Below are 125,000 nucleotides of genomic sequence, written 5' to 3'. Positions count from 1 at the left end.
TCGGGTCAGAAAATATCATGTTTTGTATTAATGACTTCCTGTAGGAGATATATGTTTTTTCTTGCCAAATAAGGGTTATTTCACATGACATGAAAAGCAGGTTATGAACATTTCAGTGGTCAAGGTTCAAGGTCAGTATCTTATGACATGTTTTGTAGACATGTCAGTATGGTAAGGAGCCTTTAACACAAAGATGAACCTGGTTTAAAACTTGTTTTATTCAAAACAGCAATGAATGAATCTGTCAGTCATCACTGTAGCAAGAGTTCATGTTGCCTGCAGGTCGGGGGACAACATGTGAGCTCCTGTTAGGCCTGAAGCCTCGTAGCTGGGAGCTGATGCTTCTAACCACTGAACAACCAATTATCAAGTAAATGTTTTTATGCTGGTGCTGAACTGCAGTGTTGTCACTTTTCAAACACAACTGCTAAATGCAGAAGCTTGCAGAAGAAAAATAAGTATTTGAAAGTTGTTGTTTTTTCCTGACTGCCTCTCACATTTCCCCCTCCGTCCCCTCTGCTGTCCGTCATGTGTCAGTGTGAACAAAATAAAATAATAAAGTCTCAGATGTTGTTTCCAAGTTACAGCATGATCTGAAATCAAAGTTAACATTTACATGTATGGTTTTGTGGTTTTAATGTTGTGGCTGATCGGTGTATAATTAAGTCTTGGACTCCAGCTTTAACATTTGGTGACATAATGAATTACATTAAAGCAGCACTTTGTTGTTCGGAGAAAACAAAAATCAAACTCAGAATTTTGATAATAACAATATTAATGAGGTAATGATACAAACTTTTTGCTTGTGAATAAACAAAATGTTCTCAGAGGAAATTAAGGTCACAGAAACTAGAACTAGAAGTTAGAAAGGTGGCAGGGTCCGCCACATATAAACAAAGTAAAACAGTATAAATTGTGCTGTCCTTTCAGGTCAGTTTGTTTATTCAGTCATGGAAAAGAAAAAACGTCTGTTTATTTAGTTTGTTTAGGCTTTAAAATAATCAGTCAATAAGGATTTCTCTGCTCATTAACATTTCTACCTTAAAACTACAGACTGCTCCTTTAAACATGAACAAATCAAAACAACAATCACAGAAACTATTAGGACTGATGATGTTGGAGGGAGTGTGTTTGTTCTCACTGTGACTGCAGAGAAGCTGCTGGTCATGATTCATATCGCAGCTCTTTAGCTCCACCTGCTGCTCAGTGTTGGCTGCTGCAGTGAAGCGATCCTGCTGAGGAAACATCAGCGTAACACTCAAACAACACACACACACGGGTTGATGATATGTGATGGTGTGTATCGTATCAGGAACAACCACAGAAGCAGTTTTGAGTATTTTGCCTGGTGTGTCTACGTTTGTTGATCTGTTGACAGATGTGTATCTGTGTGATAGTGACACAACTAGAACTGTCACAATATCAGATTGTCACCACACAATAAGGGCGGCTGTAGCTCAGTGGGTAGAGCCAGTTGACTAGTGAGCGGAAGGCCATTGGTTTGAATCCTGGTTCAAGATACTGAACCCCAAAACTGCACCTTGTGTGGCGGCCTCCGCCATCAGTAAGGGCCCTACGATGAGCTGACGACTCATCTAGAGTGTAACCTGACCGGCGCCCAGAGACAAACTGAGACCTTGAAAAAGGGGATAAAATGTGGCAACAACCCTGCGACCCTCACGGATAAGTGGAAGAAAATGACGTGGCATGACCACACAATAATTTTATCATGATATCCATAGAAAATGTGAAAGAAATCAAATGTATCTTTAGCTTTAGTGAGTTTTTGTCACCATGCAAATCACCACGAAGGTTCTGAGATCGATGTCGTCCGAGGAAGACTGATCGAATGTGAAATAAAAAAGGGAGTCCTGGAGCTTCACAGTAAAACAAAGTTTCAGCATTCTGCTAAACAGCTGAAGTAGCTGGAGACTTGATCTAAACATCAGTATGTCTCCATGCTGCTCACCTGCTGTGATCACAGTCTGCAGAAGACCTGAGATTCACTGTAGAAGATGTTATGGAGAGTCTTTTCAGACGGGATGCACCTTTAACTGAGCAGCTCCAGGTTGGGTTACATCTTGGAGGATATTTGACAGTTTAACAGTAAACTTACCCTGATGAAGACTTCGGTGTATTCATTTCCTTAATACAGGATTTTAAGCTGGACTGTGACTGTCTGACACTTTGTATCTGCACAACAACAACAAACCTTATCGTCCAAACTGACATCAGTGCACAACACGTTTCCCCAAGCCTTTCCCTTTTTTCTGAAATATGTTCAAGCCAGTTCCTTGTCACTTTAATATAATGACCAAATAACATTCGTGCATTATCATTTTGAGAGAAAGTCTCTACAAACCTCAGTAAACAAAGTAGTTTTAATAAGAAGTCTTTAATGTGTTCGTGTCATTAACAGTGTGTCGTATGTAAATATGTTTATTGACAAAGATGAACAGCACACAGACAGGTTATATAACAGGCAGATACACTGATGTGATTTGGCATCTCTTGCTTTTACATTGTTAAGATGAACAACAAACTGAGTCACTTCAGACGTGTAAAGTTTCATTTCATTACATTTCAGGCAAATATGTTTTTTTGCTTACCTTAAATGTGATTATTGGATATTTGTGACCAGGATATGTACGGACTGTAAAATAAACACCGTTTCTTATTTTCTGACAGCATTTTACACAGTTTCAGTCTTGTGAAATAAATTCGCTCAGTCCGTCTCAAGACGTAACATTCAAGTCTCATTCTGTTTATTTGAGCAACAAGCCTGTTGAGTGTTAACACAGTCAGAATAACTCTGACTCCACTCACTGACTTCATCACCATGATTATCACTCATTCAGCATATTAACAGTTACAGTTTGTAATGGCTCTGTCATGCAGCGAGTCGTCATGCTGAAGGGAACTCATCTGTGATGCTAAACTTTTGATCGTTAATGAAAGTGTGATAATTGTGTGTGTGTGTGTGTGTGTGTGTATTAATTAAAAACATCCTGCATGCATTCTGGTTGTAACAAAAATAACACTCAAAATATATTCTTATAGAAAACTGTGACAAACATAATGTCTTAAAAACTTTGACACTGACAGGTGTGTGTGTGTGTGTGTGTGTGTGTGTGTGTGTGTGTGTGTGTGTGTGTGTGTGTGTGTGTGTGTGTGTGTGCGTGTGTGTGAAACAGATGACGTGCTGGTCGGGACCTTGCATGGCAGCCACCACCGTCAGTGTGTTAATGAATGTATGAATTCCTGTCAGTCGCTAAATGCCCTAAATGTAAATCTAACATGTGAATGATCTCATCAACTTTTGTGATAATAGCATAAATAACTTGTGATCTCAAGGCAACAAATAAAATTCAACTCGTTATTGCTGGAAAACTGAGAAACAGTAAGTCTGATCCGTGGCCTCTGTACTTCACTGTGGTAACGTCACAGAAATTCCTTCTTGATTAGTCAAATTTGTTTGAGTCTTTATATTTAACACGAGGAATCTTTGCATGTGATGTTTGAATAAGATGCAGCTGTGCACTAAACATTTAAATGCAAATCGAGTCATTATGTTATTTCGACGTGCTGAGATCATCTCAACTACCTTTTCTTGATTATTTAACCGTCACAAACTCTGATGACTCCACCTGTCTGTGTCTCCATCTGTGTGGTCGAGCCTCTTCAGACTCACATCTACAGTTTCAATTCCTAAAAATGGTGAATTGAGCCTTTAAATCGTCTCATCTCCAGCTAGATCCCTAGTGAACAAAACCCTCTGTGTTCACTTGTTTAAACGAAATGACGAGTGATTTTAATGGTTAAACAAATTATTTTATCGTTACACCTGCTCGCTTATGTGATTCTTCGAAGTCGATCTCCATCAGATGGCTTTTCCGAGGATGAGGATGCTCATGAGGAAGACCATGATGAAGAAGAGCCACATGAAGAAGCGATCCATCACCTTGGCGACCTTCCTCCACTCCCCGATGCGCAGCTGCGTGGCTCGCTGGTCCTGGTATGAGTTGGCAATGTACTCAATGTTCCTGCGCAGTCCCTGGTGCTGGCACACACACTGGGTTTTCACCCAGATCTCCCTCCTGTGGCCCCTGACTCCACCTCCCTCCTCACCTCCTACACCTTTCTTCTCCTCGACATGCTCCTCTCGTCCCCCACAGGCACTTCTCGACTCCTCCTGCTCCACCTCGTGTCCTCCAGCAGCTCCTTTCTCCTCTGAGTGGTCGATGATCACAAACAGATCCTCCTTCCAGTCCGTCTGGACGGTCGGATCCTGCCCCACCTTCGCAGACTTCCCAGCTCCATCCTCCTCCACCTTCCCTCCCCACGCCTGCCCATTCACGTCCCAGTTTGTTCCTTTGGTGTCGCCTCCATCGGCTGATGGGGCCTCAGAGTCCTCCTGCGACAGAGGTTGTCTCCTGGATGAGGAGCCGTTGAGGCAGTTCTCACCGACCTCGTAGACGAAACAGATGCGGGCCAGGTAGTTGAGGATGAAGCGCTCGGCCCACTGTGGGACGGGCCGAGCCTCGGGACCGCAGTGGTGGATGTTCATGATGAAGATGGTGAGAGCTGTCGATGCAGTGACCATCGTCATCGTCGCAATGTAGTACTTTCCTGTTGGAAGAAGAAGTCAAATATCACTCACATGTACAGTTAAATCTTTATCGACTCAAAGACGAATCAGCTTTTCTTCTCTGTCACCAGTTTGGTGATTGGTGGAGAAAACAGAGTGGATTAGACAAGCGAGGAACAAATCTGAACTCTGCGGCGCTGAACAGTGGTCATTGTTACAGCGATGATACAGCCCTGATTCAGAAGAGCTGAGATGCTGTTATTTTTTGGAGGCACCGAAGTCAGAATATGCAGATATTCAAATTTTAAAAAAAGGAGTACAGGTGGTAAAACAAACAAATCACTGACTGATTATAAACAGTCTTAGTTTACAAGAAGAGTTCAGAAGTTGTGATAGAAGCTGTTGTCTACGATTTTATGGTTCCTAAATATGATTTTTAAAAACCAAGAGAAGATTGCTATTTTGTTTGATCAAACAACAAACATGCATATCGTGTTTTCAACTTCCACGTACTGAAAATGTTGTTTAAACTTTAAGTTAATACAAGACAATATTGTGTGTTTACCTGAAGTATTGACAGCAGAGCAGGACAGGCTAAAAATCTGTTTTTAAAACAGAACAGAAAATATTTCAGCTTTAAGCTCGATCTTCCAAATATCTTTAACTTTGGATTTAATATTAAATTAAAATAAGACTGTGTTGCTGGAGGTTTTCTACCTCTCGAGTGAGAAACTGCTCAGACAGTCGTACAGAAAGAATTCAATGATCAAATCTTATTAGCAACACTGAGACTCGCAGGTTGAATTGCTGCTCTAATAGTTGAGAATCATTGATTTGAGAGCCAGGATTTATCGACCTGTCGGCCTCTTGTTCATCACAACGCTGTTAGCAGGAAACATCAACAGGGTTTTTACTGCCGGACGTGAAGCTGCTCAACAAAATACTTTAACGTCTGCTCACTTTGTCTGTGAGCAGCTGCAGATCTGCTTGCTTTGCAACTTTCCTCTCCTGCACAACAGTAAACTGTGTCTCAGCTAATTTAACTTTCATTTAAAACGAATCATTCTTCCTCTGGTGCTCTCCTCTGATATGAGGATATTAAAAAGATGCAGTAGGACATTGCATTTAATATTTCACATGCACATGATTCAGTATCACAGAGTCACTATTTGCAGGATATTATTTGAATGTGTTCATTATATTTCATGAGTGATTTGGTGTTTGAGTCTCAGATGTTAAAACATTTGCACATTCTCGTATTTTGTGGAAGAAAACCACATCGGACAACTTATTATTCAATGTGGAGTCTTAAAAGGCGTCTGGAGCATCAGAACCAGATTAATGTCATTATTACAGCTATTTATTTTTCAGTGTATGTTTCAGTGTTTTTCTTTTGTACCAGCTATTCTCCCACTTCTTTATCTGCCTTCAGGGTCAGTCTTTTCATCTTGTGTCCTTTCAGAGATTAAAACACACATTTCCACATTCTTGTTTGGTGTTTTGCTGTTCGTAACGTCACATGATTAGCAAACAGCACCGATGGTTCCAACCTGTTTTATTACTAAACAAAACAACTGGCAGACATCCATCATAGTTTTTTTGTTTTCGCATTAAGTTACCATAACTGTCAAAATGCTAATTTCATAAATTATGAATCTGATCTTTCTTAATATTTAAATGCTTCTCTGTAATTTATATAAAAAAGCCACAATCCGTCGATTTGGATCAAAACTACATTACAAAACATCCACAGGGTCAAACGTGTGTGTGATCTAATAAAGACACATCAGACAAAGACAACAGGAACCCATACACTGTACACTTAATACATTAAACAGCAATTCATCTTTTCAAAATTGATTAGTCATTATTCTAATCAGTGTGATTGACAAGTGAGATGATCATTTTATACACTGTTTACTTAGATCAGAAGTAAGTATACTGCACAGTCAGCAGGAGCTTTAACTCAGTTCATTTCTCCAAACAGGTCCTGGACCATGAGAACAATCATGTTGAAACTGCACCAGTGGCTGAAATGCTGTAACACAAAGTTGTTAGTTGTAAGTTCATTAACACCAAACGCAACAAAAACCGCTTAAGATTGTTTTAATCTTTCATATCTAATGTTTGTTTCCAGTCTGGTGTTGTCAGGCCCTTTTGACCCCTTGAGTATTAATGTGACAGCTGCTTTATGCTTATCATATATTCAAAAGGTCCAATTTGTGAGAAAGTGGATTTCTGAGTCTCATTCACAACTTGTTGATAGAGTGATGTAGTAATGGATCTAAAACCCAGAAATTAGTTCTCTTTTTTTCCTCTTCTGGTTCAAATTTGTGTCATTACTACACATTAAAACATAAAATCATCATTAATGTCCCACAGTTTAATCCTGAAGCTCCTCATGTGCTAACAACAGTTAGCGGTTGCTAACAAGCATCTGAATGAGACTACAGAGGTTGTCGGGGACATTAAACGTCCTCACAGCAACACGGAGACTCATCTACTCACTCGTCCGTCTTTACAGGCCACTTTAGTTCCACACTGTTCTAACTCTGACTTTACAACTTGTACACTGATCAGTTTATAGAAAACTTGGATAGTAACTGTGCAGTAAGACTCTTAGTGGTGGAGACGTTTCAGTCATGTGACCGTGATGTCGTCTGTTTGTGGCCTAACATTTGGTGGTAGGTCGGGTTTGGGATGTATGTTCCCTGTTCACGCCCAAATGGGGCCCTTGATTGACTTCAGCCCACTTCCTGTCATGATTATAACTGATTAAAAACACCATTCTGTTCACTTGGATCAGAGGAGAGAAGTTTACTGATGGTCTTCATTTCATGTGAGATTTTTTTCAAGTTTTCGTGTTCTTGAGTATATCTGCATCACATTAAACTTGACGTTGTTGAGAGAGCAGATGACCAGAGGGGCGGAGTTTTTACCACCGTCATTATTACAGGGATTGAAGAATGGAGTAGATGAGAGCTCCAGTATCTACATCATAGAAGGAGACCAGACGTCCCTCACAGTCCACATACACTCCCACCTTCTCTGGCTTTGACTTCAGAGGCAGATGGACACTCGGATCAGCAAGAGCTTTGTACTCATTTTCATTCCTCAGCGATATCGTCCAGTAACCTCTCTGAGGGTTCGGTGAGATTTTTATCTTCCTGTCGATCGACTCTCCCAGGTCCCACTTAGTCTTCCCTTTAACCTGAACCTCGTAGTAAAATCTCCCTGAAGTGGTCGACTGCCTTCCTAAGACACTAGCGTGATAGGAAAATCTCTCTGGATTGTCCGGGAGACTCTTGTTTACATCACCACAGTTCACTTGTTTCCCATCATCAGACAGGAGGAACCAGGGATTTGCTGTATCAGGATCAAGTGTCACATCAACTGAATACTGTCGGACCCTCTTCAGCTCTCTCTGGTCTCTGTTTCTCCTCGATCATCTCAGTAAAATCAGTAAGGCCTCTCTCAACCATCTCCTTCAGAGTGCTTTCTCTCTGTATGCTGCTTCATTACTGCACTCCTTTGTGCGTCTGATCTCCTGAATCTTTATTTGTCTGTTTTGGATAATTTGCTGAATTTTCGCATCTGTGTTTCCCAGCTCGGCCTTTTTGTCTTCATATTCTGTGTTCAGAGGAACAACATCATGTGACTTGTGGTCTGAAATGGTGCAGAGCATGCAGACACACATCTGGTTGGTTTTGCAGAACAGCTCCAGAGGTTTATCGTGATTCACACACATCCTACCTTGCATATTTTCAACAGGATTGATAAGCTGATGTTTTTTCAGACCACTGACTGTGAGATGAGGTTCCAAGTGAGTCTCACAGTAGGACGCCAGACACACCAGGCAAGACTTTATCTGGTTCCAGTGCAGATATCACAGTAAATGTCTTCCGATCTGGCATAATGGAGCTCAGAGTTGCTGCTGCTGGCTTTCGGTTGAGATGAATTTCTGAACTGAGCAACCATCTGAGAAATGAAAGTATTGACCTGCAGCTCAGGTCTTGTGTAGAAAACCTCGTGACACACAGGGCACTGGAGAGGAACATTAATATCCCAGTGTCTAGTGATGCAGGTTTTGCAGTAATTGTGTCCACATGGTGTCGCAACTGGATCAGTAAACACATCCAGACAGATGGAGCACAGAAACTGATCCTCAGTCAGCAGACAGCTGGCAGCAGCCATATCTGTATGCTGATAAATGTCAGAAAGCAAAATTGAATTGTCATTATATGTTTAGATTTATTAAATTCTAATTACTCAGTATGAAGAAAAAACATTTTGTTGTGAGGATAAATAAAACTAAATTTACCTTTGACAAGTCTCAAACAGCAGACGAGTGCTGTAACTTCCTGTCTCAGTGGAGTTTGTCTTGATGCTGAGTTACGCTGATATTACTGGTCGTACTCAGAAGTGTTTGTCCGAGACTCTGCTGTGTTGTTAAGACGGTCTGATTAAGTCAGTCAAGTCTTTCTTCAGAAAGAATCTGATGCTCATCTCGATAGCAGCGCTGCTTTACACCGACAAACATTTACTTTCTAATTGTGGTGTTGAACCTCCTCCGACATTCCAGCATTGCTTGTCAAGCTTGCTTTGTAATGTTTTGCTGTATTTCTGGTTTGGGCATGACTGTGGTGACACACAAAGTGAATTACGTCTGGAGCAAGCTGTATGCATGCATCCTGGGTCACTGGCAACTTTAATTGTTTGCTTGCTTGGTTGTTTTTTCGTTTGAACTTTCTAAACAGCCCAAATAAATACAACACAGGTCAGGCCAAGATGATGATGACCTATTGTTCAAGCGTTTTGAACGTGTATGCAAAACATTCATTGGAAATTGTGTTTTTCTATTTCAAACAACATGTTCTGATTTGGATCCATTATTAACCATTGAGTAAAAACCTGCTGAGCAAAAAGAAGCAGTTGCACCAGTGTGATGGGATGCAGGACAGGCCACAAATAACTTTCCCATGATGCAATGCTGCCAACTGTTTATTGAACACACTCCTGGCTTTGCCTCTCAGGCTTCAAACTAGTGTCTTGGTAACACTTCAATTTGCCATTTGTTGCCTGGCTCAGAAAAATCTACAATCAGCCACAACATTAAAACCTCTGACAGGTGATGTGAATTACCTAATAATCGTTACAAAGTTCTGCTGGGACTCCTTGGGCCTGCAATTCATATGGATGCTACCTGACACACACCAGCCATCCAGACATTCATGGAGACGTCACCCCTCGATGGGCCACACAGCAGGACAATGACACACCACAAAACTTATCAGGAACACACCAGATTGTGGCTCTCGTGCCCGTGGGAGAGAAAACTGTTTATTTAAAAGGTCACAGGCTGAACCAACTTTGAACCAGCACTAGCACCAGCCCAGAACCAGCACTGTGTTCACTGTGGTCAAAAAGACTTCCTACCTATCAACGGGACACTCTCGGAGGGCGGCATGCTCTCAGCCACCAGCAGCTGGAACACGGTGAGGGCCAGTAGCACCGTGACACCAAGAGAAACCTTTTCACCCGAGTCAGCCGGCAGGTAGAATCCCAGCGGAGCCAGAAAGGAGATCATCATGCAGGGGATGAGGAGGTTGAAGATGTAGAAGGAGGCCCGTCTCTTCAGGTGCAGGGTGAATGTGATGTCTGGGTAAGGATCTGAACAGCAGCCATACAGGATGACGTTCTTCTTGGCTGGCATTCCCAGAACCTGGTTAGAAAACAACTTTGTTTTGTAAAAGGATTTTAGTCAAGAATGGAGCTTTTTTGTGAACACATTTCAGATAAACGTTTACCTCCCACTCCACGTTGGGGACAAAGTCAGCCAGGTCAGCGCTGTCCAAGGCATTGATTAAGTCCATCTGGTTTCCATTGTGAGTCCAGGAGCCAAAGGTCAGGTGACACTCCTGCATGTCAAAGGGGAAGAAAGCCACGTCCACAGAGCAGGAGCTTTTGGTGATGGCGGGCTGGTCCCACATGACCTGACCATCGTTACGAAGAACTACATTGGTTTCCATTGAGCTGGAGAACTCATCGTCTGCACTGTGGTGGAGAAAGTGGAGGAAACCATGTGAACACAGGTGGAAGGAGACAAGGATCAGATAAATCAGCCAGCAAGGAGCCAACATACCTGTTATACAAGACAATATCAGGTCTCCAAACTAAGCTGCTTGGTATGCGGATGGTGTCGAGACCGTCATAGTCCTCCGTCTTCCAGGTGAGGTAAGCATCCATCCACACCTGTCGGACCCACAGGTAGGTGGTCAGGATCTGGTTCCGCTCATCCTGATGAGAGGACAAATACACGTCAGCACAGGCATGAAAACATAGACAGTGAACATCAGAGTCAGCAGGGTACGATTACCATGTCGATGATCTGGGAGAGGGTGATCTGCAGTGTGACGTTGATGATGTGGTCAGTATCTTCCACCGGTCGCAAAGCATTGGTGTAGTTAGTGAACAAGTCTGTCATCAGCTTCTGAGCATAACGGCCGTGAGCTGCCAAACAAACTGGGGAATAGAAAGAGAGGGAGAGACCACTTTACTGATCCAGATAGTTATTTAAATGTACTTTAGATGTTTTAGACTCAAGCAGCAGGACGTGAAGATGACATGCTTGTTGACCTTTTCGCCGCTGGTTCTAGGTAAAACCCTGATGTTTAGCTCTCAGTGTACAAAGCAGATAGAAATGGTTCCAGGCCGTCAGCCTGACGGGATCACCTTCAGTCTTAATATTCCAAGAGATTTTTTTGGATTGGAGCAGAACAGTAAACACAGATGTTGTTATTGTTCTATGACACGTTGTGCAACCAACATTTACTTCAGAAGGAGACATTAAAGCAACATACTTGACGATTGCCAGTTTAACAATCCTTTGCAAATGATAATAATCATTGTCTATTTTGATCCTTGCAGGTTATTTTGGATGTTATGACGTTGGAGGTGTGTAAAAACAAATGTTCTCTGTTCTTTCTTCTCTGCAGTGATTCTTCTTTAATCCCTGAACGTTTCAAATTTCCAGCAGTCCATCTTGCAGTCTGTCCCTCCCAGCGAAACACACTAATCACACAGATACCATAACGCACACACATGGAAACATCATTTCCCAGTTCAATTAACCTGCTAATCACCTCAGATTTTGCACATTAATCAGAGAACGTCTGCCGAACAGCAGCACTGATAAATCCTTTAAATCCTGTGACGACTAATGATGGTGGTGGTGGACAGAGGATGAATCCAGTGTTTCTGTGAAATTTCTCTCCATTGATCTTAAAACGAGGGAACTGGAAATGCAAAAATGCTGAGAATAAACTGGTTTCCAGGTTTTAGGGCTCATTACTGCACATCTCTATTAGTCCCACAGTATTAAAGTCTTTGTCGGGTTCTGTGTGTATATATTGGTTCCCCAGTCTTGTATTCTATCCAAGTGTTCCTTCTTTCATCCATTGGTGTTGTTTCGATTCACCTTCGTTGCCTGAAGTTTGCATTTGGGCTCTTTTGCTAGCCCAGTAAAAAAAAACTAACTTTCAAATGCAGCCTCGGACGGCACCTAAACCAGGTCTGGCTCTAAATGAACCGAGATAAATACACTCAGTAAAATCAAATGGACCAGGATGCAGTGAAGCCACATGGTGACATCTTTAAAGTATATGAACAGGTCCATGAACCTATCTGAGTTTAAAAAGACAAGTAAAATGCAGAGGCAAAGTTACATCACTTCCCACACATTAAACTCAAAAAACCAAACACCTCGGCGTCCTAATGTCGACCCCTAATAACACCCTGATAGTTCAGACACAAACACATGAAGTGTTGAGCAGTGTTTGGATTTGCTAAATGTTCTCTATGAGGACAAGAGCGGCTGGTGAGGATCAGCATCCATAAAAACTCTCATCAGATCAGAGGAGCGCTGGACACAGATCGACTAAAACCTTCAGAGAATGATATCATGACATCAGCTCCAACGTCCGTATCAGATAAACGTGCCGTAAGTCAGAGCAGATAAAGCTGCGTCTTTAGTCCTGTAACCATATAAGTAAATAATGAAACTCCTCGAACAGCCAACACTTGAGTTGCGTAAATTGTTTATAAAATCTGAAGACCTCACGATCAGCAGCAGTCGGTGGTCTTCAGACAGCTCTGGAATGAAGTTCAGCTGCCAAAGAAACATCCTGGAAGGTCAGAGTGAAAGTTTTTTTGCTGGCTGTCGCCTCCTAACCGCGACCTGCTGTCTGCCTCAGGGTGGTGTTAGGTCTGAGGATGCTGCACTTTTAGCTTGGTGTTATGGGATTTACACACTGTACGTTTAGGTAATGTTAGATGTTTTTTCTTGATTTCAGGATGAAGTCCATACACGGCTCAAGTGTTTTATTGATGGACATGATAAATTCATGACGAATGAAAACTGGACAAAAATGTCCATCAGACAGACGAAAAAAACTGTTCAGTCTCTCTGGAGTCATCTTAATGGCAGCATTCAGTCATGTAGAGGTTTGTTCACGACTCATCTGGACTCAGTTTGACTCAGACAAAAAAATCTGCAAAATCTGCAGTCTCATATTTAAAAAGAACAACTGTTGTTTAGTAATCAGGGTTTCTGGAGATGTCTTGAGATATAATGTTGGCAGTTAATGTTTCTGCAAAGCTCAGATAAGGTTGACATTTGTACTAAACATGACATATTACATTCACATTATATGATTATTAGTCATCTGTCGCAGCAGAAGGTGGAGGAGATTGAGATGGTGCTGCTACAGCCAAGCAGTCGACAGCGGTTCGAATCACATCACTGGATATTTTTAAGGAGACCTTCACAGGAAGTTTTACCATCTCCATCTGTGATCGAGGTGACCGAAACAGGAATTCAACCCAAACCATGATGTTTTCTAACCCTAAACACGTGGTTATTGTGCCTAAACCCAACCAGAGCTTCAGCAAGAGTCTGACAAGAGAGAAACAGGACAGTAAACCTGAACAAATGTTAAGTTGCAACATGTAAAAAACCTTCAGTTTGAACTGGGTTGGGGTTTCTTTACACTCGTTGCACAGCAGAATAAAAAGCATTTGCTGTAGATATGAATACACTACAATGTAAGGGTGTGAACAGTTGGAGTTACAGTAGAAGAGAACTGTAGTCGGCAGCAGTACAACACTGATGCAGCAGCACTGCAGATGCAAAGCAGAACAACTACTGATAACTTGTTATCACATTTCCGCTCTGCGTCCACGTCTGCAGCAGCATCGATATTCCTCTGCTGCAAACACAACCCTCATCCCCCCTCTGCGCCTGTGGCTGGACAATATATGCAATCACCTTATGATATCATTTAATAAAGTGTAAGGAAAACATACAGGACAGCCTCAGGAGTGACCGACTGTCTCGCTCGCTGAATTAGCAGAACTGTCATATAAAGATATACAAATGTTCTGTTCCTCCATATTTGACTGTGTGAAAAACACAACAGTGATCCAACCCACAGGCAACACTTCTGTCTGCCCTGAACACTCGACAACAACAAGGACGAGGTACGTAACTGCAGGAGAAGACATTAAAGATAAAAATAAGTCACACACACACACACACACAAACACACATACAGAGGTTGAACAACATGCCTTGCTCAAAAAAGGAAGCGCAGCAGTACAAGGTCCAGTTCAAGGACCTTCAGATAAAAAGTAAATAATATATTCTTAGATTCCAACATGTCTGTAGACACACACACACAGGGAGGTTTGGTTTGTTCACATCCTTTGTACAAAAATGGAAAACTGGAAGTGAAGCGCTGACTCCATCAGACAGGCATTAAACAGGATATCTCATTATGAGAAACAGATAAAGAGCCCGGCGGGAGGAAGTGCTGCGTCGTCGGGGGCTGTTTTAAATCTTATTTTCATGTCACCTCCTCAGACTAACCAGATGGACGCCGTATAGTTTTAAAACAATGATGTTCCAGTTGTGTTTGCTCCGCTAGCAGACGGAGGCCTCACTGACAACAGCCTGCCTGTCTCTGTGTCCAACACCTTCAGTCTGGACAAGATGTCCCCAGACTACAGGCCAGATCTCCATTAAATATGACATTTTATATACAGACTGGTGACAAATTAAAGTTAAACCCAACATAAAGTACCTCACTAAGGTGTTGAGAACAGGTTCAGTGCTCCTTGTCAAATGTCTGAAGGGATGGTCACCGGTCTTTGACAAGATATTCCCTTATTTGGTGCTTTGCTGATGCTGATGGAGAGTACTGTCGCTCCGAAATCTCCCATAGGTGTCAATCATACTGTTGAGCTCCTTGTATGACTTTTTTAGGGCCAGTAGAACCACCTCAGTGACCGCTGGATCATCCTGAATATCAACTGAAACCATCTGAAGAAGTTCTAGAACTTTAATTGTGGCCTCAGGAACCTCCTGAGTTGCTCCTAGAACGATCAGGGACAACTAAAACCTTGTGAAGGGGCCTCGTGGTGAAGAGGAGTGCTGTTTATTACCCAGGAACAAATTCTCCCACAAGTATTCAACATACTGAAGAACCACAAGAAGACCGATAACTTTCCACTAAAACTCTTAACCACCGATTAGCACCACCCAACAAACCTGCAGAACTTCCTTAATGACCCATGTAAGTTCCTTCCTTCCTAACAGACCCTTAAGAACGTCTTCAGTGACACCTTGAACCACTTAAGCACCTATTAAACCACCCAACAGAACCTAGAACCTCCTCAAGACCAAGGCAAACCTCCTTAACAAATACTAGAACCACCAAAATGATCTCTAGACCTCAATGGCCCCTAGAACCCCCATTACATGTAGAACCTCCCAAACAATCACTAGAACCAACTTAAGGACTTCTAGCTTCCTCTGTGACCCATAAACACCTTGTCATTAAAAAGTAGAACCTCCTACCAACCTACTAGAACCACAGAAAGAACCTCTTGAACTTCATCAATCACCCCAAGAACCCCCTCACTGAGTAGAACCTCCTAAAACCCCCAATCAGACCTCTATAGCTTCCTAAATTACCCATTTTGCCTTCTAAGAGCCTTCTAAACACCTACTAGACCCACATAACAAATGCTTGGTCTTCCTCAATGACCCCTAGAACCTCCTCAGTAACAAGTGGACCTGCTTAATTCCCTGCTAGAACCACCCAACATGCCTCTAGAACTTCCAAAATGACAAGTACACCCTCTTAAACGCTACACTTGCTTTAACACCTAAAGGACCTCTACAACTTCAACAGTGAGCACTAGACCCTCTTTAATGACCAGTACAGTCCAAACAACCACAAGAACCACCCAAAGAACGTCTCGCACCTTCTCACTAACAAGTAGAACATCCTGAACACATACTACAAACTCCTCCGTGACCCTGATGAAGAAAAGGGCCGCTCTGCTTCATGGGTACTTCTACTTTTGGTACTTTCCCCTCTATCAGTAAAATATGAGGCGTGCTTCTTTCACTGCCGTCCATTCTGATCTACTGACTCTTAGCTCCTGTCACATCAGGTGAGATCAGTTGAGCTCTGACGTGATCGACCTGCAGCTCATTGTCTCTGTTCATTGTTCAGATGTCTTCACAGTCCGCTGAGCAGACGAGTCAGCAGTTTGTGAGACAGCATCGACTCCCTGACGAGTTAAAGTGTTGGAGAACAGATCTGGGAGCAGGCCAGCTGGCACACACACGCACACACACAATGCAGCACACATTCATCAGCGTCATTGTCTTCACCATGCTCATCTTGAACCACATCATCATCACCGTCGTCATGGTAACTTGAGTCCATACATTGTAAGTGGACAGATGGCCTGAATCATGTGCATCAAGGGTAAGTGCAGAAAACAGATGATGGTATGTTAAGTCAACATGACCTGAGCTGTGTGTGTGTGTGTGTGTGTGTGTGTGTGTGTGTGTGTGTGTGTGTGTGTGTGTGTGTGTGTGTGTGTGTGTGTGTGCGTGTGCGTGTGTGTTTCCTGGTGTATTAAACAGATTTGCATGAAAGATGATATTTAAATGCTAAATCTTTTATTGCGTTCCCAGTAAAAGAGAGCAGTGTTTAGTCTGTCTGTATATTGAACCTCATGCTGCTGCTGTCCTCAGATTAATGTGACACATTCACTGCATGACTGAGTCGTTACAGGTCCGACATGGACTGTGACTTTTCTGTAAAAGTGACTCAGGCTTGTTAAATCTCACAAACAATTACTTAACAAGGTGCATATCAGAAAGAGGAGCCAGTTTTTTAGGGGAGGACACCAAGCGAACAGGAACACAGCCAGGCTGTAAAGCATCCTTTGCAGTGGCCAAACTGTGTAATTACAACATGACGTGATGCACTGTGGCTCAAAAATACTTATTTTCCATGAGCTTACATTGTGAAAGAAGCGGATGTAAACAAATACATTTCTTTTTCAGTGTCACACACCTGCGAAATGACTTGTTGACTATCATTATTTGAGCCATTCGGTTCAATAACATTTGTAAGTCTTGAAAAGCCACATGTTGTAATTATTTTATCCCTATTCAAGTTAACTTGGTGCTCAACCAGAAGTCAGCTGCCTCGGTCGGCACACATCTTTAGTGCACTTGCTCTACGGACACCACAACACATTTTTATACCCAGGAAGTCAAACTCTTTGGCTTCAAACGCCGCTGAGCAGCTTCCATAGGACTGAACGAGGCTCGTCCTCCAGCACTGTGTCCAGATTTACTGTCACGTCCTTGGTTGACTGTTTGTGGCAAGAAACATCCAGTCAGAAAGCTCAGAGTTGTGTGTCAGAAACCACACAATTAACAGCCGATCAGAATAAAAACAGAATCTGAAGTTTATATCAACTCACTTTTGGATCCTGGGTCAGTTTTGGACGGGTTGTTCTGAATCTGTTTCTGCTGCTTTGTGCTTCTAACTGGCTTCTTTAGTCATTAACTGATGGACAGAACATGATTTCTCACAAACAAACTTGAGATCATTCAAACTTGTAGTCACAACACAAACCTGTGTGAAGGTTGCATCATCCAAGAGAGTCCTGAGCTTCTGTTTATCTTCAGTAACTTGAAGAAATTGTAAAAATAGAGTTTGGGAATCTAGACAAACACTTTCAGAATTAGTGGCTCCTCAGACTTTACAACTCTATTAAAGTGACTCCTTACTTTGATTTTGAGACTGTTTGTGTTGTTTTACGACAGCAGACAGGACTGTTACACTGAGGATGTGTGTGTCTGTTTCCATGTGAAGTGTGTTTGGATTATCTGCTGTTTGACCTCTGAGGTTTCCTCCCCTCTGGACTGATTGACAGCTTTAATCCTCACAACCATCATCGCTTATCTCTGCTTAGTGTGGCTCTTCCTACACACACACACACACACACACACACACACACACACACACACACACACACACACACACACACACACACACACACACACACACACAGAGTTGGTCCATAGGGACACGTTTCTAGCTTCGATTGTATATACTCACAACACGCCACATTTGACTGAATGTGGATCTCTGACATCCAGCTTTTTTCACAACAAAACCGCGGTGGACACGCTAATCTTCGATCTTAAGGTGTTAAAGTTACGGATATTGCTGTGCTTGAACGTTATTTATCAATGTTGAGTTTGTGAGAGAAACTGAGGTGAAAAATATTTGAACAACAAAACTCAACAAAAAATCCAACATAGATATGAAAGAAACACGATGTCTCACTCCTCAGCTTCAGAGAAGATGACGTAGTTTCACCTCAGAGGTTTTGTTTTCACCTGTGTTCGTTGGTTTGTCAGCAGGATTACACAAAAAATACTGAACAGATTTCCATGAAACTTGGATGGAGGATGAGTCTCGGCCCAGAATAGACCCCATTAACTCCTGGTGCTGATCCAGACAGAGGAACGGACCCAAGAGTGTTTTCTGTCTTTCAATAACACTGTGAGACATTCTCAGGTAACGGTGCGTGGATCTTTATGAAAGACATCAGGTGTGTACATTTGAAAAACCTTCATATACTCACAAAATCTGACCCAGATGGTGTTAGTCTTTCCATGCTAGTGTTTGCTAATCAGCATCGAGTACAACTAACGATGATGTCATTAGTTCTGCAGCTTCTTGGTGTTTAGACAGAGAAGAAATAAAGGAATTATAATTTTACCTCACATTTAAAGAGATTATTGACATTATGTTGGTAACGACTTTCTGATATAGTGACACAAAAATCATTAAAACAAAGCAGATGTTTTTAAATGTAAGATGTGTGTATAAAGCATCTCATTTAAATATCACTAATTTATCAGTCTGGTCGTCCCATCACAATAAAAGCACGACGTCATGGATCAGGCCTCTGAACCACCACATCAGTTTCAGATCTGCTCCTCGTTCCTGACCTCCTCCTCACGGCTGTAAACTCTTTTTTTTTGTCCTCCTTATCACTCAGCAGCACAATGAATGCTGACCGCCCCCGTTCACTTCACTGTTCAATGAGAACCAACACATGAAGGTCACTGATAAAGCTGACAATGAGTCGATTGACAGAAAAATAGCTGCTACATGAACAAAGTCGTGAACCGTTCTCTGATTTCAGCCTCTAAACTGCAGATTTTTATGCTTTTCTGATGAGAAACTGAAAATCTTTGGTTGTGGACAAGAGGTGCAGATTTTAAAGGTCCTATTTGGGAGAAAACTTGATTTTTAAATCTCATTCCCAACTCAAGTCTCCATCCTTTCGGTCATTTACAAGCTGGTAATGAGACTCAAAATCAACTTTACTTACAAACAGGACCTTTGAGTGAATTCTTTAATTGTCATTCAGCTGCCTCAACAATCAACTATCAGGGAACAATGACTAAACCGTGAACTACGTTGGTGTTGTTTCATACAAAAACTGTTTCAACAGTTGTGTGACGTGTAAATTCACAGTCAGTTACATCAGGAGCTCAACAGCACCGATAAGATCAAACTGAACGTCACAATTCTGTCTGTGCTGATGCTCCGGTTGGGTTTCAGCACAAAATCCTCTTGGTTAGAGTTGGAAAACATCCTGGTTTGTAGACGGGGACGTTTCCACTCGTGATCTAACACTCTGATACTAATATCAAGTTCAAAGAACAGATCGTAAACACAAAGTTATTGAAACGATGAACGAAAAAAATACATTATGTTAACTGTGGAGCTGTTTAATGTTCTGTTAGTGGGGTGAGGTTTGTAATTACACAGTAGTAGTAATCAGTGATCTGTATCGGAGCAATAACCAATATTTATACCAACACTTTCAGTTGAATCCAGTAAAAAAAAACAGATCCTGGAATTTTTTCTAACCTTCTCCAACATTTTTTGACATTTCCATTAACTGATGCTGCATTAATGCTGGACGCTGATAAAAAAAAAAAAAATCAGTCACATTCATCAGATTTTAATTGGTTAAATCTGTTAATCGTTAGCGTCCCTGTTGAGGACGGTTATGTAGTCTGACAAATCAAGATGTCTGAAGACATCAGACTGGACTGAAGGAGGTGTGATGGTCAGTGTCGGCTGTGGCTCAGGGGCAGAGACAGTGTCTTGGTACTGAAAGGTCGCTGGTTTGATTCCTGCATGGCAGCCACCACCATCAGCGTTTGAATGTATGAGTTACTGTAGATAAAGTCTCATCTTTAAGAGTCAGAAAGCGAGATACTGACAGAGAACTGAGCAGGTGTGTCTTCTACAGACGCATCAGTGAAGCTCAGTTCAGACCTCAAACCAACACAGATTATTGATCTATTATCAATAATCAATAGATTTAATGCTCAGCTGTCAGTCATCTTCCTGTTTAAACCTGAGCTCTGTCTCATTCAGGAGGAAACACGAGAAACACACCTGAGCCTGTTTCTGTTCGTTTAACACAAAGTCTCCTGTATCCATGACAAAGTACTGTGACGAGGGTCAGTTCTCAGGTTTTTAACCTGAAAAGTAGCTGAAGTGGATCTGAGAATGTTTCTCACCTGGCAGGAAGAAGAGAAGCAGGAGATACACCGTCGATCCTCTGCAGGGGGGCTTCATCCCGCTCTGATCGTATCGATCCGGTAAATAACAATCGATTACAATAATGTGGTGACAGATCAGCCAGCATCTGAGCGACCGCCGAGCAGAGAGGATAACACACACTGAGAGAGAGAGAGGGAGAGAGAGAGAGACAGAGAGACAGAGAGAGAGACAGAGAGAGAGAGAGAGAGGGAGAGAGAGAGAGAGACAGAGAGAGAGAGAGAGAGAGAGAGAGAGAGAGAGAGAGAGAGAGAGAGAGAGAGAGAGAGAGACAGAGAGAGAGAGAGGGAGAGAGAGAGACAGAGAGAGAGACAGAGAGAGACAGAGAGAGAGAGAGACAGAGAGAGAGAGAGAGAGAGAGAGAGAGACAGAGAGAGAGAGAGAGAGAGAGACAGAGAGAGAGAGAGAGAGAGAGAGAGAGAGAGACAGAGAGAGAGAGAGAGACAGAGAGAGAGAGAGAGAGAGAGAGAGAGACAGAGAGAGAGAGAGAGACAGAGAGAGAGAGACAGAGAGAGAGAGAGAGAGAGAGAGAGAGACAGAGAGAGAGACAGAGAGAGAGAGAGAGAGAGAGAGAGAGAGAGAGAGAGACAGAGAGAGAGAGAGAGACAGAGAGAGAGAGAGAGAGAGAGAGAGAGACAGAGAGAGAGACAGAGAGAGAGAGACAGACAGAGAGAGAGAGATAAAGAGAGAGACAGAGAGAGACAGAGAGAGAGAGAGAGAGACAGAGCTGATGGGTCAGTGTGTGTTGTAGTGCAGTGGTCTCTCTCTGTATGAGGGGTCGTTAGTGCCACACAGGCTGCAGATCAGAGCTGGAGGAAGTAATAAGAACTTTACATACTGTGAACTCTAAGTCCTCATAGTTCAGTAAAATGTTCCCTGTCACTGTTTCTAACTCTCTTTGTGGTTTTGGAGAAGAAATTCAAACAAAACATTTCAGAGCTTCACAACAAAACATCATGGAGACATTTTATTTTCACTCTTTTTAACCTGAAATCTTCTCAGTAGCTGCTGAATTAAAACCGTTTGCATGCACCTCGTCTGAAGCAGGTGTAAATAACATCTGGTCTCAGATCAGGTTGTGACCTGTTCCGTCCTGCAGACTGTGATCACAGCAGACGAGCTGCGTGCAGACATCTGATGTTTTACATCATTCAGTCAGTTGTTCAGCAGAACTACAGGAGATTTAAAGCACGTTTAACACTGTTGAATTACAGCTTCAGTTTGCTGCACTCATGGTTTGATTAACATCACAATTAGAGGGGTTGTAATTGATTCTTGTGTGTTTGTAGACGCATCAGATGAAGCTGTGGAGCTGTTTTCTGTCTGCAGCTCTACAGATTCACTCACATCTGCTCTCACAGCAACCAAACACTTTGACTTTCTGTTGTATTAATGCAGATTAAACATAACGTGTTCGACAAGTTGTTTATGACAGAACAGTGAACAGAGAATTAAAATACCTCCTCTGGTTGTCTGACGGAGGTTCAGCGAGCTCGTTCAGTCAGTGAATAATTAAAAGACAGGTTTGACTGCTTGTCTGATTCCTTTGTAACTGGAACCGAAAGCTGCTTTTCCCTCAAACACACCAGGTGACGACTTCTTAACGTCCCCGTCCACCTGCACACACCATCAGCCCTCACCTACTGTTGTTGTCAGTTTCACACCTGCTCATGAATTATAGAGACAGACAGAAACAGCAGATACTCAGCAAGAATTCAAGTCTCCTCCACGTCTTATTCACCTGATGGTGAAGCTGCAGTAACAATCTGATGACCTCATCTTACTGGTTTTCACCACAATGAAAAGTAGTATTCATAACATGGTGCCTGTTCTCAGTGCTGACATGGACTGTCCCGCTCATTATTACTATCATTATGATTATTATTACTGCATGTGTGTCAATGAGTCAACATAACAGCTGCTTCACTGAAGATAAAATAAGCCGTTCTTTCCTGTATCAGTGAGGAAGATGGTGTCCATGGTGATGAAAGCTGAGCTCATCATTATCGTTGCTCATCCTCACCTGAAATATCTCAACATGATTTTGATTGATTGCAGCCAAATGTTGTGCAGGTGCAGACGATGAAGCCGAAGGTGTTGGTGATACTTCTGAGCAGGCGCTACCATCAGGTCGAAGTTTGGGGTGTTTGGCCTCTTCAACCTTTATTCAGAGAGACAGCGTCGAGGTTTAGGGGAAAGGGTGGAGAATGAAAGAGGAACTCCAGCAGTGAAGGACCTCAGGTTGGTCTGCAGACGCTCGACACAACAGTCAGATGGAGGACGAGTCTCAGTGCACCACGTTATCTCCTGCTGTGGAGGAATTTCTTCACACTTTCTTTAACGTTGAAAGATAATGTGTTGATCTGAATTTGACTCGGATCCAACAATGAAAAATGATGTAAACAGTTGCTGAGAAGGTTGAAACACTGTCGTCTCTGTATGAGTTGGACTGAAGGTCAGACTGTCGGACTGGGAAGCTGAAAACCTTCCAGACAAACTGGTAAAATGTCTGCCGGCTCTGAAGAAGTAGATCAGTGATTTCCTTTTTGGACTTTATGTTCTCACTGTTGCACCCAAAACGTCCACCTCCAGGTTTGTGCTTCTATAAAAGGATTCATGCTTCAAAGCTACGAGTGTTGTGTGTCCTGCGTGGCATTAAAGTCTGCTGACTACATCTGCACTGATCGGAAACATCTCGTCTGTGAGAGAGCGAGAATTCTCTAAATGTCAGACTGTTCCTTTAAGATAACATCGTCATCGTCAGGATTCATCATGATGCAGAGATAAGATGCTGAACTTTTACTCCTCTTCCTCTGCAGTTTTTCCTCCACTGATGAAGACTCTCTGTGAATATTTAGCTGTGTCCCGTCTCTGACTGACCTCTGACCTCTGAGCTCTGCTGTAAATGAAAGGAGACACACTGAGCGTGAACAGCTGCCACTCACACAGACTGATTAATAAATAATGAATGATAAAGTTTGAGAAGTGAGGTGAGGACATGAAGAGAAGATTAACGGATTAGCAGGAAACAAATTGGCTGACGGACGCAGCGGTGATGAAGTCAAAGAGTCAAAACCCAAAAGCAGCGTTGTTATTTTAATGGGATTAAATGTTCCTGTTGGATCTGGTTCCTTTTGGTTTCTCATAAATATGATGTCAGATATCAGTGATTAGAAGAAAACAAACAAAACGTCAGAGGTTATTTTACCCACAGCTCAGCTTGTAGATTAAAGATAAAAAATGTTTTTCATTTCAAATGCTGGTTTTAGCTTTAATTACAAAAACTCAGGCTGCCGACAGGAAATGACACGATGATGTTTTAAAGGTAACAAAGAAAAAAACAACATGTCGTTCTGTATTTAATTGTAAAGTGTCGATATTTAATGTCGTCCTGATGAACTTGTTTTTGTAAACAGAAACTCATCATGATGAGACACAGACTCATTCTTTTAAAATCAAAGAGAAAACAGAATGTAATCAAATAACACAAATAAATAATAATACATTTTATTTATGAAGCGTTTCTCATGATGCTCAGACACAACAAAACAACGTGACGTTAGAATAGGTATTTATAATATAAATTGTGTTGCCACAAAAACAGACGCATGTATCTGCAGGTCTGCTGAAAAAACACCTGCTCTCACCAAAAAAAACTGCTGAATTGTCTGCAGGCGTCTTTACAAATATCCACCGGTGTGAGTCAAGCTGTGTGTAATAACACACTCCGTCCTCCTGATGTGAAGGTGTCTGGTAAACATATAATATGAAGGTGATATTACATGTTTGGTACATTAGACGTATCTGTGGTTTTGCAGAATCATTAACTGCTGGTGATTGTGGAGCTGGACTGAGTTTTAAAAGATAAAATGTTTAATTCTGCTTCCTCACGTTTAGTCTGGACTCTCTGATCCATCCAGACCACATATCTAACACAAACCATCTGGTGTTTTATAAATCAACATTTTAAAACAGATTTTTGACAGAAAGCCAGTGTAAAGACCTGAAACCTGGACTGATCCACTCACACAAGTCAGCAGCTTCTTCAGACTCCTCGGCTGGCTTTTGTTCATCTTCTGCCTCTTTTCAACAGCTTTTTGTCGAGTGAACCTGAAGGCATCTCAAGGTTAATTGAGCTGAGCCGCTGCAGTCGGCCAATTCTTCACGTCCTCCTGGAAATAAAAGTAAGAGCCTCTCCGGTGGGCTGGAGGCCAGAACTGGACTGAACCAGCCAACAGAAACCAGATCTGGAGCCAAAGTTTGACAAAACACACTGAACCAGGCGGCAGATGTCAGAGAGCTCGCACTGCAGTTACAGCTGTGTGAACCTCGTATCATATGTATCATATATTCACTTTGACAAATATTTGATTTTTGATACCTGCACGTTGTGTCACTTCACCTGACACAGTATCATTTCAAGTACAACACCAGCCATGATGGGCACTGTGTGTATTTATACTGCCAGCCTCATCATCTTGGGTTTTCACTGAGGTTCATTTATGTATCATTGTAACAGCAACAAAGCTGAGTTTTAGTCCCTTTATGCAACATGAGAGAAACAACAACAGCAAACAAACTATTTTATTCTTAAACATGTAATAAAGTTTATCAAAGGAGCTACTGGCTGCAGCATCTGTGTGCTGCTGTTGCCATGGCAGCAAAGTTCAACAGTACAGTGTGATTATTATTTCAGTCGGTCTCTCCAGAAACCTCACAGATGTCACTGACGAGCTGTTGATGTAATCAGCTCTCACACCTTCACAGCTCGGATCCATCGTAAATCTCCATCTTTGATTCACGTCACACCTTCATGTTCAGATGGGGCTGGTTGTTCTGAGAGAGAAAAGGTCCTGACGGCAGTGCAGAAACACAGGCAGCTCCGTGGACAGCAGGATGCAGTTACAGCAACTCTCCACTGAGGGGCGCCAGAGACACACACATCACAGTCAGTGTGCAGCTGTAGGTACACAGTCACTATCACTGAGTCATTGATGTGTAACTATTATTTTAATAGTTTGATATAACTTAGTAAAAGTGCAATATGAAAAAGTGCCCCTGTGAAATGTAGTGAAGAGTAAAATAAAATGTACAATTCAAGTAAAGTACAAGTACATTATTTACAGTATGAACTGTTTCATGTGGCCTGTTCTTTATTTCATATTAATATATTTACATTACATAAACAGATGTAAACGTGTATAAGTTATTTTCATTAACTGGTTATTGATTAATTTTCTCTGCTGCTCATTTAAACTCTTTTTGTTTCACTTTGCTGCCAAACATTACATAATGACACGACTCCTCTCTCTGATTGGCTGAGCGCCCTGTCAATCTACGCAGCAGCGTCCAATGAGAGCGCGCGGCAGGCGATACAAACTGGCAGCCGCCATGTTGTGTCTCCGGGGGCCTGGAGCGACGTCCGGTAGTAAACAGTAGATGACGTTACCGCCCGCTCGGCACTTCACGGGAAACGGACCGCAGCTGGAAGCCATGAGCCGTCCGTCCTCAGCCGGAGCCGGAGGTGGAGGACTCGGGGCCGGGAAAGCAGGCGGAGGGAAGCACGGGGGGTCGGGAGGCGCCGCCGCCGCCGCCGCAGCAGCAGCCGCCGCCGCGGCCGCAGCAGCGGCAGCAGCCGCCGGTGTGGGCGCTGTGGCCGGGTCGGGGTCTGCTCCCCCTTCCTCCGCTGTGTCCCTGACCTCAGCCGGTCTCCCCGGTCAGTCCCCGGAGCTCACGGCGCTGTTCGAGTGCCCGGTATGCTTCGACTACGTCCTGCCGCCCATCCTGCAGTGTCAGGCGGGTCACCTGGTCTGCAACCCGTGCCGCCAGAAGCTGAGCTGCTGTCCGACCTGCCGAGGCCCGCTCACCCCGAGCATCCGGAACCTGGCCATGGAGAAGGTGGCGTCCACGCTGCCCTTCCCCTGCAAGGTAACCCGCCACACACACACACACACACGCACACACGCACACACACACACACCTGAGCACCTGCTCACCGCCGCGCGGCACCAACACGAGCTAACTGCTCACATCTCCACACTTTAACAAGACTTCCTCGTCCCGCAACATGCTAACGCTGACAGGTGTGTGACGTCACGGGGACGCCAAAACAAATGGTGAGTGTGAGTTTGAATGTGTGTGTGTGTGCGTGTGTGGGTCAGTCCGCACATTACTACACGTCAGTGTGTCCTGAGGAAGAAGTGATGTCAGTGATGAAGATGAAGACTGTGAGAGTGATGAAGACTCAAACACGAGACTGTCAGAGGACAGATGTGGTCCAGCTGTGAGCCTGAGACACTTTATGTCGAGTTAACTTACTGATGTGGAGAAGTTCTGCTGTGTGAGTCTCACCACAGAGTTCAGGTGTGGCTGTTGTTCTCCAGGCTGACCTGAGCAAACACACACAGGTGGAGTTCATGTGTCTGTTTGACTTTAACTCAGTTCCTCACAGCGAACTCTGTTGTATTACGCTGGTTTGATCGAGGCTTGTCTGGTGAGCTAAAGGATCGATCACATCTGTAAATCAATATGTGGGATCAACGTTTGGTTTCATTCTTTTGACATTTGAATAAACCGAAGTAAGAGTAAGTAAATCTGTTGCCTCACCATTATCGTTGTTGTTGTTGTTGTTGTTGTTGTTGTTGTTGTTGTTGTTGTTGTTGTTGTTGTTGTGTAGACTGTGCAGTTTCTTGTTTTCTATCAGAATCTTTATTGTTGTTTTTGGTTTGTCTCAGTGAACAAACACACAAACACTCTGTGAGCTCATCGGCTGGTGTTTGTCGTGGCACCGTGTGATTAATATCACCTGGACAGACAGGTGGAGTCGTACATCTGCGAGGCTGTAATTCTAGTTCTGTTCTAGTTTGAAACCTGCTTCCCGACCAGGGTTGAATTACCACGTTGGTTTGCTCTGAGGCACTTTGCTGACCTCTGAGGTGTGTGTGTCAGCCTCTCCTGCTCATGGTTACCTGTCACACCTGCTGCAGAGAGACGGTGAAGCCTTTGGTGCTTCAGGTACACTTCAGACAACCTCTGCCTGTATCTACTTCCTCTTCACTTATCTTCTCTTTTAAACTTGAAATATCACATTCAGTCTTCGCTCTCTTCACAATTTGTATTTTCCAAAGTCCGGGCTGAATCAGTAAAGAGTGTTTTTCGGTTGTCGGCACCCACAGCGAGGAACAACCTACAGACTGAGCTTAAACTTGAGAAGATTTTATCACTTTTGTGCAGTTTTATCTGATCATTATAGTGTTTTTTTTTCTGTTGTAAGTCTGTTGAATCCATTCCTGGTCAGGTCTTTCTTGTTAAACAGATCTGTGATCTCAGTGGGACTCACCTGGTTAAATGAACAAAGTAAAAATATTAATAAGACTAATCAACATTAACGTTCTTTTACATCTAATCTGACAGGTCTGGCAACTTAAATCTGACGTTACTGATGAATATCTTGTCAACAGTTTGGTGTCACTGGTGGGAAAATGTTGTTCATTGGGATATCTCATGTTCAAGATGTCAGACTGGATGTTCAGATCGTGTGTTGATATAATATTTCTTCATCAAAAGAGAGTTTTTAATCTGATCTCTGTGGTGATGAGGACGTGAGCTCCCAGCTCTGAGACATGTCGACGGTGTGAACCAATCAGGAGCGAGATGCTTTACTGGTCAGCTGACAGACAGACAGACAGGTGCAGTGATACAGGTGTCTGTCAGAAACTGCTCTGACTCCATTACAGACACATTAAAGTTGAATTGACTCCCTGAGGTCGACTGAAAGCTGAGGAGGAGGAGGAGGAGGAGGAGGAGGAGGAGGAGGAGAAGGAGGAGGAGGAGGAGAAGGAGGAGGAGAAGGGGGAGGAGGAGAAGGAGGAGGGGGAGGAGGAGGAGGAGAAGGAGGAGGAGAAGGAGGAGGAGGAGGAGGCGGAGGGGGGGGGGGAGGAGGAGGGGGGGGGGGAGGTGGAGGAGGAGGCGGGGGGGGGGGCGGCGGAGGAGGAGAAGGAGGAGGAGGAGGGGGGGGGGAGGAGGAGCTTCTTTTACTCAGTACAGCAGGAGACATAAAACAAGCAAATGTTCCTGTTTGAGAGGCTGAAACAGTGAATTCAGTTTAAAAATGTTAATGTGTTTAACAAACCAGCTGTTATCTGATCCCTTTACTGATGTGTGTGTGTGTGTGTGTGTGTGTGTGTGTGTGTGTGTGTGTGTCTTTTGTAACAGATGTGATTCTGCCTCAGTTTCTGTCTTTACACTATATGACACATTTTAAACTACATCGTCATCATCAGCGTGTCGATGGAGATGAGCTGCTCTTCTTCTGCTGCTGCTGCTTCATTTACATTTCAAACCCTGATAATCTCATCTGCATTCACACTCACATCCACCGCCTACCTGCAGCTGTGTGTGTGTGTGTGTGTGTGTGTGTGTGTGTGTGTGTGTGTGTGTGTGTGTGAGGTTGATGTTTCACTGTAGCTCTGAATCAAACTGGATGTCTGAAGCTGATTCAGATATTTAAGGAAGTGAAATGGCAGTGTTGGTTTAACAGTCGTCACATTAACGAGGAGACCTGAGTTGTTATAAATATTTATTAATGATTCACTTGATCACTGAGATTTCAGAATTATTTAATATATTCGATCAGCTTTTGATCACTTGTTTGATTTGTCAGGTGTTATGAAGTCATCAGCTTAAAATTGATTGATTTGAGGGAAGTCAACTGTTTTTCTAACAACTTCACTAAAATAGTTTGAGAGCCAAAATGAATCTTTTTGTTGTTGTGGTTACATTAATGTGCTTTCTGATAAAGATGGAGGGAGAAAGCTGACAGTCTGATTCGCAGGTCGAACATGTTTCACTGGTGGTTCTGACTCACCAACTTGACACCTGTTAACATCTGGCCTGTGTGTGCAGTATGAATGTATATTATCAGGATTTACTCCCTGATCAATTCACCCTTCAGTAGTTGTGTATTTATCACCTCCATCTCGGCTGTGATGTAAACGTAACACCTGAGTGAACATGCTAATTTACTCTTTGACTCTCTTTTAGCCGCGATGCTACGAAGTGTGTTGACGTTGAGGCTTATTAAAGTATTTCAGTCCGTCTCCATCAAGCAGCTCCAACATCGTTCTGCAGCTGCTGAGACTGAAGAGACTGTGTGGTCCGATCAGTACTGAGCATGTGCAGCTCATCAGAGATCTGAGCGAAGCAGGATGTCTCACTCCTCAGCAACTTATAATCAATAATTTGCTGTTTCAGACATGTTGTTTAATCCAGAGCTGGGTTAAGACTTTTTGGATTTAACATCTCCTGGATGTAGTCTGAAGATTATGAGCTGCTTTCTGGGGTGTTTGTGATGATGATTGTGATTCTGATGGCTTTACCTACATTTAATATACCTGAGCACACGCTCTCATTCTGATGAAATGGCATTGAACTCATTGCTGACAGTCTTTAACACTTGTCCAGTCTACAGACCGCTCACAGTGCTTTATTTGGGGGCTCAGTATCTTGCTCAAGGACAGTTCAGCATGCAGCTAGGGGGAGCCGGGATTCAAACCTGCAACCTTCTGATTACTAGACAACTGTCTCTACCTCCTGAGCTACAGATGCCTCTAATTTTTAGGTCACAGTTAGAGTTTGTGATGACACCATCTTCTCCAGAATTGCTGAAAAGCAGCCAAATCGCCAGAATGAATGTTAGCTAAGTACATTTCTGCAAAAACCCAGATCATTTAAATCTTTATGTTTCTTTTTGTTGCAACTTTACGTTTGTTTCAGCTGAATTTTCTATTTCTTCTTCACAATGCTGTTCTCATGCTCTGAATAGTTTAAGGTTCTTGTTAGTTGTCAGGAAAGCATCACTGTTTGGATTAAAATACATCAGATCACATCAGATAAGGCTGCAGATGACCTGACTGTCCTCACGCTCAGCTGGAAATATACCCGTGGTCTCCTTCAGTGGTTTCTCACTTGCAGTTGTTGAAACTCAGACTTGAACTGTGGTCACTGGCTTGGCAGCCTTGTTGAAACATTAACTGTTAACATGTTATCTCGGCGCTGAGGAGACGAGCAACAGAAGTGAAAGCTGTGCAGCATTTCGAATGTTGGTTTAGTGCAGTGTCAGCATTATTAATGAGGCTCGTGATCGACTCTCACATCAGGAAATGGCTCCTTTTAATATCCTGATATTAAATTCAGCGCCTGGCTCTCCATCATGTCTGCTGCTGTTGGTCCTGCGGTTCATTAATGTGATGGATCTGATCCTCCTGAGTGCTCGCTAAATTCTCCATCACTGTGTAATTGAATTAAAGTGATTTTTTATGGTCGTTCCTCAGAGCGCCTCTCTTCCCTGCAGATCCTCCGGCTCTGCTTCATCCAGCTGTTTGATCTATTTTCTCTCTTGCCGAGCCAAAACGTTGGCGATGTGACATCATGGCCAGAAAGGGTGACATCATTAGAGTAGCTCATTCAGAGAGTCTCTACCAGCTTTGTCGTTCTCAGACAGAACAGGTTCATGGTGACGTCTTTGTTCTCCAGTCCCGGTGGTACGAGGAAACACATATTAACGGGGGAACAGACTTTGACACAACACCTCTTCCTCCTCCATCAGTGGGGCGTCTTGTTCTTCCACAGTTGTTCCACCATTACCTGGAGAACATGACCGGGGAAACAATTCCTCTTCCTGTTTTTGTTGTGCTTCCTTTGTGCCGTAAATCAACCTTTGTTTTTGTGAACCACATTGAGCCCAGCGGCAAACTGACTATCACAGCTACAGTGAGGCTAATAGGGAAACAGTCGATATGTGGATGGTGTGATGTTTCCACAGACAGTATTTACTTCAGAATGATGAGTTAAAGCAAACAGTCTTCTGTTGGCAGTTTAAATAATTATTGAATGTGTCACTGAGGCTTTAAATCACAGCGTCAGTCCTCAGGTCCTTTGACACGTTTTCAAAAAGCAAAATTTTCCGTGAAGGAAACATTTTAGAAAACGTGTTTTTTAATGTGACCGCAGAGTGTTTTTACAGAGAAGAAGAAGGTGAGAGGAGCAAAGAATTCTGGGACAAGAAAGACAAAACAACAGGAGAATAAAAAAAGAGAAAGAAAACAGCCGCTTCTCTGAGCAGCTGTCAGCTCAGCAACACACACACACACACACACACACACACACACACACACACACACACACACACACACACACGCACACACACACACACACTTACATACAAGTACAACGTGACGTAAACACACACTGCAGAGTTGAAAGCAAGGAGAAGAGAGAGACATGAAAGCAAAGAATCAGTGTGTCCTACAGTGTGTGTGTGTGTGTGTGTGTGTGTGTGTGTGTGTGTTGGGGGCTGTCGACAGATGCTGGGAGGAGGAGGAGGAGGAGGATCGCATTCGGCTGAGCGATACTCCCTTTTTATTCTCTCTCTCTCAGCTTTCTTTCTCCCCGCCCCCACTGTGTGTATGTGTGTGTGTTTCTTGCAGAGTGTGTGTGTGTGTGTGTGTGTTAACGTGTGTGTGTGTGCTGCATTGCCTCAGTGACGGTGCTGTGCGGTCGGTTGGAGGGTGAATGTTTTTCTGCCGCTCAGAGAAGAAGAGCGAGAGGTGGAGAGACATTCAGAGAGTGTGTGCGTGTGTGTGTGTGTTTCACCTCGGTGTGTAGGTGTGTGTTGCTTGTATTCACCGCCGGTCAGTCAGACGGACAGACGCCACACAGCTGAGAGTGTATCGGCATCTGCATGTGTGACAGTCGGTGTGTGTCACCACAGAAGAAGAAAAACAGTTTGTTGTTTTTTTTTTTTCTTCTGCTGCTGCAGCAGGAGAGAGAGAGAGAGAGAGCGGGCGAGCGAGGCTCAGCTGCATTACTGCTGCATCTGTTTAGAGTCAACGACAGAGGCTGGTACGTGTGTGTGTTTGGTGTGTGTGTGCTGATTGATTATGTATCAGCTCTTGTTTTGATGTATGATTTTGTTGTTGACAAACTGCAGTCAGCTGATATTTATATATTTATATATGTTTATATGTTGACTGGACTTATGGTAAACAAATGATCACCAAATTGTTTTGATGATGATCATGATTAATATCATTTAGCCTCTTTATTAATTGATCTGCTAATTGTTTTCTTTATTAATTGTTTAAAATAGTGAAAAATTACTTCAGGCAGCAACTAATACTTATTGTCACCTGTTATTAGATCATGATGACTTGACTAATTGATGAATTGATCGATCATTTAGTCTATAAAATGTCATGAAATGTCCACCGAAGACTAAAACCCAAAATAGTTTCACTTCACTGTGAAGGAAAACAGATAACAGCTGCTGTAATTCTTGGTAAATGACTCCAATTAATATTATTGTTTCTTTGTTGGAGCTGAATGTCGAAAGTCGACTCTGTCAAGGCGCCGACTGAGATGTTCTGTACACTGAGAATCAATAACTGTCAGGGACTGAAAGCAAACATCAGATTCAACATGGACTCAGAGTATCAGAGTAAAAAGTCTCCCTCTGAAGGACATTTGTGCTCAAAGCTAACTGAAGCTCACGTCATATTAATAGAATTCAAAGACTATTAAAGTTAAAGGTAGAATCAGTAGGATTTGTCCCAGCTGTTCCTGAACGCACCACAAAGACAGCTGATTGTTGAGTCTCATTCCCAGGACGTCAAATAGACACATGTTGGGTTGGTAAAGCGTCCCGAGCAGCAACAAAGAGAGAAAATCAGAAACTCTCTGCAGATACGAGACACTAACACGCCTTTTCTCCACATTCCAGCCTCCCTCTCTGTCTGTTTACGGCTTCTTACGGCTTTTACGTCTTTGTCTCGTCTCGCTGCGTCTGATTGGTCCACATCAGTCTGCTGATGTTGGGAAATAACAAGAATCCAGAATTCACCTCAGATGCATCAAACTAAAGTAACGAGGCTGTTCTGAAGCTGTGAGGAGGAGAAAGTTCAGGTGTAGAGAGGAGAAGTCACACAGAGACTCAGAGGACAGTAACTACGTATTCATGTTGTCTTTTCCTGGTTTTAAAGGCTCTTTACAGTGAAGTGATGTTATTTTCATTATTGTCCTGATATTAGATTTTGTCGCCCGGTCCTGATACTTATGATGAGCTTTTTATAAGGTTTATATCTTGTATTGAAAACCTGCAGGGTCATGAAGTAGCAGATTCCAAGCTAGCGGCCTGCAGACTTGTAGGATGCAGCTCTGTGTAACGATGTGCTTCGACAGGCTCAGTCGAGCTGCCGACAGTCCTATTTTTCTGTTGATAAACACAGACCTGAGTCTGGTCCTGATCCGGAGTTAATCTGACCACTCAGACGGTTCATGACATCCTGAGTTTACTCTGAGCAGACGATTTATTTGGGCGGTGAATCCTCTGATTTCTGTTTTCAGACAGCGAAGCGTCTGCGACGCCGTGCAGCCAGTCGTTTTAATCTCTCTGATATATGATCTCCACGTGGCTCCACAGTCTGTCTGAACAGCTGCTGACCGACCGCCTGCTGCCTGTTTCTGTCCTGCTGTCTGTCTGCTGACAGTACGGAGGCCACAGAGGGACAAATGACTTCAGGACTTCAACTTCTCAGCCTGAGTGAAGAGAATCAGTGAGGGACTGGAAACTGCCTGTTTACCAACATGTGGCTCTGACTAATTTAAACTTTATGAAGCGAGATGTTTCATTGAGTCACACTTTCAAACTATTTAACAACAGCAGGTCACAGCAATTGTTTTAACCAATGAGAGGAAATGAAGTGTGTCCTTAGTGTTTTATCATTCGACTTCAGTAAGACTTTATTTATCCAGCTGTTATGCAGCAGTTACAGGGCAGAGTGGGAAAGAGTGCACTTGAACGCACCGTGACATCTTTGTTGACGCTCATATACTTTGATATATGAATCAATGTAGATTACAGGTTTTAAGACGTGGACCTGAATGCACCATGATGTTCCTCTGAGCGTGTCAAACTTCAGCGCAGTCGTTGATTCTGTGTTTGGTTTTGGTTGTTGAAATTTGGAGGCTCGTTTTGATTTATTTAAGATTTTAGAATGTAAATCCTGACACCCCAAATAAGAATTCAATAATACAAAGGAATATTTTACAAAAAGAGCAGCAAGAAGAGTAAAAGTTGTTGGCTGCTGCTCGTATGAATCAATCAGACTTTATGTTTAACACCATTAATACAGGTTACATGAAGCTGTCGCTGTCTATTAAACTATTAATACTCTAAGTAGAGAAAACAACTGGCAGATTCTTCAGTTATAAATGTAGTTATATAATAATATATAATAATAAAGCTATTATTTGCAGCTGAATGATGAAGTTTATCTCCAGCTGTTGTCATAGCAACAAGCCCTCGAGCCAAAAACCTAAAAAAAAAAAAGCTTGCAGCTGGTTGGCTGATCGTTCGATCGTGCAGGAGATAAAACCCAAACATTTCCTCCATCACCTCCAGCAGCAGAGAGACGCTGAGGTTCTGGCTCAGTTCTGTCTGTCTATAACGACTCTTCTGTCCCTGATCCAGAACTGCCTGCTACTTATTGATCCTGTAATCTGTGACGCTTCAGTCACAGATTTGATTTATAATGTTTGTTACAGGAGGAATGAACTCCTGAGACGTGACTTATTTAATCACAGCAGATTAAAACCCAGCGTGTACATCACTAACAAGACCTCCTACCATCCAGATAATTTAAATTATCTGCAGGATTGTTGATTAGAGACTTTTAATGGGATTTGTTGCCAATTAAAACACAGCAGAGTTGCCTGTAAATGATCCCAGCGGCTCCTGTGAGTTCTGTAGGAGTGTGAGCAGCTGACTGCTGGTTGTTTGTCTGTTTTCTGCTGGCTGAAGTTTCTGGACTGTTTCAGAGTAAGAGTTTGGAAGTAATCAAGGTGTGTATATGTGTGTGTCTGTGTGTGTCTGTGTGTGTCAGCAGTGTGTGTGTGTGTGTGTGTGTGTGTGTGTGTGCGATGCTGTGTCCGGCCTCCTGCCTGCCTCTCCTCAGGGAGCTGGCTCAGTGGCGCTGCCTGCTGGGCTGGCATCGCCACCACGGAGTCGGTTCAGCTAGCGCCGCAGGGCTAAACGCTAACACTGGACAGCAGCAGCAGCAGCAGGGGTCAGAGGTCAGGGGGAAGGACAGTCGACCTGTCGGCCGCACCAAACCGCTGCAGGGCAGCCAGGTGAGTCCTGGACCGAACAGAACAGAGATGCACAATGAACGGGTCGTCTTTCTCCTCTGGGGGATTTTTGTTGCTGTTGGTTGTTGAATCAGTTTGAAACAGCAGCTCAGGAGTCGAGCGTCACCCAACCCGAATGAAACCCACAGATCTGTTGCTCACACCGGACTTCCTGGATCCTCTTTCAGGTCTCAGTGTGAGCTGAAGCATCACGTGAACCCCTGCAGTGATATTTTCTGTAAAATACTTCATTTTGCTGGTTCAGACAAGCTCAACGCCACGACGAGCTACGTGACACTTCTGTGAATGAGAGGATGATGTCGTGTGTAAACATGTGTTGTGGATTATAATCCCGGCTGCGGTCCTGGGATGTCCTGATAACTGGACCTCACCTGTTTTAAATTAATCTGATTTCATTATTGATCTCAAACAAACTGACTTCCTGCCAGTGAAAAACCCTGAACCGCTGAGAGCTGAACTGTGATGAAGGGGAATCTCTTTACCTCTGATCCATTTATAATACACACACACACACACACACACACACACACACACACACACACACTCTCAGTGCTTTTAGCCTGATTGCTATCGATCGAGGTGAAGCAGGTTGAGGCTGCAGAGTGTTTTTCCTGCTGTGTTGGTTTCATTCGGATCATGTGGTTCTGGTGAAATATGCTGCATGTGTTTAAAGCTGTTTGTAATGGAGGAGGATGAAGGAGACCTGTTCATGTGATTGTATTCTTACCAACTGTGTGTGTGTGTTTATTGTGAGACTCAGTGATTTATTGAGGATAAAGAGTGAGAGCGTGCAGCTGTTGAACTGTCGGGTTTAAGACGTGTTGTTCAGATGATTAATGGAGAGTCAGCTGAAGCTTCGTAGACGACGCACTCGTTTGTGCATTTTGTAACTGGATCTTGATGATCCTCCAAAAGCTCAGGTGGGTTTTGTATTTTTTTAACTGTATATTTCAGTATCAACAGTGGTTGTACATGAGGGTTTGAAACAGGAGCGAGCGAATTTTGTTGTATCTGTTCACTGTCAGGCACGTTAGCATGAAGTTAGCTCCAAAAATGTAAAGAAATATTAAGTAAACTCAATCATCCTCTCCTCCTCCTGAGGATATAAAGTCCTCCTCTCCTCCTCCTGAGGATATAAAGTCCTCCTCTCCTCCTCCTGAGGATATAAAGTCCTCCTCTCCTCCTCCTGATGATATAAAGTCCTCCTCTCCTCCTCCTGAGGATATAAAGTCCTCCTCTCCTCCTCCTGAGGATATAAAGTCCTCCTCTCCTCCTCCTGAGGATATAAAGTCCTCCTCTCCTCCTCCTGAGGATATAAAGTCATCCTCTCCTCCTCCTGATGATATAAAGTCCTCCTCTCCTCCTCCTGAGGATATAAAGTCCTCCTCTCCTCCTCCTGAGGATATAAAGTCCTCCTCTCCTCCTCCTGATGATATAAAGTCCTCCTCTCCTCCTCCTGATGATATAAAGTCCTCCTCTCCTCCTCCTGAGGATATAAAGTCCTCCTCTCCTCCTCCTGAGGATATAAAGTCCTCCTCTCCTCCTCCTGATGATATAAAGTCCTCCTCTCCTCCTCCTGATGATATAAAGTCCTCCTCTCCTCCTCCTGATGATATAAAGTCCTCCTCTCCTCCTCCTGATGATATAAAGTCCTCCTCTCCTCCTCCTGATGATATAAAGTCCTCCTCTCCTCCTCCTGAGGATATAAAGTCCTCCTCTCCTCCTCCTTGACGTGCGGCTGCTAGTGCTTTTAGCCCTGCTAAAAAGCAGAGAAGATTTCAACTTTTAAATGTTTGACAATGAATAAAAAGTTAACTCCTGACTCATAGCTTTCAAACCGTCTTGGATAAAGTTTATTTTCCCTCATCAGTTGAAGACACAACAGCCAGCAGCAGTTTGGCCTCAGCGAACCCGTCGCTGTTCTCCAGCCTGTTCAGGAAGCAGCTGCTGAGCTCTGCAGCCGATGAATGTTTAATGAGACGAACACTGAAACTCCTGCTGGGTCACCTTCCTCTGTGTTCATCACATGACCGATACATGATTCTGATCAGTGTTCACCTTATCAATAGACCAAACGGTGCAATGATGTCGTCCTAAACACCCGAGGTAACACTGAACCTGTCATGATTAAGAGCTTTTAATGGCACTACGGAAACCAAAGGATGTCAGTGAGCTGAATCATATTATCTTTACTTGTATTAATAAGATCTCTGACAACATTCACATGTATAATTTAACTGTCTTTGTTTTCTCGGCCCTCGTTTAATCGACTCCACTCTGGAGATCGTCCAGGCTGAACATTAACGTGGAGAGATTTATGGTCGTGTGGTCGTCCGTCTGCAGGCTGCTGTTGTTTGGTCGTGTTGCTGTTTTCTGTCCCGCTGTCGACAGATTCAGCGTCTGTCTTCAGTCTGCTGCTGTAAATAAGAAATGTGTCGGCAGGTCTGAGGTAAACAAAAACCAGAGAGGTTAGAATTATATATTCATGAATAGACGGAGGCGTCCGTCATCCATCATCCTCCTGCTGTCTGCTCCTGTTTCCTGCTGCTCACGGTGAAGAGCTGGAGAGAATCCACTCGTCATGTTGGAGACGTTTGATGCCCAACAGAACACAAACGGCCCGTCTGTCTCCTCACCGGGCCTCAGACTGAACCTCTTTATGTTAAGAGTCTGTTTGTGAAGCGCTTATGATTTATTGATTTAATGAAGTGAATCATGACTGGAGTATTTAGATAATTCCAAAATCACTGAAGTAGTCTTGCAGTTAGAAATTACTTTTCACATTTCATCCTGTCTTCTGCAGTAAATTGATCATTTGGGGGTTTGAAGATGTTGGAAACAAGTCGAGTGATTTTGAAAACAGTCGTTGGATGAATCAATAATGGAAATAATCCTCATGCGTAGCAGAACCATAATTAATTCAAAGAGAATTCTTCACGTCAATGAAGTCATCATGGTTAGTAATTCTTCAGTTTGTGCTGTGATGACATCATTGTGATGATGTCACAGTGATGTCATCAGGAAGAATTAAAAGATGTAAAACACCAAGTCCGAGTTACAAACTGGATGTGATGAGCAGACAGAGAGGCTCTGCTGAAGGCTTTCTCCAGGTGCATTATGGGAAATGTAGGATCCAGCGTTCGACCCGTATCTCCAGCCTTCAACTCTGCTGCTCAGATCTTCACGTCCAGTCCAAAGTGTCCGGTTAGAGTCCTGTCCAATGATCCTTCATGTGTCTCTCAGACACTTGTGACAAAGATCAGTGTGCTGAAACAGTGAAGTTCACCGAGAGCTGAACAACTTAAAATCACTCCAACCATCAGAATCATAAAGTTCTATGACGCTGGACGACATATAGAGCGAGACTGAGATCTGTGATCAGCCACTGTAATGCAAAGCGAGGACGTTTGACGATGTGAAAACTGGATGTCAGGATCATCAGCTGTGATTCACAGTATTGTAAAATCAATCCTGAGCTCTTCAGCACAAATACAGGATGAATAAATGTTGGTAACTTGAATCACACGTCAGATTGAACCTGTTGTTGCAGATACGACGTGCAGGCCGAGCTTTCAGACACGCTGACAGGATTAGGATGTTTAAAATACATCAGGAAACAATAAAGGACGTCAGTGAGCCGGACAGCTTATCTGAATCTCCTCACCACCATCACTTTATCCTTTCGTGGAGATTTGCACTATTTATTTTTTTATTTTCTGAGGAAATTTTTCGAGCTCAAATAAAGCATCGAGCGTCAGATAAAAAGTCCTTCAGCTTCTGTTTTATTGTGTTGATGAAATATTTCCAGCACGTCTCAATTAAATAATTTCAGATTTTCTATTTTCTGTCTATTTCAGTTGTTTATTTTTTTGATATCGTTTTTATTCTCTGATCCGTCACAGTCAGGATTCACTGTGTGGTGGCGTGAGGTCCATCCGACCAATCAGCAGTCTTCTTCTGGACGCACTGATGCTGAATCTCTCTCTCTCTCTCTCTCTCTCTCTCTCTCTCTCTCTCTGTCTCTCTGTCTCTCTCTGTCTCTCTCTCTCTCTCTCTCTCTCTCTGTCTCTCTCTCTCTCTCTCTCTCTCTCTCTCTCTCTCTCTCTCTCTCTCTCTCTGTCTCTCTCTCTCTCTCTCTCTCTGTCTCTCTGTCTCTCTGTCTCTCTCTCTCTCTGTCTCTCTGTCTCTCTCTCTCTCTCTCTCTCTCTCTCTCTCTCTCTCTCTCTCTCTCTCTCTCTCTCTCTCTGTCTCTCTGTCTCTGTCTCTCTGTCTCTCTCTCTCTCTCTCTCTCTGTCTCTCTCTCTCTGTCTCTCTCTCTCTCTCTCTCTCTGTCTCTCTCTCTCTGTCTCTCTCTCTCTCTCTCTCTCTCTCTCTCTGTCTCTCTCTCTCTCTCTCTCTCTCTCTCTCTCTCTCTCTCTCTCTGTCTCTCTCTGTCTCCCTCTGTCTCTCTCTCTCTCTCTCTCTGTCTCTCTCTCTGTCTCTCTCTCTCTCTCTCTCTCTCTCTCTCTCTCTCTCTCTCTCTCCTCATGTTTATGGATGCTCTCTCGCTCTCTGTGGGTTCAGTCGTGTTCAGATGTTCAAACAGCATCACAAACGCCTCCTCCTCCTCCTCCTCCTCCTCCTCCTCCTCCTCCTCCTCCCTGTGTCTCCTGTGTTTCCTGTCGGATCGCTGATTTCATACCTCATTTACCGTCCTCATCAGTGCTCCGCCTCGCTATAGGCTCCTGGTCTATCTATAGGTGCTTTGTTGTTCAACATGAAAGAGGAGGAGGAGGAGGAGGAGGAGGAGGAGGAGGAGGGAGAATCCTTTCACTGTGACCTTCAGCATCTCTGAAAATTTGAGGAGAAGCTGCAGCCATCACATGATAATCGGACCAGAATAGAAACACTGAGGATTCATTAATATCTGAGCTTCATCGTTTGAATTAACTGTGTTGAGCAGCAGCAGCTTTGTTCTGAAGACATGAAGCTCAGTTGTCATTTATAAGGAAACTAAGACTGTCATTGTGATTATATGTAATTGTTACAACACAAATTAGATTATTATTTATTATTTCAGCTTGCAGATGGTTTAAAGACGTCGATTTTACTTGTCAACCATGAGCAGACGGTTAGTCGACCAAAAGATAATTTCAATGCAAATTGAGCTCTGAGAGATTTTATAACATTTTATTTAACTAAACAATTAAGCCATTAATCATGAAAACCTGCACATTATTTGATGATTTGAGGCCTAAACTACAGAATTAATCGCTGCTCGAACAGAGTCGTCTTCGTTTGTTCCGCCTGTGTTTTTCATGTCAACATGAAACAACAGGAGGCTGAAGACCATCAGGACTGATTCAGACAGAAAAATGAAATGAAAGTACAAGATGGAGTTCACACAGGAAAGAGACTCTGTGGTTTGTAGGCAAAAGAGGAATTGAAATTTTGACGTCTGGATTCTTCGATGAGATCATCAAATCTTTCTGACAAATAAATGACGGTAACCTCGTCTCCATTCATTAAATCATGTGTTGAAACCCAAAACAAGAAGCTCTCTGGAGTCACTGTGGCAGGAGACAGAATGTGTTTCTGTGTCATGATGTTTCATTTCTCTGTTGAACTTCTCGTCTTCGTCCGCCTCCACACAGAAACTGAACAGACTGAAGTCTGAACATCAAACACTCGACAACTCAAACTTCACCTGATCGTGTTCGAGGAGACGCGTTGTGATAAAAATAAAACAGTTTTGTGGAGAAAAGCAGCTCTGCAGTCTGAAGTCTGGAGGTTTGGCAGCAATGAGATGTGAAATAAATGATTTTGGCAGAAACGAGAGATGTTTTTCCTTCAATTAATGATTCTCAGTCATCGAGGTGTTTGATTAATTTATTCAGGAAGACGTCTTGTTCGTCCAGCCTCGGGTCTCTTCTGCTTCACGCTGACACACACAGATGTTACAAGATGCAAATTTATGGATTTTATTTATTTATGCTGATGTCGACTTTTAACACTCAGCGTTCTGCTGGTTCGTTTACAGTCTGACCGTCTCTCTCTAACGTTCGTCCCGTCTGTTTCCTCCCTCAGTACTCGTCGGCCGGCTGTCTGCTGACTCTTCACCACAGCGAGAAGCCGGATCACGAGGAGGTGTGTGAGTTCCGGCCGTACACCTGTCCGTGTCCCGGAGCCACCTGCAAGTGGCACGGCTCGCTGGAGGCCGTCATGCCTCACCTGATGCACGCACACAAGTCCATCACCACGCTGCAGGTCGGCAACCCAACCTTCAACATTTGTATTATATAAAACGCCATCTTTACAAAGAGACTGAAGACTTTCCTCTCTCTCTCTGCAGGGGGAGGACATCGTCTTCCTGGCGACGGACATCAACCTGCCGGGCGCCGTCGACTGGGTGATGATGCAGTCGTGCTTCAGCCACCACTTCATGTTGGTCCTGGAGAAGCAGGAGAAGTACGAAGGCCACCAGCAGTTCTTCGCCGTCGTGCTGCTCATCGGCACTCGCAAGCAGGCCGAGAACTTCGCCTACCGCCTGGAGCTCAACGGCAACCGGCGGCGGCTCACCTGGGAGGCCACGCCGCGCTCCATCCACGACGGGGTGGCGGCCGCCATCATGAACAGCGACTGCCTGGTGTTCGACACCTCCATCGCACATCTGTTCGCAGACAATGGCAACCTGGGGATCAACGTCACCATCTCCATGTGCTGAGGGAGCACACATCACAACAGGGACACGTGCAGGACCAGTTCTGGAGGTGTCGGGTTCACCTTCGGTCTCGGTCCGTGGAGTTGGTGGTACCGCCGGCTGAGCAGCTGGTGTCGTTTGTGAGGAACAAACAGAACATTAGGAGACGTTTTAAACGCTGAGAGAAAACTTCTCAAATGACTCGCCAGCAGCGACAGAGCGGCAGCAGCGCCCTGATGAATTATGGGTCGTCCTTCTGTCCCTTGATTGGACGCTGGAGGACAAGTGGAAGAAATCTCCACCAGTGACGAGCATCGGGCTTCTGTCGCTCTTGAATCGAGCGACCGAGCGGTCCTGATCTTCTTCTCCAGAGCAGAAACCAACAGATTCTTCAGACTCTACATGTTCACAGTATTCTGTTGTGGAGCTTCAGTCTCAGGGTCGAGTCCACAGCGTTCACCAGCACAACAGGTCCGAACAAACCGCCACTGTTCAGGTTTTCATTTGAGCTGTATGAGCAAAGTCCCGCCCACTTAGTGACCATTGCTACGACGGACGAGCTTGGAAAGAAGAAACACTGAGACACGATGAAAGGACGCGACAACGATGACTGACTGACGTCCATCTGACCTTTTCTAAGTGTTTCTGTTGTTACTACAGAAGGAAAGAGGAAACGAACCTGTCAGACGTTATGCTAACGAGAGCTAACGAGAGCTAACGTGTGTGTCTTTGCTGATGGTGTTGAGGTCTCACACAGTCTGATCCACTTGTGACAAACAAAAATAACAGAGGCAGAATAATTATCAGTTTAACTTTTAAAGTTTATCAACTGAGATGACGTCACTGTGCTGACAGTCAGCTTCACCAGGAAGTTAATGACTGTAGATTATTAAAGCTTCTTCTTCTGCAAAAACCAGAAACAGGTTTCATGTTTGTCTGGCAGGTTTAATTTCACTCTGTAAAGTGTCTCTGTCCTCTAATCAAAGGGTTTTGGATCATAATTGTTATTGTTTGTGTTTTCATGACTTTTGTCCAATTTATGATTAAGACATTGTAATGTCTCAGTCTCAGAGGTCCTTGTTGTATCCATGAAGGCTGCAGGTGATTCTGTTATTCTTCAGTAAGTTCAGTCATGTTTTCCAGCGGCAGTTGAATCCAACCTGCAGGCTGGAAATGTCTCGACCCGTCAGCCAGATGTTTCTACAGAACCGCTCAGTGACGTCTCACGACTGTGATCGACCTCACGGGACTCGACTGCTGCTTGCTAAAGGCTGCTGGCAGTTTGAGTAAAGCAGAATAATATGAACTCTTCAGTGACTCTGCTTTAATGAACGAGCACTGGAGCTGAGTGGAAGGGCGCTAGTTCAAATCCCTGCAGCAGTACGAAGACTGACGGCATCCAGCCGTGTTGTGACTGCTCTTGGGTTCACTGTCAGCTCGTCTCTCACATTTCGGATGTCGGCGTTCGACCTCTGTGGGAACCGACTGAGCGGTGAAATCCAGTTAATCCTCAGACCGTTTTTAATCTCAGATAAAAGCAGTGAAATGGAGGAACAATCCTCCTGTCCCTCTTCCTGCAGTCTGTCTCGCCGCCAGCGCCTTACTTTTCTACCGCCAACCTCGTCCTCTTCCTGTCCGAGCTCTTTCTGAGGGAGTCGTGGTGCTGATGAGCTTCAGCTGACACCTTCAGGGAAACACAACCGAGGCTGTTTATCAGAACTGAGAAAAGAAACGTATTTTAAAAAAGCCGTTTGCTTGTTTAAAGCCACAGTGACACGATGGACGGTTATTATAATTATTAAAAGCTAATGAGGGATTGTGGGTAAAAAACAAAAGAAGATTTTCCAACATTCCTCGTCTTCAAACCTTTGTAGCAACTGACCAGGAAGAGACCTCACAGATACCTCGACCGCAGACTCGTCTGTACTGAACCGTAAACCCTCAGACCTCCGCGGCGTTTCCTCTGTGTTTGCTCAGCCAGAAAAGTTTGTCTTCACTGTTACAGAAAAGTTAATGGTTTGACGTGGAGCCATTTAATCTGATCATTCTGAGAACTTTTCTGTAGTTGATGTGAAGAAAAGACTTGTGGGAAAGAATATTACATTTCTCCAACATTTGGCTGGAAGAAAAAAAAACTGTCAACAGTATGGGAAGCTATGCTAACATAAGCTACCAAATGAATTGTCCATAAAAGTTGAGCTAATGTTAACTGACAAACTAATCAGTTTATTTCTCACATGTATAGATTATATGGTGTGATGTCGATCCCTAATCGGGCATCTGTTGCCTATTAGCTAGCTAATTAATTAACATCTAGGCTGACTTACCTGTTTGATAACGTTGATTTGTGTGGCAGTATAACTAAACATAAGATAACTATCTGACATTTTGGCTACAATACAGTCGCTTGCTAGACGATGTTTGTTTTCTAGCTCCCTAATTATCATCTTAACTAACATAAATCAGCTAGCGAACAATGTTTATAAGATTTTGAGCAAGCAAATTAATATTTTGGTCACAGTAGCTTGCTAAATAACATATTTCTTTAGCTTACTACCGAACATCTTAGCTAAAATACATTAGCTTGCTAGATGACTTGTTTCTAGCTAGCTAACATCCTCATTATGTTACATTTGCTAGCTAGAAAATGTTTGATCTCTAGTTAACGAATGAACTTCTTAAGCTAATGTATCTTAGCCAAGATGCTAATTAGTTGGCTAGCCGGTTACGACAACTGTCACAGTTCAACTTCGGGTGACAAAAACAAGCTAACTACCTAAAATCATGGCTAACATATAGTAGCTTGCTAGATGATGTTTGTTTTGTAGCGAGCCAGTTGACATTTTGGTTACAATGGGTTGCTAGATAACATATTTCTGTAGCTAACTACGTAGCATCTTGGCTAACATATGGTAGCTTGTTAGGTAACATTTGTTTTTTGTTTGTTTTGTTTTTTTAAGCTAGAAAACAAGCTAATGTATCTTAGTCACAATGTTAATTAACAGAATAATAATGAAAACTTCACATGACAAACATCTAATTTATCATCAGTTTGTGTTTTTATTGGTATTTTTTACTGTGGTTTAATACTAATGTTGTAAACTGTTAGTGACCATTAAATCATAATTGTTGGATGCATCAGAACCTTTTATATCAACATTAATGAAATCATTATCAGGGTGCTGACTCTGGTGGGATCCAGCGTTCAGATGTTAAATTTGTCTCTTTGTTTGAGCGCTGAATAACGAACACAGAGGGAACGCTGCTCTCTGATCATCACTTCCACTTTAAAACCCGCTGACTTTCTATGAAATGTTTGAAAATATTGTAAATGAAGTTATAATGACAATATATTTTCTAAAAACGAAAGACTGCTCTGCGTTTATTCCTCGTGCTCAGTTCGACATGTGTTTGTGTTGCAGTTTGTTTCGGCTGTACAGATTCAGGACGTTATTTTCTAAACTGTTCCTGATGTTTGTTGCGGATCCTCTTTTGTTATACAAGTACTTTGGCTCTATTCAAGCTACAAGACGCCTGCGGACATAAAAACTACGACTCCCAGGGTGCATTTCAGCAGCAAACATCCAGCCACAGAGCTCCAGATTATGTTAAATGTGCTTCAGACAGTAACCTGAAGCTAAAAATCACACTTTGTAGAAGCCACATTAAATATTCAACAGTTTGGATCCTTTTGAGATTAATTTAGTAAGAGTGTCTCCATAGCAACAGCAGCTGAGGCTCATGGGTATTGTATGTAAAGATGTCCACCAGTTCAGCAGCAGCAGCAGCAGCAGCACGACAGCAACAAAATCAAATCCACTGAAAACTATTAAAGTAAAATGAGCGACCGGCGTCGTCTGTGATATGAGGACGTTGTTCTGATTGGACCTTTGTTTGTTCTGTTCTGCCATGTTTCTGTAATAAATGGGTGCAGTTTGATTCTGTGTGATTCTGATCTTTACATCGTTGTAACGTCAGACGTGATGTTTCAGGGTGACCAGCCACATCAGTCTGTGATCTGTATGAAACCTTTGTCTCCGTCTAGTGGCTGTCAGGCTTCTTCTGCTCTGAGCTCCACACAGGTGCTGCAGCTGCTCCTCCCCTCAGCTACCCGTGAGCCAGTGCAGGGTGTCTCCACTGCTTAGCTTAGTTTAGCTTAGCATAACTAGAACAGCCCAGATCTTTACAGAAGAAATCAACAGCTTTAAAGCTCAAAGATGTGAATGTTTCTTCGTAAAATGCCAACAAAGTGTGACATGTAAAGACTCCTGGAACACAGGAAAACAAAAGTTTTTACATGTTTGCCTTTTGTACTTTAACAAACCAGATCTAACATGGTAATCAGTGAGCTCATAGTCTGACGGGTGTATTTCCAGTCTGTATGCTAAGCTAACGTTCTGCTGCCTGTAGCATGAATGTCAAACTATTCCTGTAAGTTTGCAGCCAAATTGTTTCCTTCACATCACACACAGACCTTCACACTGTTGAATGATTTCTGTCTCACTGCTGCTGATTTCCATTCATTTCTGTAGGTGTGTCCCTGCTAGAAAAAAAACAGCAAAGACCAGCACCAGCAAGACCAGCATGTTGTTTTGTTCCAGCAGGGGAGTGAGATCGATCACAAACAAACAGGAACTTTGCATGAATATTTAAACGTGTTAGCAACATGGTTCCACTGATGGTAAGTTGAATGTCAGTCAGTCCACCACTGTAGTCTGAAGTCTCTCAGCAACTTTGGTTTATGAACAAATACCTACAAAACTCCTTACTGGACCATCAGACTCAGCTGACGTTTGTGTTTACTGCTCATTATCTGATGGTAGCATGACAGTAGAATCATTGTCTTGTTGTAAAATGTACATGAAGTACGTAATATAACTTGACACATTTTGAAAAATATCTCACATGATCTTGTATAAATGAATGGAAATGAGGAGTCAGAACCTGCAGAAGCAGCAAGTCTGTTATAAATGAATCCATAGAACATGTGAGTTGACAGAAAACCCTCTCTGATCGATCACAGGTGAAGACTTTTCTTTTCTTTTATTACAAAACTCAAACATTTAATCTCTCCTGGACTGGAGGATGGAAACAGGAGACGTCACAGCCTGAAAACATTTCACTACAGCAGCCGTTGACACCGAGGAGGAGAGAAACTATTTACACCGAACTGAGTGAACATGAGACAACAGACAGATGAAACCAGAACTCAGAACTGGATCCTTTGACTGAGAGCTGTTTGTGTAATGAACCCTGCAGCCACCAGAGGGCGCTAACGATCAGAGAACGTGATACGACGTCAGTCTGTCTTCATGTTTTTACACCATCAGATGCTCTCAGTGTTTACGAGGACGGTCTCTGTCCATCTCTCTTCTTCTGTCGTCTCTGTCCATCTCTCTTCTTCTGTCGTCTCTGTCCGTGTCTCTTCTTCTGTCGTCTCTGTCCGTGTCTCTTCTTCTGTCACGATCAAACTCTCTTCTTCTATCATTTTCTCTGTCTGTCTCTCTCCTCCAGTCACCGTCTGACTCTCGTCTTCTATCGTCTCTTTCTGTCTCTCTTCGTCTGTCGCTATCTCTGTCCCGATCAGACTCTCTTCTTCTCTCATACTCTCTGTCTGTCTCTCTCTTCCTCTCGCCCTCCCTCTCACGATTCCTCCTCCTGTCTTCCTCTCTCTCCCTGTCTGTCTCCCCCCTCCTCCTCTCCTCCTCCCCCCGGAGTCTCTCGCTGTCCCTCGCTCTCTGTCCGTTCTGTTGTCCTCCCGGTGGCGCCGCCCTCTGGTTGTACTTGTCGTAGCCGGCGTCCTCCTTCTCCTCCTTGACTCTGAAGGCAGGAGGAGGAGGAGGTGAGGAGGAGGAGGAGTGCAGCGCCCGGCTCCCTCTCTCTTTCTCCTTCTCCTTCTCTGCCTTCTTCTTCTCCTTCTTCTCTTTCTTCTTTTTCTTCTTCTCTTTCTTGTCTGAGGCAGAAAGAAGCGAGAGGAGAAATGAAAACACAGACATGAACAAAGACAAAGTTCATTAACTTTATATAACTTCATCTTGTATCTTATTATATGACAGCGGACAGGAAAAGGTGACCTCACCTTTTTTGGGCTTCTTCACAGGGATGGCGTACTGCTCCTCCTCCTCTGAGGACGAGGAGGATGACTGCTGGGCTTTGGGAGCGCAGCCTTCCTCCCTCAGTTGTTTGGTCACGTCATCGATGTCCTCGTGGTCTTTGGGAGGACGGTAGTCTTTAACATGATCCACACGAATCGTCCGACCTTTAATCTGACAGCAAACACAACACAGACTCAACGACAGCAGACGGGCTGAACCTCTTTAACCTCCTGCAGGTTAAGGAGACACTTATAGACACCTATTGGATTTTTAAAGAGTTTGATGTTCAGCTTAATCTCACCAGGAGCTGCTTGGATGGAACCAGTCAGTTAATCACACAGTAACAGTTTTATCATGTTGTTTCTGTTTGTGTTAGATGAGATGCAGCGTTCGTCACCTTGATGCCGTTGAAGTTGTCCACAGCCAGGACGGTGCTCCTCTGGTCCTCGTAGCAGATGAAGCAGAAGCCTTTGGACTTCCCTGTCTTCTTGTCTCGCACCAGATTGATGTTGACGATCTCTCCATACCTGACAGGAGTTGGAGAGAGAAGAAAAGTGAATTCTCAAGGAGGTTTTTACTGAGGCAGCGACATCACAGCGGCGTGTCGGTTGACTTGATTTCAGTCGGGCTGCAGGAAACGTACTGAGAGAAGACGCAGATGATGTCACCTTCAGTCAGCTCGAATGGAAATCCACCTGCAGGGAACCAAACAACTGATCAGGCAGAAGAACAACACAGCTCATTCTCTCTGTAAACCACTTTCCTCATAATAATAATAATAATAATAATAATAATAATAATAATAATAATAATAATTTAATATATTATAATCCAGTGGACGCTCAAGTCTTCATCTGATGTTACCAGTCAAATATTTTTCTTTCTCAAATTTCTGAGGGTAGAAATCACCAGTAACACTTCTAATGTTTTCACAGCTTGTTAAAATTTTGACAAAACTAAAGTAAAGTTCTGAGAGCTGGAGCTGAGGACGAGACCACATGCTTCATTATCTCACAGTCTTACCAACAAATATCCAGGCGCTGTCTCTGTACTCAGTGTGCCAGGACACAGACTCCTTCACCCCGAGGTCGGCCTCGCGTTCATTCAGTTCATTGATCAGCTTCACCTTCGTCAGTGGACTGAACACAGAGAAAAGATTTAACTTGCTAATATGTTTAAACATATTTATCTGTTCTTCAACACAAGGCACAGTATAGAAAGTATAATTTAGTATTTCCAATTAATGGTGTACAGCTGTACAACGTAAGTGAATTACTGCAGTGCTGCAGAGACGTGCTGATGTCAGATCTTCTTCTCCAGATTCAAGATGTCGCAACATCATGATAATATTTTTTTGGTCAATTGGAAAATTAAAATGATAAAGTAAAAATGATTATTACCACTTGTCATATTATCTGTCTGCATAATTATTTTTAGCCATATAGGTGATTATTCAAAATTCAAACCGCTTCTATTCTTCTGTTTATTACGACGTAAAATGTTGTTTGATGGAGTCCGTTTACGAGCCGATTATACAGAAATCGTGAAATTACGAGATTTTTTTTTAACGGGGTTTGGGACAACTTCAATGGATGGAGTGAAATGGCTAAGTTTAGTTACCAGCGATGTTAGCTAGCTGTTAGCCGTGACTAGCGGGTTAGCGTTAGTCTGAAGATAGGAGCCACGGCAGTGTGACTTTAGGCCGAACAGCAGATAGAAACGCAAATAGTTGTTTAAATGTGAACATGTTTACTTACTTCATGGTGATTTACATGAAACAGAAGCGATGCTGCGGTAGAAGAGGGCTGCCTTCCTGATACGATCCACTTCCGGGTAAATTCCCGCCTCTGCTACCGCCTCCTGGTTGGATGAGTCCACTACAAGCTCCGTCTATGGGACTGAATGACTAAACAATTATTTTTTTCATCGACATTTAATAAAACTATATATAATCAGAAGAACGAAATACTTGTCTAAGGATCTCGCCAGTTTTAACAAAAAAAAAAAAAATAAAAAAAAATCGTAAGTTGTATCACTCCCCCGCCCGTACAGCAGGTGGCGCTGTGATGGTCTCCACCACCTGCTGTTGACCCGGTGTGTAAACAGTCAGTTGAGAAATAGATGAAAACATAGATGGAAATTGTTTTTAATGGAGCTTTTAATGTTTCACTTCACATTTTTAACATTTTAACTCCAGAAACGGGTCGGAGATGAACACTCTGTCATGGACTGCTCTCATGTCAACTAGGAGAAGGTTAAACTTGGTGCGATAGTTAAATTTAACGCCCGGTGAGTCAGGTTACCGTTAGCAAAACTGCTTTCAGGAAACAAATAGTTAAAGTAATCTATTATTTTCACTGCTGGAGTCAACCCTGATCTGCCACAAACCTACTGCGGGTAAGTAACTGAAGCAGTAACTGAACTAAACGTTACATTCACCAATGAGGGGGGTTAATGGCTATTTTTCTGCATGTTCATAATTGTAATGGGAACTCGCTTACAAATTTAATCAATTTAACTTACTTTTACCGGTATTACGTCACATATGCACATTTAATTTATTTTTAAGACTTTCCCTCACTGGTCTGGAAGTTGTGATAAATTCGGCATTAGATAAATCAGACTTTAGTGAACTTATTTGTTTCAGTTGAATGTCAGGAGTGGTTCACGTTGTACTGTCTGTCCTCATCTCCCCTGGAACATTTCAGTGGAAACTTCAGTGTTAATAATCTACAAACGGTGTAATAGATTGACTGTACAGTTTATGTGAAGTTTACCTCTGTGACATAGGAGTTTCTAAAGGGTAATCACTACATCAAGGTGATTTCTTTACATACACGGACATCTTAAAGTGGTAGAATATTTAGTGTAGTTTGGTTGGAGCTCTTCCCCGAGTCATAACAAACAGAACATGTCGGTGTCTGACTGGTTGGAGCTTCCTTTTGCAGACAGATCATCCACAGTGAAGCTGTGTGTGTGAGACATGTGAAATAATTCAATAATATTCATATCATAATCATATTTTGTGGAATCTACAGGAACTAGAGATTCTCTGTGGAGACACCCTGCAGGGGGAGCTACTGTGTTACAGTTACCGGATAGTTTTCTGGAGCTAAAACCTGTAAATGATCATTTTGATAATTTTGAGCTGTCCTTGATTGATTTCTGTCTCTGTCTATCTCGCAGCAGGATGATCTCTCAGGTCTTCATCTTGTCCTCAAAGGGCGACCACCTCATCTATAAAGACTGTATCCTCACCTTCCTATCGCGCTGTTTCTATTAATGCTCTTCTTCTATATACTTTCAATCACTGTTGTTATTTTATTTTTTACTTCTTCCTTTTAATCTGTACTTTTATCTTTGTGTGACCCTGCACCAAGAAAGGTACCACACCTACGTGACTGGCTGAATATGAACTTACAGTCGTTTGGGAAAACTACATTTACACAAGATAACGGTTGTTTCTGCAGCTGTGATTCCAAAAGATCAGACCCAGTGTGTGGAAAAAACCTGTGTTCATGCACATGAATCAGTGACAAAGCTTCTTGTGTTACTTTCTGTTTGTTTGGCTCTTAACCTCATCATCAGACCGTGGAGAGGCTGGAAGTGACGTCATCAACATTTTCTACGAGAAGGTCACGGCGTTGACAGGAGATCAGCCACCGGTCGTCATGGTAACACCATGCCTGTTATGTGTGTTTTGAGGAACCTTCACAAACATGTTCCCTGTTAGGATCAAGTTTTAATGTCAGCTGTTTTCCTTCAAAACTGGAAGCACTGAGAGACAAACCATCCACACACAGACCTAAATCAAGTCTGATTCATTAATACCAGCTGGATAATAAAAACACTGTTAGTTTATTCTTTTAATCATGGACCTTGAACACAACACCAATCCAGTGTTGTTGTTTTTCCTGCAGAGTCACAAAGATCTTCACTTCGTCCACGTCAGGCAGGGAGGACTGTACTGGGTCGCCACGACTACAGCAGCTGACTCCTCCCCCTTCACCATCATCGAGTTCCTCAACAGGTGTGTTTTTTAAATTAATATGTCTTTTAAAGATAACATTTTCTACCATATTTTCCACAGGACTTATTGGAAGCTGTAATAAAGGGGGAACACAAACATTTAAAAGTGTAAAATGAATTAAAACAGAGAGAACACAGCGTTGAGAATTAAGTTTATTGTTGATCTTTTCATTTTCACATCAGCTGGTTATTTAGAGAGGTAATAACAATAATGAGGTTTTGGTTTTAGAAACATAAAAGGATTTTTGATAAGTTGACAAAGATGTAGATCGAACACACTGATCTCATGATGTGTTTCAATCTGCCTGCTGTGCAACAATGAGGAAGTGTCAATCTAGATGTTGGTTAACACATTCAGTTGGTTAACTCTGTCTGTCTGTCTGTCTCTGTCTGTCTCAGGTTAACAGCTCTGGTTAAAGATTACTGTGGCAGCCTGTCAGAGAAGTCGGTGCAGATGAATTTTGCCCTCATCTACGAGCTGCTGGATGAGATCGTGGTGAGTCTCCTTCCCTCCAAGCAGACAAGACTGAGGACACAAACATGGTCCACGCAGACACGTCAAGCTAAACAAGAATGATTTCACGCGTGCTCTGGAGAATCTCCAAAGACTCGTATTGCAACACAAGTGAGAGCTGCAGACTGAGCGTCGCAGCCAGAGGACGGACTCCTGGATGGGTTCACCTTATGACCAGTTTGACGAAGCTCTGGCAGAACGTGTCCATACACATCAACAAAGTCTGTTTTTGTCAACATTCGTCTGTAGACACCATGTTTGTTTACAACAGTAGTCATGGAAACACTCAGATGAGCTCCACAGAACCAGTCACAGTGTTTACAATAACCTCTGGGTAGAAAGATTCCTGTGTCACCGAGCTTACATATTCCTCATGATAATAATAATAATAATAATACATTTAATTTATACTGCACCTTTCAGGGTACCCAAGGACACTTCAATCAACAATCTCTGAGAGACTTAACAACAACTCAACAAAAAATAGATGGATAAACAAAAATACAATAGAAAAATATTAAATAAAAATATTCCTGTTCTCTCTCTCTGTCTCTCTGTCTGTCTGTCAGGACTACGGTTACATCCAGACGACGTCCTCTGACGTCCTGAAGAACTTCATCCAGACCGAAGCCGTCTCCTCTCGACCGTTCAGCCTGTTCGACCTCAGCAATGTCGGCCTGGTTGGTTCACAACCCCTGAACGCTCCACACCGGACCTTTACCATGTTGCTAAATATTATTTAAACTTTCAAGATAAAATTGTTTAAAATTTATTTGGTTTAAATCCAAATCTGTTGTTGTTGTTGCTGTTTTTCTGCAGTTCGGAGCGGAGACACAACAGAGTAAAGTTGCTCCGAGTTCTGCAGCCACCCGACCGATTCAGTCCAGCAGAGAGGTGAATGTCTGGGACTTCAGGGTCATTTTTATCAGGATTTCTCAGAGAAGTTCAATCAAGCATTAAAAGCAATTTGTGTGTTTGTTTTTTTTCACTGATTAGGGTGTGTTGAAAATAACTGACATGTTCCAGTGAATAGTCTGGGCCCAGTTCCACAGTAGACTTCCCAAAACAAACCTCACAGTTTCCATATGTGTGTGTGTGTTTTTCCAGGGAGGGAAGAGCGAGATATTTGTGGACGTGATCGAGAGGATGTCAGTCGTCATCGGCTCCAACGTGAGTGACATCAGCAGCAGAAACACTTACAGAAATGTGTCGGTTCCAGACTGTAATCAGTCTCGAGTTTAACACCCTGGAGACTCAGTGTGATGATGATTTGTGCTGCAGGGAGTTCTGATGAAGGCCGACGTGGAGGGAGAGATCAGAGTCAAGTGCTACATGCCGAGCTGCTCAGGTGAGCATGAACATAAAAGAGGTCACAGCTGCAGGGACTTCCCCTGAGTTAAAGGTCAGCAGGACAGGTTGTGTGTTGGTTTCCTCCTGATATTTATTTAGTTGTTATGTAGCCGCACGGACTGAAACAGCACCAGTGTAGACAGATGTGAACATCAGCTGGTGTGAGCCGAGCGTCTGTTCGATCATTTCAACACTGAAGGACGTAAAGTTAAATAGTTGAATCAGCAGCAGAAACAAAGAGACACTGAAGCCGACCAGAACGACTTCACGAGAGTCTCGAACGTGCATCACATTCACTGTCCACCATTTTATAAGTCTGAATCTGAGTGTGAATATTAAAGTCGTTTCTAACAGTCTGTCCTTCTTAAACAGAAATGAGAATAGGTCTGAATGAAGAATTCAGCATCGGCAAGTCCCAGCTGAGAGGTAACACACACTCGCACACACACACACTCGCACACACACACACACACACACACACCACACACTCACACTGTGCAGCACACAAGTTACTGATCATTTTATTTAATTTTAAACATGTACGAAAGACAAAAACAGCTGTATTTCAAGGTGAATTTCAGGATCGTATCACTCTTGTCTGAGTTTTCCGAGCCGTGCTGTGTTTCGTCCTCAGGTTACGGCGCTGCTGTTCGGGTCGACGAGTGCAGCTTCCACCAGGCTGTCCGACTGGACGAGTTCGACAGCCATCGGATCCTCCGACTGTGTCCCAGCCAGGGAGAGGTGATCATCCACTCACTCTGTCACTCTGTCGTTGTTTCTACATATACTTTATTTTTGTTGGTTTGGACGGCTGTTTTTACGTAGATGCTTTATGTGGACTTGGATATAAAATGTTGTGATGTTCAGCAACCATCTTGATGAGCAGCAGCGTGTCGTGCAGCCGGGACTCTGAGGGCTTTGTGCCCTGGATTTCACCTGTCAGGCTGCTCACAGTCTGCTCGACCTCGTTTGCAGACATTTTTGGAGCTTAAACAGGCTGAGAAGACCTGCAATGTTGGAAAAGTACTTCCAAAACAAACATTTCATTTATTTGATAATTACAGTTGAGGAGATGTTAGAACGTGTGTCAATAAAAGACGAGGCTGTTGAAAAATGTGGCTTTTGTAAATGACTGAAAGCTCTTCAAGAGATTGTTCTGAATGATCATGAAGTCCATGCGACACTCCTCTTGAATAATAATAGTCACAGATCTTAGAAAACAAAATGTTTAAGGTGGCTGCAGGAACACAAAGTATCTGAATTCATGAGCTGTTTACTGTTAAACGTCTCACTAAGCCTCTTCCACAGATTCCTGCCTCACAGAACACACAAAACACACAAGATTTAAATGTTTCAGCTCATTGATTACACATCACCTCACAAAGAAACATAATCCTAACCGGTTTAGACTGATTACCTTCCTTCTCGTTAGTCATTTGTTGTGATTTGTTGTGTGAAAATGGGCTCGAAGTGACTGAAAACTCTGCAGCTTGTTGTTGTCTGAGTCCAGGAACCAAACTCCCTGAAACATTAATCTGCTGCCTGCTCACTGATCAGTCGTTCTCTCTCCTCTTCTTCCTCGTGTTGCAGCAAACAGTGATGCAGTACCAGCTGAGTGATGACCTGCCGTCAGCTCCTCCCTTCCGTCTCTTTCCAACCATCGAGCGAGACACCGGAGGAAGGTCAGAGTCCCACAGAGTCCAGTCCACCGCGGCTAACAGATCCATGAGCTAGTTAGCTAACAGCAGCTAGCAGCCGAGGACAGCTAAGCGGTTAATCTAGTGACATGCTGCCCCCATGTTCTTAAAAGTACCTTTGAATTCTGAGAGTCTTCTGCAAGATTCAACTTTCACTTCAGTAAACGATCAGAGTTTTGTCTGAGTGTCTCATCAGCCTGATTGAGGCTGAAAGACACAAACGTTACCATGAAACAGTCGTTGTGTTTCCTCTGCAGGCTGCTGATGTACCTGAAGCTTCGCTGTGACCTGCCACCAAAGAGGTCAGATTTTACTTCATCCTGCTGATATTAAATATCTCATCGAGCTCTCAGAGCCAAACTTCACCTGTAACTATCCGTAACTGTAAACATTTGATTAAATAAATGTCTTTAGATCAGACGGTGCAAACTATGAATAACAAACAGATGAAACGTCTCCCAGTGTAGTGATCAGTGAGCACTTACTGACACAATGTTAATGAACACATTAAGGATTAGTGGATGATGATGATGATGATGATGATGTCACTGTTTTGTTCTCGCAGCGCTGCCATCAACGTCTGTGCCACCATCCCTGTTCCTAAAGGCTCCGTCAGGTGAGACGCTCGCATTCAAATTAAAACTGACGTGTGTCAGTATGAAAATATCGATATGTAAAAACCGTCCTGCTGATGACGACACGACCTCACAGTCTGTTGAGTTTTCATTTGATTACGACTCTCGTGTTGTTGTTTTTGTGACATGAAGAAGAAAGTTGAGTCCAGACAGGAAATCGTGAGAATTCCTCGTCTGTGTGAGGAATCAAATGTTAAAGAGAGTCTCTGGTTCGCTGAGTTTTTAAATAGGAAACAACATTAACAAAGTAGGCAGCCCCACAGAGCAGCAGGAGGAAGCTCTCCTAATTTGTTATTTAAAGTTATGGAAATGTAAGCCAGTGACGGGTGGAGGCCCAGCTGCTGCAGCAGCAGTTTTAGACGAGTTAGAGATGGAAGTTAATTTAGACGACGACGGCTAAATTTAAAAACCATCTGTTTCTCTCCAGTTTAACCCCTTTTTATGTTTTCCTCAGGTGGAAACAGCTGGTCAGCTGGTCCAAAGTGTAAACAATCTTAAAATGTGATGTGAGCTGCTCAGTGAGGCTTAAAGGGTCAGTTCACCTAAAAATGAAGAACAAATATCCTGTAGAGCTGTTTATACGTCCAGATAGTTTTGTTGTCAGCTGCTGAGTTTTGGAGATGTCGTTCTGCCTCCTCGTCAGTATATCACACTCGGCTGGAGCCGTCTTGTTCTGCTTCTCCTTCTTGGTGATGACACCTGTTGGAAAGTGTAAAAGACAAATCATGTGATCAAGAGATCATGAATCCATCTCAGCAGGCTTTGAGCTTTGTGCTTGTGGCTGAACAACAGTGTTTGAACCAATCAGTATCCTTTGACACTGTGGGCGTGGCTTAGGTGTGATGATCAGCGAGGGAAGCGACAATGGCGGCTCCTCCAGAGGTTAGCATAGCCGCTATAACATCAGAGCAAAGAGCGACACTGAAGGTTTCAGTTTGATTTACCGACCAGCTCCTGCGGTGTCTCCTGATGTCGATCTGATCAGTCTGAAGTTAACCCGGGACAGACTCTGATAGACAGATGGTTCGTCCAATCACCAAGTATTTCTCGAAGGTGTCTGCCCTTTTCCAAACTATTTCCAAGGACGACCTCCCAGATGGTTCTTTGTAACAAACCATCTGGTGTGTCAGGTCACCTGCACTTCAACGTGCCGACCTCATTCACATGAATTAAACTCCATCTGAATTCGCACACAGATGCAGCAGACTTCGACAACATGTCTAAAACTGTGATCACGTGAAGGCACCATCAAAAATCATAATCTCCCAAAACCCAAATCAAAACCTCATAATTGTGGAGCAGAGTTACATCATCTGAAAGCCGTCAGCAGGATTATCTATCAAATGAGCAGTGAAAGCCTTTCTGCCTCACTGCCTCATCGTCTGTGACAACCTGCTGACCTCCGCAGGCTCATCTGTGGTGTTTTAACTCAAACATTAAGTTTAATGTTTCACCGTAGTGTTGTCGTGTGCAGACGTGTTACTGAAACTGTTCTGGGTTCAGTTTGTCGCAGGAGCTCAGCAGTCCGGATCAGAGCGCCGAGCTGAAGCTACAGAGCCGAGCCGTCCACTGGATGATCCCTCGCTTCCCCGGAGGAACACAACTGTCTGCTCTGTTCAAGGTGAGCACGCACGCACGCACACACGCACGCACGCACGCACGCACACACACACACACACACACACACACACACACAGGAAGTGCAAATGGATCAGTGTAGCTCGAGGGATGCTAATATCAGTCAAGGATTAAAATTAATTAACTGCCATCTATTTTGATAGTCAATAATCATGTGATTGACTTGTTACAGGAAAAGAAAGTCTAAGTTCTCGACTGTCCGCTTGTTAAATGTGAATATTTTCTGGTTTCTTTCCTCTGAGATTGAATATCTCTGAGTTGTGGACGAAGATGTTCAAGGACAAAACACTGATCGAGTGATTCAGAAAACAATCAACAGATAAATCAACAATGAAAATAATCACAGTTGCTGTTATTGCTTTTGTCGTCTGAAATGTTTCGGCCTGTAATAACTCTGGTGATCCTCTGACTTTTTAATCTAGCGCCACCATCAGGTCGACAGTTTATGACCAAACATCTGCAGAACTGACGACATTCACATCAGCATCAGCTGTTCTTTGTGTTTACTGTGTACTGGCAAAGTTTAGCGTGCTAATGTGCTAAACTAAGCTGGTGCACATTGCTCAGCATTCACATATTAGCATCATGATGTTAGCACTCGGCTGCATCCAAGTCTGTCCTCATGAAGCTGCTGCACGACGAGAGACTCGACAACAGTTTGTGGCTTAGATGTTTTACTTATTAAAATATTCACAAGTATTCAATTAATTCATTTTTCAATCGACCGAAAATCAGTCAGCAACCTCTTAATAACCGATCAATAAACGTGAGAATCTGCAGCCTCTTCTTGTTTTACATTACAGGAAACTGAACCTGAAATTAAATAAGATTGTTTTCACTTTTCTCTGGTGTTTCATAGACCGAACATTGATCTCCTGATGGGGGAAAAACTGTCAGACTAATCGATAACAATCATTCTTTTATGGAAATTTACTTGGAAATGATTAAGAAATCAAAGGACCTGCAAGATAAAAAGTTTCTGATACTTCAGTTAATTTCTCCGACAGTTAAAAACACCAGAGTAAATCTCTGTACAGGAGCTGACAGCAGCGTTTGAATACAGATAGAAAAAGGAAACACAGAGTGGTTTTTATTTGAGTTTCAGTTTCACAATCAGAGCAGATTTAACTCATCATGACGGAGGCGGTTCAGATGGTTCTGACAGCGGAGAAGGTTTGTTTGTCAGCTCATCCTGACTGATTTCTCTCCTCCTGTTTCCAGCTGGAGGTCCCCGGCCTCAGCTCGGCCTCCATGTTGGAGGTCGGTCCGGTCGGTCTGAGCTTCGAGCTGCCGAAGCTCACCGTCACCGGGCTGCAGATCCGCTTCCTCCGCCTGTCGCCCATCCAGCCCGGCCCGTCGCAGCGCTGGGTCCGATACGTCACCCACTCCGACTCCTACACCATCCGGATTTAACTCCACTCAACTCTGCTCACAGACTGATTGATCCACAATGATTGTTATTGATACATCCAGGACAAATGAAACAGATTATGTAAATGTTCTTTCAAAATAAGATGTACAGATGTGGGTCAGGTTTAATCTGCAGCTTTTTGTTTGTTCTTTTCTCTACATATTTATTTCTGTTTTAAAAACTGGACTTGAATTCAAATCCAAATAACTTTTAAAAAGTTTTGTCTCTCGTGAAGTTTAAACCAAAACTTTTTCCCATGAAGAGGCTGAAACAGAAACTTCATGTTGGTCCAGGTGACTAAAGGAAAACGCTTATTGTGTCATATTGTTGCGATAAAAATGCCTCTATACAGAAGTCCAGAGAGGAAACAACAAGTTATAGTGATTCTTCTAAATCTGATTCATCTTGGTTTGGTCTAAAATGTTTTGCCAGAATAATCTTTCTAACGTCGTCCTGTACAAAGTGTCGCTCTGCCTGCTGGGCTCAGATTATTAAGAGTGTTTAATAATCTGACTTATTCAAAAGAGCATTTTTACCTCATAAAACATCTGCTGGACCAAATGATCTCTCCTGATGGTCCAGATGTAACCTCACAGATGAAACTCTGCTGTTCTGCTGCCGTTCAACTTTCTTTTTCCTCATCAGCTGCGATGATGAAAGTCTCACGCGCAGCTCAAAACCGAATTGTCATAATAAATTCATCTCTCAGTACTTTGACTTCCTGTCTGTGGCTCTCAGCTGGAAGCTCATTGGCTCCGTCTGAACACGCAAATCTTTAAAAATTCATCACAAATGTTCCATGTTCAGTCGTTTGACCAAACAGCTGCTCACTTTACGTGGAGCATTTGTTGGGACTGTTTTCAGCGGCGGATTAATCCACATTTGGAGCTCTAGTGAGAATTTGACGTTCACACTGTAAATAAACACGACTTGTACATGATGTGTTTGTGTGTTTACTCAGGATCAGTTCTGTTTTAAAATGCTGATCTTCAACATTTGTCGCCTCAAACTGTGAGCAGCAGCTTCACAGGAGAAATATCAGATATCAGCTGAGTCAACAAGAAGCTGCAAAAGCAGAAATTAACTTCGAGCACACGTGAGAAAGATTCTCATTCTTGTTGATTGACTACAATCATTTCTGTCCAGTGAGCCGTTTCACTTCTGCTTTAGGACTTCTGTCCGATAAATATTCAGTCTTTGTGGTTTATTGTTGGTTTGTAACCTTTCTAAAGCACCTCTGACCTTTTAAAACTGATAAAGAGTCGCATACTGTAGTAAAACCTGGTTATCCTGTGATGCAGGCAGTGCAGACGATCCTGATCCCTGTGAGGAAGCTGAAGCTGGACTGCAGCAGGAGAAATATCCTGGAGGGGCATCGAGAGGTCGGACAAACACTCTGGACCTGCGACCGAGACGGGTCGGGTCTCTGCGCTCTGTTTAGAAACGCTCAGTCACAATCATTTGAATTCACTTCACACTCATTTGAATAGTTTGAGCTCTGAGTCCATCTGCTCCTGCACAAACTTCCCGTTGTGTTGAAGAAAGAAAAGCTCAGTGATTTCCTAAAATTGCTGCTCACTTTGATCAGACAGATTTGAATGCAGTATTTCTACACTGTGTTACTTTTAAAAGTGCAATAACTGAGTGTTTGAGGAGAAATCTGTTATCGCATGTGTGAGGGAAACATGAAACTTAAAGGTGTAACATGTTCTGTATGTTAGATTGTCAACAGAAGTGAGGAGATAAGATGTGCTGGAGGTTTAAACAGCAGCACATCCTGAACTTCCAGTCAGGACCGCTAGCTGCACAGCTAACTGAGCAAACTAGCAAACGACACCTACAGTTAGCAGCAGCCGAGACGTCACATTAAATCTGGACACAGCGTTGGACGCAGAGCTCGTCCACTTTCAAGGTATGAAAATGACTATAATCCTCCGCATTGTGTCGCCCACAGAGCCGGCTAACCTCCCATTTAGCACCATGCTAACTTTAATAAGGACAAAATAATTAAATCCTGCTTCTGTTCTAGACTTTACAAGTGTTAATGGACCGAATGGCTCAAATTCTGACAGCGTAACGAGACATTTTGTGACGGTTGTGAAATAAATGAATCCACTGTTTTACAGCTGCTTCTTTCACAGTGTTAGCTTATGGGGAAAAAAGTATTTTTGGCCATAACGAAAACCTGGTTACAAGCCCGGCGCTCCACCCGAGGGCTCGGCAGCAGCCCGCCACAGAGAGCTGAAGCCCCGCCCCCTCCGGTTCCACTCATGGGACCTTATGCGATCAATCCTTTGTCTGTTAGTGGACGAAGAGAGACAATTTATTTATTGATCCTGTTTGAATTGTGTTATGAATCGCATGTGATGTTTGTCAGTCTGTCATCAAACTAATTAACCATCAGACTGAGAATATGTCACTATAAAGACGACACAGAGTCGTTAGTGTCGTCGTCTCCTAACTTAAACACTGTAGAGCTGCTCCTGTATATCAGCCGCTCTCAGAACGGAACCAGAACCAGCTCTCCTCTCACAGAACTGCCGTGGTCAATATGAGCAGATTTACTGTGACGTTCATCTTGTTTACGACCTTTTCTTTCAGGTTGGCTCCATGTTGGTGTTGGTGAGATGATGTAGTTCACTGAGCTTCTACACAAAACTAATTACAACAAGCTGACAAACATCATGTGTGAGATCCAGGACACAGTTCAAGTGAGACTGAAGGTGTTTCTGTCTCTTCTTTCACACCAGACGAAAGTTTAATTAAATAAGGTCCCATGAGTGCCTGAATTCAGCTCTCGAATCTGACAGACAATTGTTACATATTGCACCTTTAAGATGAGGTGGAGACCAAACTAGAGCAAAAACAGAGCAAATAAATAAACAAATAAAAAGAGGAGATGATCTCAGATCGTTCCTGCTTTAAAGAAAACTGACTTCTGCACATTCTCGTTGTGTTTCAAACTGTAAATTAAAGGTTTGATTCAGAAGTGTAAACAGACTGTGTGTGTGTGTGTGTGTGTGTTGTAGTGAAGCATCATCGTGTTGAGTCACTGTTCATCATGTTGTGTGTCTCTAACATGCACTGCTGCTTCTTGTTGTCATGTTTCTGAGTTGCGCAACGTGATCTGCAGCCGCTGCACACACACACACACACGCACATGCACGCACGCACGCACGCACGCACGCTCACAGAGATCCTGCCTTTGCGGAAGCCCGAGCAGCAGCCGAGGCGGCGCTAAATTAAATTAGCATACTAACTAGTTAGCTGTGCGCCGATGTGGATGGACGGGTGAGCGGAGCTTCCTGAAGAAACACACATCTTCTAAAGTCGAGTCTCCGCCGATTCCGGGCTCATTTTGTTGGGATCTTGCTGCCGTCCGCCTGCCGAGGAGATGGGGGACAAGGCGGGCACCAGGTAGGACGGCGAGGCTACACAGGCTAACAGCTAGTTAGCATCCCTTCTCACGCACTTTGCTAACGCTAGCCGAGCTGCTGCTGGCCCGGGCGGGGGAGTTTTTCTCCGCCTGTGCTGCAGAGATTTACCCGCTTTATGAGGAAAAACCCGGCACGAAGATGACCGAGCGTCCTCCTGGGTCGTGTTTGAACCGGCAGTAGGATGACCTCGTTCACAGGAGGCGAAGTTAGCACAGCAGGGTGGGGTTAGCTAACCGCGATACGTCTCCAGCGGACCGGACGGTGAACCAGCCTCCGATCAGAAATCTGTCAAATCTAGATATCTTGCTAATGTGCCTATTTTATAGCAATCGAAACAACAGACACACTAGTGAGACCTGCTGTTTAATCCAGTGCACTTGGATTGAGTGCAGCTGCCTTTGTTCACATATAAAATGAATTTTAGTGTTGAAGGCAGGAATTCCCACGGTGCCTCTCCAGCAAAATACGGCCGTGGTGGGCGGTATCGACCAATGGAAATCCATAGTAAAATGCAAGAGTTTATTGAATTAAAGTGCTGCTTGGTGGATGGTATCGGTGCCGATTTAGACGGAAGACTTAAGTTATTCGTAAAATACGTGGAGTTTAGTTCCATCTTGCTAAATACACACGGAACGTTTAAAATTTAAATATTTTCGGATGGAGGCTGGTGCGACCGCGAACACTGAGGGGCTATGTGGGTTAGCCTGCTACCAATCGAAGCTAATTTCGGGTATGTGGGTTCCGCTTGTGCTAATTGGCTGTAAATGTGTTGGGGCGAGTGTGAAGGCTTCTCCCGGTGATGAGACCTGATGAAGATGAACCAGTTCAGATCTGGAGTCAGTGTGAGCAGGTAAACAGTGGAAACGCCTCTGGCTCGGGTGCTTCTTGACAGATGAAGATGGTGTTTTGACACAGTTGAATATATTTACATCCAGACGGATCACTTACAGCCTCAGAGTGCTCCTGTTGTGTTTTTATACACCCCGTATTTATCATATCACTGCTGTGTTTGTCTGCTCTCCTGCCTTGTTTTGGTCTTTAACCTTAATCCAGATCTGATCACAGTTCAGATCCTGATCACAGTTCAGATCCTGATCACTGTTCAGATCCTGATCACAGTTCAGATCCTGATCACAGTTCAGATCCTGATCACTGTTCAGATCCTGATCACAGTTCAGATCCTGATCACTGTTCAGATCCGGATCACTGTTCAGATCCGGATCACTGTTCTGATCTTGCTTCCAGACTTCTGCGTTACAATTAATCTACAAAATCCCAGAACAACCCTGTATTTTCCCGTTGATCTGCTGCTCAACCAGACCTCATCTATTCGTATTTTTTTGTTTATTGCATCTGAAAATGTGCTTTTCCATCAGTGCAGTCTGGCGTTTTGTTCTCTCCATACTCCTGCACACTGGATTTTAATAAAATGATGACTGTGAGGATAAACTGCTGACTCTCGGCTTTAATCCGAAGCTGTTTACGTGCTGCGTGTTTGTTGTGGAGACAAAGAGCTGGTTATTTTACAGTTTGTGTGCAGAATTGTGCAAACGCTGTGTCTTTAGCTGCGCTCGTCGTCTTTAATCATGCCGTGATGGACAGATTGAAATCTATGATCAGGCCTCTCGCTGACATTTACTCCCAGCTCCGTGTTAACTTTCCTGCCTCGCTCTTTCTCTCCACCCTGAACTCCAGTCACTTCCTGTTAGGAAACAGGTGGGAAACAGGGAGGAGAGGAAACGAGCAGGAGGAAAGACAAACATTATGCAAACAGTGATGACTGTTGAAGAAAATGCTGATATCCCCTTCAGTGTGTGTTTACACGCCATCATACAGGAACTGTGTAGTGTGTGTTATCTGAATACTGATATCTCAGTGTCGACTGCTCCGTCTGTCATGTTGTGGTGATTATCTGACACAACAAACACACAACTGGAGACAGAAAGTTGAACTTCAGTTAACTCCTTCCATTTTGTACAGATTTTCACATGTTGTCAACAAATCTCTGAGGGAAACACTGTGGAGTTGTAGAAAAAGGCACCTTACAGTTAGTTTCATTGTTGGTTAATCTGCAGATGTTTTTTGCGAAGAAATCAACTAATTGTTGAGTTTATAAAATGTCACAAAGTTGTGAGAAGTGCTCATCTGGGTCGTTCAACGACAGTCACCCAGAGTTCAGGACTTTTCTCAGTTCATGTCACAGAATTTCTTGGAAGATTTTGTTCAAACACTTTTACACTTAATCAGAAACACAGTATTGATCCCAGTGGAGGAGGATCGTAATTAAATTGGATGTTTTCTACACATGCGAACACACTTTACATTTACTTTGTATGTTCTCACACTGCACGGTGTGAAAACATGAATTATCCTCAGCAGACTTGATGACTGGAGAGATTTAAATGTCGGACTGAAACAGATTTAAAAGAACCTGATTATTGAATGATGGAAACTGTGATGCAGTGGAAGAAAAACAGGCTCGCTGGGCAACACGTCACTGTTGAATTGTTTATGGTGATGTGACATGAGTGTTGCTGTTTCCTGTGTTAAAGGCTCGTTACAGTGAAGTTAGTGTGAACTTGCCACACACATTACACACTCAGTCACTATCAAACAATACCAGCAGTCATCACACAGTGTTTACAGTCGATATGTTGAGGTATGTGGTCAGCGATTCTGTCGCCCAGTGTGAGTTTTTATCCAGCGCCCGGCTCTACGCTCGGCATTGTTCTGGTCCGGGTCCGCCCGGCTCGTGTTCAGGCCTGTTTCCTCTTCAGATAGATATTTTGACTCTGCTGTTATTGGTCGGTTATTTTCTCATGCGACCACTCTGCTAACACAATGTGAAGTGTTTTTTTCTTCCTGAGCCCTGAATGGCTTTTTGCAGCACTTTTCTTAATGTGCCATGTTGATTCTGTTCAGTACAACAGTGGCGCTGGACCGGCTGAGAGTGATCAGCGTGACGCAGCCGAGTCGTGAAACAACTCCGTGCTTCAGTTTCTTCATTAGAACAAGCGTGGCCGGCCCGGGCCCGGTCGTCAGAGAACATTTGTTAAAGTTGGGCTTTCCTCTGCAGCAGAACTCTTCAGAGTGTCTGCAGCTCAGCGGGCGGCACCGGACTGAAGAACCATCTCTCATTCACACTGAACAGAAACCTGTCGCTCTCTCAGTCCGTATGTGTGAACAGCCTGAGAGGATCAGCCAGCAGAGATGTGAGGCTGGGGTTCGTTGTGGAGCAGCAGCCCGTGAATATCTTTAAATGTAATCAGTAAAATCTGCAAATCATCTCTGGGAACCAGAGAGAGACCAGAGCAGGACTGATACCATCAATGTGTAAAAGCAGAGCAGCTGTGTTTGGTGCCGGCTGAAGGCAGGACAGTGTTTTTGGGTTTATTTTTGTTGTTGCTGTTTTTTGGTTTCAACCCTGAAAACGGCAAATTGCATTAGTGAGCGAGTAACAAAATCAAAGCATGTCCTCCTGGAGATGAGCGGGGGAGAGAGGAGGCCTTATTCCTGACATGGTCCTGGATTTAACTGCGTGTTTGTCAGTTGTGAGTCGCTGCTGAAGACGACTCTGCTTCAGTCAGGACGAGCGTGACTGAGTTGTTCTGCAGCAGAACATTTACATAAAGTTAAACCTTTTATTAACGTCTCCAGGTTGAATTGAAAGGCGTCTTGTTGCATCTCCAGTGTTTGAAAGTCTGTGTGTGAACAGGATGTTTCAGGCCGTAACACCAGTACGACCAGTTTTATCTCATAGAGCAGCGACAGAAGTAATCTCACATAGTGCTGAAGCCATTAGTCAAGTGATGTTAATCACCAAACTGTAGCTTCAGCCTGTGAAAACAGACGGGACCCGTCTGCTGTTCACATGATCCTGTTTCAGTCAGTCCGAGATAAAAAACACGTATTCTTCTTACAGCAGAACTCTGAAGCTTCTGTCCACTTCGTTTTAAGAAATATTGTTTGTATGTTTCTGTTTCTTTCTTTTAGAAATAACTTGGAACAATATATTTGTTGTTTTTATATTCGGAAAAACATGTCAGACTTAAAGTTTGACTTAATTTTGTTACTGACTATAACGGCTGAGCTCAGGTTGTTCAGACGTCAGAGGTACGCAGCGTTTGAAGATCCTTAATAAAACACCAACACAGGTGCTGGACGAGTTCAAACCGTTAACTGTGTTCTGATTAAAAAGTAGCTGATATCTCTGAACGTAACGCTACGCGACAGATGACATGATGGTATCTGAATATTATTATGTGATGTCGAACTCATAACAAATGACAACCACCGCTGTATGATCGACACCGATAGTGAACCACAGAGGATCAGAGTGTTTTGTTTGACCTCAGGGTGAGGAGGATGTGGGCGATGACGAATCCATAGGAGACTAAAATACGGTAAATATTGTCACCTGGGCCAGAAAAAGATAAAGAGCCACAGAGTCAACAGAGTCTCTCTGAGAAGTTGGGAGAGTTTCAACTTCAAGCTTTTAGAAACAGCCACGCAGAAAAAGGCGGCGCTCAGAAAAATGATGCTGCAGACAAAATAAAGCATCAGATCGTCACATCTGAGCACAGTTTGTGCACCTTGGCCCTAAATGTTTTTGAATGAATTATCTGTCATCTTCAGTGTTTCATTCCTCGTGCACACCAGCAGGTTTTTAATGTAACAGGTGATTATAAAAAGTAACATCGTCTTTTGTTTCCTTCACACGAGCGGTTCGGTTGGTGTTGTTGAAGCCTGTCTGACGGCTTCTGTTGCAATGCCCGGTGGACTACTTGCTATGTTTAACTCTCATTAAGTCTGCGTGTCTGTGACGATGGCTGGTGAGTTAAATGTTATCAGGAGGGACAGGAAGGATGGGCAGAACCGCCAAAATAAGACCCATGTTATGAGGAAGTGGTTTTCTGTGGCCTGGGTTGAAGGTCGTGTTTAGGGATTTCCATTCTTCCTCTTGTGTCGAGCATCAGATGTTTTAACTGTTGATGAAGCCACTTCAAGGCTGATGTTGAGCAGGAAGATGAGTGACAAGTGTTTGTGGGCAGCAGCTCATCAGACTGAAGTGTGATGACTGCTGCAGAGGAAGTGCAGCGAGGAACCGGTCCAACGTGAGGAAGTGCCGTCGACCAGGCTGCAAGCGAGCGTCAGAGTCTGAGTTTCTCTGAGTCACTGCGCTCACAGTGTGAAGTTCACTCTGCCTGTTGTTTGGCTAATGAATAGCTGTTTGTTAGCTTAGTTTGGTGTCGAAACGTCTGAATCGGCATGAAACTGTTCTGATCAGCTCTGTGAACTCTGCACCAAAGGAAAGACGGTTTCCTCTGTGAGCAGAGGACACTTTGACCTGCTGCTGTCGACATGACATCTACATTTTGTATACAGTCCAACTGACGGTCCGAAGGAAGATACACAAACATGAACTATCCCTCATTTCACAGTTTAAACAGCGTGTGGTTAGTGTTGTCACCACACAACATTCTTCTTTCTGAATGTTAGCGGACTGAATGATTTAAATTCTGATACTGAAACGAATCGTTTCACGATAGTTGTGATGCTCATAAACAGTTAACAAAGTTAGCTAAAGTAAAAGAAGCATTCTTTGGGCCGCGGCGCCTCACGTGATGTCGTGATCAAACTGTTTGATCACTTCCTTCGTTTCCTGGAGACTTGGTGCTCACACAGTCCATCAACAGTTTGTCGTGTGGTTGCTTCATATGTTAAACAACAGGATTTAAAAGATAAATAATTCAATATACATAATACCGCAGTATAGCAGAATCTTTCAAAACTAATATCTTTAATTAAACCCACAGATGATTGTTTCCCCCGACTGAAGCTTCAGATATTCACTGTTCATTAACACTGAAGCTCCAGAGCCCTCACAGTTGTATTTTCTCTCAGACTTGCATCTTCTTTTACTCAGTGTTACTGCGTTTCATGAGTCCTGTTTCTCATGAGACTGCAGATTATTGCAGGTTTGATGTCACGGGTTGACGAGACGAGTCCAATGGGTTCATGTCTGATAACTGGACAGCGAGGACTGAACGCTGTCCAAGTTTATAGACAGCAGAGATTACAGCCAATTAGAGCTCATTAGTCTTTAAAGCTTTCATTTTTGTGCCAAAAGAATCCAAGTATTTGTTTCTTTCAACCTCGGGAACGTTGCATTTTTTCTTTTTGTATTGTTTTTTTTTTGCATTGGAAACATATAAACAACAGAAGAATCCAGCGGTGACCTCTGCGCCCCGGCCCCGGCCCCTGGATCTGCATCTGGAACATCTTACGAAACCTCTTTTATGGTATTATGGGACAAATCTCGCTACTGAAACCACAACTATTGTAATCATCAGAGGAATAAAGGAACGAATGACGACAAAAATAATTAATTTGTTGGAAAAACAAGCCACCATCTCACACACACGCAGCCCACAGCTGGATATAAAGCAGTTAAAATGATCCCGTCTGATAAAAACACTGGGTTCTTGTCCAGGCATGAAGCTTCACATCACAGCGTGCCGTCAGGGGGACGAGACTCTCCTCCGTCTGTTTATCTGAGCCGGCGTCCCTGCAGACCGACCTGCTGCAGGTGGATCAGCCGCCGCTCGCCGTTGATCCGCCTGGAAAGTTTTGGAAGCAGCCAGCCGAGCGTTAAAGCGTGTTTACACGCAGCCGGCTGTTTTCTTCAAGAGCTTATTCCCACGGCAGCCGGTCCGGCCTCACATCACACTCACGTTGTCTGCAGAGATAAACATCTGACGCTTGCGACAAGAGTTGTGAGCGTCAGAGATTGAAAACAGAGCGTCACGTTTCAGCTGCTCTCACGGGTTCAGATCCTGAGTCATCTCGGCTCGGGTCTGAGGAAGTTCAGCCGCTGTTCAAGTTTAAGCTGTGTTGGATCTCACATTGACATTTTAATGTACAACTAGAGCTGAAGCGATTGGTTTATTGATCTATCAGCCAGTCGAGTAAACTGTTTAATCAGATTTTATCACTGTAATCTGAAACTCTTTGCACTGTTGGTTTGTCAGAACAGGACAGTTGAACACCTCTTTTTGGGCTTTAGGAAGGAAGTTTTCCTGACATTTATAAACCAATATTACCAATACTGTATACCGATATTTTAGTTTGTTAAACACATAAATACAGGGAGGGATTGCAGTCGTTTCTGTTTTAAACCGGTACACCAGGAGGAACTTCAGGTTTAGGAACTTGCTTCATGTTTCTTGTCATTTCTCAACGGCCGCTGACATCAGTCGGATATCTTGTCAGTATCTGTGTCAACCTCCGCTTGTAGTAATTGCATCTTGTTGATGGATAATTTCTGCTGTTTCAAACTGTGAACAAATCTGCACAAAAACGTGAGGAAAGGGGCAGAACCTGAGTATATATTTTGTGTCATTTTAGTCAAAGAATCAAATCCAGTCGGTGATTCTTTCAGTCTGACGATCAGTGAATGTGTAAAGTGGCTGCAGTTGGATCTTCGAGTCACGTTGAGTCGGATTCTGATCTTGACGTTGGTTGTTTAGATTCTCAGGCCGGATGTGAAGAGTTAATCTGCGTCTCGTCTAACGCAGACACATTAAAGTTTGCCAGAACTGTATGATGAAAATTGTTCCCAGTGTTCTGCAACCAAAAGTATTTAGAAATGTTTGACTTCGTCACAGCAGCCGTCACGTCTTCTAACGCTGCCATGTAAGTTATGGTCCTGATTTACTGCTGAACATCAGTCTCCAGATTTCTGCCACCACAGACTGACTCCAGATTACTGACGAGAAAACGCGGGAAATTCTTTAAGCAAAACATTTTCCAAACATTTGACCCGGTCTGGGCAGATGGTCGCCCAACACCGAGTCTGGTTCCGCTCGAGGTTTCTGTCTGTTAAAAAAGCAGCATTTTCTCACAGCTGGAGGAAATGTTGGCTGTCTGTAAATAAATCAGAGTGTAGTTTAGACCTTTGCTGTAAAGTAATGATACACAAATAAAGATTGATTGATCTCCATAGTTGATCTGCAGCATGTGCTCAGCTCCACTCACCACCGCAACTAACAATTACTACTTGATTAATATTAATTCATGTGGCTTATAAAATGTCTTAATGGAAAAATACCTGTTGCACTTTCCAAGCAACAAGATCAGTGTGGTCACATAAAGGCTCCGGTTGTTGTTGCAGGTTAAATGCCTGTAAATTTACTTATTGTTATGAATCAATTAATCAATCAAGTGATTGAATCGCCATAGAGTTGGAAATGAACCATCGCTAGTCAGAAATGAACATAAATGGTCACAATAAAGTCAAACTATCAGTAACATACGACCAGTAACTGACGCTGGAGTTCAAACACTAAGTGACCAGTTCACGATTCTGTTTGTTTTGCTGCGTTTCATGTCACATTAATCTGAATGTTTGCTGGTTTTTCACTGTAGGTCAGACAAAACAAGACATTTAAAGGTGGTTATAGACATTTCTTACTGTTTAAATTGGTTTAACAGTGTAACTGATTGAGAAAATAATCTAAATCCATCAATGATGAAAAACGAGCAGAAACCAGATCCGGCGTCCTCCCTCCACCACAGCTGAGAGCTATTTGTAGAGTTTCTGCAGCTCATTACTGACTGTTTCTGTGTTTCTGTGTTTTCTTGGAGTCGTAGCTGCAGTTAAAAACACCACCGTGATAAACAAGCCTTTAGTGCCAAAACTGCAGTCAGAAAACTTGTAAATCATTTTTAATTTGTGCTTTGAAGTGATCTAAATATAACGGCGGTGTGGAAAGGATCAGCGTCTGTGACAGGAAGCAGCCATCAGCTGGAGCTGCTGCTCAGTTGTAAACACTTTATTGGCTGCTGGAACAGTGAAAGCAGCTTCGCTCGCTTCAGACGTTCCAGCAGAGCTCAGATGTTTGAGTTTCTCCTGAACGATTCGGAGGGTTTTTTTTTTTAACTGTTAGGAGAGGAAACTGCTGTATTTGCTGTTTCCTGTTTGTGTTGTGGTTCATGCAGGAAGTGACCATTTCACACGAATTCTGGAAGCCTCGATGGCTGCGTTCTGTTTGCACTCGCTTTATTACTCGTTCATGAAGCCGAGCAGGCGTCCATGTGATGTTCTGATCTGTACTGTGCTCATGATTATCCCTGAAGGAATATTTCATCCCTGGTGTCAACACGAGTGACCCGATAACGAGTGTTCAGCTTCAAACCTGTCATTTCACACCTGTGATCTGATCTCACTTCCTTTCTACATGCAAATAAATACGGACATGATGCTTTTAACACAAAGACAGAAATAACTTGAAGAATTTGTCAGCGTTTCAGAAAAGTTTGTGTCTCCTAACTCAACAACTCATTAAACTGAATGTTTTTTATATATTTTTTCTCCACTGTTGATGAAGAAGTAGCATATAATGTTTAAACTTGACATGTTAACTGTAGATAAAATGGTTGATATTTGCAGAAATGGAGTGTAAATGGTGAAATCAGTGTAAACGGTGTGTTCACACAGCTGATCAGTGTTGGCAGGTAAGATTTTAACACTTTAGACACAGAAGCAGACAGGCTGGTACAGACATGCTGCCACAAACTGACACTTTTTACAAGGAGACAAACAACTTCAGCTTCTGGTTTAATGCTGAATTTACAAGAAGGCACCGATGATTTTAGAATTTGTTGTAGCTGTTTCGCAAAGTTTGCGAAGTTTCACCTCATGAAACAACTTAAATTGAGCGATTTGTTAAGGGAGTCTGGTGATGTTTCAGTAACTAGTTCTGTCCGTCTCTAAGCAGAAAACCTGAGTGGAAGCGGCGAAAACTGAAATGATCAGACGTGTGTGGAGCATCGAGGAGACTGAAACCTTCCTCACATTAACACATGCAGCCAACAGAAATGTCGTTTTACCGTCACGTTATTTTTGTGCGGTGTTCTATCGTTTGCAGACACACGGACAGTTCTGCTCACAGTTATTAAAAGTTTCAGTGTCTCTGAGTCAGAGTGTCACATGCTTCAATATCAGGCAGGAAAATATAGCTTACTGTCTGTTCTGAGTCAGTTTTAACCAGACGAGACCACCTGAGCAGCCGGGTCTCGTCCACCTGCCCCCATTAAAACTCTGTGCTGACATCCCATAATAACCCGGGTCTTTTAGAGTGGGTTTTCCTCCCAAACCACTTCCTCCCCAGTTTCTTGCTGTGTTGAAATAAACAGTGGGCTTGTTTGCAACTGAGACGTTTCCTCAGATTATTTAGACAAACTGCTGAAACATCTTCACTGTTTTTTTTATGTTTTTTTTTTTTTTTCCTCCTGATGGAGACGAATGGAACCCAAACAAACGGATGACTAACACGAGTGTCTTCTGTCTCTTCCCTCTCGTCTTCTTCCTCTTTCCAAACCTCTCAGAGTTTTCAAGAAGTCGAGCCCCAACTGTAAGGTGAGTCAGACCTTTATTCACTCTGCAGCACCGTGAGGTCGAGGGAATACAGAGTAGAAGCCTGAGGAGCAGGATGCAGTAACGCCACCATCAAAACGGAAATACTCAAGCAAACTGAGTACTTGAGTTAATGTACTTAGTTACACTGACAGCTTAAAATAGTTGTTTTACCCAGTTGTTCTTAAGTGAATATTACTTTTGAATATCATGTGCAGTGTTATTATAATTATTGTTACTACTTCCTCTAACGTGGAGTTTTAGTTGTCTTGATTTGATCTGTCGTCTTAAAAGTATTTTGTTTTATTATTATTATTCTGCACTGATGTCGCGTTTACTCCTTTCACACTTTATATCATGACTGTGTTTGTGTGTTTTGTATGTAGAAACTCTGGCACCATATTTTCCTTCAGGACTAATAATCAATCTTATTTTATGATCTTTTGATTAAATAGGTCAGGCAGCTAAACATAGATGGAGTCAGATGATTCTGCTCGCTCTGCTGACTGAAAGAATCCATACATCTGTGTATGAGTCTGTAGTGCCAGACTGTGAAGATCATTTAGTGATGGTGGTAAACTTGGTCATCAGTTTCTGTTGACCGTGACCAGCTGATCCAGTCGTCATCTGTTGTTGGGATTAAAGTAAGTGAATAAAACGTGGCGCTGTGATTGGTCCGCAGGTGACAGTTTACCTGGGAAAGAGAGACTTTGTGGATCACCTGGACCACGTGGACCCAGTGGGTGAGTCGAAACATCTGGATGTTCGTTCATTAGTATTCAATCGAGAAGTTCAGAAGTTCTGAGGAAGGTTATTAAAGTACAATATTTGCTTTCCACGATTTCCAATTAGTTTTCAAAGCGTGGTTACAAAAAGACTTTGATACATTTTGATAAAATTTCTCTGTTAAAATACATTTTATAGGAATTATTTTGCAGACATGGTTGTATTTAAACAGGATTAATAATGTTAGAACCACTAATCCTTTGCATATGCTTTAAAGACTCATGTAACGTTGAGTTTCTCAGCCTCTCAGTGTTTTGTTTGAGCATTCAGGGCCTCCGTAGTGAACATGATTATGCCGTCATCGCACGGCACTGATTCGTCGAGGAAACTCTTCTTATGAGATAATAATCTTTATACTTACTCTCTGAAGTGTTTTGGACACATCTGCACAGTTCATTTAATGAAATACAGGATTACACCAACGATAATATTCTGATAAATGGCTGTAATTTTCTTAGGAAAGGTCAGATGGAGTCTAACACAGTCTGACTTCATCCTTTTTTAATCAGTAAAACTGAACTTCCTGAGCGTCTGTCTGAGTTACTGTTCCATTCATCCATCCTGAGACGAAGCAAATGTAGAATTGGGACTTTAAGTGAATCGGACTGAAACTAAATGTTCTCCCCAATCAAATTATGTCTGACGCTTGATGCTGACTGATGGAAGAAAAACTGAATAAATATTAAAATAGAGTCAGACGCCCCCAGAAAGGTTTCTGGATTTTGAGGGTTTAGTTTGTGTAACGTGAGCTGTCGACTCAAACGAGGATCCTCAGGTGTGTCAGAGAGCCTCAGGTAGGAATCAGTCTGGTGTGTGTGTGTGTGTGTGTGTGTGTGTGTTCAGCTCTTTAAGCTAGCAACAGTTTAACTCTGTGGACGGTGTTTTGTGATGACGGTGCTGTTTGTCTTCCTTCCTTCCTGCTGACAGATGGCGTGATCCTCGTCGACCCCGAATATCTGAAGGACCGGAAAGGTACGACAGCTTCCTCCCGGACTTCAAAGTGTTTCTTATGAAAGCGGGTCAAGTGAGGTCCGACAGTCGGGTCACTTTAGGATCCGGCTCCAAGTGTTTGAAATATGTCAAAATCGTTTTTATTTAAAAAACACAGATGGCGGATCACTGAAATCAGCCACTTGTTTAGTTACTACTTGCTGATGAAAAGTTCCCTCCTGTAGTTTTTATTCCTGCAGCTGCAGCTCAGTGAGCTCAGACCAGAAACAAACACAAATTCAATAAACACAATAAAAACAACAGAACACTAACGATTATCCAACAGACGACAGGTAACATTTCTGAACCACTGATTAATTCACCAGTTTCTCTTCCTCCTCCTCCTCTTCCTCCTCCTCTTCTTCCTCTTCCTCTTCTTCTCTGTAGTCTTCGTCACGCTGACCTGTGCGTTTCGATACGGTCGTGAGGACCTGGACGTGTTGGGTCTGTCGTTCAGGAAGGATCTCTACATCTCCACCTTCCAGGTGAGAACTGACGACATTTACACAACTACTCAACTTAAAGGGCAACTCCACCAAATGTACACATTAAAGTGTGTTTACAGGTTTCCTCTGTGGCTCCAGAGGACGCTGCATGTAATCCTGTGATGTGACTCAGTGACTCAGTTGCATTGTGGGTAATGTAAGCTAACATGTAACTCCTACAGCACTGTTGGTCAAGTTATGGACAGTTTAAAAACAATAATTGATACGGCAGAAATGTCTTTACATCTGAAAGCCTACATTACCCACAATGCAACTGGGTCACTGAGTCACATCTCTGGATTTGATGTAATTGTACTTATTTTCATAGTGCTTCACACTTTTACTTCATATCAACTCAAAAATCAAATAGTTCCTTTAACATAAGACTATAGAATATGTTTTTCTCTGAATGAATCCATCCAACATTTTTATCCGAGTGCAGCTGAAGTGGTTCGTTTATCAGTCATTTGTTTAACAATTATTGTGGCGTTGTTAAGTCTTTTGTTTACATCAGTGTGGGAGCAGCTTCACAGCTGGTTTCAGATCAGCTGCTTTTACCTCTGAATGTATTTGTAATGATTTGTAATAAAGTTGAGGTTTGGACTGAACAAACACTGTGAACGCGACACTTTGGGACTTTCAGTGGATTAATGGAGAAAACAATTAGCGGATGAATTCAGACTGAAAATGCAGAATAGTTCAAACTGAGCTCCACCTCAAAAACCTCAACAGTAAAATCCTGCTTTTACATTAATGACGAGTCACGATAATCTAATGACATCAGACAGAAGAGGGCAGCAGTCACAGCCTGCAGGGACACTTTACTGATCAGACTTTGTTAATGTTTTCGATACAGGACTTGTGACTGTAACTTGTGATGAAGTATTTTACAGTTCTAGCTGAGTAAATATCTGGAGAAACCTGCGAAGTTAACAGGACATCTGAAGGCTGAATGTGATGATCATCTCTGTCTGTGTCTCAGGCCTTCCCTCCGGTGCCTGAGGAGAGGAAACCCAACAGCCGGCTGCAGGAGAGGCTGCTGAAGAAACTCGGCCAGCATGCACACCCCTTCTACTTCACTGTGAGTCACTGCACGTTTCCAACATGGCGGCCAGGTGTAAGATGGATATTTGTAGATTCATGTCGAGCGATGAGAGAGAGACGATGTGTGAACAACAGAGGTGTGGAAGATTGTGCCTGTGTCGATCATTGATGGTCCGACAGTGAAGTTGTAAAGTAACGCTGCAGCGTCGTGCCTGGAGTTGTGGGCAGACGTGAGGCTGATGTTCTGTTGGAGGGAGGCAGTAATCAGCAGCCAATGATTTTAAAAAATTCTACCAAAAAACAGTTCTTTGAAAGGGAACATCGTGGGGAACACGTCGGATTTTGGATACACAGGTATTGAATATGTGCAGCTTTTATATAGTAGACTGTTGTATTCTGATTATTGGAGGGACTTTCTAAATAAAGGTGAATATAAATGAAAAAGTAGCCGTGTGTAGTAATAAAGAAGGTTGAGGGCACCGTAAATTGAGACGCATTTGAGTCTTGACAGCTGAGTTGGAATTGAATTGTGAGACCAGTAAAGATTTAGACATGTAGTGAACAAGACATAAAGATGTTGGATCAAAAGAGACAAACCACCATTTTTTGTTCATGAACCTTTTAAAGAAGTCAGGAACTGAACCTGCGTTTTGATTGGAGGAAACGACTTTATTCACAAAACTAGGAAGTGCAGCTGCAGCTTCTCTGATAATCGATTTAATGCTTTGAGGATTTTTTAAGGAAAAAAGCTGACTCAGAGAGTTTTAATGTGTTTTTCTCAGGTCATATTCTGCTTTTTGGGTTTTTCATGTTCCTTTATTGTATTATGAAGCATTTATGTGCATGTCCACACCAGATGTAGTTACTCTGCCCCACAGAAAACACTCGAGCATTTACTGGTGTAACTCATGTTTGTTACAATGAAACTGGCTTTATATAAATACATATTTTATATATGTATTAGCAAATATATGCAACTGTTCTGCTGCCATGCTTACCAGCTGTAGCGGCGTTATTTTAGATCACACTACCTTGCTCGGCGTGGCCCGCCCTACTCTGCCTCTGATTGGCTACATCCTGCCAGTTAGATAATCTGCAAGTGAAACTCTCACCAAAGATTGAACGGAGGCCAGATGTCTCACTCTGTAGCTAAAACGGCGCGTTCAAGACACCGTGTGAAAAGGCTGCAGCAATGAAACGTGAGAATAATAAAAGTGTGAACCTGAACATTAGCAAGATATGAACTCTTTAGATGTGAATTATTTCTGGTTTCTAATCAAGAAAATAATAAACAGATAAATCAATAATGGAAATAGTCGTTAGTTGCGACTCTGCATGGAAGCACTGAGTCAGATGAGAGAACAAAGTGAGTGAAGATTATTTAAAACTTTATTTGTCGGTGGCTTCATGACAGTTTTTATCTCAAACAGTTTTTGGGTGGTGAAGAGGCGCTCTGCACTTTGTTTTATTATTTAGTCTGTAGTTCCTGGAGCGTTTCAGTCAAAAAGGGATGACTGCTCAGCAGATTGTCTCCTTTGCATTTATTCAAACCCGCTCGTTCAGCAGTCAAATTTAACACAACGACTGTGTGTTGTTGTTGTTGGTTCCTCCTGTGTATTAAAATCAGCTCTTCAGAAGTTGAGAAATGTAAACAGGAATTTGCACAAAGTCACTTTAAGATGTTCGGCTTAGTTCCCAAAGCTGTTTGACTGTAAATGATATGACGGGGCTGTTTTCACAACACTGCCTCAGGCTCTGGATGGAAAACCATGTACGGAGAAAATAAGACATTGTTTTGTGGCGCAGTGTGGAGCTGTCTGTGAACACTGCCCCTAGTGTCGGTTTGTTATGTTATTTATGCTGATCAGTTAGAAAGATGGTGTTCTTCAAAGTTTCACAGAGAAGCTTCAACACCAAAAACGTTCAGATGTCATAAAACAGAAAAGCAGCAAATCTTGAGAAAGACACTGGCGTCAATTACTTCTTAATATTCAGCAAGAAGTTGGTTGTAAGTCACCGACATTATGATTAATAACAAAACCACACCAACTCAATTCAGGATTACAAGTCTGTGACTTCATGCAGATCCAATAAAAATCCAGATTTGGAGGATTTAGATATGTTGGATTTGATACTGGATTAGATTGATTGAATTAAAGGGGACTGTTGGCGGAGGTATGCACTCTACTGAACTCTGCAACTTCAACTGAATGAAGTAAAACCACTCACTTTTCTTTTGTGCTTCAGATTCCTCAGAACCTCCCATGTTCAGTCACTTTACAGCCCGGTCCAGAGGACACTGGGAAGGTAACACACACACACACACACACACTAACACACACACACACACACACACACACACACACACACACACACACACACACACACACACACACACTCTTTGCACAGCTATCCTTGTTAGGACATTGACTTCCATTCATTGTGGACAGCCGTTTTCTAACCAGGATGTCACATCAGGACGGACTTCGGTCCCCGTGAGGTCGACTGTTCCTGAAAAGGAAAAGGTCGCAAATTGACCACAAACATGCACACACACACTCAGACCTTCACCTTAACCGCTGACCCAAAAATCAGCTTATTATCAACTGAGGATGCAGCTTTTGTCCCCAATCGTGCAAACTGTCACCAATTAACTGGACTTGAATCTGAAATGTCACACAAATTAGGCTGAGTCAGAAACTAACCCATCGATGCTTCTTTTGACATCTTCTTCCAGGAAATCAGTTTTAAGTTATTACTTCTTTATGCAGATGATCTTGAAGTAAAAGATATATAACATAAATAAATCCAGTAATTGAAGTGCAGGATCGTTCAGACAGATGTGTTAAAATATCTTTGTGTCTGTGCTGAACTGTGAAAACTGCAGCTGAACAGAAAACAGGATTCTGTGAGTCTCAGCAGGTTTAAATATAAGAATATAATGTAAGCAGCTTCCGTGTTGTGTGCTGAGTGAATCCAGGTCGTGATGTTGAACCTGTCGGCCGTCTCTCGTCTCTCTGCAGGCCTGTGGCGTCGACTTCGAGATCAGAGCTTTCTGTGCCAAGACAATAGAAGAGAAGATTCACAAGAGGTGAGTTCACAGAGCGCCGAAAAACACGTCAGAGGGAAACGGTAGTTATTTTAGATCCAGAGTTACGACGAGCAGATCGTAACTGAGAACCACACGAGGTTTTAAATCTGTCTGTGCGTCAGCAGGCTGTGGATGAGGGCTTTTATTTTGTAGACACGTTAGGTGAGCTGACAGCTGGTTAAAGTCAGGAGCAGGAGGTGTTTCCTTTAGGCCTGGACTGTTTTCAATCCTCTGAGTGTGTGTGTGTGTGTGTGTGTGTGTGTGTGTGTGTGTGTGTGTTTGTGAGTGACGAGGCGACCAGATTGAACTCAAGTGTTGAATGTCTGCAGGAACTCGGTGCGTCTGGTGATCAGGAAGGTTCAGTACGCTCCAGAGAAGCCTGGTCCTCAGCCAATGGTGGAGACGACCCGCAGCTTCCTGATGTCTGACAGATCCCTCCACCTGGAGGCGTCTCTGGACAAGGAGGTACACACACACACACACACACACACACACACACCTGCCTGACAGCTGGTTTGTCATGTTTGTTTGGACAACGCAGATGTACACAAGTGGAGTACAGAGTTAAATGTCAGATCAGTCACAGGAGACTGTAACTGTGCTGCTGAGAACATTTGTGTGATTCTAGACTTTTATTTCTAAGTAAATACTTTACTTCCACCACTGGGGTGTGGAAATTAAATATCACACACGTCAAACTGTCTTTTAGTTCTGGTGGATTTTTTTATCAAACCTAATAAATGTCTCTTTTCCCATGATGCTTTGTGTGTAGCTGTATTACCACGGAGAGCCCATCAGCGTCAACGTTCACGTCACCAACAACTCCACCAAGACCGTCAAGAGAGTGAAGATCTCCGGTACGTTCCTCTGCCCGCCTCTTCCTCTTCCTCTTCTTCCTCTTCCTCTTCTTCTAAAAGTGACGCCTTCATGTGTCTTTTGTCCAACCAACAGTCTGAAACCAACAGTCGTCATTCACCGTCAGAAAGGAAGAAGAAAAGCAGTAAATCCTCACATTTAAGACCCTGTGACCAGATGATTGACAGCTTTGCTTTACAAAAATGATTAATTGTTAATCAAAATAATTGGCAATCAAGAATCTGGCTTTTGGAATCTGTTGGTTCGACAAAAGAAGAACTCTTCAGGTTTAACAGATGATGAAAATGTCGTCAGTTGCAGTGTTACAAGAGTTATTATGTTCCAAAAGTGTGCAGATCAAAACAGAAACAGAGTTGGAGAACGAACGATTTTTCATTTTCCTCATATTAACACATGAAACCAACAGAAACGTCTGATTTCTGTCATGTTTTCCATCTTTTGACCGTTTGAACTGTTTTAATGAGAAACTCTTCCTGACAGGAGAATTAGCTCCACCTGCTGTTTGTCTCCATCAGCCAGTAAACTCAGCAGGAGTGGACGGAAACAAACATTTGTCAAAATGTATATTGTGTTTTGATGATTCTGCTGTTTGATGCTAACATGCTAACTCGTCTTCGTCTCTGCAGTGCGTCAGTATGCAGATATCTGCCTGTTCAGTACTGCCCAGTATAAATGTCCAGTGGCCCAGCTGGAGGCAGAGTAAGTCCACTTCTCCCTTCACAGATAAACTGTCAGAAAAAAGAAATTATTTTTCAGAAGTCATAAAACACCTGAAGGGACGTGATCTTCAAGTCATAGTCGGCCTCCAAAGTCATTATTTAGAAATTCAAAACAAAGACAAAATTGAATTTGACTGAATAAGAAACAAAAAAGGGAATCAGGGCTGGATTTAACTGATTAAGTAGTTTTAAAGAGACAAATTGCTTTAAACTGGATACAAACTAGATTAAAGTGTGTTTAACTGGTTTTGTTTGGCTTGAAACTGGTTTAAAAATGGAAAATAACAATTAAAAGTCAGTCTGTGCTGAGTGGGCGGGGTTTACTTGACCAGTGTGATTGACAGCAGCGTGTCGTCTCCATAGTGACCAGGTGTCGTCCAGCTCCACCTTCTGTAAGGTGTACACTCTGACCCCGACGCTCGACAAGAACAGAGAGAAGAGAGGACTCGCTCTGGACGGGAAACTCAAACATGAAGACACCAACCTGGCCTCCTCCACCATGTAACTCTCTCACACACACACACACACACACAGTGCACAGGTGTGTGTCTGCAGTCACGTGACGACGGCGCTCTGTTGTGTGTTTCAGTGTGAAGGACGTCACCAACAAGGAGGTTCTGGGGATCCTGGTGTCCTACAGAGTCAAAGTGAAGCTGGTGGTCTCCCGTGGAGGGTACGACACACACACACACACACACACACACACACTGCTGACATCACTTCCTGTCTCGCACTGTTTCCTGTAGATGTCATCGTTAGTTTTGGGCTCTTCTTTCAGACTCTACTTAAACATTTGTGGCTGAGCTGCACTCACATTTAGATCTGCAACGACTAATAATCGCTGACTCTGGTAATCAATTAAACAGCTCAAGTTCTCTGATTTCAGCTTCGTCTTTAATATTTTCTGTTTTTATTTACCTCCTCTCTGACAGTAGACTGAATATCTGTTGGTTGTGGATGAAACACAGAATCAATCAAATCAATAGACAATAACAATAATGATAATAGAGGGAAGTTTGAACATCTGTAACTCTGATAACGGAGCCGACAGTTTAAGATGAACCTTCGTTAAGTCGATGTTGAAAGTCACGCAGATTGAGTGTTTCTGTGTGACGGTCAGGACGGATTTACATCAAATCCTTTATATTTGATTGGGTCACATGAAGGTCGGCTTAGTGAACACTGAGCTGGATGTATCCAGGTGTAGAGGACCGCTGGCCTCCACCAACACCTCCATCACCTGAGAAATCAACACACCAGACCTCCGCCACCTACATGCACCTCCTGCGGACGTAGTAATGGACGTAGTTGCCGTGGTTCCCCACATCGCATTTGATCAGATAAATGTATCTCACAGCCTTCCAAATTAAAAATGGGTCACACATTTTTTCGTTACAGGAGGAAAAAGAGAAAAAAACAACAGAACTTGTGTTTTTATTACATTAAACATGAGAACGGCTGCAACTACTGATCATTTTCTTGATTAATCGATTAATTGTTTGGGTTATGATATTGTATAAAATGTGCATCAGTGTTTCTTTGTCCAGTGTTTTGTTTTGTCTACCACACAAACATAATCTGTTTGCTGGCAGAGAGGAAAGAAACCAGAAAATAATTATTCAAGCCAAGAAATCAGTGATCAAACGGCTGATTGGTTAGTTCATTAAATTGGTAAACTGGGTGAAGTTGGGACAGAAACAACCGTAAACGTGGGAAATCATGGCAACAGTTTTCACTGATTTTCGTTAAGTTAACACATCTGGAAAGCTGATGGATAAAACAAACATCTGTTGTTTGCATAACAAACATGAACGCCGCCCGCGGTCCTCCATGTTGGTGCAGCTCAGCCTCGGCTTCCTGCTTCGTGCTCTAACTTCCTGTAGTCAGTGTCAGTTACCGTGGAAACCGTCTGCCTGCTTGTTGCTGTAGTAGCTTGCACTGTAGGTTGTGAACGTGTCGTGCTTTTCATTTTATCTCCCCTCTGTGTTTTTGGCTTTTTGTGTGGCTCCCCCCTCTTCCTCCTCCTCCTCCTCCTCTTCCTCCTCCTCCTCCTCCTCCTCCTCCTCCTCCTCCCCCTGCAGGCTGCTGCGAGGCATGTTGGAGAGGTAAATGTGTCAGAAAAACACAAATCTGCTGTTTCTGTGTCAGTTCAGTGCTTTGAACCAGTTTAAACCAGAGACAAACTGCTTCAAACTGGTTTGAAAACATTTAATACTTTTACATCAAAGTAACTGGATAAAAATAAGATCTTTATATTTTATATATTTGATCACATGTTTATTGATGTTGATACAAATTGAGCTCTCCCTCCATGTTTGCCTGATTGTGTCTTGATAAATCAGCTGTGACTCCATCAGTAGATGATCATCAGGGTGGTGTTGAACTCACCGTGTGTAGTTTATGATCTGACTTCCTGTCTGCTGCTGTTTCTCAGAGACGTGTCGGTGGAGCTTCCCTTCATCCTAATGCATCCTAAACCTGTGGAGCCGCCGGTGTCCCGCCCACAGTCAGGTGACCTCACACACACACATCCTCTTTATGTAACTCTCTCTGGCCTTTTACATCTTTGTCTTTTCTTTATCATGCTCTGAATTTCCATGGAGACGCGAAGCAGTTTCCATGGTAACAGCGGTGTGACATGCTAATGCGTGTGCGTGTGTTACAGCTGTGCCGGAGCTGGACCCCCCCATCGACACCAATTTGATAGAGTTCGACACAAAGTGAGTATCAAGTCTTCTGAAGAGTGTTTGGAGAGGGAGAAAATTAAACAACACAACTTGCTGATCTTTGTAATAATCTGAACTCTGGTGGATTAGAAACAGGAAGTTGTGATTTCTTGGTACTAACGAGCCGCCTCTCGGTCTCACAGCAGCATCTCCCAGGACGACGACTTCGTGTTCGAGGACTTCGCTCGCCTGCGGCTCAAAGGCGTCGTCGACGACAAAGACGAGGACTGCTAGGAGCTCGCCAACCCTTCATACGCTCGCTTCGAAACCACCACACACAAACACACACACACACACGCACACTTACACACACACTCCTACACTTCACGTTACATTCCCCGGTGGAGGGGATGGATGAGGGCATGTTTGGACGGAGGTGGTGTTCTTCCTCTCTTGCTTCAGCCATTCGTCACGCCGCCGCCGCCATTTTTCGCCGCCGTCTTCTCCATCTGTCTCCTCTGTTTCTCTTTTAGCTGAAGGTTGAAAAACTGTAACATGTAAAGCAGCTGCAGGACATGTTGGCGGTGAGGCTGCGCTGTTTGTTTCTGTGTCGTCAGGGCGATCAGGCGTGGACGGGAACATGTGAAGGAATGATGTATGAAGAGTCGCAGCAGCTGCAGCGTTCGTCCTCTTTTATTTTGAAACCTTTTTTTGAATGTCGACCGTTTCCGCGGCGAAACAAACAGAATATATATTTGAAACATAGAAAAAAAAAAAATCTTGTACGAGCAGTTGAGGTCTGTGTTGAGTGGTGATCGCCGTTTTTTCTTCAAGTAAATACTGTAGATGATTTTTACATCATGGCTGCAAGAGGAGGAAACACACACACACACACACACACACACACACACACACACACACACACAGTCTTACACAGGCGACTGGAGTTCGATTTCACCAGCATCCACTGTCTCACGCTCTCGTCACGCTGAAGTTTGTCATCGCGTTCGCTCAGTTGTTTCTGTTTAAGAAACGTTCCAGCGCTCATCGAGTTGTTTCAGTTTCTTTAAAACTCTTTACGTCTTTGTTAAGTTTAACAACACAGCAGGTCCGGTGAGGAAAACATCACCAGGAACGTTTTTCTAATTCGGGATTTCAGATGATTTAAACAAAATAAACCCTGAGGTGGAAAGTCTGGTGTAAATTTAACAAGTTCCTCAAATAACTCGGCAGTGTGACGTTTACTGAACATCAGTTAAAGAGGAGGAAATATTACATTTGTTGACTTAGATTGAAAATAAGAATATAAGAACAGCTGTTTGATATTTAGAGAAGAAAGTTGTGATGTTATGAGAATCATTACTTTAGAAGTTGTAACATCACAAAACTAATGTTGTAATTTTACAGGCAAAAACTTGAAATATTTCTAGAATAAAGGCTGATTTTTAGAAAACGTTCCCAGTGAAGCTCTTGAAGGAAATGACTCACCAGAATACAGTTTGATTCTTAAAGCAGGTATTTATTTTTACTCTTGGCCCCGTCAGGTTTTAACTAGTTGTTGGGAGTGACGCTGCCCTCTAGTGGCGCCTGTGGACAACAGCTGAAGTTTGTTTTCATCGCATGATTGATGTTCAAATCTAGTTTGATCGATTTTCAATCAGCAGTTGAATTCTGGACACCCTCAGTCCAACAGAACAGGTTCTTCTCCTTTGAGTCTGTTAGTCAGAATAAATCCAGAACCTCACCAGACTTCTTCTTCTTCTGCTGCTGTTGTTTTCCTGTCGCCTCTCCAGCTCGTGTAGCTGCAGGTTTGTTCTTCAGACAGGGAAGTTAATCGATCACAGATGAGGATGAAGCGCTTCATTCTTCTGTCTTACTCACCTGACTAACACTAGTGTGTTGAGCTAAAGTTTTCCACCAGTTAAAGTCAATAAAACTGAAACAGTTAAACTGTTTTTTCAAAGTCACGATTTAATGATTTCACCTTCTGCTTCTTTCTGAACACCAAACTGTCTTTGTTGCTTTAGAAGGTTAAAATAAAAACCTCGATCGTGCTGGAATCGTTTTTTAAACTCAGATCAAACTTTAGACTCGAGTCGGACCTCGAGTGACGGAGATATTTCACCTTCATCTGGTTTAAACTGCTCTGGTTTCTGTTCACTCGTCTGTTTCTGACAGTAAAACTGGATTTCTCTTCTGTTCCTGCAGCACCTCATCAGTTCTGAAGTGCTTTAAATCTGATTCTAAATCTGTTTCTACTGTGAGTTTTTATCCAATCACAGAGAGCCGTCAGCTGAAAGCGCCTCTGACTCGACCCGGTTCAAACGATCAAACTGTCATCGTCCGCTCGTTAAACAGAAACACTGCTGCTGTTTGTCTTTTATCATCATCTCTCTGTTTTAGATCCTCACCGACCCAAAAACACTTGGAGCGAATCCTGAACGTACATTCAGTGTTTTATTTTAAAGAGATCGAGCTGCAGCTTGTAATTTAAGAACCACAGTAAACTGCATTGTGCCTTCAAGATCTTACTGTTGCCAATAAGACGTCTTTTAATCAGTTTTAGTTTGGTTTTAGTTTTTAGTAGCTAAACGAATTTACAGATTCAGTTTGTAACTTTTTTTTTTTTGTTAATCAGCTGAACTGAAGGAACCTCCTGTAAGTCGATAAAAAGGGAAACGAAATGCCAATTATTCATGAAAATTCAGTGTTTTTGTCATTTTCAGACTGTAACTAAAGTCTTTAAATATCGAGATCATTTTGTGATAATTATTATAAATTTTGCCAATGAAATTCAAGCCTTAGCTGTGAGTGTTTCTGCCCTTAATTCTGTCTGTCGGTTTTGAATTTAAGAATATTATGGTTACATAATAATAAAAGAGTCGACTCCGTGACATCTGAGCAGTTCAGTGTAGTAAAAAAATGCCATGAAACGAGTTTGACCGACTCGGGAACGACGAAGAAGTCGACCTTTCTTTTGTTTTCAGCCAAATGAACTCTCATCAAATTCTGGCTTTGGTCCCATAAAATGAAAACTTCATCGTCAGAATAAAACGCCAAAAAAGATAATTTTGTGAAGATTATCGATACTTTTACACGTGAAATTCTGCCTGAATTCTGCCTGTCAGGCTGATGTCATGAAGTCGAACTGTGACTACTTGATGTAACTAAGCTGGATCCGGTGAAGAAGGCCATGAAATGTGTCGAAAGCCTCAGGAACTGTGAACAAGTCGGACGTTTTTTTATTTTCTTTTCCTCAACTTAATCGCCGTAAGACTTCTCGTAGAGCTACACTGCAACTTCTTCTCTTTAAAAACAAACATCAGTTTTATCTCATTAGACTCGGTGTTGTGAATTATCGCTGTCATGAATTGCCTTTTTTCCTTTGACTTTAACCTTGTAGATTACGTTTCATCCTCTGAAGGACTGAATTTCTTGTAAAATGAGAACGAACTGTGTCCTGTGAAACGTTTTACTGACTTCAGTCAACACATTTCTGATATTTCAGCTGATTTCTCTCTTGTATCTTACTTCCTGCACGGGTCCAAACATCAGTCTTATCGTCAGTCTTTAAGGTCGATGCCATGTGACAATAAATGACCAAATTAAACACATTTGAAGTGCCATGAAAACCTGCGATGAGAGATGTGAGTGAACAAACAGCAGCAGTGTTTCTCTTCAGGTCCACCACATGAACCTCCTGCCTCGTCTTCTACCGGATCATCGTCGTCATCGTCGTTTAGTTTCATCGTCTTCGTTCAAACTCAGATGTGATGTGAAGGACTTCGGGTTAATTCTCCTCGACTGGATCTTTTTTCTCTGTATGTTCATTCTTAAAAAACTTTTAAAAAAAACAAAGATGGCTGAAAGTAGTTCAGGGCTTTCTAGCGTTTGTTTTGTTCGTCGCCGTCAGATTTGTCTCTTAACGAGTGTTCTGTTAATTTTCCCCCCAATAAGCTGCACAGATCAACATTTCACACGACACAAGAGCACTGCACTTTCATTGGACGAAACAAACCCACAGAACTGCAGACGTTTCTGTTTTGGTTTTTGTTTTTTTTTGGTTTTTTTGGCTTATTTCAGGAGACAAAGAAGAAGAATGTTGATCTTTTTTTTTTTTTGACGCTTGGCCATTTTTTTTTTTTTTTGAGAATTATTCGCTGTGGTTTTTTGAAAAGGCTTCACACAAACCAACAAACCTTTTATTTTTTATTTTGAATCTTAAAAACTGCCAAAATTCCCTCCCTTCCTCCTTCGCTCAGTCATTGAAGCTGCGACCGTCACCCAGAAGGGAAGAAGAAGAAGAAGAAGAAGAAGAAGAAGAAGAAGAAGAAACGGAGCATGTTTTTTAATTCTTTGATTTTGTTTTTATTTTCCAAGCAGTGCTGTGAATCGTACGAGCTGTGATTCTGTCCTTATTTTGTCGTGCATATGTGGGGTAACTTTGCTAAGTGTGAAAATATTTTGACAAGTGCCACGCCCCGGCCTGTGCGATGCTTACCATAATGTCTATAAAACAGGAAGTGATTTCTGCTGGTGGGACGAACACCAGAAAAGATAGAATTATGATTATTATGCTTCTGATTATTATTATTATTATGGTGACTATTATTATTATTATTATTATTATTATTACTTCTACTGTATCATCATTGCGACCATGATTATTCTCATAATCATTTAAGAGTCTATTGTTTTGCCATGTATTTTTTAATTTGAGATTTTTATTTTAGTTTTCTTTTTATTATTAAAGGCAAAATGAACTAACAGAACCGGCTGCTGCCTCGTTACTGTGCCGACACGTTTCTGTAGTCTGCAGTCTGCAGCGGTTTATTGATTTGTAGACAGAAAGATGTGAAGTTAAAGGAACAGTTCACTCCAAAAACATTCAAAAAACAAAAAAAAAGTCTTCATCCAACATAATCCAGGTCTCTGGAGGCCCTGAGGTCACAAACTGGTTTGAAGACGTTATTTTGACTCTGATAAACCCAACGAGCTGTATGGAGCCATTTTAATTGTTTTAAGGTCTCCAGCTGTTGTTGTTTAGCAGAATGATGCAACTCTGTTTTACTGTGAAGCTCCAGAACTTTTCTGTTGATTACGACACTTCACCTGACTTCATATCATCAGGTTCTGAGACGATGTAGTTCACTGAGCTTCAACACAAAACTACATGAGCTTCGATTTTAATTACAACAAACTGACTGATTCATATCACAGTTCAAACAGGATCAATAAATTATTTGTCTCTTCACTACCAGACAGTTTTTTCTGATATTAGGTCCCATTGAAGAAACCAGAAGGGGCGTGGCTTCAGCTCTGTTTGAGGGCTAGTTGCTTGATAGCTAACAAACAAACTAACAACAAACTTTACACAGTATTTATAAAAGTGTTCAAGCTTTCAGAAACACTTGACACGTGTTACCTTTAGCTGTAGTGTGGCTAACAGTTCAGTATAAACTGGATGCTAACAACAGAGAATCACCATCAGACGTCTACAGAAAGAGTTTAAACAGCTTGATATGCCTCCAGTTTAACAGTTCAGGATGAATATAACAGTTAAAATTTGCATTTTGTGTTCGAACCTGCTCCAGATCTCAGTCAACACCTTCATCACCTGGTGACTGACAGCTGCTGCTGTTTGTATGCTGACTGACACAGATACTGCAGGATTTCATAAACATACGGTACATTCATATTTTCACCAGTTTACCTCGTTGTCACAGTCTTTTCTGATGTAAAACTGAACCTGATTGAACCCTTTAAGACATTTAAGTCACATTAACACAATAACAGGATGAAGTCGCAGCTGAACCTCAACTCCTGTGTACTGCAAGCTAAAATTACTGCTTTTGTCAATGGAGTCTGGTGGCCTTGGAGGGAGAGATAAGTTTGTTTCCCGTTGAAAGGCTGTCTGCTGGCGAGGTTAAGTGGTGGAAATATTTTAAAGTGTAAGTTTATAATGACATTGTTTTTTTATGTGACTGAATCTGCTTTGCTTCTTACAGCAGTAATCCGGCTCCGTCTCCAGTCTGAGGACGTGCAGAACGCCATCTGCTCCAGTTAGACACCAGCAGATACCTGAGAATGACCTCATACAAATCAACTTTAAATAAACAGCTGAAGTAAAGACAGACGTGGCTCAGTTCTTGTTTTGGATGTAGTTTATTGTAAATCAGTGGAACATCAGCAGGTTTCCTCTGTGTGAGTCCAGTCCAGCTTTATCACGGCAGACTGGTGTTACTGGTCGACTCCCAGCATGAACACTGACGGTGAAGAGTGTCGTCTCTCTGGTTAAACAAATTCTAGAAAACTAAAACTAACACAACAAGTTCTTAACGAGCTGGATCAGTTTCTGATGAGCAGTGTCCGGGGTCTTTTTAGGGGATTAATTACAAAAAGCGATTTTGTCTTCAGTCGCGCCGTCATAAAGCGTCGTAGTCGTCGTCGTCTTCGTGCTTCCTCTTCAGCGTCTCGGCGCCGGAGTTCTGCGACACCATGTTGGTGGTGATGAGGATGTTCTTGGAGCCGATCAGAGACGGGTTGATGAGGACGTTGGAGACGGCAGGCGTGGACGGCGTGGCTGGCAGAAGTACAAGAAGAGTGATGGTTTTGTTGGCAGCCATTTTGTTTCATTTACATTGTTTTATGTATTTTGTAACTCATTTTATTTGATACCAATTTTGTCCAAAACACTGTTGAAAATGTTGATTAGATAAACAGCTGCCTTCTTCTCTGAACTTCTGCAATAAACAAGTAAACAGCCAGGTAGTGCAGCTGGTTGAACCCAGATGTTAAACTGGTTCTTACTGGTTTTGGTGGAGGCCGTCTGAGAGGGCGGTGGGATCTGTACGGTGAACCTCTGGCCCGTCAGAGACACTGGAGTTCCGACTTTAGTGGTGACAGACTGGACAGACGGAGTTCCTGTGGAGAAAACACTGGTCAGAACATTCTGGTCCTGTAAACACAAACTGGGTTAACAAAGTCAGAAAACAAATCTTCACCCTGGACGAGACTCACCGATTGTCGGTGTGCTCGGTCTGCTGGAGACGGCGCCAACACTGAGGCGAGGTACTGATATCCTGCCTGCAGACGACGATACCTGGGGGACAATAACACGGCTCAGTGTGTCTATTTAACAGAAAGAAATCAGAATATTACCTGAGATGCAGTAAAAGTTTAAGAGTTTTTACCTTTTTCTGAACGGACTTGAGTCTGTAGTTGGGCGCCGTCAGACAGTAGCGGTCTGGAGGAAGTCGAGGTCCAGTGTAAGGTTTGATGAGCGGGAGAGGAGTCTGATTCTTCTGCCTCGCCACCTCCAACAGGAACTGAACACAGAGATCAAGCTTTCACAAAACTTTACTCAACATACAACAACACAGAACGCTGCTGATGTGTAGAGTTACATTTACAATTTTTAAAAGTTTTCCAGACTTCACAAACATAAAGAGCTGCACTGATTTGGTGACTGATTGATGAGCAAATCAAAAGGAAAATGTATCAACTACACTGACAACTGATTTGTTGATTTTGGTTGTTTTTACAAGAAAAATAAGTATGAACTTTTGACAGTTTCAGTGAAGAACAAAGTAGAAAACAAATGAACTAAAAAAATATCGTCCTGTAATTACAGGCATTTATAGACAATTTCTTGCATCAGAAACTAAAGCTTTTAAAAACTGAAAATGTAAATAAAGAAAAAGAGACACGAGCCGTCAGACATCAACTACCAGCTAGAATGGACACGATTCAGACAAAGACGTGATCGTTATCGCTCTGTGACAGGAGGACAGGAGCGTGAGGATGGTGGAGTCTTACGTCTCGTGGCGGTGGCGAGGTGAACGACTGGTCCATGCGGCACTGGATGGCCAGTTTGATGTCGTCAGCGTCCACGTTGGACTTCTTGGCATGTGTGGCGTAGATTTTGGCGTCTTCTATGATGGTCGTCACATATCCTGCGAACAGAAACAAACAGCTGAGTGACTTTATGTTAACGAGGAGACTTAAAAAGAAACTGATATAAAGAAAAAATGCTCTCAAATACATATATTAGAGTTTTATTTTGCTAATTTGGTGTTTTGAGTTTTTCTGACTTTTGTTTTACGTTGCTTTGATAAGATCTTCACCTCCACTAAAAGTTGTCATGTTTTGTTTCACAGCTCTGATTACAAAAGAGTGTAAAACATGAATAAAACCAGAATACCATCATTCATAAATTAACTGTGTTTATCTTTGTTGCACGCTGACTACAGCTGGTATGTTCTCACCACCTGTGGATCTGTGGTATAATGTGAAACCACAAGAAGAAAGTCTGTTTCATGTTCATTACAAATTCAGCTGTTCACATATAAAAACAGGGCTGTTACTCACTGTAGGTGAACTCCAACATCTGGTTGATGACTCGGGGCTCGTACTCGGTGATCCCCATGTCCTTCAGGATCTGGATCATCACCTGCAGCACACAGTGACGATCCACCATCAGACAACATGATGACAGCAGGGGGAAGAAACACGACGTGATATTTTCAAGATTAATCTATTCATTATTTGCCTGTAAAATGTGAGAGAGATGCCCGATCGTTCCCGGAGTAACTCTTAAAAACTAGGCCGGCAAGATATTGAAAAGAGAAGACATTGCCATATTTTGTTTTTCTGCGATCTATATCTTAAATGACTCCGTCTGTCTCTGTCGGCTTTGTGTGATACATGGACTGATTATCGGTCGCTGTGCATGAAGAGTCACTCAGAATAAACAAACTCACGTAAATCAGAGTAGAAAAACTGTAATATTAATCAGACGTCTCTTGCAGATTACTCATGAAAAATGAGAATCGTGCAAGTTTAACTTCAGTATCAAGCAGCCAATAAAAGTTGTGTTATGACAAGATGACTCACTTTACATTACACATCCTGCAATGACAGTGCTGCTCATGTGCATATGACATGATAAATTGTGCAGCCCTATTTCAAATGGCTTCTTTTGTCCAACCCACAGTCAATAATACGATCACAGAAGAAAAGCAGCAACTCGATTAAAAAACTTATGTACATCAACTAAATGATTTATCGTTGGAGCTCTATTTCAGTCATTTATCGAGTAAAGAACCGTCAAGATATCAGAGATCTCAGAGACTCAAATGTGATTTCTAATTCATATCATATTCATCAGTTGTGTTGTGTTTTGGCCACATAACGTTAGTTTAGCTAGCGATGAGTGTCACACTTGCAGGACGACCAGCAGCATATTATCACACCAACCTCGCGAAAACTGTGTAAAAAAAACAAACTTCACATTTACAGATTTAAGTCAAACTCTTGTGTCGGTTTCACCGTGACACCTGCTACTTCTCATCCTTCTCTGGGGTCAATTTACGGTACTGCGATGTCATAAACTCGGACAAAACTTGCTTTCATCATAGTTAGTGTTTTTAAATTCCGGCAGCGTTCAATTTCAGAGACAAAAATAAGGAAACTGTGAAAAACAACCACAAGTCACTCCTGTTTACACCCACTTCTGCAACGGCTAATGGCTAGGCTAAGGCGCTAGCCGGTGGCTATTGTTGTGAATGGTGATCCGGTGCTAACGTTAGCTAACAAGCTAGCCAGCCACAAACGCATCAGCCGTTTGTGTTAATGGTGGATTTTTAAACAAAATCACGACCAGGGTGAATTTAAACTGCAGCTTAATGACGAACAACCAGTAAAAACTGCTCTTTAACAGCGTTACCTGAGCGTCTTTAGGGATGGTTTTCGGAGCAGACATTTTGATTCTGCACCCCGAAGCGCCTTCACTTCTTCTTCTACGGTTTAACAGCTGAGCTCTGAAGAGCGACGCCTGCTGGACAGGCCGCGAACTACCGCGAGATTATCTGGCAGCTCCGAGATCTCAGCACCACTATAAATACGATACGATACGAATCAAAATACTCAAGTTAAAGTACTGCAATGTAAATTTCACTCATCAGGAAAATATAAGTATCAGAAATAAAAGTAATCCATTTAAATATAACTGTGTAGTGGAACAGAAGTTCCAGGCAGCATGAAAAGACTCAAATTAAGTACAGTTAGTTAAGTACTTGAGTAAATACTCGTATTTACATTCTACTAGTGGTAAACATTAGTGTATGTTTAGGTGTAAATAACGAGTCAATGATTTTATCAAAAGTAATTAATAAATACAGACAGAGGAGTAAAAGCAGAGAAGGACCAGAGCTTTACCATCAGGCAGCCTGCAGGGGGCGCTACAGGAAAACATACATCTCTGTGATTACCTCTCTGTCCTCTGTGTTTCTTTCTCTCTGTCTAATTTACACTGAAATGTTTCGCGTTTTATACAAATACAGAAGTACCACAATATAAAAGCACTGGATTACAATTTAAGTTTGAGGATTTCTTTTTCCCAGCATCATTTGTAAAAACAATTAAACATCAAAACATTTGAAATAAATTGTTAAAGGAAAAGTAAAAATAATGTTGATAGTTTTCATGTGTTAAAAGTTTAGTGTTTGCATCCTTTGGGCAACATAAGTTGGTGACATATCAGCATCTATGTGGATGAAAACAACATGTGTCTTGTGTTTGGAAATCGTTTGAGGGAAATAATTTGCAGGAAAAACATCAGTATAGCCCTTTAAAATTAGAAATCTTGGTGTGACACTTTTCCTCAGACCGGATGCAGGAACAGTTGAGGAGTAAATGCTGATGAAGACGTCAGTGTGAGAAACATTGATAATCTGATAACAAATCTTCTCAGAGGTCATAAAACACGCTCATAATCACCGCTGCAGGTTTCCAGATGATTAATGTTCCCAAAAGACTTTATCTAAAGACGAAGACAGGAAGAGTTCACTGACAGACGTGTTGACTCGGCAGCTGATGTGAACCTTCACGTGTAAAGACTGTTCAGGTTGTGTGAATGAACCTGTAGACGAGCCGACGTTACAGAGAGACAACTGATTTAATGTTGTTGTTTCATCTTATAAACAGCTGTTTGACAGCCGGTGCATCCAGTCGCTTCTACACACATCCTCAATCTGTGCATAAAAACCTGGAAACACATGAAAAACAAAACCACACTGAGTGAAAAGATGTTGACATCCATGAGTCATGTGACCTTAACGTCACTGATGACGAGCATCAGATGTGTGTGGAGCGACGAGGAAACTGTCCAGCTGTTTTCTGTTGTTCCACACGTTAAAATGTGCCAGTTTCATACGTATCACATCAACATTTCTACAATACGTGTCGTATCACTTTACGTCTGTTAGCATGAGACCAGCACGTCAGAGACCACTGTTCTGACTGTGTTTCAGTATTTGTAAATGTGATTTTTTGAACATGATGTCTGGATATTTTCCAGCTGTGGCGACAGAACCAGGAACGTCAAGATTAATCATGATGTTTTCCAAACTGCAACCAAGAGGTTTTTTTTTTTTAACCTAAACTGACAGTTAAAGCTAAAGAAACGTAAACATTCAACACATCTGTGGTTTGTAGAAACTTACGATGAATTCTTTTCTGTTTCTCTCTGCTGCTCCTGAACCAGATATCAGCCACAATACCCACAAAATATACTTCAGTTAACACACGTGAATTTGACTTGTTTTTAATGTGATGTTCGCAGGTATATTTACTTCTGTAAGCATCTGAATACTTCTTCACTCCTGTGAAACACACCTGAAGTATATAGAAGCCCATTTATTCCAGTTAAAGGAAATTCTTCTGGTACTTATTAATATTTCCACTGTATTATTATTTATATTTACAAGATAAAAACTAATAATAATGACATTGTAGTGGACATAATTCACTATTCGGTTAGTTTCCTCCTCACTGACAACTGACTGTTTGATTAGGCCCCCAGTGAGCATCAGTGAGTAACCATAGCAACAGAGGAGATCGTAAAAATGAGCAATTTCCCAGCAGTTGGAAGAATTTTTTGGTTTCTTGTTGGATAAACAACTGTAGAGCAGTTAGAGAGAGAAGCTGTTCACTTCCTATTGTTCAACAACTTCATCACCATAAAACATCTAAATATTGTGATAAAAGTCTAAATAATGAGATAAAAGTTTAAATAATGAGATAAATATTCTAAATAATACCACAGAAAGTCTAAATGATGAAATTCTAAATGATGAGATAAAAAGTAAATAAGTATAAAGTCCAGAATCACTCTGTTTGTTTTGTTTTTATCTCCAGCTGAGAAAAAAACTTCAGGTGGAGGTGAAACTGATGATTCACTCTTCATCTTCTTCTTCTTCCATCCTGACCAGGTCGTCCAGAAACAGACTCCAGTCAGAACACTGGACTTTTACTGGTCAGTGTTTTAACAGTGAGGTGTGTTTTTACTCCTGTAAAGGATCTGAAGACTGAAACACAGCAAACACATGTGGACGCTCGTTTCTGCCAGTAAACTGAAGAAAGAAGAAAGCTGAGCTTGATGGAACAATAGTCCTGTGATAATTATTAGAAGAAAAAGGATAAAAATATGATAAAAACCATAAAAATATGATTAAGAAATACAAAAATATGATAAAAAAGATGACAAATAATGACAGAAAAAGTCAATTACGAGATCAAATGTTTTCATGTAACTCACAGTGTTATCATATAATATTCTACATGGGAATATTTGTTTTTAAAAATGATCATTGTTTCTGTCTTAAACCATCAGACATGGACAGACGTCACATTTACATTTTGAATTCAGGACTTTTCACTTCACTTAATTTTCCTCAGCTGTAACATTCAGATGATCGAATAGAAGAAGAAGAAGAAGAAGAAGAAGAAGAAGAAGAAGAAGAAGAAGAAGAAGAAGAAGAAGAAGAAGAAGAAGAAGCTGCAGATTAAACTCACCAGCAGGAGTTGAAACGAGCTCAGACGACTGTTTGACTTTTAACTTGGAGACGAAGCTGCTGCTGACCTGCCTGAGTGTGTGTGTGTGTGTGTGTGTGTGTGTGTGTGTGTGTGTGTGTGTGTGTGTGTGTGTGTGTTCACACTTCGACACACTTTCTTTTTAAATGTAAACGATCTAACTTCAGTTTTTAAATTCTTATTGATTATGAACATATTAATATTAAACACACACGAGACATTTGACCTAAAACTAGATAATAAAACATTTTCTGTCGTGTTTTATCTTCATTAAGCATCAAACAGAACTCTGTTTTATCAACATCGTCGGTCTGAAATAAAAGAGTAAAATATATTTATTAAAATGTTTCTTCTGTCGCTGTCTGTTCACTCAACGTGACTTCAGTATTTCCATGTTGTGCTACTAAATACTTTTACTTCTCACATCAGAGGGAATTTACAAAAGTGTGAAAACAATAATTACAATGTTTATTAAAGACGTGAAGCAGCAAATCTGTCCTCAAACATTAAACACAAAATAAGTTCTGTTGTTTTTCATCTTTGTTTTTTTATCTTATTCATGTGTCAGATCATTTTTATTTCATCGTCGTCGTCGTTCTGCCTCTGAAATAAAAGAAAACTGTGAAAAGTTTATTTTATCATATTAATAAAGTGTGTTTTAATGATATTTTCCTGCAGATCTCCTCTCACTTTTCTTTCAGTTTATTAAATCAGTTTTGAAACTAAGTACATTTACTCAAGTACTGAAGGCAACTTAAGTGAGTTTTTGAGTTACTTGTTCTTTACTTGAATATTTATTTTGTGCTGTTAAATACTTTCATGTTTCATATCAGAGGGAAATGATAGAAGTGTTATAACTGTGAGTTTATCTTCTTTTTTAAAGAAACAGATCACAGTAACACTTCATTCATGTGACAGTTACAGTTGTAATATTTCAACAGTATAGAATCACTTAATTCAAGCTGCAAATAAATTTCAATTAACATGATTAAAAGTTAAATTTAAATTCAAACAGCTTATAAAAGAAATTATGAATTTATAATTGTAGGTTTTAAAACAAACAAGAACATTTGACATAATTTAACAAATGTTTTCTGTGTTTATTTTGTTTTATGTTCAAGTCTATAAAATAAGTTGAGTTTCAAGTTGAACGATAATTGATTATTTTCCCCATAATTCATTAAATTAACAGTTTTTCCCTCGTGGTTTTGAACTTTTACAGGCCGACTGTTTAGAAAAGAAACTCTGAAGGACTTTATATTTTATCAGGCTTCATTACTATTATTTTAATTTAATCTGAGTTAAATAATACTAATAATTAAAACAGAATATGAATGAGATCAAACACAGATGAGCAGAACAGTAAAAAATAAAGAGATGAACAAAAATAATTGAACGTCTCATTTTATTGTCAGCTCGAGTCGAACACTTTGACTTTTAAAACAACAGGAACATTTGTTTAAAACCTTCATGCTAATAATATGAATAATAATATTAATATTACTACTACTAATAACAATAATAATCCCTCAGTTAGTTTTAATCCTCCTGCCTGTAAAAACACGAGGTTTATTATTATGATGTCATGTTCACAGTAATTAATTAAAAGTATCTTTGAAGAAGTTTTAAAGACAGAAAAATGATTATTTTACCTGCTTTATTAAATATTATTATTATTAATGGAGGCGGATTGAAAACCTTGTTATATAAAGTTTGATATAAACTTATTTTAACTCGATTAAAACGTGATTTTAAACTAATTAAACCGTTTAAATTGATAGAAAGACGTCATAAGACTTCCTCATGTTTTCACTGATCAATAACTTGATTGATTTGTGTCTGACAGGCGGAAGTGACGCTGCGTCACTCAGACTGACGACATGTCAGCTCCTGCTCGTCCTCGCGACTCTGTGCCGTCATTTGTAAGTTTGACTCGTTCCTTTGATGGAAACCTTTGAAATGCAGCAGCGGAGTGTCATGCAAATGGAGGCCGACAGAGAGACACTGCAGGCCGGGGGAGGGAGGAGGAGGAGGACCGGGAGGAGGAGGAGGGGGGAGGTCAACCTGCTCCGGGTTCTATTCTTCTTCTGTCGTTAATAAAGTTTACACAAAGACATGCTGGTGACAGGTGTGTGTGTGTGTGTGTGTGTGTGTGTGTGTGTGTGTGTGTGTGTGTGTGTGTGAAGATGAGGAGGAGGTGAGGTGAGGAAGAGAGAGAGGAGGGGGTGAGGAGGAGGGAGGTCAGAGCAATAAAACCGACCATGTGACATCAGCAGCTTTAAACAGACAGCTGATGGAGAGAGAGAGAGAGAGAGAGAGAGAGAGAGAGAGAGAGAGGACAGGTGGAGGTGTGGACAGGTGAGGAGAGAGAGAGGGAGCACACACTCACTCTGAAGCTCACTTTACCTGTAGCTCAGGTGAGAGAGAGGGGAGAGCGGCAGGCTGGATCCGCAGTATGCTGAGGGAGTCCCCTCACCTGGAAAGATGTACGTGAGCTACCTGCAGCTGGATAAGGACCCGACCATGTACCCGCACCAGAACCCGGTGACCCGCCACCCGGGTATCAGCATCAGCCCGCAGAACTTCGCGGTACCGGGCCCGCCGCAGTACTCCGACTTCAGCTACCACCACCACCACCACGGCCTCAACAACGACCTGCACCCGGGGCAGCAGGCCGGGCCGGGCGGCGGCTGGAGCCCGGCCTACCCGCCTCCTCCGCCCCCCCGGGACGACTGGTCGTCTCATCACTACGCCGCCGCGGCAGCAGCCGCCGCGGCCGGCGGGGCCCCCGCCTCGTCCACCGGAGCGGTGGGGCCCCCGCTGGGCTTCAGCCCCCCGGAGTTCACCGGGCAGTCACCTGCGCTGCTGCCCGCGTCCCTAAACGCGTCGACGGGGCAGCTGTCCCCCGGATCCCCGCAGAGGAGGAACCCGTACGACTGGATACGACGCAGCTCCGCTCCGCCCAGCAACCCCAGTAAGACCCGGGACACCCGCAGACCGCTCAGCCTGAAATCAGCCATTTATATTTTAGATCAGTTTGAAACTTCTGTACTGACCCACTCTAACCCAGCAAAACACCAGAACCGCTCAGTCTTCTTTCTCTTCTCACGGACTGTTTAACATTTTAATATAAGTCTGATAGCGCAGTGATACTCAAATGTCCCGACATGTGTAGTCAGCAGATACCAGCAGCCCGACACGGAGCAGCGGCTCTGTATTCATATCAATAGTCTAGAGTCTGGTCATTATTATTATTATTATTAGTATTATTATTATTATCATCATCATCATCATTATTATTATTATTATTATTATTATTATTATCAGCCTGATGAGTTTCTTCGCTGTCAGCGCAGGTTGGCTGTTTTTATGAAACTGAGATAAATTAGAGAGAAAAAGTTCTTAAGTTATTATTTAAAATACTTTATTAGCTGTTTTATTGTTTGTTTCTGGTGTAAAGAGAATAATAAACTAATGCGACAACCAATAGCCTAATATTATTTTATAATAATAATAATAATAATAATAATAATAATAATAATAATAATAATAATAATAATAAGCTGTTGACTGTTATATAATAAATCACCAGGCTCTATATTTTATTGAGTATTATCACAGTTGTGTTTTCAGATGTATTTTGATTTAACTGGAGAAATCTCCTTTAAAAATCCCTCTATTTTAAACGTAATTTTTTAAAAAAGACAGTTTATTTACAATAATATGTTTTCTTCTAGTTTTGGGTGGAACGTCTGTCGGATGTGTGTTTTTCGGCTGGATAATAAGAAGTCTCTGCAGTGAGGGAGTTTTGTTGGACGATGTTTCAGACAGACTGATCGATGCGGGAGAAGCTCCCGCGTCTCGGATCAGACGTGTGAAGCCGGTTTGAAGCTGTTGTCATGTTAACAGAGTCCGGCGGGTCTTTGTGCTCCGCGTGTCTCAGGGAGGAGTTTACAAGACAGATCCCACTTTGAAGTGTGAAGTGTGACCGACCCTGTGTGTGTGTGTGTGTGTGTGTGTGTGTGTGTGTGTGTGTGTGTGTGTGTGTGTGTGTGTGTGAGAGAGAGTGAGTGTGTGTGTGTGTGTGACTTAAAGCTACACCTGGATTCACCATGTACCCGATTATACTCGAGTAAAAGTAAAGATACTGTGTTTAAATGTTGCTTCAAGTCTCAAAAGTAACAGTAAAACTACATTATAGATGTTCAGACATGTTGTAATTTAGATTACAGCATATTACACAACAAACACAATCAAATTAATGTATTTAAACACGTTTGTTGGCTCCATAAACATGTAATCTGCAAAGTTACTAATAACTACAGATATTAAATATCAAGTAAATGTAGCAGAGAGGAAGTATAAAGCGACAGAAAATATAAATACATAAGTAAAGTACAAGAACTTTAACATTTTCCTTAAATACAGAACTCGAGTAATTATTTACAATCCATCACTGACAGTGTTGTAAAAGATAGTAAAAGTAAAAAGATGTTACGTGAAAATGTTACTTTGAAAGTCAATCATATGAAAAGTTCTCGAGAAACAGTAACAGTACAGTAAATGTTAAGATGTGCTGTAAATCAGATTACATCAGGTTACTCAAAACAAAATCAGATACATGTATTTAAAAATGTTTGTTGGCTCTACAAACATGTAATCTGCAAAGTAACTAGTAACTACAGATATGAAATATCAAGTACATGAAGCACAGAGGAGGTAAACAGTGACAGGAAAGAGAAATACTCAAGTAAAGTACAAGAACCAAAAGTTAAACTGTACTTGAGTTAAAATGGAGATATAACATTAAAATATTACTTTGGTGAAAGTGAAAGTTAATCACTTGAAGAACAAGTACCTGGTATTTGTACTCCAGCGTGGTACTTGAGTAAATGTTCTCAACCCGCTGCTGAAAATAGTCCCAACAAATCCTCTGATCGTTATTCAGATATGAAACTTTGCTGGATGTAGACGTTGGGTGGAACCAATGAGCTGAGAGCCGCAGACAGACAGGAAGTCAGACCGTATTCAGAGACGGACTAACGTGTTGCTTCAGTGACAGTAAGAAGAATGTAGAGTAAATCAGACTCGTCCATCAGCTCCTCTCATCAATACTCGAGCTGGTTTAGAGTCCAAACCGTCTTCATGACTGAACTTCTTCTCTGTGTGAACGACAACAAACTGTTGTTTCAGTCAGGAAGGATTTCACAGACGGAAGCAACAGTTTGAGAAGTTTCAGTCGGTGGTCTGAGAGTCAAACGTTCAGTATTTTATCTCCTCATGTTACCTTGAATATCAGACTTTGGCCGACATGTTTCCTTGCTGCATGGTCAGATATCTTCAGTTTCCCGCTCGTACTTTACTGAGTCATCAGACGCTGTTAGTCATCGTGACCTTTACAGAAAGAGAAACCATCGAGACGCTTCCTGCTTCTGCAGCTCTGCAGCTCCAGTGTCCACACAAAACATCTGAAGAAGAAATCATGTGTTTTCTGACAAACTACCCAACAGTTGAATCAATCAGCTGATTGACAGAAAGTTAACTGGCAACTATCGTTATGATTCATAACAACATCACCAGACTCCATTAACAAATCATCTGATTTTAAGAGTTGTTGAGTTAAAACAAACTTATAAACATGATGAAACTTCTTGTTATGAGACTCTGACTCACTGTGTCCTTGTTGTAAATTCAGCATTAAACCAGAAGCTGAAGTTGTTTGTCTCCTTGTAAAAAGTGTCAGTTTGTGGCAGCATGTCTGTACCAGCCTGTCTGCTTCTGTGGCTAAAGTGCTAAAATCTTACCTGCCAACATTGATCAGCTGTTTGAACTCACTGTTTACACTGATTTCACCATTTACACTCCATTTATGAAAGAAGAAAAAAAACATTTTATTGACAATATAGGCTGCTTCTTTGACACCGGTGGAGAAAATCCCCAGACTCCCTTTAAAAACTGCCTAATTTAGTGATTTGTTGTATAAATTTTGTGAAACTCTTTCACTGACAGTTTTTTTAATTATTTGGACTATCTCATAAATTCGGCAAATGTTTGGCAAAAAAAAAAACACTGTATCTGTTTGTGATGTGTGTGTTTACTTGTATACAGACTGAGGAAGTGACATAAAACATTTCTTTAAGGCGTCTCAACCCAAAAAGACTCAGAGCGGCGCTGCAGCTGAGAACGTCCCTCTCTCAGACAGACTGAAGAGCTTTGTGATTTACGTTCCTTCATTAGCGTCTCGTCTAAAAAAAATCCAACTGTTGGTTTTTGCTTTCCGACAAATGAAGCAGAAAGTCGACAGTTCAGACAGATGTTCCCCCTGAAACTAAAATGTTTGAGCAGTTATTCGCCGTGGTGACCGATTAGAGGACAGACGGTGTGTGTGTTTAAAGGAGACACATCAGTTATTTAACTGTTGTGTGTTTAGTGTTAATATTGAATCAGAGCGTGTTAAAGAGAGCTGAAGGCCTTTTAATTAAGAGCTCCATGTTTCTGCCGTCACACTGACGTGTTTTTATGGCTTCATTCATTTTATTTCTCAGGTTTTTTTATTCATGTTTCTGTTTCAAAGCGGTTTGATTTGTTTTGTTTTGGGCAACACATGAAGCTCAGGGTGATGTATCGGTACTTTAACCACATAATAATGTGTAGTTAGTTTTCCTCTCCCAGAACGTAACACAGAGTAGAAAGTCTGTAGCATAACTCAACATGTTCACAGGCTTTTACTCGGTGGATTCACATGTTTATTGCTTCTAAAGCCTCGAGCAGGTGGCAGCAAATCAGACCAGCAGCGTAAATGACCATAAAAATGTTTGTTTAATTAATTCGTCCTTGTCCACCAGATTTAAACACACTGAACGCCCTCATGTCACACTGCACAAGATCTGGTCAAAAGTTTAGTTCACCCCTCCATCCTCAGTGCCCATCATCAGCATTATATCACCTTTAGAAGTGTTAAAGTAACATTAAACCATAACTAAAATAATTGGGGTGAAATTATTATAATCACTATGTCAGGAAACATGTAACCACTTTGACTTCAGCATCAACAGCATCATTCGACACACTGAAAACTAAAGACTCACCCTGTTGGCCGACACCAGGTGTGCTAACGATCCTCTGCTGCCATCGTTTACCTTCCAACAGTTTCTGTCATCCAGTTTTAAACTTCAGCGTCTCTTTGGAGACTTTGTCAAATAAATCCATAACGATAAATCACACACACACCGAATGTTTTCTGTGATTTTTAATGCGTTTTCTGTTTTAAAAGCAGAGTTAGCTTGATTGTTAGCCGTTCACCGGTGGTCCCATGATGCCTTGGGCTGCGTCTCTCGACCAATTAGAGGCCGTGTTTCTGACTGAGACTTCTTATTTGGCCACACAACATCACTGAACCTGCACACTTATGAGTGTTGTTAACTCTCAGAGGAGTTTACGTTTAATAGCTCCAGGTTTGTTCCCGGAGCATCTGCCGTCCACGAGCCGAGAAACCAAGAGCGTCGTTATCTGACGAGTTGGGAATGAGACTCAAAACTCAGCTTTTCTTACACAACACTGTCTTTTTTATTTTATTTGTCATGAACGCAGTCTTTCCCACACATTAAACTGTACTTGGCAGCCATGCATGGACAGTTTAGATTGTCGACTCTGCAGAAAACCACAGGAAGCCACTGAGCAGCAGGCATACATTTGGTATTTTAAGGAAACTTTCATTATTTCTTTTTATTTCTATTTAAGTAGAGATTAAAACTAAACTCTGTTAGTTTGGATCCGCATTTAAAACACATTTTGATGGTTTTATAAGTCCGGCTCATTGATTCAGTTTTAACAGCTGGACCCTCTGACAGAGTCGAGCTTCAACAGTAACTCATGAAGTCCATAAATGAATAAAAGCAGATAGGGTTCAGTTTATGCAAATGCAGCTGAGGCAGGTTTGTATTTGAATACAGGAGTCATGGTGAGAACACACGTCTCCATCAGTCTGAGCCGACGTCAGTTTATGTCAGCGGTTTATAACACATAATATAAAATACTACCACACATACGACTCACTCATGTTTTTACATACTAACAGCTGGTGTGATTTTGTGCCAGAGAAGTTGAATCATTGAACATGGACGTGTTAGACAACCAGTCTGAGCTCATCTTTGTCTTTTTGGAGCCTTTCAAAAAGTAAAAACTCTAAAGAAAATTCAGATTTCAGCTGTAACTGTGTTCTTTCGTTAACCTGGTTCTGTTTCTGTGTTTTGTCTTCACAGACGGGAAGACGCGGACTAAAGACAAGTACCGGGTGGTTTACACCGACCACCAGCGGCTGGAGCTGGAGAAAGAGTTTCACTACAGTAAATACATCACCATCAGGAGGAAGGCGGAGCTCGCCACAACACTCAGCCTATCAGAGAGACAGGTGCGCCAACACCAACACTGGTTATTGATCACAGCACTTTTATCAGATCTCATGCAGCGTTCCAGTCAAAGTTGGAGGTGCGACAGTTTGTTTTGGACACTGAAGAAAATTTATCAGACAGTTAAACACACAAAGTATTTTATATTTATCCACGTTAGCAGCGTAGCTTCAACAATGTCACTGGTTTAAAGGAGCAACAGCAATTATGTAGTTTTGTAAACTAACCCTGAAGTTATCATCAGCCTGGTTCCTCTGTGGGAGTTGGATTTTGGATTATTGGAGAAAATAATCTCAAACACAAGTTCATGATACTTCCAGGTTTTGTTCATCAGTGTTGTAAAGTCAGAGTTAGAAAAGTTTAATTTTTTAACGTTTAATGTCCCCGACAACCTCTGATGTCTCATTCAGACACTCGTTAGCAACCGCTAATGTTTTTAACACATGAAGAGCTTCAGAATTAAACTGTGGGACATTTACTGATGATTTTATGTTGGAGAACAAAATGTATTACATTCAAAAAACATATCTGAAGCTTGTGGTAACCACAGACTTCAGGCATTTAACAAAAAAAAGAAAAAAAAAACTTTAAGACTTTTAGATGGAGGAAGTAATTTCTGGGTTTCAGGACTCACTCCATCACTTTGTTCCAGACTTAAAGAGCTTAATTGGACTTTCACTACAACTGTTTGCCTGCATCCTACCTATCATCTAGCATATTAGCATGCTGATGTTAGCATTTAGCTGAAAGCAAGAGCCGCTAGCTCCTCCTGCTCATCCAACAAGCCTTCGATTGAGTCGCGAAACACATCAGCACATCTTCACACTGACACGACTGATTAGATCGACTGATGTTTAAGTTTAGGCAAAAACAAAGTACATGGCAAAGTTTAAGACAACGTCTTTTTGTGCAAATTTCAATAATGAGATGGAGATAACGTAACTTTTCCGTGTCAGTAAGTAAAAATAACTCACTGTAGGCAAAAGTTCTGGCTCCCCATCCGTCCGTCTCGAACCTCCTCCTCAGGTGAAGTACTTCACCTGACTTCCTCCTTTGCTGCTGTCATAATTAGTACAAACAAAAGAACATCTAATTATGATTCACATTAAGCTGCTTTCACAATCAACCTATATAGTAAATATTTCTGATGATGACTGCCTGGTTAAAACACACAGAGTCTGAAGTTCACCTGTGAGATCTAAAGTCCCGTGTTCCTCTGCTCCAGGTGAAGATCTGGTTCCAGAACCGCCGGGCCAAAGAACGCAAAATCAACAAGAAGAAGCTCCAGCAGCCGGCCTCCTCCACGACCACGCCCACACCTCCGGCCGGCACCAACGGCAGCGGAGGAGGCGGCCTCCATGGAAACGGCGGGAGCAGCGTTGCTATGGTGACGAGCAGCAGCGGCAGCAACGGGCTGGTGTCGCCCTCCTCCCTGCCTTTGAACATCAAAGAGGAGTACTGAGGAGGAGGAAGATGTTTGATTGGACGCTCGTGTCGGGGACGTGGACTAAAAATTCTCCCCGACAAACTGAAAAAAACTTTCTGCATCACTTCCCCGCTCTCTGACAACTTCCTGTCCGCCATTTTTAAAGATAAAGCTTGTTAAAAAAAGTTGAGAAACACAGACGGAAGACGTCACCAGCAACTCTTCCTCTCCCATCATCCTGCCCTCCTTTTCTTCAAACTCACAGAACTTTATTTTAATTCCGACGGAGATCCAAAAACGCCCAAAGAAACCAAAACGATGACGAGACGTGTTGAATATTTCCATTTGATGGAACGATGCAGCCATAAAAAAAACACGTCCTGGTATCAGCAGATAGAGGATTCACTGTATTTTACTGTCAGACAGTGTTGAATATATGTTTGAACTCTAAAGCTACTTAATATTCAGGCTAAATCCAGTTTCCAGATGTTTGTTTGATGATGATACACACTGTATAAACAACACAAATCCTGTTTTATTAAGAAATGTTTTCTCTACCTGCAGAGGACAATAAAGTCTGCTGACAGTAACAGAATCACTGCAGGCTTCTCGTTGTGATCTGTGGCTGCAGATCGTCGGGTCGTCAACACGACGCTGTTTCATGAATCACAACAAACTCTGTGTGTGACCTGCAGGATGCACAGCTGAACTCTCAGGATCCACTGCTTCGATGTTTCCTGCTCCACACACTGTACAGTAAACGTCTTGTAAATGTTCATGATTTCACCCATCAGAATGTATCATGTGTATATTTTGAAATGTAAAACATCTTAAGAAGGTTAAACTGCCTGAACGATGAGAGCGACGTGAGCTCGGGTTGAATAATTAGTTCAAAGATGTGTGAAAATGTAAAAGCAGCTAAAAAAAACCCCAAGATAAATAAAACTTTAAAATATGAAATTCAATTAACGAACTCACACTGACACGTTATTGGCTCCACAGTGACCGTTCACAGGAAATAAGGGACCAAATTCAAGAATAATCTTCAAAACAATGACATGTTTTCATCATGTATCAAAGACAAACAGCAAGTTTCCATCAAACGAGTCGTCGCAGGTTTACAGAAAGAGCAACGTCTGATTTTGTGTCTTTAAAACTCATTTTGCGAAGTTTAGGGAATTAAAAAATGACCTATTTGTAAGAAAAGTTGATTTCTGAGTCTCATTCCTGCAGCGTCAGTATTTGTCAAGTTTGGAATGAGACAAAAAAAAATCTTTTTTTCCTTCAAATATCACCGTAAACTTCTGAAGTTGCCTGGAAGTTAAAACATTTTAAGTTGCAGTCACTTTGAATTAATCAAACTTACTGTTAAGTTAATGATTAAAAAGTCTTTGGTGCCAGTAAACTCTGGTAAGATGTATTACAGTGAGTGTCATTAGCGTCAGATACAGACACACTTTGTTAAACTTGGATGGAGGACGAGTCTCGGTTCAGAATGGACCCGTTAACTTCTGGTGCTGATCCAGTTAAAAAGAGACGGATCCAGGAATTTCTTTCTCACTTCCTTTACACTGTGAAGTTTTTGACATCATCGTATAATTCATGGATCTTGGTGAAAAATGTGGCTGATATCTACGAGCGTTAATAATCTGAAAACAAAAATCTGGACCTGGCAGTTTTAAAGAGGTCACATTCTGCTTATTTTTTTTTTTTTCTTTCCTTTATTGTGTTATGAAGCATTTCTGTGCATATAAATGAGAAAAGTTACTCCCTCACACAGAAACATTACTGCTGCGCCGCCTGAACCACCTGGTTTGGAGTCTTCACATCTGTAACTTACCTGCATCATCATGTAACAGCCGTTATATAAATATATCTACATATGCAGCTGTTCTGCAGCCATGGTTACCGGCTGTGGTTATTTTAGATCACACTACCTTGCTTGGCACGACCCGCCTTACTCTGCCTCTGATTGGCTAAATCTGCATGTGTAACTCACCAAAGATGGAACAGAGGCGAGACGTCTCACTCTGTAGCTAAAACAAAATGTTCAAGACACAATGAAAAGGGCAGCGCAGCAATCTGAGGAACGTGACGTGTTTTTACAGAATTAAAGTATGTAAACCTGTTCTACCAGGACCCCGGAATAAAAGTATGAACCTGAACATCAGCACAATCTGTCCTCTTTAAATATAGGTTTCCTTGAACTGAAGGTGAAGTTGTGCGCTCGGCAAGTAAAATGTTTTTGACACACACAGTTTTCTAATTAAACCGTGTCACATTTACTGATGTGTTTTAAGTCATAGAACAAAACGTGTAAATACCTCCAGCATGTGGAAACCACACACACAGTGAGATGAGTCGTGGAGCGAGGGGTGATGAGGTCACAGTGATGGCTGCCCCGACACACCAGGGCGATGTTTAGTCGTCTGTGAGCGTCTGTCGGCCATGTTGTTGTGTCGGCCATGTTTTTCAGTTTGTCAGCCGACTGAGTGTGTTAAACTAAAGTCAGTCAGTCAGGAAGTCTTGCTGTAGCTTTCAGGCTGTCGTCATAAATGTAAAGTGTCAAGTTGCCTTTTTATTCTGCAGTGAGAAGAAACTCTTCTGCTCGATCAGACCTCGTATCGAACCCGTTAATCTGGACCGGATGGTCCCGCTGGATGTGTAGTTTAATTATGGGTCCATCTGAAAGTATCATGTAATAATGTTTTTGTTTTTTTTTGTTTTTTTTCCCTGAAACTAAGGATCTGAATATCTGGCGATCCGTATGTAGACACAAGATGGAGCGAAAGAAAATAAAAGACAAGACACACACACATGCAAGAACACAAACACACACACACACACACACACACACACACACACACATTGCTAATTGACGTAGCAGTTGAGGTGTGGTGTCCAAAGGGCGGAGAGGAACACTGGGCAAACAGAGCACAGGATCCTGCTATCTGCTGTGTGTGTGTGTGTGTGTGTGTCTATTGTGTGTGTGTCTATTGTGTGTGTGTGTGTGTGTGTGTGTCCTCACTCAGACCTTTGTCCTTCTGGGTCCATTTTGCCTCGAACAACACTCCTATCTTAACACTGATAGAGACTATCAGCAGTGTGTGTGTGTGTGTGTGTGTGTGTGTGTGTGTGCCAGTTGTGCAGCCATCTTGAACTTGAGGTCTTCACTCAACACTGTTTAAAATTCATTAGTCTAATTAAAAAAAGAGGATTTGAAGGTTCCCCTGTTAGCTCACTCCGCCCAGATGTTCTCAGTAAACACGTCAGCCTGGACTCAGAAACAGTCTCCCAGTCAGATGGAGGCTGGTGTGGTAAAAGGAAATAACTACAGCTTGAAGGTTTTCTTGCCGAGGACTAAATCAGCTAATAATAATCATTTCCCACTGGTCAAATATCCCATGTAATCCCGCTAAAATCAGGCGTTTCTGGGCAATGTGTATACTTCAGGTTTTTTTTCGTGTTTCTGCTGCATCCGTGACGTAAAACGTAACACTTCAGGTAAGAATCACAGACGGGCTGCCTTCTCTGCCTGCAGGAAGTGGGAATGGGTTGACCTGCACTTACAAACCCTGTGAGACAGGCTAGTTTTGGGACTGTTAGCTTCATGGCTAACCAAGCTAACAGTAGCTGCAGTTGGAAACAGTTATCATCCAGAGCAGGATGAGCTGTCAACATTTTCTATTGTTTTTCAGGTACTGACAAACTGAAATATCATCAATAAGACAAAACAACCATTTTCATTTTATGGGAACTTTAATATTTTGCATAATTTAGTCTAATTGAATATTAGAATTTTAATTATAATTGTATATAAAGAGGTCTGAGTATTGAACCTTCGGGAACTCTGTGTCATGTTTGTTTCTTTGGATCACGGTCTTGGATTTTAATTCAGTTGATTTCCTGTTTCACTTCCTGTCTTTGTCTGTTTTCTTGCACTTTTTCTGTGCACGTTCATTAGCTTTGTGTATCTAAGTCTGGTTTTACCTTCACTCTTTGTTGGTTCATCTGTTTTCACCCTCTTGTTCTCCTCATCTGTCCTTCTCCCATTTTGCTCTCTGTGGCTTCTGGTTTGTCTTCAGTTTCATATTTATTTCTTGTGTTTTTCCTTGGAAATACTTTTTCCTGCTTTTTGTTGCGTGCATTCCAGATTCTGGATTGTTGGAATCTGGGTAATCAGGTCATTGCTAAAGTTTACATTTGTCACCAGAACAGAGACGAGAGGAGTTGTTGAAGGGTTGAATACACTCATCTGAGTCACTGTCAAGTATTATGAAGGACTAAAGTTATAATGCAGCATCCAGCCGTCATAATTTGACCCTTATCAAAGTCATTTTTTCCTGCAAGTCCAAGAACTAACTGCTCACATCTAATAAAACCCACCCAGGTGCCATAACGAGACAATCAGTGCTATTAACTTCACCTGTCAGTGGCTTTAATGTCGTGGCTGGTTTTTAGACATTTAACTTTATGACTCCTGAGGGAGATTTTGGTCGACGTGAAAGGACAGAAAATAAACCAACAGTTCAGCTGACGATGAAAAACTAAGAGTTTCCCACCAGAGAAGTCAGCAACACAGCTTCACTTTTATCTCAGCGGAGATAGTGGACACTCCCAACTCTGTTTGATTCACCATTGATAAGCTGCAATACTTTGTATAAACAAGAAAAATGGCAGCAAGCCCATAATCATAAAACAAAAGCAGAAAGTCAGGACGTAAAGAAAGAGAGAGCGACTCAGGTCTGTGTGTCAGAGTTCACTCTTCAGGTCAAGTCAGTTAAATTTATATAATCCAAAGTAGCATCATATAGTCTCACTTGTGACTGTCGTGCCGCCGTTATGGATCATAGTTACAGTGAGCAGAAGCAGATAATCAGATACGTATAATTTCTGATGTCTGTGGAACTCAAACATAACAAAATGGTGGGAACATTTTGAACATTTAGCTAGTTCAGTAACTCTTGATGTGAATCATGACAACAACATGTCAGGAGGGAGTAAACGGATGTGTACAGACAAAAATGTAGAGTGACAAAGTGAAAATGAGGCTGACTGGTGCTAACACGTTAGCCAAAAACTAGCCGTGCTATCTGAAAGGCTGTAGAATCAAAAATTAATCAACACACGTGGATGAATTTTGCTGCTTTGATGAGGACTCAACATAAAACTAGAAAGATTTTCATCAGCGCTGGTGGTTTAACAATGAAGACAACAACTCCCATGATCCCACAATACTAACGTCTTTTATTTTGTTTTGTTTTGTGCGTAGCAATGCGAAGCTTACAGCAGCACGTCTCTCAGTGTAAACATCACTAAAGCTTGACTATATTAATGATTTGGTTCAGTCCACCAATCACATCTCAAGTTTACAGGTGTATAAAGATTTTAAACTACTTACTAAAGTGAAAATTATACGTTCAATATTAACTTACAGACGATTACATGAACAAAACTAGGACAAACACTGTGGATCCACGTTGTGAGTAGCAACGGCCTGCTCGCGTCTCATTTTTGGGTAAACAGAGTGTAATGAGAGCCGAGCTCCTCGGCCTCTTCACCACCATAAAGTTTATTGAGGGGTGGACGCAGTAAAGATGGTTTCACCACAGAGACGCAGATATGTTTGTTGAGGAGGCGTGATGAGCGCTGATAGCAGCGATGGACGACAGCAGGAGGATTCACCAGCAGACGTGGAAATACAGACACCAGGTCGCAGGGAGATGTTTCAGAGAGGTTGTTATTTTATAATAAGTATAAAACTGATCTCGACTCTAAAATCTTTGATTCAAAGTCTCTCAAGAGTTTAAGATGATATGAATCCAAAAAAGAAGTATATTTAGCAAGTATCTGTTCAGTAATCTGACTATATAGAGTAATGTAGTGATGAGTCTTAAAAATGGGAATCAGTTAGCAGAAGTTCCCATGTCTTGAAGTAAAATTTTTGGGTTTTTTTTTATTAAAATTTTTAGTTTTATGTCTGTAATAAGGTGAGTTGTAACCACAGGGTGAAGATATTTACACAGTATGTTCTACAACATGAAATTAAAAATCCCACAGTTTGATTATAAAGCATCTCATGTGTCAAAAGCGAAGGTTGCTAACAAATCTCTAAATGAGACTACAGAGAGTTTATAGCCTAACATTAGCTTTTTACTGCTAGATTTAATTTACACTTCAGAAATCACAGAGTGGTGAAGATTATCTTGATGAACACAACCTGGAAGTGTCATAAAGTTTAATCCCACAGGGTTTCTGTCCAGGGAACCAGGGAGATGCAACAATACATCGTCCCTGCAGCTCTACTGTCGAGGACAGTTTGAAGAACAAATGACGCCGTTTTTTTTTACACGTGTGCAGCATTAAAACAGGAGACATTTTATCCTAATGTCACTCTTTTATTAAGCTAACATTACCCGTTTGAATGCGAGGGTTGCATTACAACAGTACTTATGTATGTAAGTAAGAAGTAATGTTTATTTCTGAACTAAATCTTATCAGGTCTTATCAGGAATTTTATGCTATCGCATAAACGTTACTCTTTTTTATGCTAACATTGCTCTTTTTTTTAATGTAACATTACAGTTTTTAATGCTTACTTGACTTTTTTAAGCTAATACAGCTAATGTTAATAATATTAAAATAGATCTTATCTGGTCTTGAGAGGGGTCTCTAGATTTAAGTAGTCAGACATCAGGGATTATATGCTAATGTTAATCTTTTTAATGCTAACGTCACTCGTCTACGCTGACTTGCCAGTGTCTCTGTGTTTCTCTCCTGCTTCACTCATTATATTCTTATTAAAACACAGCTCCTGCATGGCATTAAACAAGAATGAAACATCTTTAGACACTTCTCAACCATAAATGAGTGTATAAGGCTGTTCAGTAATAAATGTAAAGTGAAAGAGTGTTTTTATGACTGAAGGCTGGTGGCAGCGTTCTCTGTGATCTGTGACCGTGTTAATGAGGAACAACATCCTCGGCTGTTATCGCGGAGGTCAAATGTTCATCTGGCAGCCAGTCAGAGGCCAGTAAAGAGCGGCATGTCGTCGACGTCGCTGCAAACCTGGAGACGACGGATCAGCTTATGACTGTTGAACGTTATGTAACCAGCGAGGTCAAATTTAACTTTCTGACATGTAACAATATCTCATGACTTTGAAAATATAAAAAAATCTTACTCGGTTACACTCGTTCATGGACTTGACAGTTATTGTTCATCGGAAAATGTGAGTTATCAATCAGAAGATTATCTGTTTCTTTTATCAGTCTGTCCTTCACACACACACACACACACACACACACACACACACGGTCAAACAGTCAGTGTGTGTTTGACAACTCGAATGACTGCGTGACAATGTGACGGGGGCGGCGGCCATTTCAGGCCACATTTCCTGTCTCCAAAACAAAATGGTTGACGGCCCCACAGTGACGACCTTGAACAAGTCCTTCGCTCCTCATGCTGCACGTTCAAAACATGAAATTAAATCCAAATAATGAAAAATACTTTAACAGAATGTGTTGTCGTGGTCACGTGACATTAAACGCCTCCACTGCATTAAAATTTGTCACCAATCAAAGATGTTTACTACATGATCTCAGTCAACAGAGACAATAATATGAGCAAATAAAAGTAAAAGACAACAAAGTGAGCAAACTCTCTCCTCTCGCCGGCGTCCATAAACACTCGGGGAATCGTCTCCAGCAGCAGCTCATCCAGACTTATACAGCCGCATGTTTATGGGCCATTTTACCATAAACTTTCATTTACAATATACTTACTGCCCCTAATACGCCCCTGCATTGGCCACATTGATTGTGGATAAACAGTGGAGTTGTAAAGGCGCAGTGCTGGAACGGTAGTCCGCTGTAAAGGGCAGATAATACTGAAGACATGACGGGGACTACTGGTATTCCCCCGAACCAGCTCCGTAAAATACAGCGTATTCTTAATGAGGTTTGGTCTGTGTGATCGTATCCGTTACACTATACAGGTGACGGTCCGTCAGAGGTGGTGGATGAATACAGAAAAACACACAGAGAAGATATTATATAAAAAATAATAGAATTTAAAACCTTTTCTGTGTCATAGTTTAAATAAAACTACGTGAGGTAAACACAGATTTATGATATCAAAATAAAATTAAAAATGTGTTGAATCTACGTGTCACACTGCCTCCATAGTTTGTCAGAGGTGGTGAATAAATATAGAAAAACACAAAAATTGGTTACAAAAATTGGACACATAAATTCAACAGTACAGGAAGCGAAAAATACACAAAAACACAAAATTATGATTTTAAAAAAATGCAGATAATTTTAATTAGATGTATTTTAATACTTAAAAATATATTGAAATATATTAAATGTTCCTGAGAAGAAAGAATAGACATATAAATAAAATGCATCAGATTCTTAATGAGGTTTGGTGTGTATCAAACAAAAATGACAAATTTAATACAAACTAAATATACAATAATTCTTAAAATTATGAAACCAAATTAAACAATTACATGTGGAAAAACACTTTACACTCAATAATGTCTCTACTCATTATATTTATATATATTTTAATACTTACCACTAGAAACTACATTATACTTTCTACACTAAATAAAAAAACGTAAAAAAAAAAAAAAAAGTGAAAAGACTTTTTCTAAAAAAGTTTAGTTTTTTAATTTGAGCAGACAGAAATGTAAATATTAAACATTTTATATTTCCGCTCTGAAGGTGTCTGGGTGGTTTTACAGCAGCGGAGTATTCAGGTGAAACAAGGAGTTTTATGAACAGACTGATTACCGTCTATCAGTCAGACAGATTGTTGTCTCAATTACAGCTCATCATATAGTAAACTGCTGCAGCCCCATTAACCTACATCACACACACACACACACACACACACACACACACACACACACACACACACAGTGAAGTGTTGAACGTTATCAGCTGAACAATTTCAATTAAGCGAAGTTTATATTATTGCAGTAACGTGATTCACTGATATTTATTATTATTTTACGGCCTGTAACGTGCAGCCACCTCGTCAGTCAACACTGGTGACGTTTTATTGCAAGATCACACAATTCTGAAGTCTCACAATATATATAAAACAATAAATTAATAAAGTAGTGCAAACAAACTGCTGTGATCCTCGTGCTTCGACTCATTTCTGACAAAGATTACAATCTAATAAATCACATTAAACACAAAAATGTTGGTGATTTCTGCTCTCATATGGTCCTAAAATCAACAACGCGTTCAAAATCATAAAGTTTGGGTAAAGTTCAGTTTTAACAAATGAAAAAACTAAATTATATTTCAGTTTGTGTTGCTGAGACTTCGGGCTGATGATATTTCCCACAGTGCAGTTCAGTCGCGTTATTTGTTCAGCGTTCAGCTGCTGTGGGAACGAGGAAGAAGAAGCTCCTGCCAGAGGACGATGTTCTCAGAAGTCATAAATACTGAACGTATGTAATGTGGTGAATGAATAACACGACCGACGAGCCTGAGAGACCGAACAGAAAACAAGGGAACTCAATTTCAGATCTCTGAGGGGCATTTTAGACTTAAACTTTTCAATGGTCAAAAAAAATAACTGGTAAAAATATCAGTTATATCAATTCATGTCGCCCTCAGCTGCTTTTGTTGTTGTTAGACATGGTTAACGCTGTGGAAAGTTGGAGAAACAACATGGTTTGGGTTAAAGGTTTGCACATTAATTTCTTTATGCACACAACGTATGTAAAGTAGGTTATGTCAGACTGTGATCATCATCATCACCTGACTTCCTCCTTTGCTCCTGTCATAATTTCTTTCTTTCTCGTAACATAAGTCTTCTCTGTATTCTCGGCTGTCCAGTCGCCTTCATCCCGTCGTCATTACTGACATGAATCAAACACAGTCGCTTCACTCGTGGACTCATCGGAAAGTTTGTTAAAGATTTCTAAACAACAAAATCCGACTGTGAATATCAAAGTAGGAGCTCTCAGTATTCTTGACTCTTCCCGGTGGTTGCTAAGGGTTTCTGGGTGGTTGCTATGGCGTTGCTGGTGGTTACGGAGTGACATCATACGAACAGCGACAACAACTTCTGAGGTGACAAGCTGACGTTGATTCACCCTGCAGAGATGAGTCGGACCCGGAAACTTGTTTTTTGTCTGAATTCAAAAAAACTGCAGATTTTTTTAAATCTGTGATCAGATGTTTCCTGCAGAAATGCACCCTGGGAGTCGTAGTGAACTTCTCTCTTACTGTTTTCGTGTCTGCAGGCTGTTTGTGTTTTTAACAATTCAACAGTTCATGTTTTGCACCTCGACACGTGTTTCATGATATTGAGCGAGAGTTGCTTCATCGGATGGAATATAATTCACAACATATTTGAAGTGACTCTGAATACTTTCTGACCTGCTTTTATCTGCAGTTTATAAGAGCTGGTTTACTGCAGGTGTGTGTGTGTGTGTGTGTGAGTCCTGCCCGCCTTACCTTTCCCCCTCATTAACCTTCGTCCTGGTGATAGTGTCGGGGTTTCGACATCATATTGCAGAACCCTGAATCCTCTCCAAGTTCATGTTTGGTAACAACAGAAGAAACACAGATAGGCCTCTTCTTCTTCTTCTTCTTCTTCTTCTTCTTCTTCTTCTTCTTCTTCTTCACTTCTAGAACCACAACACAGAGGGCTGCACATCTTTCATCCTAGCTTGATTTTACAGTAACTGTAACTAAAATATGTGCATGTTTTTATTAACATGTATGTAATATTTAGTTATTTTCAGTTTCAGCTCTACGCCTCCTCCTCTCCGGCCTGCAGGCTGTTAAACACAGTCAATCGTTAACCAATGAAAAATGTAAAAGGAAGTCAGCATCACGCCATCACCTCTCTCATACTTTTATGGGATGCTCGTGTCCTCGTTATGACCCCAATCAGCTCACAGATTTATATCTGAGAGCTGCAAACACAGAAGCTGAAAATCTGTTTGAAATGCAGAAATGAAGAGGTCTGCTTGTTGTTCCGCCTTCAGTTCCCTCTCAAGTGTTCATGTGTGTCACTGTGCTGATTACAACAGTTTTTTATGACAATTTGAATCTTACATCATCACAGATGTAACAATATGAGCAGACAGAAAACTGAATATTATCATGATTAATACAGATCTGTGATCACTGTCCTAGTGCAGCCTGCCAAGCAGACGACAGACTGTGTACTCGATCGACTGCAGTCTTGGACGTGGCTGTTCAGTCTGCAAGTGCAAAGAAGTGATTTTTATTCATCCTGTGGGTTTTGATGACACACTTTTAGAAAACAACACAAAAAATATGTTTTTAAAAATGCAATCCAAGCTGTTTCTTACTATTTACTGTGTGTTTTGTCCCTTTTTTGGCAAATAAGTTTTCTTCAAAATACGAGTGGAAGGAAGTGAGAGCGAGAAGAATTACACTTAATTACTTGTGAAAAGGTAAAACAGATGAACTCATTAACGAAAGATACACAAGGCTGAACATCTTCACTGGATTGTTCCCAAGATAACATTGCATCTTTTTAAATATCATTTTTATTGTGAATATCATGACATAACAAATTAATATTTTTGCATCAAAGACCAAAAAAAACCAAAACAAAACACCTTTGGATGAACGATCCAGAAGTGCAGTAGAGGAGGGATTCTTAATAGATGTCATGTGTACAGAAGAGACCAACTTATCAAAATTAAAATCTTGGCAATTAATTGTTTTATGAATAAAAGATGAAAATAACTGAGCGAAAAAAAAAGTTTTTTAATGCTGAATTTACAAGAAGGTTCAAATGATTTAAAATCTGTTGGAAATGTTTCATAAAGTTGTTGCTGAGTTTCGTCTCATGCAACAAGTCTTAAAACAGTGTGATTTGTTAAGGGAGTCTGGTGATATTGTGGTTGCTAGTTAATGATTTGTTGCTGCAGTTGAATTGTGCTTCGTGTAACTAAGAGTTGTTTCTAACATGTTGTAACACCTGTCTGCATCCTGATGTAAGAGTTAAACATTCAGCATCTTTTGTCTTCTTGGTTTTATACGTTTGTTTTTCGTCTTCCTCTCTTGTTCTCGTCTTCCTCCTCTGTCTCTTTCTCGGACCGTCCTGGTGTCAAAATTCACAGGTGCAGTCTGGGTAAACAATTGCGGGAAGCAGAGCCAGGAAGAGACGGGCCGGCTGCCCCTGTCGTTAGCATGAACATTAGCATTTGTAGCTCGGAGGCTCTGGGAGGTGCGAGTCCTCCGGGTCGTCTCGGGGTCGTGACCTTTGACCCGCAGCGAGCGCAGGAGTGGAGTAAGACAGAGGTTAATAGGGCTGTTAAAATGTCACCGATCAGCGTGTGTGAGAGGTCAAATTATTAGATTATTACAAGGCAAACAGTGACACACACACACACACACACACACACAGAATATAGCTACATTACAAACCTCTGGAGCCTGACAGACTGAAACACAGCAGGCAGCGGCTGCTTTGATGTGTATGAGTGTGTGTGTGTGTGTGTGTGTGTGTGTGTGTGTGTGTGTGTGTGTGTGTGAGCTAATCATATATAGAAAACATACATTAGTCAAGTGATTTGCGACACCGTGCAGGGATGGGCAGCTTTAATGAGACCGTGTGTTCCTGACATGTTTCATCAGAACTAATCACTGATGAGTTTCACATTCTGGCTCCGTTAAACTGTCCACTCACCAAAACATGTTTGATTGATTGAATTTTACTGATAAGAGGCCGGCAGATCAATCAGAAATGCTATTATTTTACTTTGATGGTTAAAATGTTTTAAAAAATTAAACAAAAGAAAAAAACTCCCCAGAGTCCCTTAATTTGTTTTTTCTTTGTCAGTTGTTGAGTTAAGACTTTAAACTTTGTGAAATAAATTCTAAATCATTGGTGCCTTCTTGTAAATTCAGCATTAAATCAAGACATGAAGTTGTTCATTTCTTTGTTTCCTTGTCTTTGACTCTCAATTTATGTAAGAAGACAACATTTTATTGACACCTGTGGAGAACGTCCCCAGACTCCCTTTAAAAATCGCCCAATTTAGTGAGTTACTGAGTTAGGAAAAACTTAACAAACTATGTGAAATAAAATTTTTGAGAGATTCTTCATTATTTGAGCCTTCTGGTAAATTCTGCATTAAAGTCAAAAAATTAAGTTGTGTATTTCCTTGTAAAAAGTGTCATTTCGTACCAGCCTGTCTGCTTCTGTGTCAAACACTGAGCAGTTTGACATTTACATTACATTTATGAGAGAAGGCAACATTTTGTTATCTGTAAACATAAGAAACAGTAAAACAGAAAACAGTTACTGATATAGGCAGTGATCTAATGATGTCACTAAGTGGTTACGATGCATTGTGGGTAATATTGGCTCCAGGTTTCAAAAAGGAAGAAGAATGTACAGAATAAAAAGGTGATTTCTCTGGTTAATTTGTTTTTAAACTGTCTATAATGAGTCCTACAGTGTTATAAGAGAGTAAAGACAGACCAATAACTGTTCCTACATTACCCACAATGCAACTGAGCCACTGACTGACATCACTGGAGGTAATTTATCAGATAAATGCAGCTGTTTACATATGCAGCAGGACTCATAGACCTGGAAAACTTTGAATACTTCGTTACTTTTCACCACTGACGGTGTCACAGACAAACCAGCAGAGTTTTGTTTGTCAGTTGTTTATCAGGATGTGGAATCAGGTTGTATCAAACTACCAAAAGTGTTTTTCTTTTTCTTACTGTGAGTTGATTCTTCACTTCGAGAGCCAATCAAACCATCTATAAAAACTCATTTGTGAGAATCATCTGGGTCGTTTCCTGAGCCGTCGATGAAACGCTCTCCTCGTTTACGACCTCGACAGATGAACAGATCTGGAGGAGGCTAACAGGCTGTAAAGGTTAATCATTTTAAACACCTACACACACACACACACACACACACACACACACACACACACACACACACACACACACACACACACACGTAGCCGCGGCGTACAGTTGGCGAGGTGTCGTGGTTCTCATGACTTTATGGCGTCGATGTGTTTGAATGTGACCATAAACTGAGCAGGTAAACACGAGGGCGCCATCACTGACGAGCTGATGAAGAAAAAGAAACTTTAAAAGATGTTTGCCGACGAGCTCAGCGGTGGGAAACACGCCACACCATCTCCTCTTACTGTCGCCATGACGACGGTTCAACCTCCAACCACAGTCATCTTCACTTCCTGTATCAGGAAACGTTACAGCAACGAGGAGGAAGTAAAAATGTTAACACCACATTGTAAAAATGCCTTTCTGTCATCATGAATAATTATATTATATAAACAGATGTCAATAATACTTTGTAAATGTTTTCTAATGTTCCATGTTTTTCCAGGAAATTCCTGTTGACAAACGGGAAAAAAACAGAAAGGCAAACTCATCCGCCGCCGATGTGACAACGTACGTACGCAGTGAGTTTCGGAAGTAAGTGAGTGTGTTCTGGGAGCTTATATCAGAATAAATGTGTGTGGTGGTTGAAGACAAAATACATTTTTGATCACATCTGAATTATGTCATGATTTAAACATATAATGTTTTCAACTACATCGTCTGACTAAACACACATCACCGACACCAACATGGCCGCTGACTGGGCTCAGAGAAGGTTGTAAAAAAGATGAAATTGACAATAAGTGTGCTCATACTGACGACTGCGGTTCTGTGAGAGGAGAGCTGGTTCTGGTTCAGTTCTGTGAGCTGCTGATAAACAGGAGCAGCTCTACAGACGACGTCACTAACGACACTGTGTCGTCTTTATAACGACGTATTTTCACAGTCTGATGTTTAATTAGTTTGATGACGTGCTGACAAACATCGTGTGTGATTCATGAAGCAACTCAAACAGGATCAACACATTATTTGTCTCTCTTCTTGAACTACTGTACATATTTTGTCTGATCTAAGGTGGATGGAGATCCAGCAGACGGGTTGTGACTTTGTCTCTGTATAACGTTGATGTCATGTGTGGAGCGCAATTTATGGAAAACTCACCTGACTACAGATCTACAGATTAAATCAAAACACAGAACAGTTTCACACCAAACTGCAGTGAATTAAAGGTAGAAAACAGAACTCTCATCTTGCTCGTGGGCTCTGTGCTGCCGGGATTCAGACGGTCAACCCTCCAGCAGTGTCCTCCCTCCTGCCGGGCGTCTGAGCCCCTCTGCTGCCCTCCTGAAGAGGAGAATTATCTGCGTCTTTATGGATTTATGGGAGATTTATTGTTTTACACTGATGAGTATTTAGTTTAGTCTGCTGCCGTAAAATCACATAAAAGCCACAATAATTCTCATCACACACACACACACACACACACACACACACACACACACACACACACACACACACACACACACACACACGAGGAGTATTTGTGTTTTCAAGTGTTTGATAGATGTTATAATGATGTTATATTGACGTTATATTGATGTTATATTGATGTTGAATTGTGTGAGCGGCTCCTGGTTTCACACTTTTTATGGATTTATATGTTTGTTTGTTTTTTATGAAATAAAAAAAGAGTTATTTCATTCTTTATTAAATTTTGAGCTAAAAATAAAATGTTACATTCACATTTTAAAACTTTGTTACCTTTTGTAAAGTGTTTGGTTGTTTAATGTTTGTTTAACATGATGATAACAGCTTGTTTTCATTCTATCAAAATAAAAAATACAGTTTTGTTCTATTTGCATTCACAAATCAAAGTAAAACATCTTTTCAAACCAATCTCGACATTAACACTTAACATATTCGCTCCAACTCTGACACACTCTGAATTTAAGTTTTAACATTAATACAGAAAATGAATGTTTTTGTTATAATTTTTTTGTTCTACTTTTTATTTATTCAACTTTTTTTTTATTATCAAATTTAAAAAAAAACTGTTTTAACTTGGTGTCAGGTTTGTTCCTCATGAAGCTCAAAATGTAAATAGATATTCACCAGGAAGTGAAACACACCAACACAGTTGCATCATGCTACATAATAAAAGTGCCATATAAGATGATGCAGTATGTGGCAGCTGTGAAGCGAAAGTCAGTGTTTGGACTTTTCCAGAGGAATATTTCAGGATTTCTGGATTTAATTAGATTAATAGATCTAATGAATGTTGTGACTTTCATGATATTATTACTCTGAAATGTTTCAGCAACACAACAAGGTTTTAAAAACTAATGAAAGAAAAGCATTTAAACACATTCACTCAATCTGAAGAAAGAAAATAATCCTCTACTCTGAGACTTTTCTTTATAGCAACCAAAAAAGAAACGTTCAAGACAAAAAAGAAGAAAATAAAATCAGTCACTGAGGGAACATGATATTAAAACATGTTCATGATTTTATAAAAGTAAGTGTGATATTAGGAACATTTTAAAGATATCATGTATTCATACACAATTTAGAATTTGACTCTGTTGCTCTTAATGAATCTTCTCTTAAATCAAACATATTTGTTTGTTTAATTGCTTTTATTCTGTGAACCATGACTGCTGTCTTATTGTTTTGATTCTGTGTCGTTTGGCTGCTTGCTTGTAATTATTGTGTTTATCATGTTTTTATCGTTGTTGTTTGTATTGTGTATGTAAAGCACTTCTTGATTTGCCTTGTGCACAAAAGGTGTTACACAAATAAATGTACCCTGTCTTTGCATAATAATAAACAGAATATGAAGTTTTTTTTAAGTATTCATGAACACGTAACATTTGTACACTTAATTTCACAGGTCTGCAAATGTTTTAATAACCAACCTAAGTCGTGTTTACCATGTAATATATTTTTAACTTCTTTGAAATTACCCCCATGTAATGTACCCCAATATATATTTTATAATCATATTTTATTATTTTCCAACAAACAGTTCAGAACAAGCTGAGAATGTACTTAATACATTTACAGGAAACTTCCCACTAATATCTGTTTTCAGCTGTTTTCATGTTTCAAATAATTTTACTTAAGGTATATATTTTGAATAATAGTTATCCATCTTAAAATGCTAATTAAATACAACAACAAATACAACTGCATAATCAAGAATCAAGTGAAATTGGTGAAAATGTAAAAGAGTTACTTTAATTTACTGACCTGCAGAAGTCGGAGAGGAACAAACTGAAGTTTTCTGTAAATGTATTAATGAGATGATCCACTATTCATTAACCAATTTTTGGGGAAAATAATTTAATATAATTTTCAAATCACATTGAGGTGATTATTTGGGTAATTTGACGGTAATTTCTATGAAATTTGAATGATGTCACTTGTTAATTACCACCTACTTACCAAGAAGTTTGTATACATGTAAAATAATTAGTTTTCTTTATGACTTGGACATAAACAGCCTGAACACACTGACTGTGGATGTGGTGATATTCATCAAGAATATCAACACAACATCCTGTTTAAAATGATTATTTTACTTTACAACAATAAAACTCCAGCAGCTCAGATTGTGATGTGCGTCTGTGTGGAAACACAGAGGACGCACAATCGAACACGTCAACTTTCTTTTCCTTTATTCAGCCAGATTAAACAAGTTTCCCTCTTCTTCAACAGGGACCATGAAGGCAGCGTGAAACAGTGAAATCTGATGGATGTAGTGTTGACGATGAGCTGCACAATAAATTCAAAATAGCTTAAAAACATTAATATCATAAAATAATTATGCCGTGTCATGGCTTCAAGTGACGAGAGAAAGCAGAGCACAGATGAAGGACAGAGAAGAAGAAGAAAAAAACATTTCCAAAGAAGAGATAAGAAGGATTGTGTGTGTGTGTGTGTGTGTGAACTGGGTGTCCATCTTGTTTCTGTTTCCCCCTGTCACCTGTCTTCAGGTGAACCATTAACCAGCTCACAGTCATAAAACT

The 125,000-nt window shown here is 41.7% G+C and overlaps 7 protein-coding genes and 1 long non-coding RNA gene across 12 annotated transcripts; 5 read left to right on the top strand and 3 right to left on the bottom strand.

Annotated features, from left to right (window-relative positions):
* Positions 1 to 2,376: 2,376 nt before the first annotated feature.
* LOC119030988 (neuronal acetylcholine receptor subunit alpha-9-like) lies at positions 2,377 to 20,774 on the bottom strand. 2 transcript variants are annotated; one of them, XM_037119030.1, is made up of 6 exons: positions 20,574 to 20,774; positions 10,965 to 11,110; positions 10,731 to 10,885; positions 10,396 to 10,642; positions 10,025 to 10,310; positions 2,377 to 4,629 (listed from the first exon to the last, which is right to left on the bottom strand). In XM_037119030.1, the coding sequence occupies exons 1-6, from the start codon at positions 20,629 to 20,631 to the stop codon at positions 3,881 to 3,883; spliced, it is 1,641 nt and encodes a 546-aa protein (XP_036974925.1). In that variant the 5' UTR covers positions 20,632 to 20,774; the 3' UTR covers positions 2,377 to 3,880. The 2 variants fall into 2 exon arrangements, with proteins under 2 accessions (XP_036974925.1, XP_036974926.1); XM_037119031.1 differs by lacking the exon at positions 20,574 to 20,774 and adding an exon at positions 17,438 to 17,529.
* A 1,927-nt stretch (positions 20,775 to 22,701) lies between these two features.
* Positions 22,702 to 46,435, top strand: siah2l (seven in absentia homolog 2 (Drosophila)-like). 2 transcript variants are annotated; one of them, XM_037119032.1, is made up of 7 exons: positions 22,702 to 22,854; positions 24,707 to 25,579; positions 25,937 to 26,541; positions 32,432 to 32,514; positions 35,553 to 35,799; positions 41,884 to 42,063; positions 42,149 to 46,435. In XM_037119032.1, the coding sequence occupies exons 3-7, from the start codon at positions 26,053 to 26,055 to the stop codon at positions 42,518 to 42,520; spliced, it is 1,371 nt and encodes a 456-aa protein (XP_036974927.1). In that variant the 5' UTR covers positions 22,702 to 22,854; positions 24,707 to 25,579; positions 25,937 to 26,052; the 3' UTR covers positions 42,521 to 46,435. The 2 variants fall into 2 exon arrangements, with proteins under 2 accessions (XP_036974927.1, XP_036974928.1); XM_037119033.1 differs by lacking the exons at positions 32,432 to 32,514; positions 35,553 to 35,799 and having other exon boundaries at positions 22,703 to 22,854; positions 24,707 to 26,541.
* Positions 46,436 to 47,511: 1,076 nt separating this feature from the next.
* On the bottom strand, positions 47,512 to 50,514 carry rbmx2 (RNA binding motif protein X-linked 2). Its single transcript, XM_037119041.1, has 7 exons — positions 50,349 to 50,514; positions 49,615 to 49,730; positions 49,235 to 49,286; positions 48,989 to 49,118; positions 48,576 to 48,762; positions 48,023 to 48,449; positions 47,512 to 47,953 (listed from the first exon to the last, which is right to left on the bottom strand). The coding sequence occupies exons 1-7, from the start codon at positions 50,351 to 50,353 to the stop codon at positions 47,833 to 47,835; spliced, it is 1,038 nt and encodes a 345-aa protein (XP_036974936.1). The 5' UTR covers positions 50,354 to 50,514; the 3' UTR covers positions 47,512 to 47,832.
* A 128-nt stretch (positions 50,515 to 50,642) lies between these two features.
* On the top strand, positions 50,643 to 60,805 carry ap4m1 (adaptor related protein complex 4 subunit mu 1). 2 transcript variants are annotated; one of them, XM_037119034.1, is made up of 16 exons: positions 50,643 to 50,988; positions 51,778 to 51,839; positions 52,180 to 52,265; positions 52,512 to 52,621; positions 53,020 to 53,116; positions 53,704 to 53,814; positions 53,954 to 54,028; positions 54,242 to 54,304; positions 54,416 to 54,482; positions 54,857 to 54,910; positions 55,119 to 55,225; positions 56,075 to 56,166; positions 56,439 to 56,483; positions 56,747 to 56,797; positions 58,320 to 58,437; positions 59,676 to 60,805. In XM_037119034.1, the coding sequence occupies exons 2-16, from the start codon at positions 51,782 to 51,784 to the stop codon at positions 59,865 to 59,867; spliced, it is 1,326 nt and encodes a 441-aa protein (XP_036974929.1). In that variant the 5' UTR covers positions 50,643 to 50,988; positions 51,778 to 51,781; the 3' UTR covers positions 59,868 to 60,805. The 2 variants fall into 2 exon arrangements, with proteins under 2 accessions (XP_036974929.1, XP_036974930.1); XM_037119035.1 differs by lacking the exon at positions 51,778 to 51,839.
* Positions 60,806 to 62,951: 2,146 nt separating this feature from the next.
* Positions 62,952 to 88,217, top strand: LOC119030992 (arrestin red cell). Of its 2 annotated transcripts, XM_037119036.1 has the most exons (17): positions 62,952 to 63,282; positions 73,692 to 73,722; positions 74,402 to 74,462; positions 75,433 to 75,477; positions 75,883 to 75,980; positions 76,963 to 77,061; positions 79,272 to 79,331; positions 80,048 to 80,115; positions 80,445 to 80,580; positions 80,888 to 80,972; positions 81,618 to 81,690; positions 82,074 to 82,211; positions 82,300 to 82,383; positions 83,792 to 83,815; positions 84,145 to 84,221; positions 84,376 to 84,430; positions 84,580 to 88,217. In XM_037119036.1, the coding sequence occupies exons 1-17, from the start codon at positions 63,260 to 63,262 to the stop codon at positions 84,668 to 84,670; spliced, it is 1,248 nt and encodes a 415-aa protein (XP_036974931.1). In that variant the 5' UTR covers positions 62,952 to 63,259; the 3' UTR covers positions 84,671 to 88,217. The 2 variants fall into 2 exon arrangements, with proteins under 2 accessions (XP_036974931.1, XP_036974932.1); XM_037119037.1 differs by lacking the exon at positions 83,792 to 83,815 and having other exon boundaries at positions 62,955 to 63,282.
* A 2,305-nt stretch (positions 88,218 to 90,522) lies between these two features.
* taf9 (TAF9 RNA polymerase II, TATA box binding protein (TBP)-associated factor) lies at positions 90,523 to 94,233 on the bottom strand. The gene is made up of 7 exons (XM_037119040.1): positions 94,104 to 94,233; positions 92,747 to 92,828; positions 92,195 to 92,331; positions 91,570 to 91,704; positions 91,397 to 91,478; positions 91,187 to 91,300; positions 90,523 to 90,959 (listed from the first exon to the last, which is right to left on the bottom strand). Exons 1-7 carry the CDS (start codon positions 94,137 to 94,139, stop codon positions 90,802 to 90,804), a joined length of 744 nt encoding a protein of 247 aa, XP_036974935.1. The 5' UTR covers positions 94,140 to 94,233; the 3' UTR covers positions 90,523 to 90,801.
* A 5,319-nt stretch (positions 94,234 to 99,552) lies between these two features.
* Positions 99,553 to 108,056, top strand: cdx1b (caudal type homeobox 1 b). Its single transcript, XM_037119038.1, has 3 exons — positions 99,553 to 100,223; positions 105,511 to 105,659; positions 106,883 to 108,056. The coding sequence occupies exons 1-3, from the start codon at positions 99,734 to 99,736 to the stop codon at positions 107,117 to 107,119; spliced, it is 876 nt and encodes a 291-aa protein (XP_036974933.1). The 5' UTR covers positions 99,553 to 99,733; the 3' UTR covers positions 107,120 to 108,056.
* A 13,210-nt stretch (positions 108,057 to 121,266) lies between these two features.
* On the top strand, positions 121,267 to 123,246 carry LOC119031478. The gene is made up of 3 exons (XR_005078613.1): positions 121,267 to 121,381; positions 121,478 to 121,566; positions 122,047 to 123,246. It is a non-coding gene; the product is annotated as an uncharacterized LOC119031478 (long non-coding RNA).
* Positions 123,247 to 125,000: the final 1,754 nt, after the last annotated feature.

Source organism: Acanthopagrus latus, chromosome 13, assembly GCF_904848185.1.
Source record: "Acanthopagrus latus isolate v.2019 chromosome 13, fAcaLat1.1, whole genome shotgun sequence".
NCBI lineage: Eukaryota > Metazoa > Chordata > Actinopteri > Spariformes > Sparidae > Acanthopagrus > Acanthopagrus latus.
Note: the sequence above shows the minus strand (reverse complement) of the source record. Positions and strands in the feature narration are given on the sequence as shown.

Bases quoted from the DNA above. Each gene is read 5' to 3' on its own strand.
- LOC119030988 (XM_037119030.1), bottom strand. From the start codon at position 20,631: ATGAAGCCCCCCTGCAGAGGATCGACGGTGTATCTCCTGCTTCTCTTC. The intron at 10,643-10,730 runs GTATGTTGGCTC...TCTCCACCACAG, and splicing joins GATATTGTCTTGTATAACAG to TGCAGACGATGAGTTCTCCA. The intron at 4,630-10,024 runs GTAGGAAGTCTT...TTCTTCCAACAG, and splicing joins CGAGAGTGTCCCGTTGATAG to GAAAGTACTACATTGCGACG.
- siah2l (XM_037119032.1), top strand. From the start codon at position 26,053: ATGACGTTACCGCCCGCTCGGCACTTCACGGGAAACGGACCGCAGCTG. The intron at 26,542-32,431 runs GTAACCCGCCAC...CTGCTGCTGCAG, and splicing joins CGCTGCCCTTCCCCTGCAAG to CAGGAGAGAGAGAGAGAGAG. The intron at 35,800-41,883 runs GTGAGTCCTGGA...TTCCTCCCTCAG, and splicing joins AACCGCTGCAGGGCAGCCAG to TACTCGTCGGCCGGCTGTCT.
- rbmx2 (XM_037119041.1), bottom strand. The intron at 49,287-49,614 runs GTAAGACTGTGA...GGTTCCCTGCAG, and splicing joins CAGCGCCTGGATATTTGTTG to GTGGATTTCCATTCGAGCTG. The intron at 48,763-48,988 runs GTGACGAACGCT...GTTTGCTGTCAG, and splicing joins ACAACTTCAACGGCATCAAG to ATTAAAGGTCGGACGATTCG.
- ap4m1 (XM_037119034.1), top strand. From the start codon at position 51,782: ATGATCTCTCAGGTCTTCATCTTGTCCTCAAAGGGCGACCACCTCATC. The intron at 56,798-58,319 runs GTGAGACGCTCG...TTCTGGGTTCAG, and splicing joins GTTCCTAAAGGCTCCGTCAG to TTTGTCGCAGGAGCTCAGCA. The intron at 58,438-59,675 runs GTGAGCACGCAC...TCCTGTTTCCAG, and splicing joins AACTGTCTGCTCTGTTCAAG to CTGGAGGTCCCCGGCCTCAG.
- LOC119030992 (XM_037119036.1), top strand. From the start codon at position 63,260: ATGGGGGACAAGGCGGGCACCAG. The intron at 75,981-76,962 runs GTGAGAACTGAC...TCTGTGTCTCAG, and splicing joins TCTACATCTCCACCTTCCAG to GCCTTCCCTCCGGTGCCTGA. The intron at 80,116-80,444 runs GTGAGTTCACAG...GAATGTCTGCAG, and splicing joins GAAGAGAAGATTCACAAGAG to GAACTCGGTGCGTCTGGTGA.
- taf9 (XM_037119040.1), bottom strand. From the start codon at position 94,139: ATGTCTGCTCCGAAAACCATCCCTAAAGACGCTCAG. The intron at 92,829-94,103 runs GTAACGCTGTTA...TGTGTGCTGCAG, and splicing joins CCATCCCTAAAGACGCTCAG to GTGATGATCCAGATCCTGAA. The intron at 92,332-92,746 runs GTGAGTAACAGC...TTCTGTTCGCAG, and splicing joins GATGTTGGAGTTCACCTACA to GATATGTGACGACCATCATA.
- cdx1b (XM_037119038.1), top strand. From the start codon at position 99,734: ATGTACGTGAGCTACCTGCAGCTGGATAAGGACCCGACCATGTACCCG. The intron at 100,224-105,510 runs GTAAGACCCGGG...TTGTCTTCACAG, and splicing joins CGCTCCGCCCAGCAACCCCA to ACGGGAAGACGCGGACTAAA. The intron at 105,660-106,882 runs GTGCGCCAACAC...CCTCTGCTCCAG, and splicing joins TCAGCCTATCAGAGAGACAG to GTGAAGATCTGGTTCCAGAA.